At 35.2% G+C, this 144179-nt stretch overlaps 6 protein-coding genes across 15 annotated transcripts in view; 2 read left to right on the top strand and 4 right to left on the bottom strand.

Moving 5' to 3' along the window:
* The window catches only part of LOC113709627 (cation-chloride cotransporter 1-like), a 14894-nt gene extending 13951 nt beyond the window's left edge, over positions 1 to 943 (bottom strand). The window contains exons 1-2 of the mRNA XM_027232421.2: positions 727 to 943; positions 249 to 552 (exon numbers count right to left, since the gene is read on the bottom strand). Of these exons, the coding sequence (XP_027088222.1) occupies positions 249 to 460 (212 nt within the window). The 5' untranslated portion in view covers positions 461 to 552; positions 727 to 943. The remainder of the gene's footprint in view (positions 1 to 248; positions 553 to 726) is intronic.
* Positions 944 to 52083: 51140 nt separating this feature from the next.
* Positions 52084 to 54474, top strand: LOC140014646 (uncharacterized). Its single transcript, XM_072065725.1, has 5 exons — positions 52084 to 52355; positions 52461 to 52633; positions 52784 to 53071; positions 53144 to 53292; positions 53617 to 54474. Exons 1-5 carry the CDS (start codon positions 52084 to 52086, stop codon positions 54472 to 54474), a joined length of 1740 nt encoding a protein of 579 aa, XP_071921826.1.
* An 8728-nt stretch (positions 54475 to 63202) lies between these two features.
* Positions 63203 to 71976, bottom strand: LOC113734897 (uncharacterized). Of its 4 annotated transcripts, XM_027261660.2 has the most exons (14): positions 71785 to 71976; positions 71356 to 71435; positions 70788 to 70888; positions 70517 to 70639; positions 70333 to 70402; positions 69876 to 69962; positions 69602 to 69667; positions 69396 to 69488; positions 69045 to 69101; positions 68763 to 68891; positions 68570 to 68660; positions 68281 to 68369; positions 63900 to 64093; positions 63203 to 63733 (listed from the first exon to the last, which is right to left on the bottom strand). In XM_027261660.2, exons 1-14 carry the CDS (start codon positions 71831 to 71833, stop codon positions 63652 to 63654), a joined length of 1311 nt encoding a protein of 436 aa, XP_027117461.1. In that variant the 5' UTR covers positions 71834 to 71976; the 3' UTR covers positions 63203 to 63651. The 4 variants fall into 4 exon arrangements, with proteins under 4 accessions (XP_027117461.1, XP_027117460.2, XP_071922017.1 ...); XM_027261659.2 differs by lacking the exons at positions 63203 to 63733; positions 63900 to 64093 and having other exon boundaries at positions 67168 to 68369; positions 71353 to 71435; XM_072065916.1 differs by lacking the exons at positions 63203 to 63733; positions 63900 to 64093 and having other exon boundaries at positions 67168 to 68369; positions 68763 to 69101; positions 71353 to 71435.
* A 19577-nt stretch (positions 71977 to 91553) lies between these two features.
* Positions 91554 to 93944, top strand: LOC140014645 (uncharacterized). Its single transcript, XM_072065724.1, has 4 exons — positions 91554 to 91825; positions 91931 to 92103; positions 92254 to 92762; positions 93087 to 93944. The coding sequence occupies exons 1-4, from the start codon at positions 91554 to 91556 to the stop codon at positions 93942 to 93944; spliced, it is 1812 nt and encodes a 603-aa protein (XP_071921825.1).
* An 8729-nt stretch (positions 93945 to 102673) lies between these two features.
* On the bottom strand, positions 102674 to 108119 carry LOC113710436 (uncharacterized). Of its 7 annotated transcripts, none has more exons than XM_027233444.2 (15): positions 107818 to 108114; positions 107321 to 107615; positions 106889 to 106971; positions 106324 to 106424; positions 106053 to 106175; positions 105869 to 105938; positions 105412 to 105498; positions 105138 to 105203; positions 104932 to 105024; positions 104581 to 104637; positions 104299 to 104427; positions 104106 to 104196; positions 103817 to 103905; positions 103370 to 103563; positions 102674 to 103203 (listed from the first exon to the last, which is right to left on the bottom strand). In XM_027233444.2, the coding sequence occupies exons 2-15, from the start codon at positions 107541 to 107543 to the stop codon at positions 103098 to 103100; spliced, it is 1512 nt and encodes a 503-aa protein (XP_027089245.1). In that variant the 5' UTR covers positions 107544 to 107615; positions 107818 to 108114; the 3' UTR covers positions 102674 to 103097. The 7 variants fall into 7 exon arrangements, with proteins under 7 accessions (XP_027089245.1, XP_027089246.1, XP_027089243.1 ...); XM_027233445.2 differs by having other exon boundaries at positions 106892 to 106971; positions 107818 to 108113; XM_027233442.2 differs by having other exon boundaries at positions 104299 to 104637; positions 107818 to 108115.
* Positions 108120 to 117787: 9668 nt separating this feature from the next.
* Positions 117788 to 123073, bottom strand: LOC113710342 (BTB/POZ domain-containing protein At1g30440). The gene is made up of 4 exons (XM_027233296.2): positions 122094 to 123073; positions 121182 to 121251; positions 119054 to 120274; positions 117788 to 118524 (listed from the first exon to the last, which is right to left on the bottom strand). Exons 1-4 carry the CDS (start codon positions 122150 to 122152, stop codon positions 117973 to 117975), a joined length of 1902 nt encoding a protein of 633 aa, XP_027089097.1. The 5' UTR covers positions 122153 to 123073; the 3' UTR covers positions 117788 to 117972.
* Between the last annotated feature and the right edge of the window lie 21106 nt (positions 123074 to 144179).

Here is a 144179-nt window from a genome sequence, read left to right as displayed (position 1 = left end):
TACAGGCTTCCTAAACCCTTGATTCATTAGTATATAAACCTACAAAACAGATTTGCCCCCGGGTGTTAAACCCTTCTCCAAACCCTCACTCCTAGATCATCTAAAATCTCCGATAAAACCAATACAAACAAACCAAAAGATGATCCTCTAATTAACAGCAGAAGAACAATCTACTACATTGCAAGAACAATTAACAAAACTTTGCACAAAAATACAAAGAAAATGAGCAGAGTAGTAGCAATTATTACATAGCGTTACGATTGGGAAACGGAGAAGAGGAAGAAGAAGAGGAGGCAGCGGCGGCGGACTCCAGAGAGGACATTTCAACGATGGCGCGATCGTTATCGCTGGCCACCACAGCCCTGTACTTCCGGCCGTGGCCTAGTCCTTGCGACGACGACGACGACGACGAAGAAAACTCTTTCTCGTCGGACACTTCAATTTCTCCATTGCCTGCCATTTTTCGCCGTTCGCCGGAGCCTAATTCTGCTTTTGCCGGTGGATTGGATCCAAATCTAAAACTACTCTGATATTTAACTAGAGAGAAAAGATCTGACAGGAGATTTGGAAAATGAGTAATTGAGTATGAATTAATCAATAAAAAATAAATTGTGAATATTCAAATAATTTGAATAATAATTTAATAATAATAAAACAAATCCAGGAAGGGAGTAGGAGTTCTTCTCGCGTAAGGGTGAATTTACGACTACCACAGTCGACTAGTACCAGGAGAGTGGGGAACACGCGAAGATAAGGAGCTTGATATTCTTTTGGGTTTCTCGGGAATGTATAAAGAAAGAGGGCGTTCGAAGAAGAAGAGTAGGTGAAAAGGACCTCCATTGTGTTGGGATTGCGGGAATATTCAACTCTTTTATTTTTTTGGGTAAATTCTTCATCCAAAAATGGGAAAGAGAGAGAATCACGTTGGATTTTGGATTTTGGGGCTTAGGGCGCAATTATTTGGTAAACTTAATTGGAAAAAATATTTAAAAGCCGCATGATTAAATTAACATACGAAAAAGTCTCTTATATTTTTAAATCATACATTCCGACCTCTTGTAATTTAAACTAATTTGAAACAATAACGAAAATCATTAAAACCAAACAGAGGCAAATGAAATGACATAATTACCCCAAAATATATAAGCAAAAAAGACCGTAATAACCATCCTAATTAAGCAAACATACCAAAAATTTCCAGTAGTCAAACCAACTTACAAAAAAATCCCCCATGATTTCGTATTGATGCTACCACCATTCTCCATCTTCGATTGCCACCCTCCCCTCTATCTAAACCTCATCCTCCTCATTTTTCCTCCTCTCCACCTCTTTCTAATGACTAGGAGCGTGCAATTCCAAAAAAAATCGATTTACCGACCGATTTCGATTTCAATTCGGAAAATCGAAATCGAAAAAAAGGAAAAGTGGAAAAAAATCAAAATTTTCGTTTTCGAATAGTTTAAATTAGGTTTGAATTCTGGATTATGTTTTCCTAAATTGAAAATTTCGATTTCAAATTCATATTTTGAAAACAATAAATTTGCTACCTATTTCGATTTCAAATTAGTATATATAATGCACATATGCATATACATTAATGCATATATGTAATATAAAAATATTTATATGATATAATAATATCTCTAACTACTAATTATATTATATAATAATAGTGGGTCTCATTAAGTTAGACTAGTTTTTTTTTTCCCGAAACGTTAGAAATTTTATATCACAACCAAGCTATACACTGTTGGAGCAAGGGCTCCTATTTTTACATTAGTGCATTTAGCACACTGGGGTGGAATAATTCCACTCCATGTCACAAAAGTTTAAAAGAGCAATTTTGCTTAAACTATAGCATAGACTATCAATGCCCTCATTTAACCTGTCAAAAAAGCACATTCGAAACCATGAGGTCATTTTTTGTATGTATTCTATTATAGTGGCTGACTCCAAGCTCCTGGCTTTTCCAGCTCGTATTTGGTCAAGCAGTTTTCTATCATCAATTCGTATCTTGATGTCTCGCCATCCCTTTGTTGCTGCTTTGATCATACAGAGCCTCACAGCCTCTGTATTGTCCCGAGCTTTGTTCCCTGCTTGCCTTTCCTTTAGCGACCAGGCTGCAATTCCTTGGCTTGCGCCATTCACAGTTGTGATGCCTATACCAAAGGATTTGTTTCCATTCTGGTGTTGGGTCGCCAGCTTTAGGGTTACCACTTCTGAGTCAGCTTTAGACTAGTTAGTTGTATAGAAACAAATATTAGCATTAAATTTATCAAATCATGTTATGACTTTATAAGTTAACTTATAATACAAAAATTAGAAAAAGAATAAAAAGAGTACCAAAACAAAACTAATTCATATCTCTTTCCTTTTCCACACTTTTATTTCCCTGTCGCTCCTCTCCCTGCCACCCCGCAACCAACCAGAGAAACCTCTCCACTCCAACCACCAATTCCATTCTTCAATCTTCACTGTTAGGCGCTAGATCCAATACCGCTTCATCTCTTGGTTTCCATCTCTCTCACCTCCCACTCAGTCTCTCTCACTCTTACTTTCTCAATCTCTCATAGTCGCACTCACACCTTTGGCTCTTACTGTGACGGCGCCACCTTCCCCTGGGTGTACTCTAGGGTTTAGCGGACCGCCTGCCCAACTCTCGCCAAGACTCACTCACTCGAATCAATTAAAATAAGGTGCAACCTCAATAATAAACGAAATAACGGTTCCCAAGTTTGGAACATACGAATACATTCATTTCTATTTCAACCATCCATACAGTTCCAAATACATCAAAAGATTTAAGTTCTCAGCACATTCAACCCAAATCGAACGACTAGTGCGAGTACAATTACAAAATTCAAAACAACTAGAATACACTAGTCTGTACACGTCTCACGCCTCGCTCGTACCCCTGTAAGGAAAACAAATGGCGTGGAATGAGCTAAAATCCCAGTGAGATTCCAAATAGCAAATTGACCATTATTTATAAGTACAAGTTTTCGATATAGCAAAGTAACGAGTATGAGGAGTTCATAAAAGTGAACAATAGCACGTCAAGTAGCAATCTCAAAATGAGCGAGCGTAAAAGTTTTTCAGAATAAATAATAATCCAATAAGCAATAATCATTCCAAAGTATAAGGATACGGAGGGCTCTCAGGAGCCAAATTCCCATTGCATCACCAGGAGCTTGATCACGTAATAGTTGACACTCCGTCAACTTTCAAGTAAGTAACCAATCCAGTAGGACACCACTTACACTACTCTCCGTCCACCATTCAAATCCCCTACTGGGTCCAAAATCCTCAATAGACACGGGTGGTAATACTCGAGTATACTGATTAGTCGAGGAGATATCACTCTACTCGACAAACAAGAGACCCAGGGTTCGTTACCCAATCGACCAAACCCTTGCCGACTCGACTCGAGTAACTTGCCGCAGGGTTTCTGGAATTTCAGGAAGTGCGCACATCATAAACAAGTATATCAAATCAATTTCAACAATAAATAAGTATATCAAATAAGGGCAAGTGCGATAAATTACACTCTTGCTCGATCAAACCAATCATATATCATTTAATCATATTGATCAAGTATTGAAAACAAGTGTCCAGTTCAATCAGGTATTTGGAAGCACTCACCAAAATGAAGTGCCCCTAGTAATCACGTCTGGGTTATACTCCGGGTTTGGAGTCCAAATCTGCGACAAAACTTTGTTTCAGAATTTTGAAAATCGATTAAGATTCGAAACTTAGACGTTTCATTCAATAAGAATCAAGACATGGAAATTCACTTGGAGAATATTCGTGAAACACTCGCTCGTTTTTCAAACTATATAACTTTGTAATATTTATATTTGAAAATGTCATTTGAGTCGAAAGTACAAGGAAAACGTATTTCTAGTAGTCATGGTTGTATTTCTCAAGGGTACAAGTTCGGCCAAATCCTTACTTATATACATCGGTAAAAGAATACGCAAATATCCTAGATGGTTCAAGTAGTAATCACTCTTAACCCTTACTCAAGTCGCAAGTATATTTCTCTAGTCCTCGAGCGTAAATTTGGACAGCATGCCCTTTGTATTTTTCTATTTCCAGCCATTTATGACTTCATTCTTTTCTTCAATCAAACCCAAAGTTACACACAACAAAAATTCATTTCAATAGCCGTTCAATAGGCCCAAGGTAATACAAGTACAAAAATCAAGCTAATGACATGTGCAGAAATTAAGTTTAACAAAAGACAGATTTGACGGGTTTTTGCGGAATGGACACATCCGAGGCTACGCTTATCGGATTGAGGTGCAACCTATGCCGTTTCGAAGCTAAAACAAAGGGCTACAACTTTGGTGAAAACCACCTAGTCTAATATCCAGTGTAACCCAGTCAAATTCCCAATTCACAGAACCAAATTCCAACTAACCGGCCAGTTAACCGTACTACCTCCAAATGGCCATATCTCAAGCTACCAAAGTCCGTTTCAGGCGTTCTTGGAGGTGTCGAAAAGCTAAGACAAAGTACTAAAACTTTCATGTTTTGGCAAATGGCTAAATCAGCACGGATCATAGTGAATAGCCACGGTCAATTGGATGAACTGTCTAAAACTGATCACTGGATACATCCTAGGGCAGTGTATGTATTTTCATCTTTTCATAGGTTACGTAGCTCCGATTGGGATGAAATTTTTCAAGAAACTATAAAACATCATTCCCTACAACTTTTATGTTTTGAGTTAAGGCTAATTCAGCCTCTAACATCACGAACTGGAACCAAACAGAACTGAGCTACAGTTTTCCAGAAATCTGAAATTTTACGGTTTCAAAGGAAACTTTCTTCATTTCTTGCTTCAATCACTACCACAACCTCTTATATAAACTTAGATACAACATATACTATCCATACAGCAAGTATAGGTAGAAAATCATTCAAACCCTAACTCATGTAACTCAAGAACATACACCATATCCATTCAAATCATTATAATATCTATCATCCACCACAAATTTAAGGTGCTATGCCAAGTTAAGCAAGATTAAGAGTAAGAAATGGTAAATCAACATTATTACCTCAAGACAAGACCTTGCTAGGATGATCATTCACCTCTCCTTGATATTCTTGGTTCCTTAGGCTTCCCAAGCTTCCAACTAGTGATTAATCGATTTAGTTTTTCTTAGTTGCACTCAAATGATTGGATTCAAGGTAGAAGATGGAAAACTCTCTTCACTCTCTTGCTCGTCTTGCTCTCGGCCAAAAACAGAAAGAAATGAGGGAAAATGAGCTCAATTAACGGATAAGAAGGCAAGACAAAAGGTTGGGTAAGAAACCATAGATGGGTGACACTTGTCACCACCAAAGCCATCCAAGTTTTGCTTTCTTTTTTCTTGCATTTTGGCCACAATTTTCGGTTATGTGCTTGAGGATGAGGGGGGATATTTTGCAAAAATATCAAGAGTATGTGATGGTAAGGAAGTGGTGGTCAAGTGGTGGGTTCAATCGGTAGTGTACGGTACACGTCGGTTCGAGCCGTTTTCTCTTAAATCACATATATTAGGGTTTTTACCTTCTAATCACTAATTTATTATTATCATTTCAAATCATATAATATTTTCTCATCCAAAAGTCACTCTTACCTACCAAATTTGATCCTCACTCCGTACCGAATATTCACACTACGAAAAAACGTGAAAACCCTAATTCGCGCTAATATGAAAACGAAAAGTGAAAACCTTTACTTTCATGTTCATTTGCACTTATTGTGGGGTGATTGGGTGGTAGTGCTATTATAAAATCATAATTTTCAATTAAAAGGGGATTTTTAAGAAAAATGTGAGGGATTTTACAATTCTATAAATTGAATTTAAGGTTTCGGTTGAAATTTGAGAAATTTGAGAAAAGGGTTAGTCACAAGTAAAAACTAGGGTTTTGATTAGACTTTAGAGTTTCTAGTCTTTAAAACAAAACAATGTCTTAAAATAAAATAAACTAAAGGAAGTGTAATATTTTTTTTTGAAACTAAACAACAATAGTATCCTAAAAGTTAGGGTATCACAATCTCCCCTCCTTAAAAGAATTTCGTTCTCGAAATTCATTTATGCACTCCTAAATAGCATAGGATATTTTCTTGTATATCCATTTCTAACTCTCAGGTCTCACTGTAGTTAAAATTTAGCTTAACAATAGAAATCACGAATCGTACCTTCTACTATCTCCGATGGTTCAGGTAATGCCTGTTGATTCAGGGCGTACATTCTAACTGGCACTCTTGGCTTAATTCCTCCTACATTTTCTTGTTCAGGGTTTAGGTGTGACCTACGGGGACAAGTTGCAAGCTGGTGCTCGGCACTACCACACCATAAAGATTTTCCTGCCTTTCGCCAACAATCATTCTCCGTATGATTGGCCTTCCCACAGTACCCACAAGATACTCGAGTTTGACCTTCTTGTGAGGCACCTCTTGCTTGCTCCCTGCCACGCGAGGCTTCTCTTGGAGTAATTTCCTTAGATGTCCCTGAAATTTTCTCACCACCATCTCTTCGACCCATCTTAGAGGGTGGCATATATAAATCACATTGTCTTTGCCTTTGACTTCCACCAGGCGCACCTCTCCTTTTTGCATGTAAAGCTTTCACTTGTGCCCTAGCAATTTCTATTCGTTGGGCCTTCTCCAAGACCTCTGTAAATGTATTAATTTGGGCCGTCGTCAAGGCCTCTTGTATCTCCACATTGAGCCCTTGCACAAACCTCCGTACTCTTCTTTGAACCGTAGCTATCAGTTCAGGAGCAAATTTGGATAGTTTCGTAAACTGGGATTCATACTCAGATACACTTAAACTTTGCTGTCGAAATTTAATAAAATTGTCCTCTTTCTTCTCCTGGACGATAGGTGGAAGGTATTTCTCGTTAAATTTTCGTACAAAGTTTAACCAGGTCCATGCAGTTCTCCCTCTCTCCCATTTGGCCCTGATTACATTCCACCAAGCCCTGGCTGGACCTTCGAACTGGAAAACAACGAATTGTACTTGCCTATCCTCTGTATAGTTTAAAGCGGTAAAAATGTTGATCATTACCTCTAACCATTTCTCAGCTCCTTCCGGGTCTGGTCCTCCCAGGAATTTAGGTGGAGAGAACTTCTGGAATCTCTTTAAGGCCCTATCCTGCCCCATATCGGGGTCCCTAGGTTGATTTACAGGGGCTTGACCCTGTTGTTTCACTAAACGGGCCAGAATATTAGTTATTTGTTGGATCGCAGTTGCCACCTGATCCCCTCCTTCCATCCGGGGTCCAGGTTATGGCTCGACCGTTGCACCTCCCTCATCTCTCGTTTCTCGCACCGATTCTTGTGCTTGCCTACCCCCACGACCATGACCAGGAGCACGTCCTCAAGTAGTTCCCCGATCCTGACTTCTTTTACCTTCCATGCTTCGCGACTAATCAACAATAGCAATATAGCCAACTAATCAATGATAGAATATAGTCACTAAATAACTATATTAAATATAAACAGAATAAAATAAGGCTCAAATAAACCTTGCCAAATCATAAAACAGGGGTAATGCAACACATTTAATCAAAATAAGTCACATCAAAACAAGTCACATGACTTATAGGAAATTAACCCTAGATATTACTCAGGCACTACCTTTAATCAAAACTCGAAGCACGTGAATAATAAGGATCCCAAATCCCATGAATATCTTCACCATATTTTAAGTCCAGACTATTCACATTCCCCGTACCTTTGCTTTCCCCATCAAAACTTATCCTAATATTACGCGAGATCTCAACTTATCGTAAAGGTATCACTCTTTGGTACTCGGGGACAAGAATCCGAAAATATGATAATTCACCACTCAAGCTGGCCAGGCTCAAGAGCAAATCACCCGTATTAGAGATTCCTACCCAACATACATATCTAAGGTCCCCAACAATAGACAATTGTTCCACACTTAACAAGTCAATCCCCACAGTCCGAGAACTCTCTCCCCGCATGATCTCAATAGGAGTTCTGATACCATCTGTGATGGCCCTACCTCCCACTGGGTGTATGTAAGAGCCCGGTGCAACCCAATGAGTACAAACAAATTCACAATGATGCACAAAGATATATCAAATTTAAGCACAATAAAGAAAACTTAATTAAAGAGAAAAGATAAGAAATGCAAACCAAATATCAAACCAATAGCCTCTTCAATTGATGGCGATGCTAACCAAGATGTACAAGTGAAGGCTCACTCCTTCCTCACCCCAAATACTCTTTGGTTGAGCCAAGGAGTTTTACAACTATTCTAATTAACCCTCAACAACCTACACTTGAAAGATCACTCACCCAATTAAGAACTATTTTATACAAATGAGGCAACCTTCACCAAGGTTTTACCACTCCAAGTGATTGGTTCACCTTCACCAAGGTTTTACTACTCCAAGAGAGTAACCTTCACTTGAGCAACCTCACAACCCAACTTCCCCAACCCCTTATACAACCAACAAAGAATCTTTTTACTCAAAAATCTCACTTGTAAGCTTGTATTTTGTGTTGGCAAAAGTCTTTAGTCTTCTTGTGCTTTGGGGTTTTTATAGAAGGTGAGAAATGGCTCCAAAAGACTCTCCAACGGTCAAATATTAATTGCTGTCAAAACTAGCCGTTGGCCTGTCGGACGTCCGACAGGTGCCTGTCAGACGTCCGAACCACCTGTCGGACGTCCGAACCCTGCGTCCGAACGTAGGTAGAGAGTCATCAAATCTTTGCGAAATTTCTCGGACGTCCGATGCGATCGATGTGCGTCCGAGGCGTGCGTCCGATCCTTCCGGACGTCCGATGCTTCCTCACGAGTGTCCGACAGAGTTTCCTTCTTGATGTTTTTCATCCTTTCGGACATCCGATAGTTTCCTTTTGGCCGTCCGACATGAGTGACCTGATTTTGCTTCTTCATTTGGTTGGTTTTCTTTCCTTGACACCATTGAACCTGATTCTAACAAATTTCTCACATAAAAACATTAGACCAAATCTACATTTTGGTTTGTTAATCATCAAAACCAAGGATTGATCGACCAAGGTCAACAATCTCCCCCTTTTTGATGATGACAAACAAAATGAAGATTTCTTTTATCAAATAAGTTCAAATAAAGCTCCCCCTTAGAAAGTGCCAACATGCAAAGAAATTTCAATAAATCCTACTCCCCCTTTTGGCATCAATCAAAAAGCAAACTCCCCCTTTATTTTTCAAGTCAAGACCATAATAGGGTCCTTGGGAGTTATTACAACATGATCTAGCAATCCACATGGATTTCATACCTTTTCTCATATTTTTCTTTACATAGCAATCATTTTGCATGTGTCCAAATTGGCAACAAAAGTGACACATGATAGAAGTATTTTGCACATAAGTGGATTTAATGCAACTAATTTTCTTAGCAAACTTATTTGTGCCTTGAAAAGATTTGCTTTCTTTTGTTTGAGAAAACTTTTGTTTTTCATTTTGGAGAATCTCGTTCAAGTCATTAATTCTTTTCTTTAACAAATTTTGTTCCTCCAACATTTTTTCATAAAACTTTGTTTTCTCTTCCAACTTCCTTTTCAAATTATTTTTGCAATCAAAAACACCTTTTTGATTTTTTAAATCATCATTTTCCATTCTCAAACATTTGTTTTCTTGAAAAAGTTTGGAGTTTTCTTCCAACAAATCATTTATTTTTGTGTTCAAATCTTTATTTTTAGCATAAGATTTTTTCAAACTTTTATGCATTTTAATCATAAGAGTTTTCACATCATCATCTTCATTATCTTCATCACAAGAAGAGTGATAAGAACTTACCTCATCTTCTCCAACGGCCATTAGTGCCATTTGGGCCAACTCTTCTTTTTCTCTTTTTGAATTGCATTCATCCCATGTAATTTTGCAATCTCCTCTTGAACATCTCTTGTTGAAGATCTTCTTGAAACTTTTGATGTGAGGAGTTATATCATTGTCCACTTCCATGATTTCATTACCCATGAAGGATGGGTTATCCCCCACTTGAGATGCTTTAAAAGCTATGCCTCTCTTATACATTCTTGCATTTTCTTCCTCTTGCACTTTGAATTCCAGCTTTAATTCATAAGAGGTTAGGGTATCCACAAGAGATTCAATGGACATAGAATTTAAATCCTTTGCCTCTTCTATAGCATTTATTTTGTTTTCCCATTCTTTTGGCAACGCATTCAAAATCTTTCTATTTTTCTCACCCAAAGAATATTCTTTTCCAAGCAATTTAAGATCTTCAATAATGTCACAAAATCTACTACACATCTTATCAACATTTTCAAGAGGATGCATTTTGAAAAATTCATATTGAGAAACAAGTAAAGATTTCTTTTGTTCTTTAATATCTTGATTACCTTCATGAAATACACACAATTTATCCCAAATATCTTTAGCTGATTTACAACCTTTAATCCTACTATATTCATTTACATCTAATGCATTGTACAATATACACATGGCCTTGGCATTCAAAGAAAGGTATCTCTTGTCTTTTTCATTCAATTCTTGTCTAGTCTTTAATCTACTCAAATTGGTGATAGAGTCAACTATTCTAGCTTCATAAGGACCATCTTCTACCACATACCATAATTCAATGTAAACAGATTGTAAGAAAATCATCATTCTTTGTTTCCACATGCTAAAATGAGAACCATTAAACATAGGTGGTCTATCAATAGATTGCCCTTCTAAAAAAGAAACTTTTATGGTTGCCATGATCTTTACTCTAAGCGGTTAAGCTTGATCAAAAGAGACCAAGCTCTGATACCAATTGTAAGAGCCCGGTGCAACCCAATGAGTACAAACAAATTCACAATGATGCACAAAGATATATCAAATTTAAGCACAATAAAGAAAACTTAATTAAAGAGAAAAGATAAGAAATGCAAACCAAATATCAAACCAATAGCTTCTTCAATTGATGGCGATGCTAACCAAGATGTACAAGTGAAGGCTCACTCCTTCCTCACCCCAAATACTCTTTGGTTGAGCCAAGGAGTTTTACAACTATTCTAGTTAACCCTCAACAACCTACACTTGAAAGATCACTCACCCAATTAAGAACTATTTTATACAAATGAGGCAACCTTCACCAAGGTTTTACCACTCCAAGTGATTGGTTCACCTTCACCAAGGTTTTACTACTCCAAGAGAGTAACCTTCACTTGAGCAACCTCACAACCCAACTTCCCCAACCCCTTATACAACCAACAAAGAATCTTTCTACTCAAAAATCTCACTTGTAAGCTTGTATTTTGTGTTGGCAAAAGTCTTTAGTCTTCTTGTGCTTTGGGGTTTTTATAGAAGGTGAGAAATGGCTCCAAAAGACTCTCCAACGGTCAAATATTAATTGCTGTCAAAACTAGCCGTTGGCCTGTCGGACGTCCGACAGGTGCCTGTCAGACGTCCGAACCACCTGTCGAACGTCCGAACCCTGCGTCCGAACGTAGGCAGAGAGTCATCAAATCTTTGCGAAATTTCTCGGACGTCCGATGCGATCGATGTACGTCCGAGGCGTGCGTCCGATCCTTCCGGACGTCCGATGCTTCCTCACGAGCGTCCGACAGAGTTTCCTTCTTGATGTTCTTCATCCTTTCGGACTTCCGATAGTTTCCTTTTGGCCGTCCGACATGAGTGACCTGATTTTGCTTCTTCATTTGGTTGGTTTTCTTTCCTTGACACCATTGAACCTGATTCTAACAAATTTCTCACATAAAAACATTAGACCAAATCTACATTTTGGTTTGTTAATCATCAAAACCAAGGATTGATCAACCAAGGTCAACAGTGTACCCTACGGTTTAGCGGACCACCTGCTCAACTCTCATCAGGACTCACTCACTCGCATCAATTAAAATAAGGTGCAACCTCAATAATAAACGAAATAACGGTTCCCAAGTTTGAAATATACGAATACATTCATTTCTATCTCAACCATCCATACAGTCCCAAATACATCAAAATATTTAAGTTCTCAGTACATTCAACCCTAATCGAATGACTAGCGCGAGTACGATTACAAAATTCAAAACAACTAGACTACGTTAGTCTGTACACGTCTCACGCCTCGCTCGTACCCCTGTAAGGAAAATAAATGGCGTGGAATGAGCTAAAAACCCAGTGAGGTTCCAAATAGCAAATTGACCATTATTTATAAGTACAAGTTTTCGATATAGCAAAGTAACGAGCATGAGGAGTTCATAAAAGTGAACAATAGCACGTCAAGTAGCAATCTCAAAATGAGCGAGCGTAAAAGTTTTTCAGAATAAATAATAATCCAATAAGCAATAATCATTCCAAAGTATAAGGATACGGAGGGCTCTCAGGAGCCAAATTCCCATTGCATCACCAGGAGCTTGATCACGTAATAGTTGACACTCCGTCAACTTTCAAGTAAGTAACCAATCCAGTAGGACACCACTTACACTACTCTCCGTCCACCATTCAAACCCCCTGTTGGGCCCAAAATCCTCAATAAACACGGGTGGTAATACTCGAGTATACCGATTAGTCGAGGAGATATCACTCCACTCGACAAACAAGAGACCCAGGGTTCGTTACCCAATCGACCAAGCCCTTGCCGGCTCGACTCGAGTAACTTGCCGCAGGGTTTCTGGAATTTCAGGAAGTGCGCACATCATAAACAAGTATATCTGTCAACAATAAACAAGTATATCAAATAAGGGCAAGTGCGATAAAGTACACTCTTGCCCGATCAAACCAATCATATATCATTTAATCATATTGATCAAGTATTAGAAACAAGTGTCCAGTTCAATCAGGTATTTGGAAGCACTCACCAAAATGAAGTGCCCCTAGTAATCACGTCTGGGTTATACTCCGGGTTTGGAGTCCAAATCTGCGATAAAACTTTGTTTCAGAACTTTGAAAATCGATTAAGATTCGAAACTTAGACGGTTCGTTCAATAAGAATCAAGACATGAAAATTCACTTGGAGAATATTCGTGAAACACTCGCTCGTTTTTCAAACTATATAACTTTGTAACATTTATATTTGGAAATGCCATTTGAGTCGAAAGTACAAGGAAAACGTATTTCTAGTAGTCATGGTTGTATTTCTCAAGGGTACAAGTTCGGCCAAATCCTTACTTATATATCTCGGTAAAAGAAGACGCAAATATCCTAGATGGTTCAAGTAGTAATCAATCTTAACCCTTACTCAAGTCGCAAGTATATTTCTCTAGTTCTCGAGCGTAAATTTGGGCAGCACGCCCTTTGTATTTTCCTATTTCCAGCCATTTATGACTTCCATTCTTTTCTTCAATCAAACCCAAAGTTACACACAACAAAAATTCATTTCAATAGCCGTTCAATAGGCCCAAGGTAATACAAGTACAAAAATCAAGCTAATGACATGTGCGGAAATGAAGTTTAACAAAAGACATATTTGACGGATTTTTACGGAATGAACACATCCGAGACTACGCTTCTTGGATTGAGGTACAACCTATACCGTTTCGAAACTAAAACAAAGGGTTACAACTTTGGTGAAGACCACCTAGTCTAATTTCCAGTGTAACCCAGTCAAATTCCCAATTCACAGAACCAAATTCCAACTAACCGGCCAGTTAACCGTACTACCTCCAAATGGCCATATCTCAAGCTACCAAAGTCCGTTTAAGGCATTCTTGGAGGTGTCGAAAAGCTAAGACAAAGTACTAAAACTTTCATGTTTTAGAAAATGGCTAAATCAGCACGGATCATAGTGAATAGCCACGGTCAATTGGATGAATTGTCTAAAACTGATCACTGGATGCATCCTAGGGCAGTGAGGGTATTTTCATCTTTTCATAGGTTACGTATCTCCGATTGGGATGAAATTTTGCAGGAAACTATAAAACATCATTCCCTACAATTTTTATATTTTGAGCTAAGGCTAATTCAGCCTCTAACATCACGAACTGGAACCGAACAGAACTGAGCTACAGTTTTCCAGAAATCTGAAATTTTACGGTTTCAAAGGAAACTTTCTTCATTTCTTGCTTCAATCACTACCACAACCTCTTATATAAGCTTAGATACAACATATACTATCCATACAGCAAGTATAGGCAGAAAATCATTCAAACCCTAACTCATGTAACTCAAGAACATACACCATATCCATCCAAATCATTATAATAGCTATCATCCACCACAAATTTAAGGTGCTATGCCAAGTTAATCAAGATTAAGAGTAAGAAATGGTAAATCAGCATTATTACCTCAAGACAAGACCTTGCTAGGATGATCCTTCATCTCTTCTTGATATTCTTGGTTCCTTAGGCTTCCCAAACTTCCTACTAGTGATTAATCGATTTAGTTTTTCTTGATTGCACTCAAATGGTTGGATTCAAGGTAGAAGATGGAAAGCTCTCTTCACTCTGTTGCTCTTCTTGCTCTCGGCCAAAAATAAAAAGAAATGAGGGAAAATGAGCTCAATTAAGGGATAAGAAGGCAAGACAAAAGGTTGGGTAAGAAACCATAGATGGGTGACACTTGTCACCACCAAAGCCATCCAAGTTTTGCTTTCTTTTTTCTTGCATTTTGGCCACAATTTTCAGTTATGTGCCTGAGGATGAGGGGAGATATTTTGCAAAAATATCAAGAGTATGTGGTGGTAAGGAAGTGGTGGTCAAGTGGTGGGTTCAATCGGTAGTGCACGGTACACGTCGGTTCGAGCCGTTTTCTCTTAAATCACGTATATTAGGGTTTTTACCTTCAATCACTAATTTATTATTATCACTTCAAATGATATAATATTTTCTCATCTAAAAGTCACTCTTACCTACCAAATTTGATCCTCACTCCGTACCGAATAGTCACACTACGAAAAAACGTGAAAATCCTAATTCGCGCTAACTTGAAAACGAAAAGTGAAAACCTTTATTTTCATTTTCATTTGCACTTATTGTGGGGTGATTGGGTGGTAGAGCTATTATAAAATCATAATTTTCAATTAAAAGGGGATTTTTAAGAAAGACGTGAGGGATTTTACAATTCCATAAATTGAATTTAGGGTTTCGGTCGAAATATGAGAAATTTGAGAAAAGGGTTAGTCACAAGTAAAAACTAGGGTTTTGATTAGACTTTAGGGTTTCTAGTCTTTAAAACAAAACAATGTCTTAAAATAAAATAAACTAAAGGATGCGTAATATTTTTTTTTTGAGACTAAACAACAATAATATCCTAAAAGTTGGGGTATCACACTTACTCTCAGCTCTCGGCTATCACTCTCACAGTCAATTGCCCCCTGTTCACCACATCGTTTCACACAGACACACATCAGCACTGATGTGCAACGTCACTATTGTTGCCATTCACCACTTAGTCTAAGCCCATGATATCCGGCTAGCAACAACAACATTGGCAAGGTGGTGAGGTACTACTCCAAACTCCAAACTCCAATACTCATCTTCATTTATATGTATTCAGCCACAGAATTTTTTGTAACTTTTAATTTACTTGAATTAATTTAGTTAAATGAATTGTGTCACGTTGAATTAAATTAGTTTAGGTAATACGTTTAGCTCAATATCTCTAAGGGACTAAATTTAGCTTAGGTCTAGTGTACAAATTAAACTCCCTCATTTTCTGACTAGAGTTTTACCTGAAGGAATAGAGCCAAGCCTATTAAAGGCTTTTTTCAAGTCGGATTTAGGGTGCCGTTTGATAAAACTGAAATCTGAAATTTGAAATATAAATTCATTAAGTTATTGAATTGTTAAGTATAAATCTAATATATTTGAGTGTATATCACATTCAGTGATAAGTGAATAGCTTATCACTTAATTTTGGGAGCAAATTTTGTCTAGAAAATTTAGTGTCACTTAATTAATTCAGATGTTCAATTTTTGATTATCAAACGGTCTGAATATGTTAAAATCTGAATCTATTAAATTTAAGTTGTGAATTGGGTTATTAAACAGGGCCTTAGTCCTGCTGCTACTTATGTCCTATGATATAAATTAATCTGAAATCAAGCCTGTGAGATAAATTAATCTAAATTTTTTCCTGCCACTTATGTCCTGCTATTTGAAATCAAGCCTGCTGCTACTTATGTCCTGCTGCTACCAAGCCTGTGATATAAATTAATTTGAATTTTGCCATTCTATTGCTACTTATGTCCTGCTGCAAATTGTTAACAAATCATATTTGTCGTTTCAAATAAAACCAAATGTATCCATGTCCAACTCCAATCAAATATTTGTTGCTACTTACATTGGTTAGAGGTTCTGATTTCATTTTCAATTTTGTTTTTATACTAGTAAACATGTTTGGGAATATCAAGGAGAGGGAAGGTTCAAGTGACTCGCTACAAGAAAAATAGGGCTTTTGTGACCTGTAAAATTTTGAGGGTCATAAATATGAATTCTTTTATGACTACAAGTTGCATATCACAAAAAAAAAAAAGCAATAAAACTGCATCATTTTACAATCTTATGTGACCTGCAACAATTCCCATCTATACGAGTTGCAAATGTCCATAAACCAGTGTTGTATCTCTTCCTCATTCTTTTGAAACCCATAAAACTGTGTCATATCTCTTCCTTTTCATAAAGCTTCAAATCTCTCTTTTTCTAATATTTTCTCCAAACCACTCACTTTATGTCTGCTTTTTAATTCAACCTCAACTTTCATCAAAGAAATTTCTTTGAGTTTCAACCACATTTTCGTTAATTTCTTATAAAGCTGGCAATACAACAAAGCAAATTCTAAATATTCGCGAACCACCCAGAAGTCAAACTCTTCAAGTTTCAAATTTTCGCCTGGCCAACTCCAACTCTTCGAGACCAAACCTGAAACGACTAAGATTCCCTAGGTACTTCAGCTCGCTTGTTTTGATTTTTTTTTAATTCTCTTTTTTTGTGATATTTTTCGATGTTGTAGTATTCCAAATAAAGAAGGAATTTGGTATTTCTTTCCCCTAATTTGTGCTTTTTGTTGGATGATTTCTTTTTGTTTGATGATCTTGTGTGTTTAGTTGCGCTTTTTAATTTGAAGGTCTCCATGGATATATATATATATATATATATATAGAGGCATGCAATTGTTTCGAAATCGATAGGATTTGAACTTTACTGCAAGGTTTGCTGTTTATTGAAGTTAGGGCTTTTTAACAGGAGTAATACTACTATGACGTTCATATAGTTTTGTTGTTGTCTCTCATATTGTTACTGTAGTCTTAGCATTTTTCACAGATCAACTTTAAATTATGGAATTATTTGTAAAACCCATGATTTTTGGCACCCATTTTATTATTTTATGTTATTTTTCCCAATTAATTAAAAAGATAAAATTACTAGGTAAAAGAAAAAAAAAGTTAAAATAAAATAACTGTAGGATGGGATAAGGGTTTCTAATAAACTCAAACTCTTACCCAAACCATCTACTAGTGGGTAGTGCCAGGTTTAGGATTTTATTGAAACCCTAGCAAGAAAAATAACACCCTCCTTGCCTTTCTTTCGTCTGCCTCCCTAGAGCAAGAGCCGTCAGAGAATAGAGAAGGAGAAACAGGCGACACCGTCAATCGATCAGACGACTAGACACCTAAACCTGTAAGTCCCGAATTCACGCAGTTTTGGCGCAACGCCACACACAAAAAAAAAAAAAAAGGGAAAGTGGGAGGGCCGCCATCTCTGGCGGCAGAGAAAGAATTTGCAAAGGAAAAAAAATTGAAGAGGATGTCGCCAGCACTTGCTGGCGACAATGAATAATAGCCATGGTTGGCCTTTTGGCCAACCAATGGAAGCAAAAGGTCGCCAGACTTGCTGGCGACCATGGTCAGGCAACGGGTTGGCCTTTTGGCCAACCATGAGTTTAACCTGAGGACGGAGAAAGTTGGCAAATTATACAGGGACCAAAATATAATATAAAAATGTAGTAAATGTCTAATAAATAAATTTTAAAATTATAAATTATAGTTTATCGTGGGTATTAAAAATTCAGGACCCAATTTAAAATAATTGTTAGAATTGAAAGGTTAGTCATGTAAAATTGTACTTAGTTAATTACGTATAAGATAATTAAATGAAAATCTAAAAACATTGTAATTTAGCCGTATTAAGCCAGATTGGACAAGGTAAGATAAGTTTTAAATGGTTAAACGAAATGCTTAAAATAATAATAATGATAATAATGCTGATAAAAATACTAATAATAACACTAATGATAATAATCCTAGTAGTAAATAATAATGTGGACGATAACACTAATAATAACGATAACAATAATAATGAATAATTATAAATTATAAATATGTATAATAAGATAGTAGTCAAGATAATAAACATGATTGGGAATAATTATTTTCTGTTAGATGATAAGACTTTACAAAAAGGTGAACTTTCCAAATTAAGAAACTTTCTAAAAATAGAAACTTTCCAAATTAGGAAACTTTCCAAAAATGAAAATGGAAAATGCTGTTAGGATGCATACAATGGTCTAGACACGAATCTTCGACTTACTCAGAGTTTGTATGTTATGTATTTATAGGAAATAACAACTAATTAGGAAGCCTATGCATTTGATAGGTACGGTACCAGTTTAAGAGACCTAAAGTAGTTCTACTCGAGCAGCCGGACGAAGGTAGGTGGTACTTACCCTTTTGAGATTTCAAAAGTGCAAAAAAAGGAAATTTTTGTTTTCAATCTTATTTTGTTGTGTTGACTCGAAATATATTTGATTAAATGCTTTACTTGGATATTTATGAAAGTAATATTTTTACTATACAAAAATGGACCATGTGACTTATTTGAAATGTTTTGATATGTTATTATATACCAAACTAATTGAATCTTTTATGAAATCAAAGATTTATGTATGTGACGTGTGGAATGAATTTTGACAAGTAAAACTCAAAACAGTCATGGAATAGACGGTAGAGGCTATAGTCCTGTCTAATTGTCTTGGTACCCTGGTATAAAGTCCGGCCGATTGACAAGATCATGGTAGCCTGGTATAAAGTCCGGCCGATTGGCAAGGTCATGATAGTCTGGTATAAAGTCCGGCCGATTGATCCATGTATGAAAAGAGGCCAATCGATAGTCATGAAACCTATTGGTCGCCCACCTAGAAGCGGTTTAATCTCTAGGCTGAGTACTCAGTAGCCGGTCATCACATGTACTTGTTATGAGCTAAGATGAAATGATTTATGAGGTGATATGGAATGATTTATGAACTGATCTGAAATGAGACTTATGAACTGATTTATGAATTGATTTATGAGTGGATGTGAAGAGACTTGTGAATTGAGACGAAATGATTTACAATGTTATGATTTTCCATGTTCATTTATCACTAAGGTGCTTTTAAATTACTTGCCAGTTGTTACTACTGATTGTTTTATAAATGACGTTACTGTCAAATTACGGATGTGATCGATGTGCAAATGATTTGATTTGTATCTATATATATGTATCTGTAAAGCTACGAGTACATGGTCCGACAGAGGGGTAGTTATTACCTATTGGGTGATTTGTCGCTCAACCCACTTTTTACCATCCTTGCAGATTCTGAAGAGTATGAGTTGGTTTACGTAGAAGACCCTGAGGACGACATTTATTAGCTTTAAGTGAATGGAAGTGGCAGGCTAGCTACTTCTAGTTGTTAGTCTTATCTATTTTCGATTCCGCTGTTTCCATTAGGAAATAAATGTACGAACATATTGGATATTCGTAGACTATCTTTTTATGAGATTTGTACCGCACTTTATTTAGTTATATTATTTCATACTTTTGAAGTTTAGACTAGTTAAATGATGCCTTGTATTCTTGAGCGGGATTTGAGAATACGGCGGATGCCACGTGACGAGCACGTGCGGGCTCGGGGCGTGACATTATTAGTCTATATGTTCATATACGTAACTACTGATATGCAAGTTTTATATTTTTTTAAATTTTAGTGAGCATATCAATGTCTTGTTTGCTCTGTTTTGCAATTTTGAGAAATTTCTTATTATTATTCTACTCAAATGACTTTAATTTTGCTAGTAGTAGTTGATTGGATGGAATGGCTGAATTAATTGTTTAAATCAGTTGGAATCTAGCCAGGGAAATTCTTTCCCTACCTCTTTTCCCTTTTCCAGTTTATGTTAATTGTGCTGAGGCCTTCTCTCTGCATAATGAAATTTAGTAGTTGTCTATGATGAATGTAGCTCAGCACTAACTTGGTTAAATAAAAAAAATCTGTGTAAACATTGACGATGCCAATGACAACACAAGTTATAGTGTCAAATTGGTTAGAAACTCTCCTTTGCATATGATTTTTTTGCAGGATTTGAGCTTTTAGTTACTTATTAGTGTTGTTTGGATGACACTTAGAAAAATGAGATATGGTTAGTATTTTGTTGGTTTGAAGGAAAGAAAATAAAATTATTTTAACATATCAAAGTTTAGCAGATATGCATAATTTAGGTATGGATCTTCTGTCCTTACGTTTCATAGATGATTCCCATTGAATTCTTTTTGATGCTTACAGGTATGTCACCCAGTTCTCTTATGAAGTGTTTGTCCTCTTTGGATAGTTATATTCATGCTCATCACCTGGAAAGTTTGAATATGTGGGGAACAATGAGATTGTGTTCTTCAATCTGGCATCATAGAGAGTTTTAACAATTCAGCTTCTAGTAATATGCTTAATCACAAATGGTTTTGAAATCTTGCTATATGAAAATCTTATTTTATATTAGTATCAATTTACCTTCATTTTTGGATTGGACAGGACAAACTGAAGTGCTAGAATTTCATATGCTTGGGTGGTTATCCCAACTCATAAGAGAGTTACGTACTGGTAAGTTTCCCATCTCATCAACTTGATATTTATAACCATTGTAGATTCGAGAACCAAATTAGCTATTGTTAATGTTTACTGTAAAATTGATATGCATTTGGGAGAAATGGGCAAAGAAAACAACTCTAACTACCTAAGAGAGTTATGTACTGGTAAGTTTCCCATCTCATCAACTTGATATTTATAACCATTGTAGATTCGAGAACCAAATTAGCTATTGTTAATGTTTACTATAAAATTGATATGCATTTGAGAGAAATGGGCAAAGAAAACAACTAAGTTGTAGGTGGCCTTTGAAAAGATAGAAAAGTTATTAGACGGTGTTAGATTGGTTAGTTTTAAATGTTACATGTCTTTGTGTATTAATGGTGCTTAGCTGGGGTCTGCCAGCTTGCTCAATGTTATTTGGTGATTTTGATTTAAGGTTATTCTTGGTGCTTTTTCTTCCTTCTATAATTTTTTCTTATACGTATGGTAAAAAGCTGCCAGTTTCTTCTCATCAAGTCAGCTAGCATCTGTTGGTGAAATTCAGGCAAAATTTTATTGTGTTGAAAGGAAAAATAGTGAGTGTAATGAAACTTCTTCTAAAACATTCATTTTATAATTGTATTTGGAGAAGCTAGTCAAAAGCAAGTGAAAAACGTATAAGCCACTACACGGTCACCATCTAAATTCAGGGTTGAAGGATGAAGGCCTATTCTCAAAAATCCAATTTGATGGTGGGCCAATCAGATTTTTAAATGTTTGAGAAAATTAGATTTCTAGATGGTGGGAACAATTAATTAATTACATCATGTTACCTGGAAATTGCATTTTTGTTGTCAAAATTTGCATCCTAGGGCTTCTTTCCTCTTTTTCTAACCTTAAATTTGTTTACAGACTTTAGTGAAATAGCTTATTTATATATAGACTTGCATACTAGTTGATAACTATTTTTTCTTTATCAGAGACACTGGATTTGGCAAGTATAGATTTGAATTGTAATTTCTGCTATTAGAATATTGATTTAATCATTCGCACTGCTTATCTGGAAAATTTTCATCTTCCATTGAATGGGCATGCATTCATCACAGCGAGAGAGAATATACTTTCGTATTGAGAATACTGGAGACTTAACATATATCACAATGCAAGTTGTTTCAGTGATTGAGAAACGAGCAGATTAGTTGGACTATGTTTGAATTGACACGCTTGGTTAGATTGAGATTTAACCTAGTCTGCCTTTGGGGCCATCATAACGGAAGCTTTTCCATCAACCTTCCCTACTGTGATTACATATGTTGTTGACACACTACGATTAACAGGTCCGACTATTGTTATGAGTACCATGTATGCCTGTAGCATTCTTTACAACACACAATTACTACTAGTATTGCATTCAACAAGACGGATGTAGCACAAGATCAGTTTGCTTTGGAGGTATCAGCATATAATCAACTGCTTGGTTATGTTTATGCATCTCATTCTGACCATATATTTGACAGTTTACTGGGTATAAAGTATATAAATAACTGTTTGCTTGCTATCATGGACAGTTTTAGCAATAGTCTCTCCTGTGCATACTTTCTTCTAGTCTCTATTTCTTAGGCTGACTTTATACAATCTCAAATTATTTTCTCAGAGATAAGAGCAGATTTCAACCTCAATTTGGATTATATGCAAAAAACCATTAGTTTCTAGATAACGCATTTGGATGTCAATGCCTTACCCATGGTTCCAGATTGGATTTTTAGTACTTTTGATGCATGACTTTTCATGCATGACTTTTGACCATGTATCACTTAGAATCACTAAGTTTGAATATGGAATCCTTTACTTATTTGTTTCGTTTGAAAGAATCTAAGTGTTACTGGCTTGTAATTATTTCAATTAATTGATGTGACTGGTATAATAACATTAAACAAATGACCACTTTTAAATTTGGTTATCTATTTATCAATGTCCTATTTTCCTTTGATACACATATATGGAGTCTGAAGATTATTAGAGCACTAAAATCGTAAGCTTAAACTGATTGACCATGCTGTAAATTGAAGATCATCTTGGTGCTATGGTCAAATTGATTACTCACTTTAGGGATCATTGGTTTTTGTTATAGAAAGTTCATGTTTAGGATGTAATTCCTTTTTTGAATTTGTTTCATTTTGCAGGTTTAGGATATCATTTCTTGGATATGATGGAAAAATCAATTTGAGGCCCCATCCATGGCTTAATCTAGCTCTTAGAACGTTTTCTTATGATTCGAGCCATTCTCTGTGAAGTTGCGACGGTACTGCCTATTTGTATTTGTGATATTGTAATTTTGATGAACATTAGTGTATACTGCGAGATTCGATTAGTATGTTAACTAATGGAAGGTTTCATTCATTAATACTCAAAGGAGTAGCTAGTTAATTTGCCATAAATGAATTTATGTCTTTTTCTTATTCCTTGATGGACATCAAATGAAGAGGCTTGTGAATGGACTTCTTTTAAGTTTTGGCCTTCCCAAAAAAAAAGAGAAAGAAAGAAAGAAAAAAGGAAAAAAGATATGTTTTTGTGACTTGCTAGTCGGCTAGTCACAAGGCTATTGGGGTCTAATTCAACTAGTGGGTCCCAATAGCACTTGTGAATTGTGATCAATAAAAAATGATACAAAAGATCTTTTGTGACTATTATTTGCATATCACAAATAAATTCCAGATTTTTTGACTTTTTATTACATTCAAAATACAAGTCATAAAAGGTATTCTTGCAAGTCACAATTGATAATGTGATATTCATATACAAGTCATAAAAAATTTGTGACTATTAAATCCTTGACTTTTATATATATGTCACAATGTGGTCACAAAAAGTTTCTATGACTGTTTAGACATTTTTATGACTATCATTGATGGGTCACAAAAATAACTTTTTCTAGTAGTGACTCTATATAGCCTTCAAGTCAAACTCCTACTTTGGATAGTTGTGAAGCATTCGAACTTGACGTTAAGAAGAAGAGAGCCAAGTACAGGAAAAGGTCACTTGCTTGGGATCATTTTTGACCTCACTGCTTCAAAGGTGTTCATCATGGAATATGCAACTACTATACAAAAATGATCGCTGTTGATTCAAAAAGTAATGGTATTACTCCTTCTTATCCCATATTAAATCATGTAATATGAATCCTGCAAATAAATCTAAGGGGCAAGATACATTATGTTTGGGAGAATTGATACTGTTGGAAGGATGTTAAGATTGCACTTGTTAGTTGGTGGTACGACCATGATGCAATTAGAAAAAGCATTATTTACATGTTAATTGTTGATGAATTGCCATTCAAACATGTAAAAGGTAAAGGATTTTAACATATCATGAAAACTGCATGTCCTTCTTTTAAAATGCCTTCAAGGTGGACAATTACTAGATACTGCTATCAGTTTTATTTAGATCACTACAAGAATAAATAGCTTTTGTGACCTGCAAAAGTATGTCACTTGAGCCATTGCCAGTCACAAAAAGTATGTCACAAATACTTTTTGTGACACGTTTGTGACTTGTTTTTGCTAGTCAAGTTCTAATTAGTCACAAAAGATTTTGTGATTTGAAAAATAATGTCACATGATAATTGTAACATCCAATTTAGGTTTATGTGACTACCAAATGATAGTCATAAAAACATTTCCTATTTTTTATGACACATCATTTGCAAGTCATAAAAGCTAAATGAGAGATGTTTTTTTATGAATCCTATTTTGCAAGTCACAAATGTCTATCCGACATACATGTAAACAATAGGTAGCTCTAAATATCTTGTCAAATTGATAGAATTACCCTTTTCAAATTTTTTTTCTTTCATTTATAGTATAGCCATATGATATCAAAAGTCAAACATCATTTATTGTATAGAATTTCAAACTAATAATGGTCAAATTCCACTAAACCAGGGATTTGTAAATGTTCAATACAAAATCAGCCTTAGAACTTCTAGCTACTACAAAGTCACCATAAAACTTGCACAAATTTACAAATCTAATGTCTAATTGAATGACTATAGGAGATCATCCACGTCAAAGAGTTAGCATAATTTGCCTTTAGAAAGCATATTCAACCAATATCTTACCGTTGTCCAGAATGATAAATCTCAATCCATGAGACTTAATGTGCTATTGCAAAGCAAAACAAAACAGAATGCATATTTAGCCAATTTGCTGCTTTAACTCCAAAAAGCTGTAATTTTAATCCCTGTTAAGGACATTAGAAACAAGATAGCAGTTAGGCAAGTAACATAATTCACCTGTGCTACTAAAAGGAGATGTCTCAAGTTCTTGGTCCTTTATGACCAAAAAAACTAATGAACCTTAAAAAGCAATAACCAATCTCAACTATTGAAAAGTTACCGATATCTTCTATACAAAAAGAAAAGAATAATTAATAAAATTTCAAAAGAAAAAGAAAAAGAAAAGGAAGTAGTCACATGCTATTATTGAACATGCAAATAAAAGTTCATCCATAACAAATGAAAATAAACATGCAAAGAAAAAAGTTGATCCAAATCAAGCTAACAATTACGGGCTCTTTATCATATTCTTGATTATGCCTTTTAATTTTGGCAATTGCTATAACAAGTTTTATGTGTCCAGAACTATAATCAAAGGGTGTTGCCTGACTATTATGAGGATGCCTTGTGATGTAATTTTTAGTATTGTTCCTGTTGAAGAAAAATTCAGAAAATGCATCAAATATATACATAAAAAGTATATGAAATACTAAATTGAAACATGTTACAATGTATAAAAGTTAGAAGTCATATACTTCTTGTCATTATTGCAGATTTTATAGCTGCAAGGCTCCAAGAAGGGTGGCTAGCCTTCACAATTGCTACCATTGCTGACACGTGGAGTAGACATGGAAGTCCAAGAAATATGTTATAATCATATGATTATGGGCCAGCTTTTCCAATTGCTACAGGGAACCATGCTGCCAAAATGTTCACTCCAGATGCCTTAACGTTATGCCATATTGGTGATGTTATGTGTCAATGTTCATGAGATACTTATATATACCTATTATTTATCAAGTGAGAATACATAACATTGGATAGTGGATAGACAAGAAACCATGAAATGGTAAATTTTATAGATTGGAGAGGACTAATATGTATGATATCATGGTCAAACATACTTTTATTATATCTAGAGTAATAATGATTGTGTATGGATATCTAATATTTGAAATATTATTTGACATAATATTTACCAAATTTTGAAGATATTTCAGATAACACACAAAACGTTTGGATTGCAAACTTCATGCGTTGACCAATATGTTATGCCCAGAAGACGTATTTCCACAATACTAAACAAACACGTGGCTGTATTAAGTTGACATGCTTCTTAGCTAGATTTCCATTTTGCTTTCCAACCGTTTCATACAGACTACAACAGCTTAAAGACGTCACCTGCTCATTTGATTGGAGAAACCGAGAAGCCAAGCGAATTAGACAATTTCATAAACCTCAATGGCCAGACATTGAGGAAAATATCGCTCTTCCCTACGCGACAACTTCTTGACCAGACTATTAACGATCACGAAGAAGAAAGTCTTGCTTTTTGTCGTTATGTTCTGTCCATGTGCATTGTTGGAAAAAGCTGTAGTCATCGCTGGATGTATTGGTTGGCCATGGTTAGGACCTTTATAGTCTGTTCAACTTGATAATAGAGGTGCCGTTGACAGTGCAAAAAATTCGTTTGAGTTGAATATGCAAACTTGCATGGGTTGAGGCTATAAGTAAACTTGCAGTGAAGTGAATTATTTATGCTGCCCCCATATAATATTTAACAGCATAGAACACCAACAACTTCTTCTATTACATTTGGTACTATACCACCAGTATATCACATACTACAAATGCAATGCTAGAAGTACAGGAAATACCACTCCGTCGGAAGCAACGGATGATACAAACTTTCTTTATAATTAAGAGAACATCTCCTATTCTATGGCACAAAATCAAGTTCCTAGTAATAAATCACCCCGACATGAATGAGTTTATTATGAAATTGTAGAAATCCACTGATAGAGCCGTCGGTATCTTCCATCTTGGTGAACGTGCCAAAAAACTTATTTTGTCATTAGCTTTTACTATAATGGCGTTCAAGTCATTCAACTACTGTCTTTACCTTCATGATACCACATGCATTTGATTAGCAAATTCTTCGTTCATTGCCTTTCAAGCTTCTATTTCTTACAGGGACACTGCCAACAATTGTATCTGAGGGTATGGAGCAACTCCACCTTCGCCTTCAATTGGCATACCTTCTTGTTTATATTGCATGAAGTTATCATTCGAAGGTTGATTTTTCCTTAGAAAATTGTGCAATGCACAACACGCTATCACTACGTTGATCTGCTTTTGCAAATATGAATATAAAATCAAGCCCTTCAAATAGGCAAAACATTGTTTCAAGACACTTCAATTACATTACAAAATTAAGAATGGCGAATATTAAATAACTCTTTTGGCCCTTGACCTCGGCCATGTCCTTATCCAATTCCTGTATTACGTCCTCTGTTGCATGGTGCTAAAAATCCTGACATCATCTTATAAGACGCGTCAACGAGGTAGTACTTACCTACATCCATAAAAGTGAAATCCTTAATATTTTTTAAATCTATGGGTTTCGAAATAGAAAAATACGTTAGTTTCTAATGTTAAATACTTCAAATAATATCAAAATTCGAACCTGGGGGAGAAATTGGGAAGTCGATGTGCATTTTCAATGCACTTTCTAGTACGCATGCATCGTGTGCACTACTTTTTCATCCGACATACACATAAATGAATCGTATATCATGGTCACATACAGCTAATACGTTTTGCGGTTGTGTCCCATGTCTATTAGTGTAGGCCATTTGCTCTTATGTCGAAATAAAGTAGGGACATGAGTATCGCTCAAAACATCTACACAGTCCTGCATTTTATACAATATGTGACAGTCAGTACCTCTGCCTATGAACAAAAAGCTTCAAAAAATATAGTATGCTACCATATTTTATCAAGAGCACGTCCTTGTCTAATTCTTGTGATTTACTATTTGCGCATTTGTCTTGGACTTACTAACGGGGCTAAATCACATATCAAACTTTTAAACCACGTTGACATTGGATAAATACAATAGCAACGAATCGAAATCAAACAACCAATTCAATATGGTATTCTTGTCATATTTATTAGTAGGAGTTTGGACATCTCTTACCTTGAACCAAAGTTAGTACTTGGTACTATATCTTATTCGTGGATGCACATCATTATTTATTTTGGTCGAATAATCTTTTGTACAAATCTACATAACCCCAAGTGCACTTTCACTACATTTCTATGGATGGTTTCTATTGATTGTTGGAATTTCTCAGTCACAACACGAGTTCGTGTGCTATGACTCGACATAACTAGTGTCATGACTAGCGACTCTTCAATTAACACATGCTTATGGGAATTTTGAAGAACGTAGTTATTTTGCACAAGAATTTCACAAAGTCATATAAAATTGTCAACAGTTACTTGATCATTCTCCAATATACGTAGAGAGTGACCTATTATTAGCTCTTGTACCCACTTTTAATCAGGCATATCTCTGTTGTAGCAAGGTACTTCGATAAGAGACCCATCATAACATTCCACTTCTAGTGCAAAAAGCAGCATCACTGCACCATTTAGATTGCCTCTTCATTTTCTTGAGAGTTGGAACCAGAGAAAGAAGAAGCAAAGTATGGGTTGAAGTTGGCCATGTAAAAACAGGGAGAAAGGTGATGGCAACTAACAAATAACGTAGTAACCACAGAGCTCTAACTCAGTGGCCACCACCTCTCTTGGTGGGGTAGGAGGTCAGGGGTTCAACCCTTGCCTCCCACCAAATTGCCTGCCCCTCATGGGCAGCTCGGTTGGTCTCAGCAAGCCTCCTTAGAAGCTGGTGTCCAGTGCCCGCAAGGGTTCGAGTCCCGTGGTTATCGTGTTCGGGGGGATGAGGCCTCTCCTCCCGGACCGAAGTGGGATTAGTCGGGCCCCGTAAGGATTGACCGGGACACCCACTCCGTAAAAAAAAAAAACTAACAAATAACGTAGGGCCTGTTTAGAACCTGAGTTTTTTGGGAGTTTATCTAAAACTTTACTGTAGTGCACTGTAGAAGTTTTTGAAAAAATTTTGTAGAAATTTTTGTAGGGTGAAAAATTTTTTTGTAGAAATTTTTGTAAGATAAAAAACTTTGTAAAAGTTTTTGTAAGGTGAATTTTTTTTTCCTTTTCTTTTTTTTCTTTCTTTCTTTTTTTCTTTCTCTTTCTTTTTCTTTTTTTTCCTTTTTCCTTTCTTTCATTTTTCTTTTCTTTCCTCTCTTTCTTCTTCTTCTTCTTCCTTCCTCCTCCCGCCACCCCTCTCCTCCCTTTCCCCTTCTCATCTCCTCTGCATTTCCCCCGCCACCCCCTTCCCCCGCCAGCCCCTCTGCCCTTCCCCCTCCCCTCTGCACGCCACCCCTCTGTCCCGTCACCCCCTCCCCCCGCCAACCCTTCCCCCGTTGCCCCGCTAGCCCCTCTGCCCTGCCCCTTCCCCTTCCCCTACTGCCCTGCCACCCCCTCCCCCAGCCACATTCTCTGCCCCTTCCCCCTCTCCTCTGCACGCCACCCCCTCTGCCCCGCCACCCCCCTTCCCTGTTCCCCTGTTAGCCGTAGCGTTGGCGTGACTGGAGGGAGAAAGAAAAACCAGAACAGGAGGAAAGTAACTGCTGCTGCTGCATAGGTCGGGGGAGTTTGGAGAGGGGGAGAGAGGGAGGGAGAAAGGAAGGAAAAAAAATTTGGGAACACTGGCGCCGGAATGGGTGGCCGGCGCCGGAAACGGCGGTAGAGGTGGTGGCCGGCGATGAAGGTATGGTGGATGGGGTGGGGGAGAAAGAAGAAGAAAGATAAAATTTTTTTGTGTATTAGATATTTTGAAGTGTGTAGGTTAAAAAATTTGATAAGTTTTTTTGGGTTCCTGTAACTAAAGTTGTTAAAAAACTTGTAGCTAAAAAACTTGACCAAAAAACTCACTTCCAAACAGGCCTGTAGTTTAAAAATGCAACAAGTATCAGGTGGTTATGAGTAGATGCCGGTGGGATGTCAGGTGGAACGTGAATGCATCACAGGGCTCTACTCTACTACATTTTAAATTGAGGGTGCAGCTATAACAGACCATCAAGGCTCTGCTTTTGAGGAAAGTTAAAAAATATAGGTCATCCGTTGTTGTTATTGAAAAAGGAAGATTCAGTATTTGTTATTGCACCTGTGACCTGTGGACAAAAAGTATGTCACAATCAAATTGATGAGTACAAAACGTTTACCTCTTAAGTGGGAGTTCTGTCGTGGTAGAGACTAGCAAAGTAGTGGCCCACTTTTTGGCTATTGCTTCCATTACCCAACAAACATGCCATGTTGTGGAGTCAGCCAAATGGTACAAATATTATCCCAAAATGCAAAACAGATATATAAATTCATGTAAGTAGGAACGTAAGGATAAAAAAAGGGCAATAAGAGATGGCAGTCAAGAGGAGAGGACAGTTGGCAAGTGTCTTAATTGCCATGGATCTATTGACAGTAAATTGTAAGTAGGAATGACTACTTAAATCATAAGAAACTAAATTGCAAACAAATCAATAAAATATAGGAAATCTACTTGATATTAAATTGTTGGTTCCAAAGGCTCATGGCAATGAAACCAATCAGTTGATAAATCACATGCTAATAAATTTTTATAACAAAAAATGAGCTGTTTGGTAAATAACAGCAGTTGACATACATACTTTAATAAGAAAATAGAAATCCGTCCCAAAATCTGGTGGACAATTTTCATGAAAATCCATCACAGCATGAGTACAAAATGATAAATATCAATTATAAAAGTCTTGCATCATAACAAATCGATGATCTAATTGTTAAAGCTAGAAGTTTTGAATTTCCTCACTTCCCCTCCATCTTTGGCACGATGAATATCTCTATCTATGTCATCTGCTCAATGTCATTGAAACTAAGAAATAAAGTACGGAACTCTTCATCTAACAACTCTTTCAATAGAAACATGTATAGCCTTCTCTCTAAATTCAAACCTGCTACAACCTTTTTGGCTACTTCAATTGAATATTTCTCCTTTGCTGCTCTTTCATTTGAAATGATAGAATAGAATCTGTTGAAGTTGCTAAGTGTCTCTTGGTAGTTATTCGAACCCGACCTTCGGGACTTGGAATCTCTTGAGTCCTCCTTCTCAGAACAGTAGGTAGCACTACATATTGGTCGCTTTCTGGGATTTCTTCGAATAGGGCTGCAATCATCATCAGATGAAACAAACGAATTTGGAGGGTTAATAACAAAGCTTGAAGTCACGCCTTTCCCGTTGCCAATTGAATCTTCCCTATATCTCCTTACTTGGGGAGACATATTGGGATGGTAATTGGCCCGAAAATTGAGTTCAACTGCCAATGGCATGTTTGCCGTCCATCACCTCATCCTATAGAATCATCAAATTAGCACTATGTGGATATTGGAAGTCCACATATTGATGGTTTAGCCATTGTTCAAACAACAAGCTGTTTATTAGGTTCATAAATAATAAATAAAAGTTGCTTACAAATGTCAAAATTAAAGCAGGTTGCATTACACTTAAGTTCCTGAAAGTGCCGTCCAACTTGTAACTATATGCACGAACTGGGTGTTGATGTCTTCATAAGAAATGTAGCTCTCTGTCTTAGCTTCGAAACGCCATAAAGTGTACCCCAATCCGATAAGTGTAACTTCAGCTGTGACCAAAACACCAGAAGATGTCAAACCTGTTATTTAGTTATTCTCCTTTAATACTAGTTTCCAGCTTTGATTTTGATAGTTGTATTGCTAGAATTGCCTTGTATTTGGATGACATTGAGCCTAGTTGTTGGGCTATTGTGTTAAGATTACTTATGTATGAATTTGGGCTGAGTTGAAGAAAATAATGAAGTCATAAATGGCTGGAAAATAGCTAAATATAAAGGACATGCCGCCCAAATTTTCACTGGAGGGTTAGGCATGTGTACTCGCGACTTGAGTAAAGATTTGTGGTCGAATTGAATTTGGATTATCTATGGTATTCGAGTATTCTTTCATAGAGGTATATAAGCTAAAATTTGGTCGAAACTCGTACCCTTGGAAAAATGAAAGTAGTAACCACTCTGAATATGTTTTTCTTGTCTTTTAGACTCAAATGCGAATTTCAAAGTTTTAGTTGCTTCTTTAGCAACACCAAAAGAGCGAACATGAATTTTCTAGAATTTGATACGTAACATGAATCTTATCTAAATGAGTTTCATTTACTTGATTTTCTTGAAGCGAAACTCCTATGTTTCGAACCCTAGTTGATTTCAAGCTTTTAAATGATATTGTATCGCAGATTTGGACTCCAACTAAGGAGTTACATCTGAACGTGATTTTTGATAAGCACTAAATCTTTGGTGAGTGCTTCCAAGTACATCATTGAACATGATACTTGATTTAAATACTTGATATTTGATTGGTTTGGTCGGGCAAGAGTGTATTTTATTGCACTTACCCCAATGTGATATGTACTTATTTATTGTTGCAATTGATTTGATATACTTGTGCTTGATCTGTAAGTGCTGAGCGGCAGCATGTACCACACTCAATACGAGTGGGAGGTGTCTCTCATTCCTGTCTCCGTACTTTTATCTTGATTCAGTCGATTGGAGATGTTATCTCATCGACTTCTTGGGGACTCAAACCCCACTGGCTAGTTAATCGAGTCGAACCGGCAAGGGTTTGGTCGATTAAATAACGAACCATGGGTATCTAGTGTTGTTGAGTGGAGTGTTATCTTCTCGACTAATCGGTATGCTCGAGTATTACCACCAGTATTTGGTGGTGTTTGGGCCCAGTAAGGGGGTTGGATGGTGGACGGAGGTTGTAACTAAGTGGTGCTCTACTGGACTGGTTACTTTACTTGAAAGTTGACGGAGTGTCAACTACTACTTGATCAATCTCTGGTGAAGCAATGGAAACTTGGTTCTTGAGAGCTATCTGTATCCTTATACCTTAACATGATTATTACTTATCGGGTTATTGTTTTTTTTTGAAAAACTTTACACTCGCTCATTTTGAGATTTTCTACTTGAAATATTATTGCTTACTTTTATGAACTTGTTATGCTCGCTATTTTGCTACGTTGAGACTTGTACTTTTAAATAATGGTCAACTTGCTATTTGGAACATCACTGGACTTTTAGCTCATTCCACGCCATTTGTTTTCCTTACAGGGGATACGAACGAGGCGTGAGACTGGTACAGGCTAGCGTAGTCTAGTTTTTTAAAATTTTGTAATTGAACTTGCACTAGTCGCTCGATTAAGGTCGAATGTATTAAGAGCTCAAATCTTTTGATGTATTTGGGATTGTATGGAAGTTTGAGACAGAATTGAATGTATTTATATGTTCCAAACTTGAAAACTGTTGTTCCATTTACGTTCGAGGTTGTGAATTATTTTATCCGAAATAAGTGAAAGAATCCTGGCGAAAGTTGGGCAGGCGGCCCGCTAAACCCTGAGGTACGCCCTAGGGAAAGGTGGGGTCGTCACATTTCTGAACTATAAATCAAGCAGAAGTATAAGAGGCAGCAAAATTCGGTAAATTTGGCAAACTACCGAATTTCAAAATAAAATCAAAGCAATTTTGAAATCGGAATTTGTGAATTCAAAATTGAAATAGGTCAAAATTTTCAAAAATTTCAAATTCATAGTTCCGAATTACCAATATCGAATTCGATACGCATCCCTACTCGTGACCAAATCTGTCACAAAGAGATAGAAAGGGGTTACAAGGAAGGAGCGACCTAGTTCCGACCTCTTCCTCACACCCCATTCACTCTCTTTCACAATTAATTATGGTCATTAAAAATAGAGAGGATACAAGGAAATAGTTGTGAGAAGATGAGAGGAAGTGGGATGCAAGGGAGAGAAAAGGAGAGAGAGGGAAGGGAAATGAGAAAGAAGAAGAGGGAGGGGGTGGTGACAGAAGGAAGAGTGATGGTGCAAGATGTAGGGGTAGTGGTGGAGAAAGAATTGTAGAACTGTCAATGAGGCCGAAGTACCCCGATTTCAACCCGTTCGATACGAAAAAAGCTCACTGAACCTAAATCTTGATTGGGCCAGACAGAATTTGGGCCTAAATATTAGGTCCAAACTAAATGTGAGTTGAGTTTGGACTATATTAGTAGGGGTGGGCAAAATTATCCACTAACCCGAAAATCCGTCATATCCGATCCGATCCGAAAATTACGATATCCAATTTTTATTATTTGATCGAGTCAAAAGAGGGTCAGGTACCCGCTAAGATGCGGGGCGGGTCAGGGTCACATAATTAAAAACCCGCGGGTACCCGATTCGCCCCGCATATATATATTTTTTATTTTATTTTTATTTTCATACACACACTATAAAATAATAAGAACTAAATAAGTAATTTTATTGAACAAATTGCATTACAAATATGAGAGACTATAGTTTATTTACAAGATTCATTTGTAGAGGCCATGATCTTATATTTTATAGAAAAAAGTTTAATTAATGTGGAACATATATATTAAAAATTATGCTACTTATTTCAAACTTTTATTGATTTCGAATTCTTTTAATTTTTTTCCTTTATCTTATATTTTCTTCACATGCTTGTTTCTTGGTGGGAAACCTTTTTTTAGAAAAAAAACATTTCTTAAATCTTAAATGAATGTGTAAAATATATAATTAAATTAGTATAAATCATTCTTTTAAAAAATTAAATGGTAAATGGGGCGGGTCGGGTCGGGTACCCGTTGACCCGACCCTATCTCAGTGGGTACCCGATTGTAGGGTCAAAAAATGGCTGACCCGCAAGGTGCGGGTCGGGTCAGCCAAATGGTGAATGGGGCGAGTATCCGACCCGCGCCCCATCCCTATATATTATTAGGCTCAAACCCGATTAAATGCCGATCCATATATAAGTATAATTATATATGTAAAGTATATATAATAATAAATATAATTTATAATTATACATATTATGACATAAAATGTTAATAATTTATATAAATTTGTATTAATTCATAATTATAAAATATATATTATATACAAGGGTTAAATGTTTAAAACCTCAATGAACTATTATACTAGTTGCACTCTAAAATCAATATCATTCTATAAAAATCATAATTTTGCTTATTTCATATTTGTTAATAAATAAAATCTACTTATTCTCTAGGTAATCATGAGATCCCCAGTACGAATCTCAAGTTTTTTTTTAAAAAAATAATTCAAAAAATAATTTCACTCTTGGTCAACTAAAAAATAATTCAAAAATTAATTTCATCCAGGTATTCGATGAAATGACCAATTTATTCTCCATTAAAAACTTAAGTAACAAAAATAACATTTTGGTGGGAAAGATTAATACTTTATGTCAAAAAGTCTAATTATTAACACATAAAAAAATACTGCTTCGCTTTGAATGAGACTATTAGGGTCAAAATGGAGGCAAAATATGGAAATATTAAGTGACTATTGTTGTAATTTTAAAATGTCATAATTTTCTTCAATGCATCATAATGCCATAACTTCATATAATAAACAAAATTTCACTTGAAATCTTTACAAGAATAAAATTGGAATAGAATCCAAAAATTTTCATTGAATTTAGCACAATAACTACAATAAAGTTGCACTACCGAACTGAAATTAAAAACCGCATATAAGTAACAAAATATTGGACTCAAAAGTTTCTATAAAAATCCTAAATTATTTACTTTTTCTTGATAACAAACTTTTCTTACCTAGGCTAACTCGAAATATGTTGTAAAATATGGTTATTGAGATTCTTGAATTGAACTTATTCCTTTTCTTATTTTTTCCCTACTTCTTTTGTTTAGTTGTCATTCAAAGTCATGATATATTTTATTGTTATATGTTTTCAATTAGAATTTTGTTATGAAGTGAAAATTAATCCATTTAAGGTGACAATTTTTTCTACCAAAAAAATAATTTTTTCACTTCCAAGCTTTTAATGGAGGATAAATTGGTCATTTCATCAATTATTTGGATAATTTTCTCACTATTTTCTAATTGCCTAATAGTGTAAAGTGCCTATTAAAATAGTTTAGGATGCAAACTGCAACTAATGCAATAATTCATGGGGGTTTCTGCATTTAACCCCATATACAATTATGCATTTAATTATAAGTTTGGGTCATGTTCGATTTGAGTATGAAACTCATATATTAGTATGAGTTAAATTTGAGCTTTTTCATATGAGTCCGAAGCCCAAAAGCCTCAATCTAAAAAATTCATATAATTTGTGAACCAATTTTGGACTTGCTAAAACCTAATTCAGAAAGTCCAATTGACACCTTTAAAAAAATGATGATGGTATTTTATTTTTATCTATTTATTTTGTATATAGAAATAAGGTGAATTGTATTTGGGAGTTCTATTTATTTATTTTGTGTATAGAAACAAGATAATTAAATCAAAATTCTAAAAAAAAGTGGATAGGAGATTTTAGGTTAATTCTTTAGAATATTTGTGAGGCCCCAGTTCGTTCTACGTCAAGATATTCATTAAATGGGCGGTAACGTTTGGTTTTGGGAGTATTTCGAAAACCCTAAGTAGGCATTAAGATTTAAACCCTAAGTTCCGGTTAAGATTGAAAACCCGTTTTTCTACATTTTCTTTATTAGAAAATTCCCCAGATAATTTTATTTGAGTAAATAGAGTTTTTAGATGATTTTTCTAGTATTAGTTAGTTTTTGAGGAATTAAGAACGTATATCGGACGTGGGACCCACTAGTGCGAAAAGTTCGGAAAAATTCGGCCAATAAGGTTAAGTTTCGGATACTGTGTAAAATTTATCGGGTGTTAAGAGATAAGTAGAGTGTGTGAAATGATTGATGTGAGAGAGAAAAGAAAGGACAGGAATGCATTAATGGTGGTGACAAGTGTCACCATTTCATTGGAGAAGACTTATGAATTACTATTTCATTTTTTTTGACTTTTGACCAAGTTGTTAAATATCTTCAAAAATCACCAAAAATCACCATTTTCTTTTCCCTCCATGGCCGGCTCTCCCTTGGGCTAAGAAGAAAGAAATACTTCACCATTTTAGCTTCCATTTGGTTCAATCTTCCAAAAACAATTGCCTAGATTAGTTTCTACTCCATAAAATCTTTCTAGTTGGGTTAGTGGTTGATTTGGTGAAGCTTTTTGGAAGAGTTAAGGTGTCCAACATCTCTACCTCTCTTGTTACTAGGTGAGTGGTGTGTGTATCTTCCTCCTTCACTTAATAAAGCTTAGGTTATGCTTAGTAGTGGCTAAAGTGATGATATATATGGTTTATTTCTTGGTTTGAAGTGATTTGGTGAAGTTTTCATTTTATTGATGAATTTTCTGATTTAATGTGGTCATGGTGTTGTGGTTGTTTATGATGATTGATAATGAGGGGTTATGACTCTAGTAGGTGTGTTTGATAGGAAATTGCAATCAATTTCTGGTTTGGAAGAATTTCAGCAAGTTAGGGTTTTTGGTTGGAACATTCTGCCCGTTTTTTTTGCTCCTAGATAGAAGCCGAATTGGACTTTTCTCAAAACATGAAATTTGTAGGTATTGATGAGTTTGAAGTGCCTGCAAAATTTCAGGTCATTTGGATTAGTGTAGAGTGAGTTATGTCGGAATTACTGTAGCTGAGTTATACCGATTACAGTTTTGTGTGTTTTGCAAACCTGTTTTGGTAATTCTGGTTTAGTATTTTGCATATTTGACCTAGTTGTATTATGATTTTGACTGAGTGACCTTCTACAGTATTGTAGCCCTGTTTCTTAGCTTCGAAACGGTGGGTCTTACACCCCCATCCGATAACCGTAATGAATTTGGTGCCATTACCGCATATTAAGGTCAAATACGGTTTGTGATCCTGTTTTGCAATTCTGGTATAGTGTCTTGCATTTTTGACCTTGTTACATTCAAAATTGGACAAAGTTTCCTTCTTCAACATTGTAGCCCCTTAAGTCCTGGATATCCCTGTAAATTTTCAGGTTAAACGGATTAGTATATCCTGAGCTATAAACGAAATACTCAGACCTGTTTTGACCGTCAAATTCTGTTACGTTTTTGGACAGTTTATGACTGGAACTTTGGCTGCACATTTGACTGAGTTACAAGCTGTTTGGGCTTGCGACCAAAACACCAAACTTATAGCCCTATATCAGAGCTTTCTAACGCCCTTGGAATTTCATGAATCGGATTTATAAAACCTGAGATATAGCCGAGCAAATAAGGCCTGGCCGTGAAGATGACCATTTTCTGGTCAGATCTGTTTTGGTCTTGATGACCAATTTCCGTTCCGAATTTGGATTGCCGACCTTCATGAAAGTTGTTCCATTTGGAATGAACTATCTAACTGCCAATTTTCAGCTCTTTTGACCATGTGTAGCATAGAAAACAGTTCGCACTCAAAACTGACCATTTGTGCATTGGCCAGATTTCGTAAGTGATTGTGTTTGGTCATTTGGGACTGAAGCCTCCAGTTTCAGTTCTGGATGTCTTCATAACAGTTGTTGTTCATCCTTTAAGCTTCGATTTGGCATCTCATACGCCTTAATCTGATATTCGTAGCTCAACTTATGGGTAAACTAGAAATGAGTATCAAATCTGCCGTTTCCGTTTCCGTCCGTCATATTTACGTGCGCGCGTGTCGTTTTGCCGTTTTGCTTGTTTTGGGCATGTTAGTGGCCGTTTGTGATAAAATCTTCTATTTCAGACAGCGGTGAGCTAGGCGGAGCCGGTGGGGCCCACTACTAGCGAACGCGCGAAGCGATTTTGCTTTCGTACTACTTTGGTATTTTGAGTAAGTATTCAGGCCAGTTTGATGTGTTTTCTTTGCTATGTGTTTGAGATATGTGAAAAGGGTACTTAGGCGAGGGTGTACTTTATCGCACTCGACCTAAACCCTAATTTGAATGTATAATTGTACTTGGCATATGTATATGAAGCTTTTGGAACCAAAACCCTTGAGCTTGTGGCTCGGGGCGACTTTCGAGTAAAGTTTGTGAATTTTGTGAAGTTTGTGAGTTCATGGGCCCGATCTAAGACCTGTTTGGACTATTCGAGCCGGTTAGGGCTTGGTCGAAGTCAGTCCAACTTGGTCTGAGGTCACCAAGTTTGTAGGTTCATGTTATGAACCAATTTTGTGAATCCGATTCACCGAGAAGGTGACCAAGTTTGTGACCCGAGCTTGTGACTCAAGCTCAAGTTTGTGATTTCGTTCGCCCGGGCAAGTTTGTGAGGTGACTGGCCAGTGAGGGTGATAAGGTGTCGGTGGGTGTACAAGTGAAGTTCTACGGACTATTATTTGCGGTCGACGGAGTGTCGGCAGGAGATCACACATGGCACATGAATTGGCTTTGGAGCCACCCGTATCCTTATTATATGATGTTGTTCTTTTCTGCTTTTGCTTTACTCTTATTGTGTAATTGTTGCTACGTGAATTTACGCTTTTGCCCCTGTTTACTTACTAAGCATATAGCTTACCCCATTCCTTTTGTTTTCCTTAGCAGGGGCCGACGCGGGGACTTTTGTCACACACACTAGCATAGTTAGGTTTGATTGTAATAGTTGGACTTATAGTATGTTTGTTTTTGTTTTAGTTTTGGGTGGTTTGTACAAGGACCCTCCTTAGGGTCTACATTTTGGTTTTAGTGGTAATTATAAGGATGTAATAGTGTGAGCAGGTACTTTTGGAGAATGTAATTATAACTCTTTTGGGTTTGTATCTAGAACTCTTTTGAATTTTCTGGTTTTTATTGTTTTAAGTTTTAAGTCCTGGCGCGAGCTAGGCAGGCGGCCCGCCGATACCCTTGGGTTCGCCCTTGGGAGAAGTGGGGTCGTCACAATATTGGCCAAAAAAATTCTAAGAAATATGATTTTGGCACTCTTGTATTCTTAATCTATGCCTGCTATACAGACTGTCCACAACATGCAACAATATTTTTTTAAAAAAAAGGGAAGAGCTGTTAGCATGATAGCTCATCATTTTTTTAAAGCTAAACCAGCGCAGCAAGATTGCAAATTTTTTTTTTCAAAAAAAAGTATAAACCCTGCCATGCAAAGTCAGCATGACAAGGTTGTTAATTTTTTTTAATTCTAAAATGCAAAGTCAATTGGAAAAAAATGGCCTTTGGATGTAGAAATTAATGAACAAATTAGTACTGTTAAACATTTTTAAAGTACGAAATATATAACATTATATTGTATAAGTTATATGTTTAAAACCAAGTAAGACCTTTTGGTGTAGAAATTAACGATCCAATTATTAAATTATGTAACATTATATTATATGAGTTATGTAATTGAAATAATTCATTTTATCACTTTTACTTTTGTATTTTGAAATATATAACGTCATTCTACTTTAATGCGGTTATGTTCAATAAAAAAAACAGAAAAATAATGCTAATTACCAAGTAATCAAAGAGTATAATTCAAATGATGATGTTTAAAAACATGTGCAAGAAATGAAAATGTCAACAATTAGTGCGCCTCTTGTCCTTGCCCTTATCACGAGATATTATGGGCAAGTAGCAAAATCTATCGCGCTGCCATCTCTAATGTTCACGAAGAACTCTAGATGCTCTCGGAGCAGCAATCGGAGGCATAACATTTTCGGAAGCATCATCAAGCATTACATTGTCATCGCCAATCGATTCCACGGTGGCACGGTTGAAAGGGTCAACTCCAATACGCTCAACCACCCATCTCCTACCTCTAGATAAATCACCAATTTCTGTAGAAGGCCATGCCATAGGGCAAATTAGTGGGATCGCATCCACACTCAAAACTATAGCTCCAAGTAAGGCCCATCTATCGTCAAATTATGCATGACGCATGCATAAGTATGAACATGCCAGTGTTGTGAACTCCCAATTGTATTGACTCATCGCATCTAAGTGACGTACATAATTGAGCCAGTTGAGACTAACAAGATTCTAGCATGAATCTGCAAATAGCAACCCATCTAACAAAATTAGGATGTACAATTAGGCATAATGACCTCTGGCCATTCACCAACTCACTAGACAGCTGCAGAGTTTCATTGGAAGAGAGAAAGAACGAAATGGGAGTGAAATGGAACGTGAGAGAGTGAGAGAGGAGTGAATTGGTTAGAGAATGAAACGAGAAAATGAAGTGGTGAAGTGGAGTGGAGGTTTTTTTGTTTGGAGCCAACTTTGCCATGTCAACAGGGTTCGAACTTTAAAACAGAAACAAAAAGGTTGCAAGTTTATGACACCTTGATTTTTAGTTTTGAAAAAATTGATGAGGCTCTTCAACTTTTTTTCAAAAAAAAATTGTTGCCTGTGTTGGAATTTAGTTTGTAGTATGAAAATTGATCATGACTTGTGACATGATATTTCTTTTCATGTGTAGAAGTTTGATTTATGAATTTCCTATAGGATTCATTAGTACATTGATGTATCTTCTCAAGTTCATTAGTTCATTTATGGAACCACTCAATTTATGTCCTTGGTATTCTAAATTCATAAATGGATATTAAGTGAAGATACATTGATATATCTTCTTAAGTTCATTTGTTCATGGAACTACTCAATTCATGTACTTGAAGTACTAAATTCATAAATGAACATTAAGTGAAGATACATTGTTGTATCTTCTCAAATTCATTAGTTCATGTATTTGGTGTACTATATTCATAAATGGACATTAAGTGAAATTCATGTACTTTTGCTCTTAAATTGCCTATAAATAGAGGTAGTCTAAACCTCTCTTATGCCAACTTTTGTTTAAGGTATTTTAGATTTGCAAAACCCACTTCTTACGTTCGTCTCTTGTGAAAACTAAGCTTAAACTTGCTATAGGTTAGTTTTCATTTTCATTGTATCCTAGAGGTAATTTGCCATCTCAACCCCGATTAGCAAGATAGTGGGGGTAAATAACACCTTAAGAAGAGTGATTACATGCCTTGAAAACTCTCTTGAATTCCCCAAAAATTAGTTTAGTCAAATTCTTGAAATTATTCTTGTAATAGTTTTGTAGTAGGTTCCATACACTTGTAATCCCAGGTTGGTATGGAGTCTACTCAAGAATCTGTTATCAAGGTGATGAATCAAGACTTTGTCAAGTTAGATCGCTTAGATGGAACCGAAACCAATTTCAATAGGTGGAAGGATAAGATGATTTTCTTTTTGACAGCCTTGAAGGTAGCATGCGTGTTGAACCCGGCTCTTCCAGAAATTGCTCCTTCAAAGGATGATGATTTGGAGGCTTTGAAGAGACAAAGGGAAAAGCGTGATGAAGATGAAGTGGTATATAGAGGTCACATCCTCAATACTTTGTCAGATAGTCTCTATGATTTATTCACAACCGTCAAGTAACTAAAAAAAATTTGGGTTACTCTTGAGCATCAACATGTCAATCAAAAGCAAGGGTTAGATAAGTTTCTTATCAAAAAATACTTTGAGTTTAAATTTATAGACAATTCCCCATTTCTTGATCAAATTCAGAATTTGCAAGTGACTGTTTCGAAAGTCAAAGATTTAAGTATTGAAATTTCATAAGCATTTCAAGTGGGGGCTATTATTACCAAGTTGTTTCCTAGTTGGAATGACTACCAAAAGAAATTGCTCCATACTTCTGAAATTTTGACTTTAAATGGTGTTTTGAAACATCTAAGAATTGAAGAAGATGCTAGAAATCTTCAAAAGAAAGATGTGAACGGTAAATCTAAAGTGAAAGTGGATGATAAGTCTAAGGTGAATTTTGTGAATGAAAGAAAGTCTTCCAATTTTAAAAGGAAGAAACCTGAAAATGCTAATTATAAGGACAATAAAAAAAGAATAGAAATTGCTATAATTGTGGCAAGAAAGGTCATTACAAATCTGAATGCAAGTAAGACAAAAAACAAAAGACTAGTGGTGCTTCAACCACAAATCTTGTTGACAAAATTTCAGAAATCGTTGCTATGATGCCACTTGGTACGGTGATTGAAGTGAACATGATCACACCTAATCCTTCCAAAGATTTGTGGTATGATTCTGGTGCAGCCATTCATGTGTGCAATGACAAGAGTCAATTCAAGGATTATGAAATTCTTAAAGGACATGAAGTGATAATAGCAAATGGTGTAAGGGCTAAAGTGCATGGCAAAGATTGTGTGAATATCCAATTCACTTTTGGCAAGAAATTAGTCCTCACTAATATATTTCATGTTCCGAATATTATAAAAAATCATGTCTCTAGTAATATTCTTAACAAAAAAGGATTGAAAGTTGTACTAGAGGTCAACAAAGTGATATTATCCAAGAATTGTGTATTTGTTGGAAAATGCTACTCTTGTAATGACATGTTTAAATTGAGTATTAATAAGATTGATGATGTTTCTCTTTATTTTGTTGATTCTTCTTATTCTTTGTGGTACGGTAGATTAGAACAAGTTAATCACAAAGTGCTACAACATATGTCCAAAAATGGTCTAATTTCATTTAGTGACAATGTGGATAAAAAGTGTGAAACATTTGTTCAAACCCAGATAACAAGATTGCATTTTTCTAAAGTTGAAAAAAACTCACAATTACTTGATCTTGTGCATTCGGATGTTTGTGAGTTGAATGAAATTTTGACAAGATGTGGTAATAGACACTTCATCACTTTCATTGATGATTGCTCTAAATATGTGCATGTATATTTGATGAAAACAAAAGATGAAACCTTTTATATGTTTAAGATATATAAGTCTCTTGTTGAAAATCTATTAAGTAGAAAAATCAAACTATTGAAAAGTGATAGAGGTGGTGAATATTTTCCTACCAAATTCTCAATTTTTTGTAAAAATAATGGTATTGTACACCAGACAAGTGCTCCTTATACTCCATAACAAAATGATTTAGTTGAAAGGAAAAATAGAACTTTGGAAGATATGGCAAATGTCATGATTTTAAGTTTTGGTCTACCAAAGAATTTGTGAGGTGAAACTTTATTGACTGTGTGTCATATGCATAATCGCATTCCCTCCTTGAAAACTGAAGTGTCTCTGTATGAGTTGTGGAAGGAAAGAAAATCAAACTTGAGTTATCTAAAAGTTTGGGAATGCATAGTTTATTATAGAGTCCTGAAAAATAAAAAAATAAAATTAGGATCTAAAACACTTAAAAGTGTGTTCGTTGGCTATGTTGAAAATTCTAAAACCTATATAGGTTACTTGATCTTGATTCTAATGTTTGTAGAATCAAGAGATATTGAATTTTTTGAAAATAAGTTTTTCAATAATTCAAGAGTTGAAAATGATCCACAAAGTGGCTAAGTTCTTCCAATAATGCTGATCCTTCTAATGGTATAAAAAGGAAGGAAATTGACAGTCATTTTGAATCAAGGAGAGGTTAGAGACAAAGAAAAGAAAAGAGTTTACCCTTTGATTTTATTTCTTCACAAGCTATTGTCTTTCTTGTTGAAGGCAATAGAGATTTTCTATTAAATAAAACTCCAATTTTATTTAGTATAGAGGATGATTCTAAAATATTTAGTGAAGATATAAAATCTAGAGATTCAGCATTTTGAAAAGAAGCGGTAAATGACGAAATGGATTCATTGTTATCTAATGGCACCTGAGTCCTAGTTGATTTACCACATAGTTCTAAATCTATTGATTGTAAGTGGGTATTTTGAAAAAAATGTGCCAGGGATGTATCCATACTAAGCTATAAACTTAGGTTGGTGGCCAAAGGTTTTAGACAAAAGGAAGATGTTGATTATTTTGATACATATGCACCCATTGTTAGAATGCATGCATTAGAATACTTCAGGCTCTACCTTCAATCTATAGTCTTTGTGTACATCAAATGAATGTCAAGACAGCCTTTTCAAATGGTGATTTAGATGAAGAGTTGTATATGAAACAATCGGAGGGCTTTATGCTGCCCGAAAATGAAAATAAGATGTGTAAATTTGTAAAATCGTTATATAGATTGAAACAAGCACGTAAACAATGGTATAAAAAATTTGAATCCGTTTTATTTTCACATGAATTTAGGTCAAATAATGCTAACAAGTGCATTTATTCTAAATTCAATGACAAGTATGGAGTGATCATTTGTCTCTATGTAGATGACATGCTAATTGTTGGTGTTAACTACCAAGCGGTAGTAGATACTAAAAAGTATCTCTCTACTAATTTCAAAATGAAAAATTTTGGAGAGGTGGATACTATCTTAGGGATTAAAGTTAAGAGGCATAGTGGGGGATTTGCACTTTCACAATAGTGGGGGATTTGCACTTTCACAATCACATTATGTTGATAAAATTTTGAAAAAATATCAACATTTGAATGTGAAAGACACTAGTACTCCCTTTGATTTTAACTTTAAATTATATGAGAATGTTAGTAATCCAATTGCTCAGTTGGAATATGCAAGTGTAATTGAAATTTTAACGTATGCCATGAGTTGCACAAGACCAGATATTTCTTATTCAGTGTGTAGACTAGTTAGATATATCAAGAATTCTAGTAAATATCATTGGAAAGCAGTGACTAGAATCTTTGGTTATCTTAAAAGAATTAAAGATTTAGATCTATTGTACAATAATTTTTCAAGTGTTCTTGAGGGGAATACAGATGTTAGTTGGGTAACTAGTATTGGTGATCAAAATCCTACTAGTAGATGGATTTTTATGCAATGTGCATCTTTGCTTGTAAAGATTTTCTCTCTCCTCTGAGAGCTTTTCTCTCTCCTCTTTCTAGAGAAGGGAGCCTTTCTCCCCTTGGTGGGAGATTCAAACAACTTCAAAAATTCAAATTGTCCCCAAATTCAACAACTATCAAATTCAATAACCAAAATCTTCCTAAAATGTGAACACAATTTAAGGTGTAAGAACACTACACATCCGGAGGTGGGAGTTGACAACCAGCAAATCGGAGAGCTACATTTATTACTAGTAGTTATGATGAGAATTTACAGCACTAGGGGTGTAAGCACTAAATAAGGTCAGTAAGAAGGCAAATGCAGAAAGACATGAAAGCTAAAAATCCAACTCACAGCCGTAAGTCCTCAATCTAGTTTGGTTAAATCTTTCTCTCTAGTAATAGGTTATCCTTTTGTTTCTTTCCTTTCTTTTAGTTTATGTTCTCTCTGTCTCCCAGAATTTGCATTTACCTAGAGAAATATGCCATACTAACTGCTTATTCTCATAGCTTTGGCTAGATCCTGCTCATATAGTGCTAGAATCTTTAATTCCCTCAGTATATTCTCAAAATGGCTGATGAACTCATTAATATAATGCAAAAGTTTTCTCTGAATACAAAAGAACTAGAAGGAGCATATCTGGATTTGGGGGACGTAAGCTTAGGAAAACAAGAATGCATGATGAGTTTGATTGGGAAAGTGCAGGGAGAAAAAGGAGCAAACTACACTGGAATTAAGAACTTTGTAACAAGTGCCTGGAGCTATCCTAAAGGACTAAAGGTGTCTGAACTAGGATTCAATATTTTCCAGTTCTACATTCCTGACGAGGAGGATAGAGTAAGAATTCTCAATAGAGGGCCATGGATCCTGGACATCTAGATCTTGGTGCTGAGCCACTGGTATGAAGGCATTGAAGAGGATGAAAATGCCTTTAATATAGCCCCCCTATGGATCCAAGTGTGGAACCTTCCAATACATTGGATATTAAAGGAAGCTAGAAGGAAGATAGGGGCTTTTTCTTGAAGAAGTACTAGATGTGATAATCCCACAAACAGGTGGGAAAGAAGGGAAACATTTTAAGTTACTGGTGAGGGTAAACATTTCTCAACCTTTGTTGAAAGGAACAACTATGAAGATGAATGGCATAATCAAATGGCCAAAATTTAAATATGAAAGATGTCCAGATTTTTGCTACAACTGTGGAATGATTGGTCATAGTGACAAAAACTACAAGGTGAAAGTAACGGTGGGGAAAGGACAGCAGGAAAATCAATATAGGCCATGGTCGAGAGTAGCAAGTGAAAAAACATCACCACGGAAGGATAGCAGAGGAGGTAAATTTACTGGTGAAAAGCACTACTAAGGGGTACATAATGGAGAATTAGTGAGGAGAAACCCTCTAGATGGTGAGACGACAAGAGAGGAACACAGGAGGTAGGGAACATCTACAACAGTGATTCAGGTGGAAGGAAAGGATGCAAGAAATAATAAGTCCTCACACGAGATAAATAATGGGGTACCTCAAGGTGTAGGTTTGAAGGAGAATCAACTGGAGCAACAGACAAGAAGCAATGGAGAAAGTAAAGAAACACATGACAGAGGGGAAAGTAGCAACCAAGAGGAGTGGCAACAACCACTAATGCCCCAAAAATCAGGAGAGCTAATGCAGCAATTGCCAAGACATAGTGAAGATCAGGAGTGCTCAATTCAAGAGGATGTCGTAGTGAGAGCTATACAAGGGGAATTGGACAAACATCTGATCTGTAAACTAAGTGAAGAAATAGGGGTCAGGATGGATAAGAATTCTGATATGCAGGTAGATCAGGAACAAAGTTGCCAGCCGGAAAATAACACCAAAAAACAGATAAGGAAATATAAGAGAGGAAACAAGGCAATAGGAAGCGTAGGAAGTGCAATAAGGCAACCCTTGAAAGAATTATGCAAGAACATCATCCAGGAGACACCACCACAAAAAAAGAAATTTTAACTCAATGATGAGGAAATGGAAGATGCAGAGGTGCAAGAACAACTTCAAAAAAGGAACAATTTAATGTTGAGGATTAGCACAGGTGAAGGGAGTTCAGAGGGGGAGGGGGCCAGCCATAATTGGCCTTCCAACATACAATGAGAATTATGGTGTGGAATTGTCAAGGTGCAGAGAGCCCCTTGACAATTCCCCATCTGAAGGAAACTAATCAACTCTTCTCCCCAAGCATAGTATTTTTAAGTGAAACAAAGAACAGACAGTTTTTTATGAAAAAAATGCAAAGGATCCGCAACTGTGAGAATGATTATGTAGTGGAAGCAGTAAATAGAGCAGGAGGGATGGCATTATTTTGGAAAAATGAGGTCAAGGTAAAAGAGGTGCGGCAATCAGCTTTCACAATAGAAGCTCACATAGAGGACCAAGACAACAAATGGGACTAGTGGTTAGTAGGAAAGTATGCAAGCTGTGATCATCATATAAGAAAGGACCAGTTGGAAGTAATAAAAAGAAGGAAGCAATTATGTGGTGACAGATGGGTGATAGTAGGAGATTTTAATGACCTATGTTCCAATGAAGAAAAATTGAGGTGGGGGGAGGGGTAGAATAAGGGATGAAAGTAGTTTTAATGATTTCAGAGGATTCATCAATGAAAATGAACTAGTTGATCTAGGATATGTAGGAACCCCATGGACTTGGTGCAACAATTGGACTGAAGAAGGCATAGTAAAATAAAAACTAGATAGAGCTTTAAGCAGTCAGATGTGGACATCATCATACAACTCAGCAACATGCAGTCACATTGAAACCTATGCCTCAGATCACTGCATCATTTTATTAGACACCAACCCCACAAAGAAAAGAAGGAAGAAAAGATTCTTTTTTATAAGAGGTGGCTACAACAAGAGGGGGTTACCGAAGTAGTGAAAAAAGGATGCAATCAACACTTTGAGGGCTCTAGAATGCATAAGGTAAAATGCAAGATCAAACAATATAGGATTGAGCTCCTAAAATGGAAAAATGGAATCTAGCAAAATTCCAAAGTGAAAATTGACCAGATCAAGAACTAATTAACAATGGTTAAAGACTCCACAGATGGAAACAAAAGGGCAAGAACTGACTTTCTCAAAAGGCAACTGAAGGAAGCATACAGGGAAGAAGAACTGCACTGGAGCCAAAAAGCTAGAATAAAGTGGCTACAGGAAGGGGATAGGAACACACAGTTTTTTCATGCGTGTGTCAATGGGAGAAGGAAAAGGAACCAAATACAGCAATTGCAGAAATCTGATGGTAAAATGTTACAAGCACTTGTTCACATCTTCTTGTAGCGGAAATATTGAGAATATACTTGAGCGAATTCCAAATTCTATAACTGATCAAATAAACCAGGAACTGACCAAACCTGTGATGGAAGAGGAGATAAGAATTGCAGTATTCTCTATGGATCCTGTAGACACCAAAATTTCAATTCAATTTAAATTTTATTTTATTTTTAGTTAATCAAAGTTCGCAAAATGATAGTTAGCTATTTTTTGAATTAGGTTCATTTTCTTTTAAAAATTAATCAAACAAAACAAACATTTTTTGCATTAAATTTTTGAAAAAAAAAGAAAATTCTCACAAAAATTTATTTTCAATCTTTTCAAATTCAATTTCTTTAAAATAAAATGAAAATTTGCAAGGCAATCTCAAATAGGAATTTAACATTTTTTTGTTTACCCTAAATTTCTTTTGAAAAATAAAATAAAAAAAAACAAAAAATAAGTGAAATGCATGCAAGATAGTTAAGTGGATTAAGTGAGCATTAACCATGTGTTTTTGTCTTTTTGCACATCACAACACTTGCAAGAGGCTAGGGGGCGTGACAGCTGGCGACTCCACTGGGGACTTCTAGAGAGTCCGAGCACTTGATCTAGTCTATCATTTTCCTTTTTCAACCTTTTTACATATCATATTAGGATGGTTTAGGTTGCATTTTTTTCTTTTTAGGGTTTCTTGCATTTCACACGCTCAATCGTCTCGATATCCATGTATGCGATGAATACTGCGTTTATTGCCTTTTATTCACTTATGATTTTATATCGCGCTTGCATCTTGGGAGGGGAGTATCACCCTAGAACCTTCACCTGTATTTAAAAAGATTAATCCCTCCCTTCAAAAAGAGCACTTCATACGTGCATACGTTTTACTTTATAACTCCTCATTTCTTTTACTTTTAGTGGTTGTCACACCACTCTATCCTATTAGAATTAGGATCGATCCACTTGGACATGTGACCGTGGCACGACGTGCACGTAGCAATGTCCGATGGATCACTCGAACCACCGACTTTAGGCCTTGGGATTGATGACCCTTCACCTTTGATCTGAAGGTTTGGGGATCTGAAATTTTATCGAATCTAGATGCATTAGTGAACCCAATGTCATGCATCCATATTAAAAATTACCTAAGATAGAGTCAATCTTACCCAAATAGGAACACTAGGCACGAGGAGAGGGATTACACCCTTATTTCTTCTATTTTTCATATTATTTTTGTTTGCTCCAATGTATTATGTGTCATATATTAATTGAACTAATCTTTCTTTGTTTTATTGCATTCACAAGCCTTAGAAGTAAGAGTTTTGGCATGATACTCTTTTAGAATCTACCCTTTTAGATATGTTATTGCACGTTTAAATTTCGATACATTGCATTCGTAGGTTAATAATTGCACATCATTTTAGGCCCACCCTGACATACGAAGGGTCCCTTAGGTCATGTTTTCATTTCAAATTGCATATTTAATAGTTTTGATAAATTGGCATTATGCATAAACGTTAGAGGGAATATCATGTTAAGAATAAGCCAACCTTATATTTTCATGGGTATTTAACCCTGTTTTGAAAATTTTCGTGTTTAAATTTCAATTTAACCGAAAAAGTGGGACCTGTAGATGAGGTACTTGATACCAATTTCTTGTCTCTAGATGGAACGCTCTCGACGAATCCAGCAAATGTTAGTAGCACCGATTGAGGTACAAAGGTGGCCCGCATTGCTTTCACATAGTGAAATTAACCAAGTAGCCTCTCACTTAGGACCAATCGAAAATTTTAAAGATATCAAATCAGACGGCTACTTAGTAGAGGTTTTGATACATTTGTGGGTTATATTTGTTCCGCATTTATATTAGGTAAGAAGAAAATGATCGTGACAATTGAGTAGGTATCTGGCCTTCTTAATTTACAGATTTATATTACTACTGTAATATTTTCTTTTGTGTCTAGCAAGGCCGAGTTCTACCATTTCACTGGATTAAAGGAATCCGTAATACAAATGTAAAATTTCTATTCGACCGATTTACGTTGAGAGACACTTAAGAGATTTTTTATTTACGTCCAAGACAATGTGGGAGCGTAAAAAACCGTGGGTGTATGGATTGGTTATGGCCGGAACTTACCTTTTCCCGAGGAAAGACTAGAAAATAGCTTTTAAACTCACCAAAGTCATGTTTGATTTGTTTCTAGGGATAAAAAATAGGCAATACTCTATTATTTCGACTATCTTAGCTGACATCTTTGTAGATTGCATTACTTGCCAAAGGAGTGAAAAATTCTTTCATGGATCAAATTTAGTTCTTCACATATGGGCTATAGAGCACTTTATGAGGCGATCATCTATTCCTGATAGTCTGCCAATGTCTGGGTATAACTGGATAGTCACGCATCACAAGAGGGTTAATGGAAATAGTTTGTCGAATAATGCATCTGAGTATATGATAAAGGGATGTGTTCAAGCGAAATTTTGATGAAGATTCCTATCATTGAGGCTTGGGGGACATTGTTCGACGACGAGCATGTCAAGTACATTTCGGAACTCAAGCAAAAAGGTTTAGCAATTCCGCAGTATGAGGATTAGTTTAAGGGTTTTAGTACGCAAGAACCGCAAGACGAACCGTTCGAGAAGGTCAAGAGATTGATGGCTATTATTGAAGCTAAGGACAAAGAAAATTTGCAACTAAAACAGACTGTCAAAACTAGCAAAAAGATGGCAGAGAAGCATAAGGAGACATGTGAAAAGATGCGAGGGAAACACCAAGAATTGAAAAGAAAATGTGGGGAACTGTACGATCAAGTGGAACATATGAGCAACCCCTATATCAGAGAATCCAAAAGTGCTGTAATAGATAGGTTGAAAAGATTTAATGACTTTGTACGAGACCGTCTCCGAGAAATGATATAAATAATGTTTATAAAGATGAAAATTTGAAATGACTTTTCTTTTTTGTAAAATGGTGGTCAAAAGTAAGTTTGATAAATGGGTTCCACTTTGAAGGTGTTGCATCACTATTAGACCTACACTTGGCACAAAAAGGGCTCCCCAATAGGACATGCATTCGAATTACTTTAATTTTTACTAACTCGCGTCTTTTTCTTCTTTTTTTTTTGTCAGCAATTAATCAAGAGGGAAATCTAAATAGGGTTTTTTCTAAATCCACAGGTAATTGCAAACATACCTACACAAAGAAATCTTATCATTACACGATCACGTAGCCGAGTTTTGAGAAATAGTATAAACATGAGTGTCCATCCTGAATCATCCGATAGGTCTGCAACGACGTCATCGGCTGACCTTGCAAATCTGAGAACTCAACTGAGTGAAGTGTTAAATAAATTTAGTGAATTAAGCATGGAGATGACTGCACAACGGCTCGTGATTGATCAGTTGGTTGCTGGTAGTGGTAGCGGTGTCCAGCAGGATCCCCTACCTGTTAGTCAAATTGAACCGCAACCACTACCCCTACCCTATATTCAAACCTCTTTTGCTCCACATGTCGTAAACCCACCTGAGTAAGCTTTCACCTATCCAACTCATGACATACCATATATCTATGCATCCAATATTCAAATCAATATTTCTGATATTCAAATTCCTCGAAATTATGCACCTGTTAGTCTGAACATGTCCCTTGAATCTCAAGAACTATATTATTATTTTACTGCGAAACCATTCACGCTAGACACCGCTGCCCAAGAAAAAGTTGAAGTAGGAGAATCCTCCGCGCCAATTGACAAGAATTTGTTAAAGAGGTTGAATCGATTTGACGAATTCATTAGGAAGAGTCAAGGTTTGAACAAACAAGGAGGTTTTGACTATAACGAATTGTGCCTGTTTCCTAATATGCAACTGTCCTTGGGTTTTAAAACACCCAAATTTATCAAGTATGACGGAACAAGCAATCCTAAGACACATCTCTGAATGTTTGCAAACAAATTAGGAAAGCCAATAGATGACGAGAATTTGCCAGTTCGATTGTTTCCTGAAAGTTTAGAAGGGGATGCACTGGATTGGTACTCCAATTTGAAACCTGAGGAGATGAGAACATGGGTGGATTTATCAACCGCTTTTGTAAGACAATATGAGTATAATTGCGAGTTTGCTCCGACGAGAATCACACTTGAGACGATTAAAAGGAAGCCATCTGAGCATTACAAGACATATGCGAAGCGATGGAGGAAATTGACTGCCAAGGTGGAACCTCCTATGAATGAAGAAGAAATTGTTCGTACGTTTATCAAAACTCATGACCTACCATATTTTGAGAAAATTTTTTACATGACTGGATGTTCACTTGTAGAAATTATTAACAAATTGGAGGAGTATGATGAGTTTGCAAGAGCGGGGGAGATTGTTAATGTGTCAGCTCTAAAATCACAATTAGAAGCATTGGAAAATCAAAACAACAGTAGCAAGAAACCTCAGTTCAAAAAGAAAGAAGGGGAAGCTGTATTTGTTTGGGACCAAGGCCTTTCTTCCTGACCTAGATACCAACAATATCCCACCTATCCACCCCGTTATCCATATTATCCACGCCCTCAACCTGTTTATCATACCACTATTAACCACCCTCGACCCCGATCAAATTACCCAACCACATCCGTAACACCATTTTATATTTCTCCACCTAATTTTCAAACTAGACCTCGCCCTACTTATAATTCAATATCTGCTTTACCAGCTAACCAGAACTACAACTATCAACAAACCAATGACACCCAAAACCCAACCCTATACAAAACTTTTACTAATCTAGATCGGCCCATTGATCAGTTATATGAACAACTCAAAACTGCTGGAAAAATTGGTACGATACCTCCTAAAGTCTATCCTAGAGGGTTTCCTCTTGGTTATAATCCTCAATCCTTTTGTGCTTATCATTCTGGAGCTCCTGGATATTTCACTACCAATTGTTGGGTACTTAAGCATAAAATTCAAGATATGATTGAGGCCGAAGACATAGTTTTAAGAAGGAAAGAAGAACAAGGACCGAGTGTTAGTAAGAACTCTCTTCCTACGCACAAGAATAATGTTGGAGTTATTACCATTGACGAGGAGATCAAGGAACCAATTCAATGCATTGTGGATGAAACTGAGATAATATGGGTCATTGGAGAACCCTTCATACTGGAAGAAGAAACCTCTGAGGTCACGAAAAATGATGATCCTTTTATTTTAGATTTAATACCTTTTGAATGTGAGTTTTCAGAGCTTGTGATACTTGAATTTCCTGAACAAACGCCTGTTCTTAACCTACAAGAAGTCCCACGGAATTATAGTGAGCCTATTTTATTGATTGGAGGAGAAAAAATGCCAAAGAAAGGGGTGGTTGCCGTCATCAGATCTGAAAGAATTATAAGTGGACCTGCAGTTAGTGAGCCATCCAAAGCAAAGGAAAATGCCGCGCCAACAAGACCAGCTGTGACTGAAGAAGAGACATTCAATTTCCTTAGGATGTTGAAGAAAAATGAGTATAAAGTGATAGAGCAATTGGACAAAATGCCTGCTCAAATTTCTATGTTGAATCTGCTCTTAATTTCGGAACTTCATAGAGAAACTCTACTCAAGGTGTTAACTGAGACTCAGGTGTTTAAGAATATTTCGATTGACAAGTTCACTCATGTAGTCTAGCATGTTTTGGCTTCAAATCAGATTTTTTTTTTCTGATGAGAATTTAACTTCTGAGGGGATTGGACATAACAGAGTATTGTATATCTCAGTCCGTTGTAATGGGAAGTTATTGCCAAGAGTTTTGATAGACAACGGATCTGCTTTGAATATCTGTCCCTGGAATACTTCAGTTAAATTGGGGTTTCAAGAAACTAAATTTCGGCCGTCTACAACTGTGGTGAGGGGATTTGATGGCGCAAAAAGAGAATCGATGGGAAAAGTGGACTTAGTATTGGAAATAGGACCTGTCCAATTTCAAATCATGTGCCAAGTCATGGATTTCTCAAGTGTTTATAATATTCTACTTGGACGACCTTGGATTCATACTTCAGGTGCTATACCATTTTCGCTCCATCAGATATTGAGATTTGTAGTGAATAACCAATTAATCACAGTGTTTGCAGAGGATGATTGTACTATGATCGTCAGTCCCGGACCAAAAGAGGAAAATGATAGAAAAGTTCTGGCCTCTCCTCATCATATGGCTGATATCGTTTTAATAGGTTAGGTATCTAAAGACAAGTCGGTGGTGGGGATGAATTTGCCAGAAGCCAACATTATGATGGCTAAAGAAATTATTCGAGGAGGATACGAGATAGGCAAAGGTCTCGAGCATAACTTGCAGGGAATTCTAAAACCTATAGAGTTTCAAGGAAAGAAGAACACTTTTGGATTAGGGTTTCAACCTATTTCTAGGGACAAGAAAAAAATGCTGAATCACAAGAGAGCGAAAAAGGAAGGAAAGCAAATTGTCAGGAGTATCCCACCATTACACTACATTTTTTTCTATCCATCGGAAGTAATCGGATCTGAATCGGATCCGATCGATGAGGTGGATGTTAGTTTGTCTAAACTATTCGTGGGGGTTACTTATAAGGGCGAGCCGTCAGAGAATAAAAAATTTTCAGAAGCCTCCAAGGAAGCAATGAAGAATTGGACCGTTGATTTTCTTCCCTCCCGAAGGAAATTTCGGTAAATCTAGAGGATTACCTTTGGTTGAGAGATATGAAAGAAATCATGTACATTGTTCATCTTTTGCGTTTCAGTTTTATAAATAGTTTTGAATCAAATATTTTTCAATACAAGTATTATGCTATAGTAGCGTATCTTTTGTTAAATAATATATTATGACGTTTTGTCCTTTATTTAAAATTCATTGAAATGCACAGTGTTCATTTTTCAATTGTTTTACTTACGCATTGTTGTATCTATCTCATTCTTTTTTAGATGGCAAAAAATAAAACACATTGAATCCTTTGGATATTACTATTCCAGAATTTGATAACTGCAATCTCGATATCTCTCACGAATTCGAAATTATGGAATCAGAAATTCAAGACGAGAGCGATAACGATGACGAATCTGAGTCTTTGTTAAAGAATCTTGAACAATATGAAGAGAAATCCAAACAGTACTTAGAAAAAACAGAAATCATTAATGTTGGCACTGAGACTGATGTCAAGGAGATAAAAATTAGCATTCATTTGAATAAGAAATAAAAAAAAGAGATGATTGAATTCTTGACCATGTTTCAAGATGTGTTTGTTTGGTCCTATGATTACATGATAGACATTTCAACAGATATAGTAGTTCACAAATTACCAACGAACCCAAATTTTCCACCAGTGAAACAGAAGCCTCGCAAATTTCGACCGGACATAAGTCTTAAAATCAAAAAGCAAATTGAGAAGCAACTCAATGTTAGGATTATCCTGGTTTCTCATTATCCTATTTGACTTTCAAATCCAATCCCTGTCCCGAAGAAAAGTGGAGAGGTGAGGGTGTGTGTTGACTAGCGAGATTTGAACAAGGCTAATCCAAAGGATGATTTTCCCTTGTCAAATATACATATCCTTTTGGACAACACCGCTGGGCATGAGATCGAGTCTTTGGGCCATTTTTTCGTCGGATACCATCAAATTCTAATGGCAGAAGAGGATAGAGAGAAAACTGTTTTTATCACTCTATGGAGAACATTTTGCTATTGAGTAATGCCATTCGAATTGAAAAATGCTGAAGTTACTTATCAAAGGACCATGACCACTTTGTTCCACGATATGATTCATAAGGAGATGGAAGTTTATGTGGATGGCATCATAATCAAATCCAAAAAAATGGAGGATCATTTGGTTGATTTGAAAAAGTTATTTGAAAGATTGAGAAGATGTAATTTGAAATTAAATCCTGCGAAGTACGCTTTCGGGGCTCCTGCCGACAAATTATTGGGGTTCATTGTCAGTAAAAAAGGCATAGAGATAGATCCGACGAAAATTAAAACAATTCATGAGATGTCAGTGCCAAAAACACAAAAGGATGTGAAGAGTTTCTTGGGAAAGATTAATTTCATCGGCCGGTTCATTGCTCAATTGACTTCTACATGTGAGCCTTTGTTTAAATTGTTGAAGAAGAATGTGACATTGTATTGGAGTGAAGAATATGAGCAAGCTTTTGATAAGATCAAGGATTACTTGTTGCACCCTCCGGTTTTAGTGCTACCCAAGTCGGGTCGACCTTTGATTATATATCTGTCTGTGCTCGACGAGGTAGTGGGATGTGTTTTGGGGCAGCATGATGATTCTGAAAAAAGGGAGCAAGAAATTTATTATCTTAACAAAAAGTTCACACCTTACGAGGTAAAATACTCATTTCTTGAAAGGAATTGTTGTACATTGGTATGGGCAGTTCAAAAACTGAGGCATTATTTGCTTAGTTACACCACCTATCTTATCTTTCGTTTAGATGTTTTGAAGTACTTATTGGAGAAACCAATGCCGACCGGATGCATGGCTAATGGCAAATGATCCTTTTTGAATTCGATATCATCTTCACCACGCAAAAGGCAATCAAAGGGCGCGACAGCTTGGCGACTCTTATTTTTTTCTTAAAAATCCTTTTAAACTACTCCCTCCGTCCCGAAAAGTTTGTCACTTTTCGGGAATTGGAATATTTTTCAATAGTAGATAAGAATAAGAGATAGCTGTCTGTAATTCCCAAATTATCCCCGGCAAGCTGTCCAAATTTTGACTATAGTGGTGCGGATGAAGTTATTCAAATGGTTTATGTAAACTAGTCAACACTTTGGGCCCACAACATTATTAAAGCTACACTAACTTTTTGCTTATTTTGCACTGCACGCGCTAGTAAACATTGGCTAGCATCAGCCACGCACTTCAAAGCGTGTCTTGTTCTTTTGACAATTTATGCTGGACCCACATATTTAAAGGTAGTGTTAGAAGGGTAAAATTAGAAGAAGGAGAAAAGTTCATTTGCCATTTTAGGTATGTGACAAACATTTTGGGACAGACCAAAATGGAAAGCATGACAGTTTCAATGGGACGGAGGGAGTATTATTTTGGGTCAAAACCGTCGCACTTTTTAAGTCCCATTTTAGGCCATTTTTCTTTATTTATCTCTAAAAATCAAAAACTCATTTTCACTCAAGATTAATCAAAAATCCATTTTTACAACTTGTAATTTTATTTTTCAAAAAATAGGGCGCGACAGATCCCAACAAAGCCCCTGGTTTGGATGGTATGTCTCCTATTTTTTTCCAAAAATTCTGGCATATCATTAAACTAGAGATGGTAAATGCAGTTCAAAGTTTTTTCCAATCCAAATTCATGCTTAAGGCTCTAAACCACATTGTTATTTCCCTGATTTCTAAAGTTGATTGCCCCACTGACCTGAAACACTATAGACCTATTAGTTTATGCAATGTGGTGTATAAGGTCATTTCAAAGATTTTGGTAAATAGACTAAAACCACTCCTTAATACTTGCATTAGCAAAAATCAAGCTGCATTTGTCCCTGGGAGACAGATCCTAGATAATATTATTATTTCTCATGAATATTTACATTTCCTGAAAAACAAAAGATATGGAAAAGATGGATTTATGGCTGTGAAATTGGACATGGCTAAGACTTATGATAGGGTGGAATGGCCTTTCTTACAAGCCATGATGAGGAAAATGGGTTTCTGTGATTTGTGGATAGAATGGGTCATGAAATATGTCAACACTATTTCATACTCTTTTAATGTTAATGGGGAATTAAAGAAGTGTATTTCACCAAGTATGGGAATTAGGCAAGGAGACCCTCTTTCACCATATTTATTTCTCATATGCTCTGAGGCTTTTTCCAATCTTTTAAAAAGGGCAGATCAATAAAGGACAATCAAGGGATTGAAAATCAGTAGGAGGGGACCAACTCTTACACATTTGCTATTTACTGATGATTCTCTAGTGTTTTGCAAAGCAGGAACTACTGAAGCTAGGAAGCTAATGGAGTTGCTGCACAGATATGAATCAACATCTGGACAACTGGTTAACTTGGAGAAATCAAGTGCATTCTTTAGCAGCTCTGTTTGGATCCTTGAGTTTTTCAAAAATTAGTTTTTCAAATATTATAAAAATTTTTAAGGTACTCTAAAAAAGTAGTCTAAATTTTTTTAATATTTAAAAATATTCCAAAATATATTCTAAAAACTCTACTATTCTTAAATATTCCAAAATATATACTAAAAATATTCCAAAATATACTTTAAAAACTCTGTTACAGTAAAATTTTTCAAAAACATCCCCAAAAACAGCTAATCCAGAGGAGCAGAAAAGGCAAATCTGCCAAATTTTGGGGAATATTAAACCAGTGTCACAAGGGAAATATTTAGGACTTCCTATGGTCATTTCCAGATCCAAAGATCAGCTGTTTGGATTCATCAAGAATAACATTAGCAAGAGGATAATGAGCTGGAAGAGCAAGATGTTGAGTTCAGCACGAAAAGAGGTACCATTGAAAGCAGTGTCAATGCCAATGCCAACGTATACTATGTTTTGCTTCAAACTGTCAAACAGGCAATGCAAGGACATTAGTGCACTAATGACAAAATTCTGGTGGGGTGAAATAGGTGGGAAAAGCAAAATGCAGCTGGTCTCCTGAAAGAACATGACAAAAGAAAAACTGGAAGGAGGATTGGGATTTAAAGACTTGCAAAACTTTAGCAGTGCCTTGCTAGCAAAGCAGTTGTGGAGATTCATCACCAAGCCCAACCTCCCAGTGAGCAAAGTTCTAAAAGCCAAATATTATCCAGAAGGGTCCATAATGGAGTGCAAGGTACCAAAAATTGCTTCATAGTTTTGGCAAAGTGTAATTGGAGTGAGAAATGAGCTAGATGATGGAATCAGAAAGAGAATAGGAACCAGAAGAAGCACCAGAATCTGAGATAGATGGATTCCTAACTGCAATCAAGGCCAACCAATAACCAAAAAACCACTAGGCTGCACTCTGCAGAAGGTGGCGGACTTGATAACTAGGCATAGGTGGAACAGGCCTCTGATATACAGGCTTTTTAAGGAGAAGGAAGCTGAAGATATCCTAAGTATTCCAATTAGTGTGGTTGACAAAGAGAACAGTACCTTCTGGCCAGATAATAAAAATGGAGAATACAATGTACAGTCAGGTTACAGGAGAATATGAAGGAAGAAACAGAACAAAACCAAAGGTGAACAACAAGTAGACAACACAAGCTATACTAATCCCAAGTCTCCTATATGGAAAGTACTGTGGAAAGTGCTAGTCAAGCACAAACTAAAAGTGTTTATGTGCAAGTACTTAAGTGAGGGACTACTAGTGAATGAACTAATATGGAGGAGAACGCATAAGGGGGACCCCTACTGTAAAGGTTGTGGGGAAAGGATGGAAACAATGGAACACATATTTTTTGAATGTGACTGGACTAAAGAGATTTGGAAACTAGCGCCCATTCGATGGGATGGAATCATTGCATCAACTGGCAACTTCAAAAAATGGTGGTCGTCAGTTATTGAAGCAAGACGTGGACAACAGGGGATGGAACACATTGCACTCACAGTAACTATACTTTGGCACATTTGGAAAGCAAGGAATGAAAGAATGTTCGAGACCAAAGTAAAGGAACCTATGAGAATCATCACTAAGACCAGTAATGAATGGCTAGAGTTTCAAAGTATGGATAAGACAGTAAGTAACAGAAATACCACAGCAACAAATCAGGGCAGAAAGGCAACACACACTCAACACAAGAACATGGAAAAGAGTACTAAGAGTTGCAGTTTCAAGGCAAAAAGAGACAAGCACTGTTGGCTACGGTATAGCTGCCAAAGATGGAGGAGGATGCTACATAGCAGGATAGGGACTAAGGGAAAAGATGACAGGATGCAACATTCAACAGGAAGCTGAAGCTATACGTTATGCATTAATTAAAGCCTTGGAACAGGAATGGACTGCAATTACTGTTGAAACAACCAGTAAGGAGCTGCTGAATCAACTGCAAAGGAATGCGAACAGGAACAGCTGGGTGGCTACGTTGTTGGAAGATATACAAGCGCTAAGTATTTTGTTTCTAATGTGCTCTTTTTGTTTGGTAGGAATAGAAAATACGGATCTAAGCTACATAATTAGTGCTCAAGCTTTGAGTAGAAATCAAGATGTGGAATGGACTTATCCAGTTCCTTGTGCTAAGTTGCACAACTTGTAAAGTATCCTTGAGCCTTTGCTCAGATTGTATATATTTTTGACATAAGCAATACAAACTATCGTTTCAAAAAAAAAAGATGGATTTTTATGCTGGGTGGTGGAGCTGTTTCTTGGGTTTCAAAAAAACAAACTGTAATTACTCATTCCACCATGGAAATTGAATTCATAACTTTAGCTTCTGCATGTAGAGAGGCAAAGTGGTTTAGAGATTTATTATTTGATATAAATTTGTGGTCTCGTCCTATGCCTGCAATCGCATTGTTTTGTGATGGTGAGACTACAGTGTCTAGAATATTGAATAAAATATAAAATGGTAAATCTAGACATATAAGTTTGAGATACAGCTATATTAGACAAATATTGAATGATGGCATTGGCACAGTTGTGTTTGTAAGAACTTATAATAATTTAGCGGATCCGTTGACTAAAACTCTTGCAAGAGACTTGGTGAATTCGACAACATCGGGAATGGGATTAAAATTTTTTATCTAGAATCACTAGCAATGGTTACCCAACCTTCTTCTAGTACTACCCCTAGTTAGAAATGTTTAAAGGGTAAAAACAAGTTGCTAATAAGTGATTGTGAGTACTACAATTTTTTGTGTATACCATTCCAAGTGGTAGTACATCATATTACTCTTAATTGTGCAAGTTGAGAAGTATTCTTTTAATAAACATATTTTCTTAGTGTTTTATTTGTTAAAGTTAGAAATATAGTTTACCTATATGATAATAGAAGTGGTGCCGCTTCTAGTAAAAGTTTAAAGTAATCTTTTATGCTTGATCATGAATTAGGATGAGCACATGGCCGGTAATAGTGCTAATAATGATATGTGCTTGTTGGATGCAAGTTGATTAGTTCATGTGCGTGATAATTCTATTCTAATTTCAAATTTTGGTTTAAGCAATCTAGCCATCTTGATTTGATTAGAACTTGTGAATTATTTGCACCAAGGAAAAGTTTAAAACGAAAGTTACTTCTCTTTATGCATGATATCATAAGTATTGGTTTATCATTTCATACTACAAACTAAGTGGGGGGATATTGGAATTTAGTTTGTATTATGAAAATTGATCATGACTTGTGATATGATATTTTTTTCATGTCTAGAAGTTTGATTTATGAATTTCCTATAAGATTCATTGGTACATTGATGTATCTTCTCAAGTTCATTAGTTTATTTATGGAACTACTCAATTCATTTCTTTGGTGTACTAAATTCATAATTGGATATTAAGTGAAGATACATTGATGCATCTTCTTAAGTTCATTAGTTCATGGAACTATTCAATTCATGTACTTGAAGTACTAAATTTATAAATGGACATTAAGTGAAGATACATTATTGTATCTTCTCAAGTGCATTAGTTTATGTATTTGGTGTACTATATTCATAAATCGACATGAAGTGAAGTTCATGTACTTTTGCTCTTAGATTGCCTATAAATAGAGCTAGTCTAAACCTATCTTGTGGCAACTTGTGCTTAATTAAGTTATTTTAGATTTGCAAAACCAAATTCTTTCATTCCTATCTTATGAAAATTAAGGTTAAACTTGCCATAGGCTAGTTTTCGTTTCCTTAGGGGTAATTTGTCATTTTATCTCGGTTAGCAGGATAGTGGGGCAAATAACACCTTAAGCAAAGTGATTACATGTCTTGAAAACTCTTTTGAATTCCCTAAAAATTAGTTTAGTCAAATTCTTGAAATTATTTTTGTAATAGTTTTATTGTAAGTTCCATGCACTTGTAATCCCTATTTTCTCCAACAGCTTGCCATGCTGACTCATAGATTAAGAATACAAGAGTGTCAGAATCATATTTATTGGATTTTCTTTTTGGACAATATTTTAAGGAATTAGCCGAAATTTTGGAGCTCTTTAAGAGATGGAATCTAAAAAGTTGTGTTCATATATATATATCTGTGAAAACCATTTGAAGGGTAACAGGTAAGTTACCAATTTTTAAATGCACGAGAGTGAATACTAACTTTCGGAGTGCACAAGAAGGGGTTTCTGATAAGTTGCCTCCAAAATTTTGAAAGTAAAACATAGTTATAAGAATTTGTAAGAACTTGAAAATTTAAAACCTCTCATAGTATTTCAGTGATGCATTAACTGAAGATTAAAACTCCACAAAATTTTAAGAGTACAAGATGTCGGAGTCAAAAAGCTGAAAAGTTTCAAGAATTCACAATACTTTGTCATGTAATTTCTTTCCAAGGATTATAGATAGAATTGTCTACCATCATGATTCAAGTTATAAATACAACATCATCATAACAGCATAGAGTTTTCTTGAAGCAGCTATGAAAAAAAGCAAGCCTATCTATGAAACATGGTCTGTACAACAAATGCTTCTCTCAAGCTGTCATCATAACTGTTGCATGAACGCTTTACCAAATAACAAATTTGTTAAGACCCATAAAATAATTATCACTTGAACAAATATATATGAAAAGAGAAGAAAAAAACCTATGAAACTAGACGTATAAAATAATCGCCAGCTTCTGTTGTAACAATGTGCTGTAATTCCATCACCTTACAGACAACACCAACTTCCCAGCTTAGGGTAAATGGCAATGTTACAAATACCGTCACGGAACTAAGCATGTAAAACATCCTTACTGCTATCCGCAGGCAACGGGCTGCATCTCCGCCACCATTGCAGCATGTTGCTCTAAATACTCCCGACTATTCATCTCGGTTAATCTACATTAGATTTTAAGACAACAAATATACATTTTAAGAACTCAGTGGAGTGAATGAGCCCAAATCAGGAATGCTACATAATGAATGGGTCACAAATTATGCACCACATGCATGTCTGGGATCACAAACCATTTAGGTTAGCTGATTGGTGGTAAACAAAATCTACCTGCTAATGGTACGATCTTTTGCAAAGCCCAGTTCATTGTCCACACAAAGGTCAGAATCATCACTCTTCCTCGATCTAGAAGAAGTTCTGGGTGACATTTGCTGAGCATCAGCAATCGTCACTATCTTTTCAAAAAGTTCAACTGGAGACCCTTCAGCTGTGCATAAGAGTCTAGCCTTGTTCTCATACATCACCTATCCAATGATGGGGTGTAAAATGTCAAATCTTGTTCCCTCAAGAGAACTGAATGCCCTAGAACATAATAGATGTGCAGAAGTTTCTTCTCAGAGTATTTGATTTTTGTTTTAAAAAGGATCTACACGTTGTACTGCAGCATGTCCTATAGGGATAAATTTAGAGGATTTTGCTCTAATATAGGACTACGAGGATGACAAAATTTGAGTAAATTGACTGGAATCGGATGCCGTTCCTCTTCCTGGTCCTTTCTATTAAATAAGAATTCCTGTACAATCTATTTTTGGTAAACCCCTATATATACTTGATTGATTGACCTAATATACAGCTATGGTAACTGATTTTCTATTCTAGGCAAGAAATATATACAGATTGTAGCCATAATGTCTGTCATAATCTGCCATAATCTTTCCCATAACCTCTGCCATATAATCTGCCATAATCTTTCCTATAACCTCTGCCACAATCTCTGCCATTCTGCCATTGATCAATCTCTGCCATTGATACCATTGATATCCCCCCTCAAATATTTGTCAACAAGAAAGTGATGACGATTTTTGGAGAGAGCTTTAGTAAACACATCCGCAATCTGGAGATCAGTGGGGATATGCGGAAGAGAGATGACCTGAGCATCATATGATTCACGAATAGAGTGACAATCCACTTCAATGTGTTTGGTACGCTCGTGAAATACTGGATTAGCCGCAATTTGAATTGCACTAGTGTTGTCGGCATGAAGCGGTGTAGACCCTTTTTGAGGAAACCCGAGCTCACCTAACAATCCACGGAGCCAAACAATTTCAGAGCATGCAGAAGACATAGCACGATACTCAGACTCTGTAGAAGACTTAGACACCATGTCTTGCTTCTTGCTTTTCCAGGAAACGAGAGAAGTACCAAGGAACATGCACCAACCAGTAACTGAACGTCTAGTATCAGAACAACCAGCCCAATCAGCATCACTATATGCAATCAGGCGAATAGGAGAGTTTGCTGGAAAGAAAAGACCACGAGAAGAAGTGCCTTTCAAATAGCGAACAATGCGGCGAACAGCTGCCAAATGAAGGTGCCGAGGTGCTTGCATAAACTGACTAACTTGTTGAACAGCAAAAGAGATATCAGGGCGAGTAATAGTCAGGTAGTTTAGACTACCCACCAGCTGTCGATATAAAGAGGGATCAGAGATAAGATCACCTTCATCATGACGATACTTAACATTCACTTCCAAAGGGGTATCAACGGATCGACCATCTTGAAGACCAGCCAAAGCAATTAACTCCCGAATGTATTTGTGCTGGGTTAAGAAAATACCGGTGGAACTAGAATATACCTCAAGACCTAAAAAATACTGTAAAGAACCCAGGTCCTTCATATGGAAACAACGTTGAAGATGGTCTTGAAGTTGAGAAATCAATGCATAATCAGTCCCGGTAATAACAATATCATCAACATATACAAGAAGTATGACAATGCCTTTAGATGTCTTGCAAAGAAACAAAGAGGAATCATACTGGCTTTGGACAAAGGAGAAACCAAGAAATGTGGAACGAAATTTATCAAACCAAGCACGTGGAGCTTGTTTCAAACCATAGAGTGATCGTTTCAACTTACAAACATCACCTGAAGGTGTGGAGAATAACCCTGGTGGTGGAGTCATATAAATGTCTTCTTTCAGATCTCCATGTAAAAAGGCATTCTTAACATCCATCTGTCGCAGTGACCATCCCTTAGAAGCAGCAATGGCAAGAACAAGTCGTACCGTAGTCATCTTTGCTACAGGAGCAAATGTCTCCTCATAATTGATTCCATATTCCTGTCGATTACCAAGGGCCACCAATCTCGCTTTATGTCTATCAAGCGTTCCATCGGACCGTAGTTTAATGGAATAGACCCATTTACAGCCAATGGGTTTTACACCAGTAGGACAAGGTACGATGTCCCAAGTATGATTCTCCAAAAGAGCTTGAAGTTCTTCGTCCATAGCTTTTACCCAACATGCATGTTTAGTTGCTTGAGAATAAGAGGAAGGTACTGCAGTGTCAACTAAAGTGGCAGAGAAACCATACCTATCAGGAGGTTTGCTGATACGGGAAGATCGTCGCAGAGTCACAGAATCATCAGAAGTGGTAGGCAGTGGAGCAGGATCGGGAAGGATTTCTACTGATGGAGGTTGTCGACGTTGATAGACAATGCCAGGTCTAAATCGTTGAATTGGTGGAGAGATATCATCAAAGCTAGGAAGAACAACATTGTTGGAAGGAAAAGTGTGCTGCGGAAAATAGTACTCATGCTCAAAGAAAATGACATGTCGAGAGACACGCAAACGATTAGCAACAGCATCATAACATAAGAATCCTTTTTGAGTGGTGCTATATCCCATAAAGGCACACCGAACTGACTGAGCTGCAAGCTTGTGGCGCTCATGAGGTGGTAGGTGAACAAAACAAACACAACCAAATGTGTGTAGCATGTGATAATTAGGATGTACACCAAAAAGACGATAATAAGGAGAATCAAAACCCAATTATTGAGAAGGCAATCGATTAATCAAATACACAGCAGTTGACAAAGCTTCAACCCAAAATCTAGGGGGTACAGAAGATTGCAAGAGTAATGTTCGAACCATATCCAACAAATGGCGGTTTTTGCGTTCAGCCACCCCATTTTGTTGAGGGGTATAAGGACATGATCTCTGAGATACAATCCCTTTGCGTTGCAAGTAGGCTTGGAAGTCATATGACACATATTCCCCACCATTATCAGACCGTAAGATCTTAATACAAGTGGAAAACTGTGTCTCAATGTAAGCCACAAAGGTTTGAAAAACAGTAAACACCTCAGCTTTAGTGCGCAGGAAATATATCCATGTGAACCGACTATAGTCATCAATGAATGTCACAAAGTATTTATACTGCGCATGTGAAATGACAGGAGTAATACCCCAAACATCACTATGTATTATCTCAAAGCATGCACTAGCACAACCAACAGAAGTAGGAAAAGGTAACATCTTACTCTTCCCCAATTTACACACAGAACAACCAAGAGATGATGCATGAGCAAAACCTTGATCTTTAGCACCAAGAAAACCACGCTTTATTAAATCAGATAAAATGACATTATTTGGATGACCTAATCGTCTATGCCAAATTTCAGCCTTATTGTCAACAATCATAGAGGCTAAAGATAAAGTTCTAGGAATAGTAAATTGCAATGGAAATAATCTTCCCACTCTAGGCCCCTTCGCGATTACCTTCCCCGACATCTGGTCCTTGACCTTGAAGTCCAAGGGCAGAAAATGCAGTAAGAATCATCTGCTGGACCATTTCTGGGGTCAGAACAGTCTGGCTGGTGGTAGATGTAGGACCAATAACAGGAGCATCTGGAACAGTAGCTTGAAAAGCTTGGGCTCGCCTGTTTTCCGGACGTGTAGGACATTCCTTGAGAATATGTCCACTTTGCTTACAGTAACTGCAGAATTTCTTACCACAATTGCGAGCAATATGGCCAAACTCCTTGCAGCTGTAGCACTGCATTTGTCCCTTTCCTCTATTCCTTCCTTGTGCAGCATAAGCAACATTGACAACCTCTGATGTCCCACCAGCTGCACTTAGAATTGACTGTGTAGCCAATCTTTGTTCTTCCCGTAACAATTCACCAACACACACATCCAAAGAAGGAACTGGATTTCGATTCAGCAATCCACCCCGAGCAGTCTCAAATTCTGGCCTCAGTTTCATCAAAAACTGATCACGCATGCTAACTTGATGAACTTTTTGAAAGCTTGCTAAGGCCTCCTTAGGTATCTCAAAGTAGATGATATCAGAATATTCACCCCACAGATTTAGAAATGCAGAATAATATTGCTCAATAGACAGATTACCTTGACTGAACTTACTGATATCAAGTTCAAGCTGAAATCGTCTTGCAGTGTTGTGTTGATGATATATGCGTTTCAGAAAATTCCATATCTCCTTTGCAGTATTAAATGAACGTAAGCTGTTCACCATATGAGGTTCAATGGATGCTAAAATCCATGAAATAATTCGTGAATCATTTGATTCCCATTGACTTATTTCTTTCTCAGTTCCAGAAGCAGTAGAAGACCCATCAATGTGACCCCAAAGCTCCTTCCCTTTCAGAAACATTCTGAACTGAAACAGATATTTCAAGGAAAAGGACTAACATCAACTAAAGTGACAAACCGATATGCAGCAGTCCTGTTGTGGAGACCCAAAGTTGGCACACCTTCCAAAGCCAGTGTGTGAAATTTCTCTGCTCAAAAGAACAGCATTGATCAGCGGCTCTTCGAAACATGTATGACTGTGTGCTTAATTATCCATTGCAGCTAAGAATAATTAGGGCAAAACAGATAACCATCCTTAAGCCACCAGTGTCTATATTTTATGTCCAAAATCCAGAAAAAGAAGGGGGAGGGGGGGGGGGATGGAGAATTGAAAAGCCAAAAGACTTACTAAATAATCCAAAATAATCTGCAGCCCCAAGTGGTCTGTCACAGAGTTCCTCGAACGGGAAATAGGCACAGCCATTAGCACCCAGCGGAACCTGAAAAGTCAGTAAATAAGAAAAGAATGAGAAACGATCACGCATTCACCACCACTCACCCACCTCTCCAAGACCATTGCAAATCTCAGACAATGTACACACCTGCAATGTCCTTCCCATAACTACTTCCACCTCTTGTGGTACAGCTTTGTGGTTGCCGATCAACTGGTGAAACTTTTCATTTAGAAGGCTTGACAGGTCTTTCCCAACAAAGTAGAAACCCTGCTGTGCCTGCATTGCAAGAGAAAAGTCTCTAGTCACACAGCTAATTCTTTGTTTTTGTGAAATAGTGGTACTACTAGATTTTATGCAATCGGAAACCATAACTACACATAAGCAAAAATAACTTCTCATAGAGTAAATCAGATGAATATGATACGTTACCGAAGTCATCTTACGGTAGTCTACTGATGACCCAATTTCATGAACAATACATCTTTCCTGTCTCAAAACAGATATCAAAAATACCAGTTGGCAAGACATCAACAAAAAGAGAGAATATAAGCACAAGGTAGAAAATACAAGTATTGGTGGAGAGAGAGAGAGAATGCATGTGCGTGTGTTGTGAAAGCTTTCTCACTCATACTATTGGATTCATAGTCATTTTAAACGAATGAAATAATCTCTAGGACCAGGCAATCAGATTAGTTCAAATGTCATAAAGATGATCAGCGCAAAAAACATAACTTTTAGGAATTAGAGTAGCTAATCACCATTAATCCTTGAGATTCATACCTTCAGTAAAGCTATAAAAGGAAGAAAGAGATCCCTTTGAAGTCCACGCTCATAAAGATTATCAGGAGCACGGTTTGATGTAGCAACAAGGATCTACACTTATCCCCATCATCAACCAAATACAAAGCTTCAGTTTCTTATTTTAACAAGTCTCCATAAAGTATGAAGCCATTAAAACAAATTTGAAGAAAGTTCGAATTACTTACAGCTCCATGGCTAAATAAGTGCCTAAATAAACGATTTAGTATCAATGCATCAGCAACATCAGTAACCTACATAGATACAGGAAGACTCTCAGACAAAAGTAAGCAAGTGGAGGAGAATTCGTTTTTATGCTCCATTACTAGCTTCACAACTCTATGAGCTCATCTGGTACTAGACAAACTCAAACTGATCCAGGATCACAGAAAAAGTTTTCTGTGGTAGTACACATACTTTACAAACACAAAAGTAATACAATTATTACACAATTCTCATTACCATGAATTCATCAAGACATAACAAGATTGATTCATCTGATACTTCTCCAGCAACAACTTCTAGGGGATCAGCAACACCGTTGTGCTTCTGCAAATGTAGGAGTTCAAGGAAAAGTGTTTCAATAAATTCTTTAGTATTGCATCAAAGAGTAAATTGTATCAAATTACAATTAAATCAAATCATTCATAGACATAGCCAGCATGAATAAGCATTAGATACCTTAACATATCATTTGATGAAGGAAAATAAGAAATAAGTGGTTAATGGAGAGATTAGCAGGCATTAGTTGGTTAGTATAGAAGCATTGCACATTGGGATAGTCAGCAAGAGCTCCAATTGACTATCAACCAGTAACCAGTCCATTAGCAAATATACATTAAATACTAGGAAATAAATCTTGATAATTAGAACCTAAAAAATAATCATAATTAGAAGACTGCAGGGGTTAAATTCATACTTGCAAGCGGCTGTGGACATTCAGCATAAAGTCATGAAAATGAATTCTTTTCTTCCTCCAATTGCAAGGCCTGAAAATCAAGTGAACAGTTGAACGGCAATAATTTTACGTGTTTGCACACTCAATAGCAATCAAAATGCAGACACAAATTATCATTCTATATCATTTTTAGTCTTATACTTACAACTGATCAAAAAACATGTCCATCAACATAGTTTTCCCAGTACCAACTCCTCCACAAAGATAGAGTCCTTTCACAGGAGCATATGAAGACTGTGGTATGAAACGTGACCACAACCACCGACTCCTGAAATAAGCAAAAGAGTGACAAATTGCTGACACTTACTTGAAAAATGATTGAAATGAAAAAATGAAATGATACTTGGATACAATTACATTGGACTACAGATTCATAACGATTAACAACAAATGATTGAGAGCTTGGTAAGGTTCACCTTCCTGCTTTCTCCGAAGCTGTATATCGATCAAGTCGGCAAGCATCAGCTTTCTCGACCAGCTCATCATAGAGTCTCTGCAGTTGTCTCAGGGTGCCTAACTGCAAATCAATGTCAGGATGTCTTTGACAGGCAAAATAACAACATAGGGCTCACTCTTATGAGTAATCTCATGGCACAGTAATAATTTGCTTAATATCAACTTTTTCCTTCCAAATATCCATGTTTGATTTCAAGCAAATACAATTTTTTTAGATAATTCAATTTTAAGTACCAAAATTACCAGTAACCAGGATGTTTAATTCAAACCAGCACATTAACAAAGAATACAAGAAACCTAGTACGGCAATAATTACAAAAGCTAAAAAGGAAACCCTATTTCATTAAAACAAATTATGGACAGAAGGAATTGAGAAACTTAGCAAGATGCAAATAATGGTCAAATTCTTATAATCAATATTTCCATTTTCCCGCTCAAACTGGCACCCAAATACACTTGGAAAACAAAAATCCAAATTACAAATCCACCACCAAATTGCATGATGTATTGTTTTATTGTACTAGCAACCTGGCAAATATCTCCATCCACAAGTTCACCAGCAGCTATTCTTCGTTCATATTCTACAAGAGGACCTCCTTGAATTAATTCTGCAATAAAACCAATGGAACCAATAACCAGCCAAGAGGAGAACATCAACCTTACGAAACAAGTGTAACCAAATAACAAAAGCAGAACAGAAAATTCGTGAAAAGGGCAAGTTTGGATGCTTAATTCACAAAGAGGCACGACATTCAGGTATTTATTATGAAGCCATTTGTGCTAAATCTACAAAGTTTTCAAGAAAAACATTTAGCATATATTTTGTAAAAAATGCAATACGAATTCCATTCAAAATTAATTGCCCAAAAGTGTGCCCTCTTCATTAGTTAGGCATCTTAGTGCGCCCTTTTCCCTAATTTTCCCAAACTATAAACTGAATCATAGTTAGATAGTAACCTCCATTAGCTACATTAACGGCATCAGTATGCAAAGCTCTCGAGATCATGTAAGAAGGATGCTGGCATCTCCAAAAATCTGTACACTAGGCGTATAGTAGACTGACCCTCCATTCTTATTAACCCGACAATGCTGTCTTTTTGAGAGCCCATTATAGAATATATCTCCTCTATATCGCAAAGCTGATCTAAATTGTCTAATGGACCTAAGAATTGCTCTCATCTCCAGTCCAGGACTTCAATACAAGAATAAAGATACAAGGAACGAATTTGACACGAGTCCTTTGAATTTCACCTGAATGTTGAAACAAGTTGCAGCAAAAGAATCACGTGTTTCAATCAGAATATATTCCCACTTTCACTTTAATCAGAATAAACAGAAACATGAATCTACCTAGTAGTATATTAATTCAGGAGATTAACAGCAGATTATCTTAACAGAAAAGCATTGTCTCCAATTAAAAAACAAAAAGAAAGAAAAGGGCAAGTTGAAAAACCTGATTGGCTGACTGAGCAGAACCCAGGTAATCAAAATTGGTGATGATGTGAAGGATTGAATGATTCTTGAATTTTTACTATTGCATACTTAAAACAATAGTCAACTATATAAAGGGTATACAAAAGCAAGTATTTATTAATCAAATATTGTTGGAAATTGGGAATTAAAGACTAAAAGATAATCAAAATATCGGTCAAGGAATGACGCTGGGGCAAGTTCTTGAAGAGAGATCCCAGCCTCCGATGCTCTATGGCCTATGGGAGTCTAAGGTGTTTTTAGTGTTTTCATTTCCCCTTTTTTGTATTTTTGGTTTTTTTTTTTGTTTGGCACATTATCAAGCTGTCACAGATTTTTTTTTTCATTTTCCCCTTAATTTTATTACGGGTTGTAATTACCTTTTTTTTTTCAAAATTTAATTATTTCTATGTTTTTTTTCCTGTCACCAAAGCCCTCCTCCACATTCTCTTCTCCCTAATTGGTTGGGACAAAAATAACAAGGCTAAAATTGATAGGTTATTATCACTTTACCGCCTTAACGTTCAGTGTTATTACCAATATCCCCCTTAATGTTATATTTTAGTCACTTTACCTCCAAAACTAACGATCAAACTTAACGGAATTTATTAATTAAAATAAAAAGACATGTTTATCCCTTAAAATTATTATCACTTTACCCCTATAAACTATAATCTCATTATCAATTTATCCTCTAAAGTTATTTTTTGGATAATTTATCCCACCATTAAACCAATTTAGCAAGTTAAAAAAATTTAGAAGAAATTACCCTCCTCTTTGTATAAAAAAATTTAGAGTCGCTCTTCTCCTTTTTTGTATCAAGGAAAAAAAAGTCAAAATATTAATCTCTTTGTTCTTGGCAATCTTATTAATATTAAAAAAATATAAAAAGATGGGGAGAGAGAAAGAGACGTGTACTGTTCATTCCAAAGTTTTCAAATTTGTCCAAAATGATTTCCTTTTATGATATTTTAAAGGGACCCTACTGGTACGTGTACTGTTCATTCCAAAATTTTCAATTTTGTCCAATAAAGAAATTTGTTCAGGAACATTTTGTTTTCTTTTTTGGGCACTTTGTTCACAAACATAGTAGCGGACTCAACTATCTTTTTCTAATTGTTTTAAAGGGAAAATCGTTCAAAACATCCCTCACATTTTGTAAAATGACTTTTTTCGTGCCTCACTTTTAAAAGTTTAATTTTACGTCCCTTATAAATTCATATTGGTCAAATTTGGTCCTTACCTAGGTTTTTGACTAGTTTTTAGTCGAAATCCATCACGTGCCTTGTATGTGATTTTTTTTTAAGGGCAAAATTATCAAATTAATTTTACACAATTCGATCCATAGTTCCTCATATTTCATAAAATAAATTTTTTTGTCTCTATCATTTCACAAAATGGATTTTTTCATCCCTCACATTTTACAAAATAAATTTTTTCGTCCCTCATTGATCATATGTATGAATAGTTTTTTAAAAAAAAAATTCATATATATATCTATTTAATTTTACTTGAACAATACAAATAACATGTGTACAATTATAATTAGCCTATTTAGACAAAATCAAATAATTTGGACATTGTCGAATGTTTATATCGAATTAAATTTGAATAAAAAAATCAAAGAAAAAGTATGACAAAAAGAAATAAGTAATTAGCACTTTCAAATTTTAAAACAATCACAAGACAAGTAATTCAATTGTTGGTCTTAAAAGTCGCAAGTAGAAATTTCAAATTTAAACTACAATTCAAGTTAGTATGACTATAGAATTCAAGTTAGGATGCATTAATTAGATGACCTTATTATACAACTCAATAAATGAATTATTACTAAAAGAGAAAAGATTACAAATATTGAACAAATTCACATGGTGAAATCAAATAAATATATCTATTGAATAGTATGTGTACAATAACAATTAACCTGTTTAGGTAAAATCAAATAGAGAGATATTACATGCTATTCGTATTATTCATGTGAAATCAAATAGATATATACGTGGATAAAAAAATTTTATTCATATACATGGTCAATGAGGGATAAAAAAATTCATTTTATGAAATATGAGGGATGAAAAAATTCATTTTGTGAAATGTGAGGAAAGAAAAAATTTATTTTGTGAAATGTGAGGGATTCTAGTTTAGATTATGTAAATTTTGATTTGACAATTTTGCCCCTTAAAAATAATCACGTGCAAGGTACGTGGTGGATTCAGACTAAAAACTAGTCGGAAACCTAGGTAGGAACCAAATTTGATCAATGTGAATTTATAAAGAACGTAAAATTACACTTTTAAAAGTAAGGGACGGAAAAAGTTATTTTGCAAAATATAAGGAATGTTTTGAACGATTTTCCCTTTTTTTAATAACAAAAATCTGGTAGTAGCTATTTTCGTTTTTTTTTTCCCCTTTTGTCTTTCTTGAAGTTATGATTAGCGCCAATTGTCAAACAATTATTCATTTTGGTCTCCGTTATTTTACGTACAAAGTTCAAATGTTCCCCAATGTGCCTCGAGCAAGCAAACAAGATAATTAGAAGAGAAAATTGCACCAATTGTTTCTTACATATTATTGATATGAAATTTTAGTCCCTTAAAATCAAAATGAGCGAGTTTAGCTTTTAATAAATTGAAAAAAAAACCCTCTCTTTTGATCCCTCGTTACCTTTCCTCCCAAATTTTTGCCAAAATATGTCACGAACCAATCATATGATCAATTTTCGAAAGACAAATTTGGTGACTCATTTAATATTTCTCATTTGATCTACCATTTTTCCTAATTATTCTTTGCCCAAATCCTAATTTTACAAACTCAAATCCAGATCACTTATTTTCCTCTTTCACCGTCATCCACCCATACCATTCCCATTTCCACCATTGCCATCTGACCTCTCACTCCTCACTTGCCACCTCTTCCACCTCTCCTTCCTTTCTCCTCTTCTTTCCCCTATGTTATGGGTCTTGTAAATAGGTCTATTTTGTTTTCTCCCTCTATTTTTTAAAAACCATGAAAATGGGTTTTCTAAAGTTTCAAACATTTGTTGTAATTTTGTTGATTCTTGAGGTTATATGGCTAATTTTGGGGTTTTACTGAAGTTGTATATTTCATATGGGTCATTTTGCTAAAAATTCAATTTTTGTAATGTTTTGATGGAAAAAAGTAAAAAGAAACCACATTTTGGCCATTTTGACCATTTTTGTCTACGGCAGTATTACCATAGCCGTCGGCGGTGTGAGGACTTGCAAAATTCTTCATATTTTCTTAAAATTCTCTTTTATTTTGAATAAGTTAATTTATAATTTCTTTACTACTAAATTACTCCCTCAATAGTTGTAATAAATGATAGAATCGAGAGTTTTACTTTTACTTTGAGAGTTAGGGTAAATTAGGGTTTTGCGCATTTTGGTAGTGTGATTAGTTGGTGAGATGTGTGTACCAAATTTGGTGGATAAGAGTGAGTATTAGGTAAGAGGAAGTGTGTGATTAGAAGTGCTATTAATAAGTTAGTGAATCATAAGTTAAAACACAAGTACGAGAGAGTTAAGGAAAATAGACTTGAACCGACGTGCACCGTTTGTTACCGATTGAGTACACCACTTGACCATTACTTTCTTACCCTAATCTTCTTGGTTTTATTTCATCTAATCAGTCCTAAATTAAGCCCTAAACCAGCCGAAAATTTTGACTAAAGAAAGGTGAGAAAAGAAAAAAAAAAAAGAAAGAACCTTGAGTTGCCAAGCGTTGGCAATCAAGGAAATGTTTGACCAAGCCAAATTGTTCCTTCTTATCTTTCCTTTTTGCTAAATTCTCTTCATTTTCTTCTTGAGTTGGCCGATCCTTGGGAGAGAAAAAAAAGAGAAGAAACCTCCAACTACAACCTTGATTTGCCTTGTTTGAGTTGAATCACAAAAATCTAAACCGATTAAACTTACATCAAGGGTGTTACGAAGCTTGGTGTGGTGAATTTCTTTGGAAAATTTGCTTGGTTCTTCACTTTTCAAAAAGTATTGGAAGGTATAAGCTTATCAACTTCCTTTCTCTTTCTTATTCTAGCTAAATATGATGAAGATGGCTTGAATCTTGGAATATTATGGATGATCTTCTAGTTTTGGTGTTGATTAGTGAAATTTCAGCTAGGGTTTGGTAATTTTCAGCCTTGATTATGTTGATTAACTATAAAATGTTGGTATTGAACTTGGATATGAATTTGTGAGGTGATTAGTAGCATGATTGTGACTTTTTAACTTTAAAAGATGAAATTTCAGCTTTGGTGAGAAAATTCCAACTTTGATAGTGGATGAGTATTTGTTAAATTTGATGGTTTTTAGCCTAGATGACGAGCTATCTTGATATGCCTACTTGTGGTGTTTGAATTGGGTTGATTTGAGGGAAAAAAAATGAAGCCTTAAATGGCTAGAAAATTGATAAATACAAAGGATATGCTACCCAAATTTTCTTCCGTAGGATAAGCGGAGCGAAGTTGGAACTTGAGCAGTGATTCGTGGACGAATTGGACTTCGGTTGTTTAGAGTATTCAAGTTTTCTTTAGTAGAAGTATATAAACTGAAATTTTGCCAAAACTCGTACACTTTATAAGGCAAAAGTAGCGACCACTTTAAATACGATTTTCTCGTCTTTTATACCAAGTTACGAACTTATAAGTGTTAAACGCTTCTTTATCAAAATCAAAAGAGCGAGCATGAATTTTTTAGAGTTTGATAAGTAAAATGAATACTATTTAAACAAGTTTCATTTACTTGATATTCTTTAAGCGAAACTCCTATATTTCGAACCCTAATTACTTTCAAACTCTTAAATGATATTTTATCGCAGATTTGGACTCCAATCAGGGAGTTGCACCTGAACGTGGTTTTGAAAAGTCATAAGTCTTTGGTAAGTGTTTCCAAGTATATGATCGAACTTGATATTTGAATGAAATATTTGCCTTGTTTGCATGGGCAAGGGTGTACTTTATCGCACTTGCCCTAATATGACATATTATTGTTTATTGGTTGCAATTGACTTGATATACACGTATATGATTTGAATACTGTTTGGAATTCCAGAAACCCTGTGGCTAGTTAATCGAGTCGAACCGGTAAAGGCCAGGTCGATTAGATAATGAACCCTAGGTCTCTTGTTTGTCGAGTGAAGTGTTATCTCCTCGACTAATCGGTATGCTCGAGTATTATCACCAGTATTTATCTTGGAATTTGGACCCGGTAGGTGGATTGAATGGTGGACGGAGAGTGGAGTTAAGTGGGGCACTACTGAACTGGTTACTGTACTTAAAAGTTGACGGAGTGTCAACTACTACTTGATAAAGCTATGACGGAGTTAACTCGCAAAGGCGACTGTATCCTTTTACTTGTAAATGTTATTTACTTAATGACTGCTATGTGAAGTGTTATTGCTCATGTTACAAACTCTTATGCTCGCTACTTTGATGTTTTCAATTTTAAATAGTGGTTAACTTGCTACTTGGGTCTGCATATTGTTTTGGAATCTCATTGAGTTTTGACTCACCCTATTAGTTTTTGTTTTCCTTATAGGGGGTACGAGCGAGGGCGTGAGGTTGGTGCAGGCTAGCATAGTCTAGTTTTTGAATTTTTGCAATTGTACTCACGCTAGTGTTCGATTAGGGTTGAATTTATCTAGAATTTTAATCTTTTGTTATATTTGGGAGGTGTATGAATGTTTGAAATAGAAATGAATGTAAATATACGTTCCAAGCTTGGGAACTATGGTTTCATTTACTCTTGAGGTTGTAACTTATTTTTATTAAAGTAAGTGAGCGAGTCCTGGCGAGAGTTGGGCAGACGGTCCGCTAAATCCTGGGATACGCCCTAGAGAGCGGTGGGGTCGTTACAGGCGGAATCCACCATCGCAACTTTTGTTAACTTTCCAAGAAAATAAAAGGAAGAAGATGATAGAAAAAGGAAGAAAAAAAGAAAAAATAAGAAAAGGAAAAGAAAGAAAGGAAAAAGAAATAAAAATAGAGAAATAAAGTTTTATTGAAAATGCATTATTTTAGTTAGTGTGGCACTAGGAGAATAATTGTGAGAAATGATAGATTAAGAGAGAAATTGGTCAAAACTAAATGAGTTGCCAAATTTGCCCTTCAACAATTAATCACATAATGGATCCGTGAACTATTCCGACCAGAATTTCATCATAAAGGTGATGAAGGATCAAAAGTGAGCATTTTTTATTGGGATAATTGCAGAAACCTCCCCTGAGATTTCTAACACTTGCACTAACTTCCCATGTGGTTTGAAAAATTGCACTGACCTCCCCTGAACTTACTAATCCTTTGCAAATTCAGTCCAAACAATTAAAATATTGTTTTAAGGAGTGAAATTAAAATTTTGTACCAGATTTGGCCTTTGTGCTACATGTCCAATGAATGACTAAGTACTACAAATCAATTAACAATTAATAAACTTTAAGGCGTGTAGTTTATGGGCAAATACGCATTACCCATTTAAAGTACCGGCTTTTTATGAATATTTTACTCTCAAACATTTAATTTATGATAAATATATCAATGTTTGTAAGTAAAATTCAAAAAGTGTTACAGTAATATTCTTACAAAAAGGAAATCGGTAGGTTATCTATTTAATATAAATTAAATATTTTTTAAAAAAAAAAGAAATGCCCATAAAGTATTAATTCTTTATGGATTTCATCCATTAAATGAGTAAAGTATTGGCTCTTTATGGGCATTTTATTCTGAATCATTTAATTTATGTTAAATACATAAATGTTTGCAATTAAAATTGAAAAAGTGTTACATTAATATTTTTACGGAAGGGAAACTGGTAGGTTTTGTATTTAAAAAAAATTAAATATTTGAGAGTACAAAGATTTGTATTTACTCTCAAATATTTAATTTTTGTTAAATACAAAATCTACCAGTTTCCTTTCCGTAAAAATATTAATGTAACACTTTTTCAATTTTAATTGCAAACATTTATGTTAGCTATACAGACTGTCCACAACATGCAACAATATTTTTTTAAAAAAAAGGGAAGAGCTGTTAGCATGATAGCTCATCATTTTTTTAAAGCTAAACCAGCGCAGCAAGATTGCAAATTTTTTTTTTCAAAAAAAAGTATAAACCCTGCCATGCAAAGTCAGCATGACAAGGTTGTTAATTTTTTTTAATTCTAAAATGCAAAGTCAATTGGAAAAAAATGGCCTTTGGATGTAGAAATTAATGAACAAATTAGTACTGTTAAACATTTTTAAAGTACGAAATATATAACATTATATTGTATAAGTTATATGTTTAAAACCAAGTAAGACCTTTTGGTGTAGAAATTAACGATCCAATTATTAAATTATGTAACATTATATTATATGAGTTATGTAATTGAAATAATTCATTTTATCACTTTTACTTTTGTATTTTGAAATATATAACGTCATTCTACTTTAATGCGGTTATGTTCAATAAAAAAAAACAGAAAAATAATGCTAATTACCAAGTAATCAAAGAGTATAATTCAAATGATGATGTTTAAAAACATGTGCAAGAAATGAAAATGTCAACAATTAGTGCGCCTCTTGTCCTTGCCCTTATCACGAGATATTATGGGCAAGTAGCAAAATCTATCGCGCTGCCATCTCTAATGTTCACGAAGAACTCTAGATGCTCTCGGAGCAGCAATCGGAGGCATAACATTTTCGGAAGCATCATCAAGCATTACATTGTCATCGCCAATCGATTCCACGGTGGCACGGTTGAAAGGGTCAACTCCAATACGCTCAACCACCCATCTCCTACCTCTAGATAAATCACCAATTTCTGTAGAAGGCCATGCCATAGGGCAAATTAGTGGGATCGCATCCACACTCAAAACTATAGCTCCAAGTAAGGCCCATCTATCGTCAAATTATGCATGACGCATGCATAAGTATGAACATGCCAGTGTTGTGAACTCCCAATTGTATTGACTCATCGCATCTAAGTGACGTACATAATTGAGCCAGTTGAGACTAACAAGATTCTAGCATGAATCTGCAAATAGCAACCCATCTAACAAAATTAGGATGTACAATTAGGCATAATGACCTCTGGCCATTCACCAACTCACTAGACAGCTGCAGAGTTTCATTGGAAGAGAGAAAGAACGAAATGGGAGTGAAATGGAACGTGAGAGAGTGAGAGAGGAGTGAATTGGTTAGAGAATGAAACGAGAAAATGAAGTGGTGAAGTGGAGTGGAGGTTTTTTTGTTTGGAGCCAACTTTGCCATGTCAACAGGGTTCGAACTTTAAAACAGAAACAAAAAGGTTGCAAGTTTATGACACCTTGATTTTTAGTTTTGAAAAAATTGATGAGGCTCTTCAACTTTTTTTCAAAAAAAAATTGTTGCCTGTGTTGGAATTTAGTTTGTAGTATGAAAATTGATCATGACTTGTGACATGATATTTCTTTTCATGTGTAGAAGTTTGATTTATGAATTTCCTATAGGATTCATTAGTACATTGATGTATCTTCTCAAGTTCATTAGTTCATTTATGGAACCACTCAATTTATGTCCTTGGTATTCTAAATTCATAAATGGATATTAAGTGAAGATACATTGATATATCTTCTTAAGTTCATTTGTTCATGGAACTACTCAATTCATGTACTTGAAGTACTAAATTCATAAATGAACATTAAGTGAAGATACATTGTTGTATCTTCTCAAATTCATTAGTTCATGTATTTGGTGTACTATATTCATAAATGGACATTAAGTGAAATTCATGTACTTTTGCTCTTAAATTGCCTATAAATAGAGGTAGTCTAAACCTCTCTTATGCCAACTTTTGTTTAAGGTATTTTAGATTTGCAAAACCCACTTCTTACGTTCGTCTCTTGTGAAAACTAAGCTTAAACTTGCTATAGGTTAGTTTTCATTTTCATTGTATCCTAGAGGTAATTTGCCATCTCAACCCCGATTAGCAAGATAGTGGGGGTAAATAACACCTTAAGAAGAGTGATTACATGCCTTGAAAACTCTCTTGAATTCCCCAAAAATTAGTTTAGTCAAATTCTTGAAATTATTCTTGTAATAGTTTTGTAGTAGGTTCCATACACTTGTAATCCCAGGTTGGTATGGAGTCTACTCAAGAATCTGTTATCAAGGTGATGAATCAAGACTTTGTCAAGTTAGATCGCTTAGATGGAACCGAAACCAATTTCAATAGGTGGAAGGATAAGATGATTTTCTTTTTGACAGCCTTGAAGGTAGCATGCGTGTTGAACCCGGCTCTTCCAGAAATTGCTCCTTCAAAGGATGATGATTTGGAGGCTTTGAAGAGACAAAGGGAAAAGCGTGATGAAGATGAAGTGGTATATAGAGGTCACATCCTCAATACTTTGTCAGATAGTCTCTATGATTTATTCACAACCGTCAAGTAACTAAAAAAAATTTGGGTTACTCTTGAGCATCAACATGTCAATCAAAAGCAAGGGTTAGATAAGTTTCTTATCAAAAAATACTTTGAGTTTAAATTTATAGACAATTCCCCATTTCTTGATCAAATTCAGAATTTGCAAGTGACTGTTTCGAAAGTCAAAGATTTAAGTATTGAAATTTCATAAGCATTTCAAGTGGGGGCTATTATTACCAAGTTGTTTCCTAGTTGGAATGACTACCAAAAGAAATTGCTCCATACTTCTGAAATTTTGACTTTAAATGGTGTTTTGAAACATCTAAGAATTGAAGAAGATGCTAGAAATCTTCAAAAGAAAGATGTGAACGGTAAATCTAAAGTGAAAGTGGATGATAAGTCTAAGGTGAATTTTGTGAATGAAAGAAAGTCTTCCAATTTTAAAAGGAAGAAACCTGAAAATGCTAATTATAAGGACAATAAAAAAAGAATAGAAATTGCTATAATTGTGGCAAGAAAGGTCATTACAAATCTGAATGCAAGTAAGACAAAAAACAAAAGACTAGTGGTGCTTCAACCACAAATCTTGTTGACAAAATTTCAGAAATCGTTGCTATGATGCCACTTGGTACGGTGATTGAAGTGAACATGATCACACCTAATCCTTCCAAAGATTTGTGGTATGATTCTGGTGCAGCCATTCATGTGTGCAATGACAAGAGTCAATTCAAGGATTATGAAATTCTTAAAGGACATGAAGTGATAATAGCAAATGGTGTAAGGGCTAAAGTGCATGGCAAAGATTGTGTGAATATCCAATTCACTTTTGGCAAGAAATTAGTCCTCACTAATATATTTCATGTTCCGAATATTATAAAAAATCATGTCTCTAGTAATATTCTTAACAAAAAAGGATTGAAAGTTGTACTAGAGGTCAACAAAGTGATATTATCCAAGAATTGTGTATTTGTTGGAAAATGCTACTCTTGTAATGACATGTTTAAATTGAGTATTAATAAGATTGATGATGTTTCTCTTTATTTTGTTGATTCTTCTTATTCTTTGTGGTACGGTAGATTAGAACAAGTTAATCACAAAGTGCTACAACATATGTCCAAAAATGGTCTAATTTCATTTAGTGACAATGTGGATAAAAAGTGTGAAACATTTGTTCAAACCCAGATAACAAGATTGCATTTTTCTAAAGTTGAAAAAAACTCACAATTACTTGATCTTGTGCATTCGGATGTTTGTGAGTTGAATGAAATTTTGACAAGATGTGGTAATAGACACTTCATCACTTTCATTGATGATTGCTCTAAATATGTGCATGTATATTTGATGAAAACAAAAGATGAAACCTTTTATATGTTTAAGATATATAAGTCTCTTGTTGAAAATCTATTAAGTAGAAAAATCAAACTATTGAAAAGTGATAGAGGTGGTGAATATTTTCCTACCAAATTCTCAATTTTTTGTAAAAATAATGGTATTGTACACCAGACAAGTGCTCCTTATACTCCATAACAAAATGATTTAGTTGAAAGGAAAAATAGAACTTTGGAAGATATGGCAAATGTCATGATTTTAAGTTTTGGTCTACCAAAGAATTTGTGAGGTGAAACTTTATTGACTGTGTGTCATATGCATAATCGCATTCCCTCCTTGAAAACTGAAGTGTCTCTGTATGAGTTGTGGAAGGAAAGAAAATTAAACTTGAGTTATCTAAAAGTTTGGGAATGCATAGTTTATTATAGAGTCCTGAAAAATAAAAAAATAAAATTAGGATCTAAAACACTTAAAAGTGTGTTCGTTGGCTATGTTGAAAATTCTAAAACCTATATAGGTTACTTGATCTTGATTCTAATGTTTGTAGAATCAAGAGATATTGAATTTTTTGAAAATAAGTTTTTCAATAATTCAAGAGTTGAAAATGATCCACAAAGTGGCTAAGTTCTTCCAATAATGCTGATCCTTCTAATGGTATAAAAAGGAAGGAAATTGACAGTCATTTTGAATCAAGGAGAGGTTAGAGACAAAGAAAAGAAAAGAGTTTACCCTTTGATTTTATTTCTTCACAAGCTATTGTCTTTCTTGTTGAAGGCAATAGAGATTTTCTATTAAATAAAACTCCAATTTTATTTAGTATAGAGGATGATTCTAAAATATTTAGTGAAGATATAAAATCTAGAGATTCAGCATTTTGAAAAGAAGCGGTAAATGACGAAATGGATTCATTGTTATCTAATGGCACCTGAGTCCTAGTTGATTTACCACATAGTTCTAAATCTATTGATTGTAAGTGGGTATTTTGAAAAAAATGTGCCAGGGATGTATCCATACTAAGCTATAAACTTAGGTTGGTGGCCAAAGGTTTTAGACAAAAGGAAGATGTTGATTATTTTGATACATATGCACCCATTGTTAGAATGCATGCATTAGAATACTTCAGGCTCTACCTTCAATCTATAGTCTTTGTGTACATCAAATGAATGTCAAGACAGCCTTTTCAAATGGTGATTTAGATGAAGAGTTGTATATGAAACAATCGGAGGGCTTTATGCTGCCCGAAAATGAAAATAAGATGTGTAAATTTGTAAAATCGTTATATAGATTGAAACAAGCACGTAAACAATGGTATAAAAAATTTGAATCCGTTTTATTTTCACATGAATTTAGGTCAAATAATGCTAACAAGTGCATTTATTCTAAATTCAATGACAAGTATGGAGTGATCATTTGTCTCTATGTAGATGACATGCTAATTGTTGGTGTTAACTACCAAGCGGTAGTAGATACTAAAAAGTATCTCTCTACTAATTTCAAAATGAAAAATTTTGGAGAGGTGGATACTATCTTAGGGATTAAAGTTAAGAGGCATAGTGGGGGATTTGCACTTTCACAATAGTGGGGGATTTGCACTTTCACAATCACATTATGTTGATAAAATTTTGAAAAAATATCAACATTTGAATGTGAAAGACACTAGTACTCCCTTTGATTTTAACTTTAAATTATATGAGAATGTTAGTAATCCAATTGCTCAGTTGGAATATGCAAGTGTAATTGAAATTTTAACGTATGCCATGAGTTGCACAAGACCAGATATTTCTTATTCAGTGTGTAGACTAGTTAGATATATCAAGAATTCTAGTAAATATCATTGGAAAGCAGTGACTAGAATCTTTGGTTATCTTAAAAGAATTAAAGATTTAGATCTATTGTACAATAATTTTTCAAGTGTTCTTGAGGGGAATACAGATGTTAGTTGGGTAACTAGTATTGGTGATCAAAATCCTACTAGTAGATGGATTTTTATGCAATGTGCATCTTTGCTTGTAAAGATTTTCTCTCTCCTCTGAGAGCTTTTCTCTCTCCTCTTTCTAGAGAAGGGAGCCTTTCTCCCCTTGGTGGGAGATTCAAACAACTTCAAAAATTCAAATTGTCCCCAAATTCAACAACTATCAATTTCAATAACCAAAATCTTCCTAAAATGTGAACACAATTTAAGGTGTAAGAACACTACACATCCGGAGGTGGGAGTTGACAACCAGCAAATCGGAGAGCTACATTTATTACTAGTAGTTATGATGAGAATTTACAGCACTAGGGGTGTAAGCACTAAATAAGGTCAGTAAGAAGGCAAATGCAGAAAGACATGAAAGCTAAAAATCCAACTCACAGCCGTAAGTCCTCAATCTAGTTTGGTTAAATCTTTCTCTCTAGTAATAGGTTATCCTTTTGTTTCTTTCCTTTCTTTTAGTTTATGTTCTCTCTGTCTCCCAGAATTTGCATTTACCTAGAGAAATATGCCATACTAACTGCTTATTCTCATAGCTTTGGCTAGATCCTGCTCATATAGTGCTAGAATCTTTAATTCCCTCAGTATATTCTCAAAATGGCTGATGAACTCATTAATATAATGCAAAAGTTTTCTCTGAATACAAAAGAACTAGAAGGAGCATATCTGGATTTGGGGGACGTAAGCTTAGGAAAACAAGAATGCATGATGAGTTTGATTGGGAAAGTGCAGGGAGAAAAAGGAGCAAACTACACTGGAATTAAGAACTTTGTAACAAGTGCCTGGAGCTATCCTAAAGGACTAAAGGTGTCTGAACTAGGATTCAATATTTTCCAGTTCTACATTCCTGACGAGGAGGATAGAGTAAGAATTCTCAATAGAGGGCCATGGATCCTGGACATCTAGATCTTGGTGCTGAGCCACTGGTATGAAGGCATTGAAGAGGATGAAAATGCCTTTAATATAGCCCCCCTATGGATCCAAGTGTGGAACCTTCCAATACATTGGATATTAAAGGAAGCTAGAAGGAAGATAGGGGCTTTTTCTTGAAGAAGTACTAGATGTGATAATCCCACAAACAGGTGGGAAAGAAGGGAAACATTTTAAGTTACTGGTGAGGGTAAACATTTCTCAACCTTTGTTGAAAGGAACAACTATGAAGATGAATGGCATAATCAAATGGCCAAAATTTAAATATGAAAGATGTCCAGATTTTTGCTACAACTGTGGAATGATTGGTCATAGTGACAAAAACTACAAGGTGAAAGTAACGGTGGGGAAAGGATAGCAGGAAAATCAATATAGGCCATGGTCGAGAGTAGCAAGTGAAAAAACATCACCACAGAAGGATAGCAGAGGAGGTAAATTTACTGGTGAAAAGCACTACTAAGGGGTACATAATGGAGAATTAGTGAGGAGAAACCCTCTAGATGGTGAGACGACAAGAGAGGAACACAGGAGGTAGGGAACATCTACAACAGTGATTCAGGTGGAAGGAAAGGATGCAAGAAATAATAAGTCCTCACACGAGATAAATAATGGGGTACCTCAAGGTGTAGGTTTGAAGGAGAATCAACTGGAGCAACAGACAAGAAGCAATGGAGAAAGTAAAGAAACACATGACAGAGGGGAAAGTAGCAACCAAGAGGAGTGGCAACAACCACTAATGCCCCAAAAATCAGGAGAGCTAATGCAGCAATTGCCAAGACATAGTGAAGATCAGGAGTGCTCAATTCAAGAGGATGTCGTAGTGAGAGCTATACAAGGGGAATTGGACAAACATCTGATCTGTAAACTAAGTGAAGAAATAGGGGTCAGGATGGATAAGAATTCTGATATGCAGGTAGATCAGGAACAAAGTTGCCAGCCGGAAAATAACACCAAAAAACAGATAAGGAAATATAAGAGAGGAAACAAGGCAATAGGAAGCGTAGGAAGTGCAATAAGGCAACCCTTGAAAGAATTATGCAAGAACATCATCCAGGAGACACCACCACAAAAAAAGAAATTTTAACTCAATGATGAGGAAATGGAAGATGCAGAGGTGCAAGAACAACTTCAAAAAAGGAACAATTTAATGTTGAGGATTAGCACAGGTGAAGGGAGTTCAGAGGGGGAGGGGGCCAGCCATAATTGGCCTTCCAACATACAATGAGAATTATGGTGTGGAATTGTCAAGGTGCAGAGAGCCCCTTGACAATTCCCCATCTGAAGGAAACTAATCAACTCCTCTCCCCAAGCATAGTATTTTTAAGTGAAACAAAGAACAGACAGTTTTTTATGAAAAAAATGCAAAGGATCCGCAACTGTGAGAATGATTATGTAGTGGAAGCAGTAAATAGAGCAGGAGGGATGGCATTATTTTGGAAAAATGAGGTCAAGGTAAAAGAGGTGCGGCAATCAGCTTTCACAATAGAAGCTCACATAGAGGACCAAGACAACAAATGGGACTAGTGGTTAGTAGGAAAGTATGCAAGCTGTGATCATCATATAAGAAAGGACCAGTTGGAAGTAATAAAAAGAAGGAAGCAATTATGTGGTGACAGATGGGTGATAGTAGGAGATTTTAATGACCTATGTTCCAATGAAGAAAAATTGAGGTGGGGGGAGGGGTAGAATAAGGGATGAAAGTAGTTTTAATGATTTCAGAGGATTCATCAATGAAAATGAACTAGTTGATCTAGGATATGTAGGAACCCCATGGACTTGGTGCAACAATTGGACTGAAGAAGGCATAGTAAAATAAAAACTAGATAGAGCTTTAAGCAGTCAGATGTGGACATCATCATACAACTCAGCAACATGCAGTCACATTGAAACCTATGCCTCAGATCACTGCATCATTTTATTAGACACCAACCCCACAAAGAAAAGAAGGAAGAAAAGATTCTTTTTTATAAGAGGTGGCTACAACAAGAGGGGGTTACCGAAGTAGTGAAAAAAGGATGCAATCAACACTTTGAGGGCTCTAGAATGCATAAGGTAAAATGCAAGATCAAACAATATAGGATTGAGCTCCTAAAATGGAAAAATGGAATCTAGCAAAATTCCAAAGTGAAAATTGACCAGATCAAGAACTAATTAACAATGGTTAAAGACTCCACAGATGGAAACAAAAGGGCAAGAACTGACTTTCTCAAAAGGCAACTGAAGGAAGCATACAGGGAAGAAGAACTGCACTGGAGCCAAAAAGCTAGAATAAAGTGGCTACAGGAAGGGGATAGGAACACACAGTTTTTTCATGCGTGTGTCAATGGGAGAAGGAAAAGGAACCAAATACAGCAATTGCAGAAATCTGATGGTAAAATGTTACAAGCACTTGTTCACATCTTCTTGTAGCGGAAATATTGAGAATATACTTGAGCGAATTCCAAATTCTATAACTGATCAAATAAACCAGGAACTGACCAAACCTGTGATGGAAGAGGAGATAAGAATTGCAGTATTCTCTATGGATCCTGTAGACACCAAAATTTCAATTCAATTTAAATTTTATTTTATTTTTAGTTAATCAAAGTTCGCAAAATGATAGTTAGCTATTTTTTGAATTAGGTTCATTTTCTTTTAAAAATTAATCAAACAAAACAAACATTTTTTGCATTAAATTTTTGAAAAAAAAAGAAAATTCTCACAAAAATTTATTTTCAATCTTTTCAAATTCAATTTCTTTAAAATAAAATGAAAATTTGCAAGGCAATCTCAAATAGGAATTTAACATTTTTTTGTTTACCCTAAATTTCTTTTGAAAAATAAAATAAAAAAAAACAAAAAATAAGTGAAATGCATGCAAGATAGTTAAGTGGATTAAGTGAGCATTAACCATGTGTTTTTGTCTTTTTGCACATCACAACACTTGCAAGAGGCTAGGGGGCGTGACAGCTGGCGACTCCACTGGGGACTTCTAGAGAGTCCGAGCACTTGATCTAGTCTATCATTTTCCTTTTTCAACCTTTTTACATATCATATTAGGATGGTTTAGGTTGCATTTTTTTCTTTTTAGGGTTTCTTGCATTTCACACGCTCAATCGTCTCGATATCCATGTATGCGATGAATACTGCGTTTATTGCCTTTTATTCACTTATGATTTTATATCGCGCTTGCATCTTGGGAGGGGAGTATCACCCTAGAACCTTCACCTGTATTTAAAAAGATTAATCCCTCCCTTCAAAAAGAGCACTTCATACGTGCATACGTTTTACTTTATAACTCCTCATTTCTTTTACTTTTAGTGGTTGTCACACCACTCTATCCTATTAGAATTAGGATCGATCCACTTGGACATGTGACCGTGGCACGACGTGCACGTAGCAATGTCCGATGGATCACTCGAACCACCGACTTTAGGCCTTGGGATTGATGACCCTTCACCTTTGATCTGAAGGTTTGGGGATCTGAAATTTTATCGAATCTAGATGCATTAGTGAACCCAATGTCATGCATCCATATTAAAAATTACCTAAGATAGAGTCAATCTTACCCAAATAGGAACACTAGGCACGAGGAGAGGGATTACACCCTTATTTCTTCTATTTTTCATATTATTTTTGTTTGCTCCAATGTATTATGTGTCATATATTAATTGAACTAATCTTTCTTTGTTTTATTGCATTCACAAGCCTTAGAAGTAAGAGTTTTGGCATGATACTCTTTTAGAATCTACCCTTTTAGATATGTTATTGCACGTTTAAATTTCGATACATTGCATTCGTAGGTTAATAATTGCACATCATTTTAGGCCCACCCTGACATACGAAGGGTCCCTTAGGTCATGTTTTCATTTCAAATTGCATATTTAATAGTTTTGATAAATTGGCATTATGCATAAACGTTAGAGGGAATATCATGTTAAGAATAAGCCAACCTTATATTTTCATGGGTATTTAACCCTGTTTTGAAAATTTTCGTGTTTAAATTTCAATTTAACCGAAAAAGTGGGACCTGTAGATGAGGTACTTGATACCAATTTCTTGTCTCTAGATGGAACGCTCTCGACGAATCCAGCAAATGTTAGTAGCACCGATTGAGGTACAAAGGTGGCCCGCATTGCTTTCACATAGTGAAATTAACCAAGTAGCCTCTCACTTAGGACCAATCGAAAATTTTAAAGATATCAAATCAGACGGCTACTTAGTAGAGGTTTTGATACATTTGTGGGTTATATTTGTTCCGCATTTATATTAGGTAAGAAGAAAATGATCGTGACAATTGAGTAGGTATCTGGCCTTCTTAATTTACAGATTTATATTACTACTGTAATATTTTCTTTTGTGTCTAGCAAGGCCGAGTTCTACCATTTCACTGGATTAAAGGAATCCGTAATACAAATGTAAAATTTCTATTCGACCGATTTACGTTGAGAGACACTTAAGAGATTTTTTATTTACGTCCAAGACAATGTGGGAGCGTAAAAAACCGTGGGTGTATGGATTGGTTATGGCCGGAACTTACCTTTTCCCGAGGAAAGACTAGAAAATAGCTTTTAAACTCACCAAAGTCATGTTTGATTTGTTTCTAGGGATAAAAAATAGGCAATACTCTATTATTTCGACTATCTTAGCTGACATCTTTGTAGATTGCATTACTTGCCAAAGGAGTGAAAAATTCTTTCATGGATCAAATTTAGTTCTTCACATATGGGCTATAGAGCACTTTATGAGGCGATCATCTATTCCTGATAGTCTGCCAATGTCTGGGTATAACTGGATAGTCACGCATCACAAGAGGGTTAATGGAAATAGTTTGTCGAATAATGCATCTGAGTATATGATAAAGGGATGTGTTCAAGCGAAATTTTGATGAAGATTCCTATCATTGAGGCTTGGGGGACATTGTTCGACGACGAGCATGTCAAGTACATTTCGGAACTCAAGCAAAAAGGTTTAGCAATTCCGCAGTATGAGGATTAGTTTAAGGGTTTTAGTACGCAAGAACCGCAAGACGAACCGTTCGAGAAGGTCAAGAGATTGATGGCTATTATTGAAGCTAAGGACAAAGAAAATTTGCAACTAAAACAGACTGTCAAAACTAGCAAAAAGATGGCAGAGAAGCATAAGGAGACATGTGAAAAGATGCGAGGGAAACACCAAGAATTGAAAAGAAAATGTGGGGAACTGTACGATCAAGTGGAACATATGAGCAACCCCTATATCAGAGAATCCAAAAGTGCTGTAATAGATAGGTTGAAAAGATTTAATGACTTTGTACGAGACCGTCTCCGAGAAATGATATAAATAATGTTTATAAAGATGAAAATTTGAAATGACTTTTCTTTTTTGTAAAATGGTGGTCAAAAGTAAGTTTGATAAATGGGTTCCACTTTGAAGGTGTTGCATCACTATTAGACCTACACTTGGCACAAAAAGGGCTCCCCAATAGGACATGCATTCGAATTACTTTAATTTTTACTAACTCGCGTCTTTTTCTTCTTTTTTTTTTGTCAGCAATTAATCAAGAGGGAAATCTAAATAGGGTTTTTTCTAAATCCACAGGTAATTGCAAACATACCTACACAAAGAAATCTTATCATTACACGATCACGTAGCCGAGTTTTGAGAAATAGTATAAACATGAGTGTCCATCCTGAATCATCCGATAGGTCTGCAACGACGTCATCGGCTGACCTTGCAAATCTGAGAACTCAACTGAGTGAAGTGTTAAATAAATTTAGTGAATTAAGCATGGAGATGACTGCACAACGGCTCGTGATTGATCAGTTGGTTGCTGGTAGTGGTAGCGGTGTCCAGCAGGATCCCCTACCTGTTAGTCAAATTGAACCGCAACCACTACCCCTACCCTATATTCAAACCTCTTTTGCTCCACATGTCGTAAACCCACCTGAGTAAGCTTTCACCTATCCAACTCATGACATACCACATATCTATGCATCCAATATTCAAATCAATATTTCTGATATTCAAATTCCTCGAAATTATGCACCTGTTAGTCTGAACATGTCCCTTGAATCTCAAGAACTATATTATTATTTTACTGCGAAACCATTCACGCTAGACACCGCTGCCCAAGAAAAAGTTGAAGTAGGAGAATCCTCCGCGCCAATTGACAAGAATTTGTTAAAGAGGTTGAATCGATTTGACGAATTCATTAGGAAGAGTCAAGGTTTGAACAAACAAGGAGGTTTTGACTATAACGAATTGTGCCTGTTTCCTAATATGCAACTGTCCGTGGGTTTTAAAACACCCAAATTTATCAAGTATGACGGAACAAGCAATCCTAAGACACATCTCTGAATGTTTGCAAACAAATTAGGAAAGCCAATAGATGACGAGAATTTGCCAGTTCGATTGTTTCCTGAAAGTTTAGAAGGGGATGCACTGGATTGGTACTCCAATTTGAAACCTGAGGAGATGAGAACATGGGTGGATTTATCAACCGCTTTTGTAAGACAATATGAGTATAATTGCGAGTTTGCTCCGACGAGAATCACACTTGAGACGATTAAAAGGAAGCCATCTGAGCATTACAAGACATATGCGAAGCGATGGAGGAAATTGACTGCCAAGGTGGAACCTCCTATGAATGAAGAAGAAATTGTTCGTACGTTTATCAAAACTCATGACCTACCATATTTTGAGAAAATTTTTTACATGACTGGATGTTCACTTGTAGAAATTATTAACAAATTGGAGGAGTATGATGAGTTTGCAAGAGCGGGGGAGATTGTTAATGTGTCAGCTCTAAAATCACAATTAGAAGCATTGGAAAATCAAAACAACAGTAGCAAGAAACCTCAGTTCAAAAAGAAAGAAGGGGAAGCTGTATTTGTTTGGGACCAAGGCCTTTCTTCCTGACCTAGATACCAACAATATCCCACCTATCCACCCCGTTATCCATATTATCCACGCCCTCAACCTGTTTATCATACCACTATTAACCACCCTCGACCCCGATCAAATTACCCAACCACATCCGTAACACCATTTTATATTTCTCCACCTAATTTTCAAACTAGACCTCGCCCTACTTATAATTCAATATCTGCTTTACCAGCTAACCAGAACTACAACTATCAACAAACCAATGACACCCAAAACCCAACCCTATACAAAACTTTTACTAATCTAGATCGGCCCATTGATCAGTTATATGAACAACTCAAAACTGCTGGAAAAATTGGTACGATACCTCCTAAAGTCTATCCTAGAGGGTTTCCTCTTGGTTATAATCCTCAATCCTTTTGTGCTTATCATTCTGGAGCTCCTGGATATTTCACTACCAATTGTTGGGTACTTAAGCATAAAATTCAAGATATGATTGAGGCCGAAGACATAGTTTTAAGAAGGAAAGAAGAACAAGGACCGAGTGTTAGTAAGAACTCTCTTCCTACGCACAAGAATAATGTTGGAGTTATTACCATTGACGAGGAGATCAAGGAACCAATTCAATGCATTGTGGATGAAACTGAGATAATATGGGTCATTGGAGAACCCTTCATACTGGAAGAAGAAACCTCTGAGGTCACGAAAAATGATGATCCTTTTATTTTAGATTTAATACCTTTTGAATGTGAGTTTTCAGAGCTTGTGATACTTGAATTTCCTGAACAAACGCCTGTTCTTAACCTACAAGAAGTCCCACGGAATTATAGTGAGCCTATTTTATTGATTGGAGGAGAAAAAATGCCAAAGAAAGGGGTGGTTGCCGTCATCAGATCTGAAAGAATTATAAGTGGACCTGCAGTTAGTGAGCCATCCAAAGCAAAGGAAAATGCCGCGCCAACAAGACCAGCTGTGACTGAAGAAGAGACATTCAATTTCCTTAGGATGTTGAAGAAAAATGAGTATAAAGTGATAGAGCAATTGGACAAAATGCCTGCTCAAATTTCTATGTTGAATCTGCTCTTAATTTCGGAACTTCATAGAGAAACTCTACTCAAGGTGTTAACTGAGACTCAGGTGTTTAAGAATATTTCGATTGACAAGTTCACTCATGTAGTCTAGCATGTTTTGGCTTCAAATCAGATTTTTTTTTTCTGATGAGAATTTAACTTCTGAGGGGATTGGACATAACAGAGTATTGTATATCTCAGTCCGTTGTAATGGGAAGTTATTGCCAAGAGTTTTGATAGACAACGGATCTGCTTTGAATATCTGTCCCTGGAATACTTCAGTTAAATTGGGGTTTCAAGAAACTAAATTTCGGCCGTCTACAACTGTGGTGAGGGGATTTGATGGCGCAAAAAGAGAATCGATGGGAAAAGTGGACTTAGTATTGGAAATAGGACCTGTCCAATTTCAAATCATGTGCCAAGTCATGGATTTCTCAAGTGTTTATAATATTCTACTTGGACGACCTTGGATTCATACTTCAGGTGCTATACCATTTTCGCTCCATCAGATATTGAGATTTGTAGTGAATAACCAATTAATCACAGTGTTTGCAGAGGATGATTGTACTATGATCGTCAGTCCCGGACCAAAAGAGGAAAATGATAGAAAAGTTCTGGCCTCTCCTCATCATATGGCTGATATCGTTTTAATAGGTTAGGTATCTAAAGACAAGTCGGTGGTGGGGATGAATTTGCCAGAAGCCAACATTATGATGGCTAAAGAAATTATTCGAGGAGGATACGAGATAGGCAAAGGTCTCGAGCATAACTTGCAGGGAATTCTAAAACCTATAGAGTTTCAAGGAAAGAAGAACACTTTTGGATTAGGGTTTCAACCTATTTCTAGGGACAAGAAAAAAATGCTGAATCACAAGAGAGCGAAAAAGGAAGGAAAGCAAATTGTCAGGAGTATCCCACCATTACACTACATTTTTTTCTATCCATCGGAAGTAATCGGATCTGAATCGGATCCGATCGATGAGGTGGATGTTAGTTTGTCTAAACTATTCGTGGGGGTTACTTATAAGGGCGAGCCGTCAGAGAATAAAAAATTTTCAGAAGCCTCCAAGGAAGCAATGAAGAATTGGACCGTTGATTTTCTTCCCTCCCGAAGGAAATTTCGGTAAATCTAGAGGATTACCTTTGGTTGAGAGATATGAAAGAAATCATGTACATTGTTCATCTTTTGCGTTTCAGTTTTATAAATAGTTTTGAATCAAATATTTTTCAATACAAGTATTATGCTATAGTAGCGTATCTTTTGTTAAATAATATATTATGACGTTTTGTCCTTTATTTAAAATTCATTGAAATGCACAGTGTTCATTTTTCAATTGTTTTACTTACGCATTGTTGTATCTATCTCATTCTTTTTTAGATGGCAAAAAATAAAACACATTGAATCCTTTGGATATTACTATTCCAGAATTTGATAACTGCAATCTCGATATCTCTCACGAATTCGAAATTATGGAATCAGAAATTCAAGACGAGAGCGATAACGATGACGAATCTGAGTCTTTGTTAAAGAATCTTGAACAATATGAAGAGAAATCCAAACAGTACTTAGAAAAAACAGAAATCATTAATGTTGGCACTGAGACTGATGTCAAGGAGATAAAAATTAGCATTCATTTGAATAAGAAATAAAAAAAAAAGATGATTGAATTCTTGACCATGTTTCAAGATGTGTTTGTTTGGTCCTATGATTACATGATAGACATTTCAACAGATATAGTAGTTCACAAATTACCAACGAACCCAAATTTTCCACCAGTGAAACAGAAGCCTCGCAAATTTCGACCGGACATAAGTCTTAAAATCAAAAAGCAAATTGAGAAGCAACTCAATGTTAGGATTATCCTGGTTTCTCATTATCCTATTTGACTTTCAAATCCAATCCCTGTCCCGAAGAAAAGTGGAGAGGTGAGGGTGTGTGTTGACTAGCGAGATTTGAACAAGGCTAATCCAAAGGATGATTTTCCCTTGTCAAATATACATATCCTTTTGGACAACACCGCTGGGCATGAGATCGAGTCTTTGGGCCATTTTTTCGTCGGATACCATCAAATTCTAATGGCAGAAGAGGATAGAGAGAAAACTGTTTTTATCACTCTATGGAGAACATTTTGCTATTGAGTAATGCCATTCGAATTGAAAAATGCTGAAGTTACTTATCAAAGGACCATGACCACTTTGTTCCACGATATGATTCATAAGGAGATGGAAGTTTATGTGGATGGCATCATAATCAAATCCAAAAAAATGGAGGATCATTTGGTTGATTTGAAAAAGTTATTTGAAAGATTGAGAAGATGTAATTTGAAATTAAATCCTGCGAAGTACGCTTTCGGGGCTCCTGCCGACAAATTATTGGGGTTCATTGTCAGTAAAAAAGGCATAGAGATAGATCCGACGAAAATTAAAACAATTCATGAGATGTCAGTGCCAAAAACACAAAAGGATGTGAAGAGTTTCTTGGGAAAGATTAATTTCATCGGCCGGTTCATTGCTCAATTGACTTCTACATGTGAGCCTTTGTTTAAATTGTTGAAGAAGAATGTGACATTGTATTGGAGTGAAGAATATGAGCAAGCTTTTGATAAGATCAAGGATTACTTGTTGCACCCTCCGATTTTAGTGCTACCCAAGTCGGGTCGACCTTTGATTATATATCTGTCTGTGCTCGACGAGGTAGTGGGATGTGTTTTGGGGCAGCATGATGATTCTGAAAAAAGGGAGCAAGAAATTTATTATCTTAACAAGAAGTTCACACCTTACGAGGTAAAATACTCATTTCTTGAAAGGAATTGTTGTACATTGGTATGGGCAGTTCAAAAACTGAGGCATTATTTGCTTAGTTACACCACCTATCTTATCTTTCGTTTAGATGTTTTGAAGTACTTATTGGAGAAACCAATGCCGACCGGATGCATGGCTAATGGCAAATGATCCTTTTTGAATTCGATATCATCTTCACCACGCAAAAGGCAATCAAAGGGCGCGACAGCTTGGCGACTCTTATTTTTTTCTTAAAAATCCTTTTAAACTACTCCCTCCATCCCGAAAAGTTTGTCACTTTTCGGGAATTGGAATATTTTTCAATAGTAGATAAGAATAAGAGATAGCTGTCTGTAATTCCCAAATTATCCCCGGCAAGCTGTCCAAATTTTGACTATAGTGGTGCGGATGAAGTTATTCAAATGGTTTATGTAAACTAGTCAACACTTTGGGCCCACAACATTATTAAAGCTACACTAACTTTTTGCTTATTTTGCACTGCACGCGCTAGTAAACATTGGCTAGCATCAGCCACGCACTTCAAAGCGTGTCTTGTTCTTTTGACAATTTATGCTGGACCCACATATTTAAAGGTAGTGTTAGAAGGGTAAAATTAGAAGAAGGAGAAAAGTTCATTTGCCATTTTAGGTATGTGACAAACATTTTGGGACAGACCAAAATGGAAAGCATGACAGTTTCAATGGGACGGAGGGAGTATTATTTTGGGTCAAAACCGTCGCACTTTTTAAGTCCCATTTTAGGCCATTTTTCTTTATTTATCTCTAAAAATCAAAAACTCATTTTCACTCAAGATTAATCAAAAATCCATTTTTACAACTTGTAATTTTATTTTTCAAAAAATAGGGCGCGACAGATCCCAACAAAGCCCCTGGTTTGGATGGTATGTCTCCTATTTTTTTCCAAAAATTCTGGCATATCATTAAACTAGAGATGGTAAATGCAGTTCAAAGTTTTTTCCAATCCAAATTCATGCTTAAGGCTCTAAACCACATTGTTATTTCCCTGATTTCTAAAGTTGATTGCCCCACTGACCTGAAACACTATAGACCTATTAGTTTATGCAATGTGGTGTATAAGGTCATTTCAAAGATTTTGGTAAATAGACTAAAACCACTCCTTAATACTTGCATTAGCAAAAATCAAGCTGCATTTGTCCCTGGGAGACAGATCCTAGATAATATTATTATTTCTCATGAATATTTACATTTCCTGAAAAACAAAAGATATGGAAAAGATGGATTTATGGCTGTGAAATTGGACATGGCTAAGACTTATGATAGGGTGGAATGGCCTTTCTTACAAGCCATGATGAGGAAAATGGGTTTCTGTGATTTGTGGATAGAATGGGTCATGAAATATGTCAACACTATTTCATACTCTTTTAATGTTAATGGGGAATTAAAGAAGTATATTTCACCAAGTATGGGAATTAGGCAAGGAGACCCTCTTTCACCATATTTATTTCTCATATGCTCTGAGGCTTTTTCCAATCTTTTAAAAAGGGCAGATCAATAAAGGACAATCAAGGGATTGAAAATCAGTAGGAGGGGACCAACTCTTACACATTTGCTATTTACTGATGATTCTCTAGTGTTTTGCAAAGCAGGAACTACTGAAGCTAGGAAGCTAATGGAGTTGCTGCACAGATATGAATCAACATCTGGACAACTGGTTAACTTGGAGAAATCAAGTGCATTCTTTAGCAGCTCTGTTTGGATCCTTGAGTTTTTCAAAAATTAGTTTTTCAAATATTATAAAAATTTTTAAGGTACTCTAAAAAAGTAGTCTAAATTTTTTAAATATTTAAAAATATTCCAAAATATATTCTAAAAACTCTACTATTCTTAAATATTCCAAAATATATACTAAAAATATTCCAAAATATACTTTAAAAACTCTGTTACAGTAAAATTTTTCAAAAACATCCCCAAAAACAGCTAATCCAGAGGAGCAGAAAAGGCAAATCTGCCAAATTTTGGGGAATATTAAACCAGTGTCACAAGGGAAATATTTAGGACTTCCTATGGTCATTTCCAGATCCAAAGATCAGCTGTTTGGATTCATCAAGAATAACATTAGCAAGAGGATAATGAGCTGGAAGAGCAAGATGTTGAGTTCAGCACGAAAAGAGGTACCATTGAAAGCAGTGTCAATGCCAATGCCAACGTATACTATGTTTTGCTTCAAACTGTCAAACAGGCAATGCAAGGACATTAGTGCACTAATGACAAAATTCTGGTGGGGTGAAATAGGTGGGAAAAGCAAAATGCAGCTGGTCTCCTGAAAGAACATGACAAAAGAAAAACTGGAAGGAGGATTGGGATTTAAAGACTTGCAAAACTTTAGCAGTGCCTTGCTAGCAAAGCAGTTGTGGAGATTCATCACCAAGCCCAACCTCCCAGTGAGCAAAGTTCTAAAAGCCAAATATTATCCAGAAGGGTCCATAATGGAGTGCAAGGTACCAAAAATTGCTTCATAGTTTTGGCAAAGTGTAATTGGAGTGAGAAATGAGCTAGATGATGGAATCAGAAAGAGAATAGGAACCAGAAGAAGCACCAGAATCTGAGATAGATGGATTCCTAACTGCAATCAAGGCCAACCAATAACCAAAAAACCACTAGGCTGCACTCTGCAGAAGGTGGCGGACTTGATAACTAGGCATAGGTGGAACAGGCCTCTGATATACAGGCTTTATAAGGAGAAGGAAGCTGAAGATATCCTAAGTATTCCAATTAGTGTGGTTGACAAAGAGAACAGTACCTTCTGGCCAGATAATAAAAATGGAGAATACAATGTACAGTCAGGTTACAGGAGAATATGAAGGAAGAAACAGAACAAAACCAAAGGTGAACAACAAGTAGACAGCACAAGCTATACTAATCCCAAGTCTCCTATATGGAAAGTACTGTGGAAAGTGCTAGTCAAGCACAAACTAAAAGTGTTTATGTGCAAGTACTTAAGTGAGGGACTACTAGTGAATGAACTAATATGGAGGAGAACGCATAAGGGGGACCCCTACTGTAAAGGTTGTGGGGAAAGGATGGAAACAATGGAACACATATTTTTTGAATGTGACTGGACTAAAGAGATTTGGAAACTAGCGCCCATTCGATGGGATGGAATCATTGCATCAACTGGCAACTTCAAAAAATGGTGGTCGTCAGTTATTGAAGCAAGACGTGGACAACAGGGGATGGAACACATTGCACTCACAGTAACTATACTTTGGCACATTTGGAAAGCAAGGAATGAAAGAATGTTCGAGACCAAAGTAAAGGAACCTATGAGAATCATCACTAAGACCAGTAATGAATGGCTAGAGTTTCAAAGTATGGATAAGACAGTAAGTAACAGAAATACCACAGCAACAAATCAGGGCAGAAAGGCAACACACACTCAACACAAGAACATGGAAAAGAGTACTAAGAGTTGCAGTTTCAAGGCAAAAAGAGACAAGCACTGTTGGCTACGGTATAGCTGCCAAAGATGGAGGAGGATGCTACATAGCAGGATAGGGACTAAGGGAAAAGATGACAGGATGCAACATTCAACAGGAAGCTGAAGCTATACGTTATGCATTAATTAAAGCCTTGGAACAGGAATGGACTGCAATTACTGTTGAAACAACCAGTAAGGAGCTGCTGAATCAACTGCAAAGGAATGCGAACAGGAACAGCTGGGTGGCTACGTTGTTGGAAGATATACAAGCGCTAAGTATTTTGTTTCTAATGTGCTCTTTTTGTTTGGTAGGAATAGAAAATACGGATCTAAGCTACATAATTAGTGCTCAAGCTTTGAGTAGAAATCAAGATGTGGAATGGACTTATCCAGTTCCCTTGTGCTAAGTTGCACAACTTGTAAAGTATCCTTGAGCCTTTGCTCAGATTGTATATATTTTTGACATAAGCAATACAAACTATCGTTTCAAAAAAAAAAGATGGATTTTTATGCTGGGTGGTGGAGCTGTTTCTTGGGTTTCAAAGAAACAAACTGTAATTACTCATTCCACCATGGAAATTGAATTCATAACTTTAGCTTCTGCATGTAGAGAGGCAAAGTGGTTTAGAGATTTATTATTTGATATAAATTTGTGGTCTCGTCCTATGCCTGCAATCGCATTGTTTTGTGATGGTGAGACTACAGTGTCTAGAATATTGAATAAAATATAAAATGGTAAATCTAGACATATAAGTTTGAGATACAGCTATATTAGACAAATATTGAATGATGGCATTGGCACAGTTGTGTTTGTAAGAACTTATAATAATTTAGCGGATCCGTTGACTAAAACTCTTGCAAGAGACTTGGTGAATTCGACAACATCGGGAATGGGATTAAAATTTTTTATCTAGAATCACTAGCAATGATTACCCAACCTTCTTCTAGTACTACCCCTAGTTAGAAATGTTTAAAGGGTAAAAACAAGTTGCTAATAAGTGATTGTGAGTACTACAATTTTTTGTGTATACCATTCCAAGTGGTAGTACATCATATTACTCTTAATTGTGCAAGTTGAGAAGTATTCTTTTAATAAACATATTTTCTTAGTGTTTTATTTGTTAAAGTTAGAAATATAGTTTACCTATATGATAATAGAAGTGGTGCCGCTTCTAGTAAAAGTTTAAAGTAATCTTTTATGCTTGATCATGAATTAGGATGAGCACATGGCCGGTAATAGTGCTAATAATGATATGTGCTTGTTGGATGCAAGTTGATTAGTTCATGTGCGTGATAATTCTATTCTAATTTCAAATTTTGGTTTAAGCAATCTAGCCATCTTGATTTGATTAGAACTTGTGAATTATTTGCACCAAGGAAAAGTTTAAAACGAAAGTTACTTCTCTTTATGCATGATATCATAAGTATTGGTTTATCATTTCATACTACAAACTAAGTGGGGGGATATTGGAATTTAGTTTGTATTATGAAAATTGATCATGACTTGTGATATGATATTTTTTTCATGTCTAGAAGTTTGATTTATGAATTTCCTATAAGATTCATTGGTACATTGATGTATCTTCTCAAGTTCATTAGTTTATTTATGGAACTACTCAATTCATTTCTTTGGTGTACTAAATTCATAATTGGATATTAAGTGAAGATACATTGATGCATCTTCTTAAGTTCATTAGTTCATGGAACTATTCAATTCATGTACTTGAAGTACTAAATTTATAAATGGACATTAAGTGAAGATACATTATTGTATCTTCTCAAGTGCATTAGTTTATGTATTTGGTGTACTATATTCATAAATCGACATGAAGTGAAGTTCATGTACTTTTGCTCTTAGATTGCCTATAAATAGAGCTAGTCTAAACCTATCTTGTGGCAACTTGTGCTTAATTAAGTTATTTTAGATTTGCAAAACCAAATTCTTTCATTCCTATCTTATGAAAATTAAGGTTAAACTTGCCATAGGCTAGTTTTCGTTTCCTTAGGGGTAATTTGTCATTTTATCTCGGTTAGCAGGATAGTGGGGCAAATAACACCTTAAGCAAAGTGATTACATGTCTTGAAAACTCTTTTGAATTCCCTAAAAATTAGTTTAGTCAAATTCTTGAAATTATTTTTGTAATAGTTTTATTGTAAGTTCCATGCACTTGTAATCCCTATTTTCTCCAACAGCTTGCCATGCTGACTCATAGATTAAGAATACAAGAGTGTCAGAATCATATTTATTGGATTTTCTTTTTGGACAATATTTTAAGGAATTAGCCGAAATTTTGGAGCTCTTTAAGAGATGGAATCTAAAAAGTTGTGTTCATATATATATATCTGTGAAAACCATTTGAAGGGTAACAGGTAAGTTACCAATTTTTAAATGCACGAGAGTGAATACTAACTTTCGGAGTGCACAAGAAGGGGTTTCTGATAAGTTGCCTCCAAAATTTTGAAAGTAAAACATAGTTATAAGAATTTGTAAGAACTTGAAAATTTAAAACCTCTCATAGTATTTCAGTGATGCATTAACTGAAGATTAAAACTCCACAAAATTTTGAGAGTACAAGATGTCGGAGTCAAAAAGCTGAAAAGTTTCAAGAATTCACAATACTTTGTCATGTAATTTCTTTCCAAGGATTATAGATAGAATTGTCTACCATCATGATTCAAGTTATAAATACAACATCATCATAACAGCATAGAGTTTTCTTGAAGCAGCTATGAAAAAAAGCAAGCCTATCTATGAAACATGGTCTGTACAACAAATGCTTCTCTCAAGCTGTCATCATAACTGTTGCATGAACGCTTTACCAAATAACAAATTTGTTAAGACCCATAAAATAATTATCACTTGAACAAATATATATGAAAAGAGAAGAAAAAAACCTATGAAACTAGACGTATAAAATAATCGCCAGCTTCTGTTGTAACAATGTGCTGTAATTCCATCACCTTACAGACAACACCAACTTCCCAGCTTAGGGTAAATGGCAATGTTACAAATACCGTCACGGAACTAAGCATGTAAAACATCCTTACTGCTATCCGCAGGCAACTGCTGCATCTCCGCCACCATTGCAGCATGTTGCTCTAAATACTCCCGACTATTCATCTCGGTTAATCTACATTAGATTTTAAGACAACAAATATACATTTTAAGAACTCAGTGGAGTGAATGAGCCCAAATCAGGAATGCTACATAATGAATGGGTCACAAATTATGCACCACATGCATGTCTGGGATCACAAACCATTTAGGTTAGCTGATTGGTGGTAAACAAAATCTACCTGCTAATGGTACGATCTTTTGCAAAGCCCAGTTCATTGTCCACACAAAGGTCAGAATCATCACTCTTCCTCGATCTAGAAGAAGTTCTGGGTGACATTTGCTGAGCATCAGCAATCGTCACTATCTTTTCAAAAAGTTCAAGTGGAGACCCTTCAGCTGTGCATAAGAGTCTAGCCTTGTTCTCATACATCACCTATCCAATGATGGGGTGTAAAATGTCAAATCTTGTTCCCTCAAGAGAACTGAATGCCCTAGAACATAATAGATGTGCAGAAGTTTCTTCTCAGAGTATTTGATTTTTGTTTTAAAAAGGATCTACACGTTGTACTGCAGCATGTCCTATAGGGATAAATTTAGAGGATTTTGCTCTAATATAGGACTACGAGGATTCATTAACCAATAACAAAACCTGAACAGATATTGATTTTTCAAGGAAAAGGACTAACATCAACTAAAGTGACAAACCGATATGCAGCAGTCCTGTTGTGGAGACCCAAAGTTGGCACACCTTCCAAAGCCAGTGTGTGAAATTTCTCTGCTCAAAAGAACAGCATTGATCAGCGGCTCTTCGAAACATGTATGACTGTGTGCTTAATTATCCATTGCAGCTAAGAATAATTAGGGCAAAACAGATAACCATCCTTAAGCCACCAGTGTCTATATTTTATGTCCAAAATCCAGAAAAAGAAGGGGGAGGGGGGGGGGGATGGAGAATTGAAAAGCCAAAAGACTTACTAAATAATCCAAAATAATCTGCAGCCCCAAGTGGTCTGTCACAGAGTTCCTCGAACGGGAAATAGGCACAGCCATTAGCACCCAGCGGAACCTGAAAAGTCAGTAAATAAGAAAAGAATGAGAAACAATCACGCATTCAACACCACTCACCCACCTCTCCAAGACCATTGCAAATCTCAGACAATGTACACACCTGCAATGTCCTTCCCATAACTACTTCCACCTCTTGTGGTACAGCTTTGTGGTTGCCGATCAACTGGTGAAACTTTTCATTTAGAAGGCTTGACAGGTCTTTCCCAACAAAGTAGAAACCCTGCTGTGCCTGCATTGCAAGAGAAAAGTCTCTAGTCACACAGCTAATTCTTTGTTTTTGTGAAATAGTGGTACTACTAGATTTTATGCAATCGGAAACCATAACTACACATAAGCAAAAATAACTTCTCATAGAGTAAATCAGATGAATATGATACGTTACCGAAGTCATCTTACGGTAGTCTACTGATGACCCAATTTCATGAACAATACATCTTTCCTGTCTCAAAACAGATATCAAAAATACCAGTTGGCAAGACATCAACAAAAAGAGAGAATATAAGCACAAGGTAGAAAATACAAGTATTGGTGGAGAGAGAGAGAGAATGCATGTGCGTGTGTTGTGAAAGCTTTCTCACTCATACTATTGGATTCATAGTCATTTTAAACGAATGAAATAATCTCTAGGACCAGGCAATCAGATTAGTTCAAATGTCATAAAGATGATCAGCGCAAAAAACATAACTTTTAGGAATTAGAGTAGCTAATCACCATTAATCCTTGAGATTCATACCTTCAGTAAAGCTATAAAAGGAAGAAAGAGATCCCTTTGAAGTCCACGCTCATAAAGATTATCAGGAGCACGGTTTGATGTAGCAACAAGGATCTACACTTATCCCCATCATCAACCAAATACAAAGCTTCAGTTTCTTATTTTAACAAGTCTCCATAAAGTATGAAGCCATTAAAACAAATTTGAAGAAAGTTCGAATTACTTACAGCTCCATGGCTAAATAAGTGCCTAAATAAACGATTTAGTATCAATGCATCAGCAACATCAGTAACCTACATAGATACAGGAAGACTCTCAGACAAAAGTAAGCAAGTGGAGGAGAATTCGTTTTTATGCTCCATTACTAGCTTCACAACTCTATGAGCTCATCTGGTACTAGACAAACTCAAACTGATCCAGGATCACAGCAAAAGTTTTCTGTGGTAGTACACATACTTTACAAACACAAAAGTAATACAATTATTACACAATTCTCATTACCATGAATTCATCAAGACATAACAAGATTGATTCATCTGATACTTCTCCAGCAACAACTTCTAGGGGATCAGCAACACCGTTGTGCTTCTGCAAATGTAGGAGTTCAAGGAAAAGTGTTTCAATAAATTCTTTAGTATTGCATCAAAGAGTAAATTGTATCAAATTACAATTAAATCAAATCATTCATAGACATAGCCAGCATGAATAAGCATTAGATACCTTAACATATCATTTGATGAAGGAAAATAAGAAATAAGTGGTTAATGGAGAGATTAGCAGGCATTAGTTGGTTAGTATAGAAGCATTGCACATTGGGATAGTCAGCAAGAGCTCCAATTGACTATCAACCAGTAACCAGTCCATTAGCAAATATACATTAAATACTAGGAAATAAATCTTGATAATTAGAACCTAAAAAATAATCATAATTAGAAGACTGCAGGGGTTAAATTCATACTTGCAAGCGGCTGTGGACATTCAGCATAAAGTCATGAAAATGAATTCTTTTCTTCCTCCAATTGCAAGGCCTGAAAATCAAGTGAACAGTTGAACGGCAATAATTTTACGTGTTTGCACACTCAATAGCAATCAAAATGCAGACACAAATTATCATTCTATATCATTTTTAGTCTTATACTTACAACTGATCAAAAAACATGTCCATCAACATAGTTTTCCCAGTACCAACTCCTCCACAAAGATAGAGTCCTTTCACAGGAGCATATGAAGACTGTGGTATGAAACGTGACCACAACCACCGACTCCTGAAATAAGCAAAAGAGTGACAAATTGCTGACACTTACTTGAAAAATGATTGAAATGAAAAAATGAAATGATACTTGGATACAATTACATTGGACTACAGATTCATAACGATTAACAACAAATGATTGAGAGCTTGGTAAGGTTCACCTTCCTGCTTTCTCCGAAGCTGTATATCGATCAAGTCGGCAAGCATCAGCTTTCTCGACCAGCTCATCATAGAGTCTCTGCAGTTGTCTCAGGGTGCCTAACTGCAAATCAATGTCAGGATGTCTTTGACAGGCAAAATAACAACATAGGGCTCACTCTTATGAGTAATCTCATGGCACAGTAATAATTTGCTTAATATCAACTTTTTCCTTCCAAATATCCATGTTTGATTTCAAGCAAATACAATTTTTTTAGATAATTCAATTTTAAGTACCAAAATTACCAGTAACCAGGATGTTTAATTCAAACCAGCACATTAACAAAGAATACAAGAAACCTAGTACGGCAATAATTACAAAAGCTAAAAAGGAAACCCTATTTCATTAAAACAAATTATGGACAGAAGGAATTGAGAAACTTAGCAAGATGCAAATAATGGTCAAATTCTTATAATCAATATTTCCATTTTCCCGCTCAAACTGGCACCCAAATACACTTGGAAAACAAAAATCCAAATTACAAATCCACCACCAAATTGCATGATGTATTGTTTTATTGTACTAGCAACCTGGCAAATATCTCCATCCACAAGTTCACCAGCAGCTATTCTTCGTTCATATTCTACAAGAGGACCTCCTTGAATTAATTCTGCAATAAAACCAATGGAACCAATAACCAGCCAAGAGGAGAACATCAACCTTACGAAACAAGTGTAACCAAATAACAAAAGCAGAACAGAAAATTCGTGAAAAGGGCAAGTTTGGATGCTTAATTCACAAAGAGGCACGACATTCAGGTATTTATTATGAAGCCATTTGTGCTAAATCTACAAAGTTTTCAAGAAAAACATTTAGCATATATTTTGTAAAAAATGCAATACGAATTCCATTCAAAATTAATTGCCCAAAAGTGTGCCCTCTTCATTAGTTAGGCATCTTAGTGCGCCCTTTTCCCTAATTTTCCCAAACTATAAACTGAATCATAGTTAGATAGTAACCTCCATTAGCTACATTAACGGCATCAGTATGCAAAGCTCTCGAGATCATGTAAGAAGGATGCTGGCATCTCCAAAAATCTGTACACTGAGGCGTATAGTAGACTGACCCTCCATTCTTATTAACCCGACAATGCTGTCTTTTTGAGAGCCCATTATAGAATATATCTCCTCTATATCGCAAAGCTGATCTAAATTGTCTAATGGACCTAAGAATTGCTCTCATCTCCAGTCCAGGACTTCAATACAAGAATAAAGATACAAGGAACGAATTTGACACGAGTCCTTTGAATTTCACCTGAATGTTGAAACAAGTTGCAGCAAAAGAATCACGTGTTTCAATCAGAATATATTCCCACTTTCACTTTAATCAGAATAAACAGAAACATGAATCTACCTAGTAGTATATTAATTCAGGAGATTAACAGCAGATTATCTTAACAGAAAAGCATTGTCTCCAATTAAAAAACAAAAAGAAAGAAAAGGGCAAGTTGAAAAACCTGATTGGCTGACTGAGCAGAACCCAGGTAATCAAAATTGGTGATGATGTGAAGGATTGAATGATTCTTGAATTTTTACTATTGCATACTTAAAACAATAGTCAACTATATAAAGGGTATACAAAAGCAAGTATTTATTAATCAAATATTGTTGGAAATTGGGAATTAAAGACTAAAAGATAATCAAAATATCGGTCAAGGAATGACGCTGGGGCAAGTTCTTGAAGAGAGATCCCAGCCTCCGATGCTCTATGGCCTATGGGAGTCTAAGGTGTTTTTAGTGTTTTCATTTCCCCTTTTTTGTATTTTTGGTTTTTTTTTTTGTTTGGCACATTATCAAGCTGTCACAGATTTTTTTTTTCATTTTCCCCTTAATTTTATTACGGGTTGTAATTACCTTTTTTTTTTCAAAATTTAATTATTTCTATGTTTTTTTTCCTGTCACCAAAGCCCTCCTCCACATTCTCTTCTCCCTAATTGGTTGGGACAAAAATAACAAGGCTAAAATTGATAGGTTATTATCACTTTACCGCCTTAACGTTCAGTGTTATTACCAATATCCCCCTTAATGTTATATTTTAGTCACTTTACCTCCAAAACTAACGATCAAACTTAACGGAATTTATTAATTAAAATAAAAAGACATGTTTATCCCTTAAAATTATTATCACTTTACCCCTATAAACTATAATCTCATTATCAATTTATCCTCTAAAGTTATTTTTTGGATAATTTATCCCACCATTAAACCAATTTAGCAAGTTAAAAAAATTTAGAAGAAATTACCCTCCTCTTTGTATAAAAAAATTTAGAGTCGCTCTTCTCCTTTTTTGTATCAAGGAAAAAAAAGTCAAAATATTAATCTCTTTGTTCTTGGCAATCTTATTAATATTAAAAAAATATAAAAAGATGGGGAGAGAGAAAGAGACGTGTACTGTTCATTCCAAAGTTTTCAAATTTGTCCAAAATGATTTCCTTTTATGATATTTTAAAGGGACCCTACTGGTACGTGTACTGTTCATTCCAAAATTTTCAATTTTGTCCAATAAAGAAATTTGTTCAGGAACATTTTGTTTTCTTTTTTGGGCACTTTGTTCACAAACATAGTAGCGGACTCAACTATCTTTTTCTAATTGTTTTAAAGGGAAAATCGTTCAAAACATCCCTCACATTTTGTAAAATGACTTTTTTCGTGACTCACTTTTAAAAGTTTAATTTTACGTCCCTTATAAATTCATATTGGTCAAATTTGGTCCTTACCTAGGTTTTTGACTAGTTTTTAGTCGAAATCCATCACGTGCCTTGTATGTGATTTTTTTTTAAGGGCAAAATTATCAAATTAATTTTACACAATTCGATCCATAGTTCCTCATATTTCATAAAATAAATTTTTTTGTCTCTCACATTTCACAAAATGGATTTTTTCATCCCTCACATTTTACAAAATAAATTTTTTCGTCCCTCATTGATCATATGTATGAATAGTTTTTTTAAAAAAAATTCATATATATATCTATTTAATTTTACTTGAACAATACAAATAACATGTGTACAATTATAATTAGCCTATTTAGACAAAATCAAATAATTTGGACATTGTCGAATGTTTATATCGAATTAAATTTGAATAAAAAAATCAAAGAAAAAGTATGACAAAAAGAAATAAGTAATTAGCACTTTCAAATTTTAAAACAATCACAAGACAAGTAATTCAATTGTTGGTCTTAAAAGTCGCAAGTAGAAATTTCAAATTTAAACTACAATTCAAGTTAGTATGACTATAGAATTCAAGTTAGGATGCATTAATTAGATGACCTTATTATACAACTCAATAAATGAATTATTACTAAAAGAGAAAAGATTACAAATATTGAACAAATTCACATGGTGAAATCAAATAAATATATCTATTGAATAGTATGTGTACAATAACAATTAACCTGTTTAGGTAAAATCAAATAGAGAGATATTACATGCTATTCGTATTATTCATGTGAAATCAAATAGATATATACGTGGATAAAAAAATTTTATTCATATACATGGTCAATGAGGGATAAAAAAATTCATTTTATGAAATATGAGGGATGAAAAAATTCATTTTGTGAAATGTGAGGAAAGAAAAAATTTATTTTGTGAAATGTGAGGGATTCTAGTTTAGATTATGTAAATTTTGATTTGACAATTTTGCCCCTTAAAAATAATCACGTGCAAGGTACGTGGTGGATTCAGACTAAAAACTAGTCGGAAACCTAGGTAGGAACCAAATTTGATCAATGTGAATTTATAAAGAACGTAAAATTACACTTTTAAAAGTAAGGGACGGAAAAAGTTATTTTGCAAAATATAAGGAATGTTTTGAACGATTTTCCCTTTTTTTAATAACAAAAATCTGGTAGTAGCTATTTTCGTTTTTTTTTTCCCCTTTTGTCTTTCTTGAAGTTATGATTAGCGCCAATTGTCAAACAATTATTCATTTTGATCTCCGTTATTTTACGTACAAAGTTCAAATGTTCCCCAATGTGCCTCGAGCAAGCAAACAAGATAATTAGAAGAGAAAATTGCACCAATTGTTTCTTACATATTATTGATATGAAATTTTAGTCCCTTAAAATCAAAATGAGCGAGTTTAGCTTTTAATAAATTGAAAAAAAACCCTCTCTTTTGATCCCTCGTTACCTTTCCTCCCAAATTTTTGCCAAAATATGTCACGAACCAATCATATGATCAATTTTCGAAAGACAAATTTGGTGACTCATTTAATATTTCTCATTTGATCTACCATTTTTCCTAATTATTCTTTGCCCAAATCCTAATTTTACAAACTCAAATCCAGATCACTTGTTTTCCTCTTTCACCGTCATCCACCCATACCATTCCCATTTCCACCATTGCCATCTGACCTCTCACTCCTCACTTGCCACCTCTTCCACCTCTCCTTCCTTTCTCCTCTTCTTTCCCCTATGTTATGGGTCTTGTAAATAGGTCTATTTTGTTTTCTCCCTCTATTTTTTAAAAACCATGAAAATGGGTTTTCTAAAGTTTCAAACATTTGTTGTAATTTTGTTGATTCTTGAGGTTATATGGCTAATTTTGGGGTTTTACTGAAGTTGTATATTTCATATGGGTCATTTTGCTAAAAATTCAATTTTTGTAATGTTTTGATGGAAAAAAGTAAAAAGAAACCACATTTTGGCCATTTTGACCATTTTTGTCTACGGCAGTATTACCATAGCCGTCGGCGGTGTGAGGACTTGCAAAATTCTTCATATTTTCTTAAAATTCTCTTTTATTTTGAATAAGTTAATTTATAATTTCTTTACTACTAAATTACTCCCTCAATAGTTGTAATAAATGATAGAATCGAGAGTTTTACTTTTACTTTGAGAGTTAGGGTAAATTAGGGTTTTGCGCATTTTGGTAGTGTGATTAGTTGGTGAGATGTGTGTACCAAATTTGGTGGATAAGAGTGAGTATTAGGTAAGAGGAAGTGTGTGATTAGAAGTGCTATTAATAAGTTAGTGAATCATAAGTTAAAACACAAGTACGAGAGAGTTAAGGAAAATAGACTTGAACCGACGTGCACCGTTTGTTACCGATTGAGTACACCACTTGACCATTACTTTCTTACCCTAATCTTCTTGGTTTTATTTCATCTAATCAGTCCTAAATTAAGCCCTAAACCAGCCGAAAATTTTGACTAAAGAAAGGTGAGAAAAGAAAAAAAAAAAGAAAGAACCTTGAGTTGCCAAGCGTTGGCAATCAAGGAAATGTTTGACCAAGCCAAATTCTTCCTTCTTATCTTTCCTTTTTGCTAAATTCTCTTCATTTTCTTCTTGAGTTGGCCGATCCTTGGGAGAGAAAAAAAGAGAAGAAACCTCCAACTACAACCTTGATTTGCCTTGTTTGAGTTGAATCACAAAAATCTAAACCGATTAAACTTACATCAAGGGTGTTACGAAGCTTGGTGTGGTGAATTTCTTTGGAAAATTTGCTTGGTTCTTCACTTTTCAAAAAGTATTGGAAGGTATAAGCTTATCAACTTCCTTTCTCTTTCTTATTCTAGCTAAATATGATGAAGATGGCTTGAATCTTGGAATATTATGGATGATCTTCTAGTTTTGGTGTTGATTAGTGAAATTTCAGCTAGGGTTTGGTAATTTTCAGCCTTGATTATGTTGATTAACTATAAAATGTTGGTATTGAACTTGGATATGAATTTGTGAGGTGATTAGTAGCATGATTGTGACTTTTTAACTTTAAAAGATGAAATTTCAGCTTTGGTGAGAAAATTCCAACTTTGATAGTGGATGAGTATTTGTTAAATTTGATGGTTTTTAGCCTAGATGACGAGCTATCTTGATATGCCTACTTGTGGTGTTTGAATTGGGTTGATTTGAGGGAAAAAAAAATGAAGCCTTAAATGGCTAGAAAATGGGTAAAAAACAAAAAAGCCCCCTGTGATAAACCTAATACACAGAAAAGCCCCACATGGTTTCAAAATATACAACACGACCCCTCATGCTTTGAACTAAATTGTAAAGGTGACGGAATCCGTTAAACTTAACGGAAATGGTCAAAATGACCAAAATACCCTGATATAATTCAACAAAAAAACAGCTCAAAAAATCATTTATTTTATTTTCTAAGTAGAGAGAATTGAGAGTTAAGGGGTAGAATAGGTATATTTGATAAAAATTAGGTATAAAAAATTTTTTTTAGGTTCCAATATGTCATTTCCGTTAAGTTTAACGGATTCCGTCACCTTTACAATTTAGTTCAAAGCATGAGGGGTCGTGTTGTATATTTTGAAACCATGGGGGACTTTTCTGTGTATTAGGTTTATCACAGGGGGCTTTTTTGTTTTTAACCCCTAGAAAATTGATAAATACAAAGGATATGCTACCCAAATTTTCTTCCGTAGGATAAGCGGAGCGAAGTTGGAACTTGAGCAGTGATTCGTGGACGAATTGGACTTCGGTTGTTTAGAGTATTCAAGTTTTCTTTAGTAGAAGTATATAAACTGAAATTTTGCCAAAACTCGTACACTTTATAAGGCAAAAGTAGCGACCACTTTAAATACGATTTTCTCGTCTTTTATACCAAGTTACGAACTTATAAGTGTTAAACGCTTCTTTATCAAAATCAAAAGAGCGAGCATGAATTTTTTAGAGTTTGATAAGTAAAATGAATACTATTTAAACAAGTTTCATTTACTTGATATTCTTTAAGCGAAACTCCTATATTTCGAACCCTAATTACTTTCAAACTCTTAAATGATATTTTATCGCAGATTTGGACTCCAATCAGGGAGTTGCACCTGAACGTGGTTTTGAAAAGTCATAAGTCTTTGGTAAGTGTTTCCAAGTATATGATCGAACTTGATATTTGAATGAAATATTTGCCTTGTTTGCATGGGCAAGGGTGTACTTTATCGCACTTGCCCTAATATGACATATTATTGTTTATTGGTTGCAATTGACTTGATATACACGTATATGATTTGAATACTGTTTGGAATTCCAGAAACCCTGTGGCTAGTTAATCGAGTCAAACCGGTAAAGGCCAGGTCGATTAGATAATGAACCCTAGGTCTCTTGTTTGTCGAGTGAAGTGTTATCTCCTCGACTAATCGGTATGCTCGAGTATTATCACCAGTATTTATCTTGGAATTTGGACCCGGTAGGTGGATTGAATGGTGGACGGAGAGTGGAGTTAAGTGGGGCACTACTGAACTGGTTACTGTACTTAAAAGTTGACGGAGTGTCAACTACTACTTGATAAAGCTATGACGGAGTTAACTCGCAAAGGCGACTGTATCCTTTTACTTGTAAATGTTATTTACTTAATGACTGCTATGTGAAGTGTTATTGCTCATGTTACAAACTCTTATGCTCGCTACTTTGATGTTTTCAATTTTAAATAGTGGTTAACTTGCTACTTGGGTCTGCATATTGTTTTGGAATCTCATTGAGTTTTGACTCACCCTATTAGTTTTTGTTTTCCTTATAGGGGGTACGAGCGAGGGCGTGAGGTTGGTGCAGGCTAGCATAGTCTAGTTTTTGAATTTTTGCAATTGTACTCACGCTAGTGTTCGATTAGGGTTGAATTTATCTAGAATTTTAATCTTTTGTTATATTTGGGAGGTGTATGAATGTTTGAAATAGAAATGAATGTAAATATACGTTCCAAGCTTGGGAACTATGGTTTCATTTACTCTTGAGGTTGTAACTTATTTTTATTAAAGTAAGTGAGCGAGTCCTGGCGAGAGTTGGACAGACGGTCCGCTAAATCCTGGGATACGCCCTAGAGAGCGGTGGGGTCGTTACAGGCGGAATCCACCATCGCAACTTTTGTTAACCTTCCAAGAAAATAAAAGGAAGAAGATGATAGAAAAAGGAAGAAAAAAAGAAAAAATAAGAAAAGGAAAAGAAAGAAAGGAAAAAGAAATAAAAATAGAGAAATAAAGTTTTATTGAAAATGCATTATTTTAGTTAGTGTGGCACTAGGAGAATAATTGTGAGAAATGATAGATTAAGAGAGAAATTGGTCAAAACTAAATGAGTTGCCAAATTTGCCCTTCAACAATTAATCACATAATGGATCCGTGAACTATTCCGACCAGAATTTCATCATAAAGGTGATGAAGGATCAAAAGTGAGCATTTTTTATTGGGATAATTGCAGAAACCTCCCCTGAGATTTCTAACACTTGCACTAACTTCCCATGTGGTTTGAAAAATTGCACTGACCTCCCCTGAACTTACTAATCCTTTGCAAATTCAGTCCAAACAATTAAAATATTGTTTTAAGGAGTGAAATTAAAATTTTGTACCAGATTTGGCCTTTGTGCTACATGTCCAATGAATGACTAAGTACTACAAATCAATTAACAATTAATAAACTTTAAGGCGTGTAGTTTATGGGCAAATACGCATTACCCATTTAAAGTACCGGCTTTTTATGAATATTTTACTCTCAAACATTTAATTTATGATAAATATATCAATGTTTGTAAGTAAAATTCAAAAAGTGTTACAGTAATATTCTTACAAAAAGGAAATCGGTAGGTTATCTATTTAATATAAATTAAATATTTTAAAAAAAAAAAGAAATGCCCATAAAGTATTAATTCTTTATGGATTTCATCCATTAAATGAGTAAAGTATTGACTCTTTATGGGCATTTTATTCTGAATCATTTAATTTATGTTAAATACATAAATGTTTGCAATTAAAATTGAAAAAGTGTTACATTAATATTTTTACGGAAGGGAAACTGGTAGGTTTTGTATTTTAAAAAAATTAAATATTTGAGAGTACAAAGATTTGTATTTACTCTCAAATATTTAATTTTTGTTAAATACAAAATCTACCAGTTTCCTTTCCGTAAAAATATTAATGTAACACCTTTTCAATTTTAGTTACAAACATTTATGTATTTAACATAAATTAAATGATTCAGAATAAAATGCCCATAAAGAGCCAATACTTTACTCATCTAATGGATGAAAGCCATAAAGAATTAATACTTTATGGGTCATTTCTTCTTTTTTTTTAAATATTTAATTTATATTAAATAGATAACCTACCAATTTTCTTTTTGTAAGAATATTACTGTAACACTTTTTGAATTTTACTTACAAACATTGATATATTTATCATAAATTAAATGTTTGAAAGTAAAATACCCATAAAGAGTCGGTACTTTAAATAGGTAATGCGTATTTGCCCATAAATTACACCCCTTAAAGTTTATTAATTATTAATTGATTTATAGTACTTTGTCATTCATTGGACGTGTAACACAAAGGGCAAATCTGGTACAAAATTCTAATTTCACTCTCTAAAACAATAGTTTAATCATTTGGACTGAATTTGCAAAGGATTAGTAAGTTCAGGGGAGGTTAGTGCAATTTTTCAAACCATAGGGGAGGTCAGTGCAAGTGTCAGAAACCTCAGGGGATGTTTCTGCAATTATCCCTTTTTTATTTGTTAGGAATTAAAATCCCTCATTTCAATTCTAAGGGATTAAAATTTCACATCAATAATATGTGAATCACAATTTGTGTAATTTTTCCTAACTAGAAAATTGACAATCTCATCTTGATTTGCTGGTCAAAAAGATGCCTAAACATAGAAAGTAGTAGCTAAGAAATTCGAGTACATTCTAAAGAACATGGATCGAAAGCAGTAATATAATCAATGTAGCCATTAAATTCACCAATGTATATACTAAGGTAACAATACGCAAAAAGGAAAATCACAGAAATAGTCCCTCACATTATCTTTTATATCCCTTATATATGAAATGATGATTTTTTATACTTGTATATTGGTTTTTGTATCATTTATGTCCATCACATATAAAATAATGATTTTTCGTCTCTTACAAATAAAAAATGTATATTTTTAGTCCCTCCTCTCATTTCTTACTGAAAAAAAATAATGCACACATCTTGCCTCACAAACTTTAGGGCTAAAATTAGAACATCGCAAAGAAAAAGAAAAAACGTCTTTCACATTTCTTTCTTCGTTGTCCTATTTTCCTAACCAAGAATGTGGTAGCACTCATGGTTGCCTTCGACTGTCGTCGGCCATTGCCACTTTCAATCACAACATTTTACTAAAATTCAACTCCCCACTTAGTTTTTCATATAGAATCTGATTTCCATATTAGTCTTTGCCAAAAATGAACAAATGCAGGAAAAAAAAAGAAAAAAAAGGAAAACACTAGCGGATAGAATCTGATTTTGACATTCGTTTTGTGTTTTTTTTAATCATACAGTTAATGAAAAGACATTGGCTTTGTTTCTTTTTTTTTATTATTTTGGCTATTACTTGTAGCAGATTCTACCCATCAATACTTTTTTTCACCCATTTTGGTTCCCTTTTTTCACAAAAACTAATATTAAAATTTTACAAAATTTCATTAGGAAGTTGAATTTTTATGAAATTTTGTAACTAAAAAGTAGTGGTAACGAATGGCAGCACCGCCATGATGGTAGGAGGTAGCCTTGGCTACTGCCATATTCTTAATTAGAAAAATAGGACATAGAGAAAAGAAATGTGAGGGATGTATTTTTATTTTTTCCTACGATCTTCCAATTTTACCTGTAAAGTTTGTGAGCCATGTGTTGCACATGATTTTTTTTCTTGGCAAGAATATGAGTAGAAATGAGTTAAAGGGCTAGAAATATGCATTTTTCATTTGTGAGGGATGAAAAATTATCATTTCGGGTGAGAAAAACATAAAAGGTACAAAACTAATATGTAATGGATGAAATATCATCATTCCATATGTGAGAGACGTAAAAAGTACAAATCTAATATGTAAACTACTATTTGTATAAATTTCGCTATGCAAAAACACAACTTGTCTCTTCATCAAATCTGTACCTACAAATTTAATCACAACCATCTAATTTTAAGTCACTCCATCCAATCATCATGAATTGTCTTCTGCAATCACTACTATAACCGCAAAGAATCTGGATCCAAAGAACATAATTAGTGTCTACTGCAATCATGCTTGGATCAATTAAATTTTAACTTAAGTAAAATGACTATAATAATCTATCAAGTTAACTTGCCAAATTGTAAACCTTGTGATAACTCTTACAAAGTTTTACAGTTACTACGTCCCGTCTAAAAGTAAGCTACTGAGGATCATTCGTATACCGTCAAGTCTTTTTAGAGCAAATAGCCAAAAAATCACTAAACTATTTTCAGCAAAAGAATCATATAATTAATAAAATAAATATATTTTTGATCACTCAACTAATAAAAACTTTCACTTCTAGTTAAATAGTTTTCAGTCACAAAATGCATGTTCTAATTAGTTGAATGACCATTTTGGCTAAATAAAAATGTTTACTGACCAAATTACTAAGAACTCCTGAATAGTTTACTGACAGTATTTTAACATTTGCCCAGTCAGCAGGCGGGCTTGGGGTGTAGAGAATGCAGTAATTGTCACAAGATACAGAAAATTACACTTTATAAGAAAGTTTCTTTTACAAAAGGTGAGGGTCAGGATAAATCAATGAACAACCTAACCAAATTAGACACAGAATATGAGGCGGAATTTTGATCCTGAGGTAAAAGAAAGAACCTGGAAAGCAAACTAAAAGTGAAAGAACCAAAAGAAAAAAATGCTAATCATCCAGAGACAAATTTTTCTTCTGCTTTCCGTTCTTGTCTTTGACCTTCTCAGCCTTCCCAGTGCTGCTGTTCTGGTTACTGATGGATCCCTCCTGAGCACTACACATTTGAGACTTCAATCTGAATCCAAATTTCTTAGACACACTACCCCATGTGCTAGATCCCTTTCCTCGTCCTAATTTCTCGATTTCCTGCCTCATGTTTGAGCATTCTTTCTCAAGCTCAGAAACCCGCATTCTCATGTTATCCATTCCTACTTTTAACACCTGGTTTTCCCTCACCGCTGTTGCCCAGCCTCCTTCATTTGGTCCCACCAAACCACTTCTTAGTTGTCTCGAACCACCATCGAGGTTGTCTGAGACCAGGAAGCAGCCAGCAATGGAGGTCCTTAGTTGGAGCTGCTCAAAGAAAAGAACCTGAACTATAATTCTTAAAGGGAGTCTCTCATTCTGTGCAGCATGTGTGCAAGCTTCCAAGGAGAGCTTCTGGCAGTCCATCAGCCTACAGAGTTGTTCTCTGTCAGCCTCCGCCAACCATGGGTGGGACTACAAATACAAAAACATTAAAGAGGTTACTAACTCGCTTAAGAAAGTGTGGTAGAAGAATTGCATTCTTTCTTTTCTGGTCCCTAGACTAGGGGTTACTTTCAGGTTCCAGTGGATCACATGCTTCAACAAGGAAAGAACAACAGGCTTCTTACCTTCATATTATATGCATCTAATCAATCTAGTGACTTGAATCTACTCAGTTGTTTACCTTATTTTTATGGGTTTCTCCCTGTTGTTTGCCTGTTATATAAGGTCATATTTCTCAGAAACTCTATCAGTACAAGATAGACCTAACCCATCACATAGCCCTGCCATATATCCCCCACTGCAAATATATAAAAGGTCACTGTAAGACTAAGAGAAAATATTTTGGGCCTCAGTCCTGGATTCAATTACTAAATCTGAGGGTGCAATGTAGGAATAACACAGCACAGCACATGGAACATTAATAGCATTCTAGTGGAATGACACTGAACCCTAAAACTAAAAGCCTGCAAGCTTGGAGGATCTAGCGAGGTAAATTCACCTTTAGGTAAATGTCAATTGCACGATAAAGGCCATCATCCAGCGGCCTAGCATACTCAGGAACAGAAGCTGCAAGAGATTGAAACTTGGGTAGTTTCAAGTTAACATCTGGGGCGACTTCTGCAAGGTACCCATCAATTAGCTTCGCTACCATAGTGATTGGTGTCAGAGAAGGTGACCCCATCAGTTGGCCATCATCCACTGAACAAGGTGATGCACCTCCGGTTACCTGATCCATTGCCAAGAAATGCTCGAGGATCCGCTGCACACAATCAACATCATACAAAGTCTCCATAGAATGAGTAAAGCTAGGCATCAATAGATCTTCAAGAGTGGCCTGATCAAGCTGCATCCCTATTCTCTTTTCCAAGGTTGATATGCAAGACAGACTTGCATGAAGAATCTTGGCTGTTCGAAGTAGCCCAAAGAGGAATTTAGTGGAGACTAGGCCTTTTTGCATAGGAAGTAAGCGATCAACCTCTTCGAGTAAAAGCTTCTGGTCCTCTTCAGTAAGAGTTGCCCCCAATCCCGTAAGACGGCTACTAGACTCACCAGCACTCTGACGGCGGTTTATCCCCGGTAGATATTTTTTGGCATAGAAACTAAGGGAGGCAGAAAGAATATCTTGTTTGATGCCTCGAGATTCCATGACAGAAATCAATCTTTTGTAAAGAGGTAAACTAAGAGCTGATGCATCCTCATACCACCAATCTGAACTTGAGTGTTTTGGCCTTGCACCAGTGCTTATTCCATTCCACAAGACACTTCCACCAGGACTTTGCATAGGCCCACCATGCTCCATGACCGGCCAACCAAATAGGTTCGGGTCAGTTGATGCCTTGGCAGCCAGTGATTCAATGCACCTTTTTGTGATATGGAGTTCTTCTGCATAGGGGAGAACATCATCACATGTCTGGAGTGCTTTCAAAGAGTCTTTCCAGCTTTTTAGAACTACTTGATTGAGAAATATTTCAGCCTGTGAAATAAGATTGCCCTCTCCATACTCTTCTGTCATTTCAAGATGGTCAGCGGCACATCGAAGGTATACAACATTGGATGCAGTCAATTCAAGTTTCACTCCATAGCAAAATTTGGCAACCAGCTCAAAGGTTTTAGCCCCACCAGGAATGTCTGGCAGCTTAATTAAATAACCTTCTTCTCCTTCATCAGATGCTTCTGCAATCAGTCTTTCCATAACCCCACTTCTTGAAAGCAATGGAAACTGCACACATTAGGAATTACAAAGTAGAATAAGGATTGCAGCCGTTATGACTAAGGATGAAGACAATCAAAGAAGTTTGTCCAAAGGTAATACCACTGATTACATAAGAGTTCTGCACTAATTATTCAAGTTCAAACCAGGACGAAAAGAAATGTCTAATATATTTAGGTTCAATGACTGATCTTCTCAACAAACTAGGTATTTTGCAACATATGATTTCTCATGTTGTTTGTTGTGTCACATACAAGCCAGAGTAAGACTTCTTTTGATAGGTTACTTTGAAGCTAACCAGCTGACTACATAAGCTACACCTTCTCTCAAGCCATTTTGTGCTTTTGACACTCAACCATAAAGAGACTTGGATCTAAACGCTATTATCATAGAGATGCCAAAAGAGAAACTAAACACAAATAGAGCAGTAGCTCACTTCCTCATTTACTCACAACTTAAAAAAAGGCAGACAAATGTCCTGAAAACAGATCAAAACTCCACAAGACTTCTCCTTTCTTGGCATTGTAATTTACACAATTTTGAGCTCCAATGGACATAATTTATACTTAGTGGATGCTGGAAGACATATGATCCTTAATCCTCGCATATATCCTTACAGTTATAACAAAATTGTTTGAATTTCTGAAATAATGGAATGAAATTATATCGTGGCAAAACAAGTCAATAACTATTAAGATGAATAAACCAGTAAATAAAAGCAATAAAACTTGTAATCCACAATATTGCCAGGGAACTTCAGTTAATTTGAAGTTCAAAAAGTAAATGAGCACAAAAAAAAAGGATAAATGAGCACAAAAATAAACTTCTCTTTTTTTTCTCCAGGAAATAATTATAATTGTGTACCACAACTAAAGCACCATTTGATAAAGCTTTTGTTTATTTAATTGAAATGTACCTTGTGTAGATGGAATGACATCTCCCCAACTTCAACGATGAGATCACTTGGAAGACCAGTTGTGCAGAACCTACACAGGAGAACCAAAAGGTCAACGTTCAGCAGAAAATATGCAATCAAATTTGTTAAAGTTAAAAATTAGTCATTTTTCTTAAGCAAGGAATCTTGTAAGATACTTCAAAAGGACAAGAAAGCAAGGAGGATACCCATAGACTTTATACCCACATAGTGGTCTTAGATTCAATATACCGAGCATTAGTTAATTATCTGAAAAAGCTCGCTTACCACAGGATTCCACAAATTTTAGAAAGTCCAGATGTATACAACTGAACAAAAATACAAGCCAGAGTGTCATAACTCAAGAGTTCATGGTAGTTGTTTAATGCTTCTTCACAAGCTAGCTATTCATCCCAGAAAACGGAGAAATTTCTACACGATGCTTGTCTTCATCAGATTTTACAATAGTGATACACACCAAATACCAAAAGCAACATAACTTGCAGGATTTGAAACCATTCAGGATCACAAACACAGACTTCCAATCACAACGAAAGACCTCGATGAATTAGAACAACTTTTAACTTGGATTGCCCCTCTAAATTGTAAGAGTTACTAATTCAATCTCAGACACACATGATTCCAGCCAAAACAGTCATAAGTGAATCTGGGAGTTTTAGTAAAATCAGAAGAGTTAAACAAACATTTTACTTGACCGTCAATATCCAACTTATGTAGAACTTGGAATTCGAAAAATTAAGAAAGAAAAAAGACCTCTCTCTGACGCAATTAGACGAACACGAGGAGATGAAAAATTACATGTGCACTCTGCAGACCAGACTATATTGAATGGCAAACCAACCATCACAACAGATCAACAAGAGGACATTAAGTTACAGGGTTAAGAAACCATACCATGCCTGGCCTTGCCTCTGAAAAGCATCACTTTTGGATCCCAGTTTCATACAAGCCATGTTTGAACAAAACTAGCCAGAAAAAAACTAAGCAACTGAATTTCCAGCAGAAGTAGACCTGATTCAAGAGCCACAACTAACCTCTACTAAACCCCTCTCCTAACATCAAAATGCAACTTAACTTAGTCCAATGCACTTCCAATTGAGTTAGTTTCAACACCAACTCCCCTTTTGACTTCTAACTTCAGCCCAGATTCAGAAATTCCCAAAACTCCAAATCAGATCCTTCAGCATAGAATCAAATGCATCTTCTTTCTTATTAAAAAAAACCTAAAAATTACCGAAAACCCACCTCAGAAAAAACTCCAAATTTGACCAAACAAGCGACTTAATCTATCAACAAAACAACTCCACAGGAAAAGAAGAAAAAAAAAAACAAGGTGAAACTAACCCAAAATCTCAGTCCTAAAACCACCAAAAGAGATAATCTTTTTTTGACAACAATAATAATTTCCCCAAAAAAGACAGAAATTTTAGGTCAACCTCTCTGAATTCTGTTGTTTTATAAACAACCCATCTGTTCTGACACAAACCACTGCCCAGAGTGCCCACTCCAACTACCAGAAGATTCCAAAGTTCAACCCTTTGTGCTACTAAGCATTATACTACTACCACTACGAGTACAAAATATAGAACCATTGAGTAAAGTACAATGATTTCAGGCAATTTAATATTATAATGCCTGAAAAGATCATAACTTGGAAGACTCATCTGTAGACAACTTGGAAGAACTCAATTCTGGGTAATAAATGGTATAGTAGCCAGTGACTTATGAAGCAGAAAGGCTTCATGTGGTCCTGTTTTTGGCTTGAAATTTACTCATAGGTTTCCTAGAGAGAAGAGCTGGCAGGCCAGCAGGGTTTCTGAGAATCTTCTGTAATCCAATGGAGGAAGAGATGGATGTAAGAAAGGGAAATAAATAATTCTTTCAAGAAAGAAAGAAACTTCTTTCTTTGTTTTATTTCTTTGTTTCTTTTTAATTTTGTAATGAGTCCAATGACCATCTTTGAAAGTAACTGCTGCCTGTTTGCCCAGCTAGGCCATGTGGAAGACTCGCTGCCTTTAGGATTATTTTATGATTTGCATTATCTATTTAATTTTTTTTCCATAAGATTATGGGCTCATTAAATATTATTATAAGCCTCATGCTACTTATGTGCATTTTGTTTTTCTTTTTTGTATGAATTCATGAAGATATAGTTGGAAATGAAGTACACTGAATTGGTGATTTAGTATTTAGTAATGATGTAAATGAATGAATGTAATTCCATCGATTTGCTCTAGTATTCTAAAATTAAGTTTTAACTCAGCGTGTGGATCAAACTCGAGCAATAATCAATCAAGACATCAATCAACTCAATTGAGGTCGAGGAATACATGTTACTTGAGTTCGATTTACCTAAATTGACATCAGTTGAGGTCCAACTAGAACTTAAAATTAGATTGGCTCAAAATATAAGCAACATGAGTCAGAGTTCAATATTATCATATAGCATATAAGCCAGTTCGAATTTGTATTAAGATATTTGTTTATTTTTTAGCTTAAATTTGAATATAAATTTTATTGTATATATTATCACCCTTGAATACATGTCACATATACAAAAAAATGATATTTAAATCTAAATTAGAATTAAGTGGCATACACTCAAAAGTGAATGTGCATATAATGTCAGTGAATACAAAATTAATCCAAATTCGATTTTCCAACTCGAGTTTGAACATTAATTTAAGCTGTGAATCATGTAGTTATAGGAGTTCTTGAATATAGTATATTGGCTATAGGTAACGCTGCATACCATGTAGTATAGTTATGATTGAAAAAATCTCAATATATTTAAACAATTTTAAATTAAAAAATTTTGGATTAAGAAAAAGGATGATGGTTCCTTTTTTATTTTTATACTTTCTAAAGCTTATATAATCTTTATTTTGGTCTTCAAAGTTGAAGCAATTACCTATAGTTATAAAAAAAAAGAAAAAGAAAAAGAAAATAGCATTCTTGGATCTTCAAGAAAGAAATTGCACATTGGATCTTCAACATATGTATACTTCTAAATTCTCTTTGCATTCTTGCTATTTAAGGTTATCGGTTAGCTGTCATTCAAAAAGGGAAAAAAAAATGCTTGTACCAAAGCATAAATTTTCCATATACATCCTTGAAAAATGTTGATGGGGTTTGATTTTTTTTGATTCAGTTAATATGTCTTTCAGCTAAATGTGAAGTTGAACAGAACTTTGGTGCTTTAATACCTTAACAAACATACTTGATATGTCTGCTCCAAAATTGGGAAGACATATTTTTCTCCAAAGTTATGGATTTAATTTGTTAATATATTACTAACAATTAGATAAAATTTTCTTGTTGAATTTCCTTCCTTTTTGCACCTTGTATTTTTAAAATTTTTGTCGCTTAATACCATAAAAGGTATGTATATGTACCTATAAGATTTTGATTAACTTTTTATACACTGACAATATAGTGATTTTTTTAGACTAACAGTTATAGATGTATGCCACATATGCATTATTTGAATTTCAAAATTGAGTTCATATTATGTAGCATGATCTGAACCGTCAGTGCAAAGAAAATTATTCACTTACAATGTATAAAAAAGTTACCCATAAGATGATAACTTTCAAGCGTACCAAAGTGCAAATAACAAAAACTATGAGCACTACAAATAAGCAATTTGCGGTTTCATGTATGTAGCCCTTTGGCAATATCTTCGAGCATTTGGGGCCCTAATGGAAAGTGACTTAGAGCTGCATGCATAAATGTGGAATATTTTTATAATCCAAGTCAACATCAGAAAAAATGCTTTGGATCCTTTGGATCTTAATGGCTTCCAACTACTCTGTAAAATCCACACTGGATACCTCTAGAATAAATTTCTTGTCTCTACTTTATCACTTTGAAAATCTGACACTTTGAGATGGGTCCTAAATTCATCAGAGTGTGAAAAAAAGGATATGTTTGACTTTCAAATATTCTGTTAATTTTTCCTTTTTTTTAACCTCTCATCCTTCTCACACCCTTCTCATCCGCAATTATCAAACTCAAGATTCGAACCCGAACCTGATAACAGAAAAAAATATTCTGTTGATTTTGTAGTTACAAAAGAGAAAGAGATTAAATTAGTCTTCAATGTTTTGGGGGGATTTTTTATTTTGTGGCGTTATTAACATCAGATGTTATCAAATCAAAAGATACAGCAAAAGTTGCATCTGTAAATCACTTTTGTCATTGTCGGTTGTCTAAAGTATCATATAGACTAATCATTTTTCTAGAGAATATTATAGGTTACTCAAAGCAATTCAACAATATATAAAAGCCAAATAAAAAATATGTGGTGTTAATACACTTTTGTTATCTTCTAACTTTCCTTTGTATACCCTCGCTATTAAGATTAAATTAATGGTCCTAATATTTTGAGAAAAGGAAAAAGAAAGAAAACCACCCTCAAACTAAATATTGTAACCTTATGAATCCTATTCACAAAAGAAAAAAAAAAGGAGGAAACAAAAGCCAAAAATTATATTTATGAACAATTAAATACATTTTTCTTATAACAAATATACAAAGAATATATCATTAACACATGATAAATTTCAATGAGTTCTACTTTCTCCTTCATGCCTTTCGTGTACTAATTACATTAAACTACAGTAAATGAAATGTCAGAAAGTTGATCTGCTTTAGTTCTTTTTACCACCAAATATTTAGAAACAAAAGTAATTGAAGCTATTTAACTTTACAAAGACCATGTAGTGCTAGACCAGTAATTTAAGTATTTTAAGCAATTTGAACTATTACTTAGAGCTAGAGGGGTATCATGAGTCATCCCTCAGTACCGGAAGGATGATTTGTCTACAAGAGGAGTATTATAATGCATATACTAATTTTGGAAATTCTAAATACTTGAGTGATTGAGAAAATAATAATTTGTAATAATATCTATTTTGGTTCTTTACTTCATTTTTTTTCCCTGATATAAGTATTGAAAAGTACTTCACAATCCTATGTAGATATTTCTCAAATATAAAGAGTTGTGACTGCAGTTACAAGTAGCATATTTTAAGATGAACAATGGTTAACTCTACGCCTCATCTTTTGTTTTTAAATTTTCTTTAGCAGGGGAGGAGTAAAGAAATGGGGAAGGGACCAAGGGATTTGAATCCAAAATATAAGGCCTAAAGTAATTTAAGAAAGAGGTGAATTAGGTTGATTAACAACTAAACAAAATAAGTCAAATTTTCATCCAATTTAAACTAATCAAATTACCTAATTAAGTGAGCACACATTTAAACAAATAGAATGTGATGATCAAGATAAAGCTAAGAAATCACACAATTTATCAAGTAAGAGAACAACAAAGTAAAAAGAAAAGCAAACCAAATGTATTGGTACCCTTAATGGCACCTCCTTTAACTCCCAAATTTCACCAAACTTGGATTTCAATCAATCATGTACTTCTTTCAATTGTTGGTGACACAAATCAATTTGTACAAAGAAGGGCTCATCCGTATTTCAATTCTAATTGAACCAAGAGATTTTACAACTCTTCCTAGTTGAGCCAAGGAATTTTAAAAAGAAGGGTTTATCTTCTCCAAGGTTTTACTTCTCTTTAATGAGAAACCTTTCAAATCTAAGAATTTTTTTCACCACTATACAATATTCAAAGTATTTTTCTACCCAAAAATCACTCTTGAAGGTTTGTACCTCATGTAGTGCAAGTGAAATTTTTTTCCGGTACTTGATCAACAACTAAATACATGTGATGTAGCTATCTCATTTATTGTGAGATTAAGAGCATTTCATCTTTCTAATCATAAATGAAGATATAAAGATCACTAGATAGATATCTAATTCATTTCTTATGTGAAGCGAATATGCATAGATATATCATTTAAATACAAAGTTGACAAATAACATTACACTTAATTAGGGTAGAATACTCGATCTCAAACTTAAACTAGAAAATACATTATACCTACAGCGGTTAAATTCACGATGAGGTGAATGCTGGAGAATTGGCAACTGATGTTTACCTACCATTGGCACCATTTGGCACCAAATGGTTAAACTAAATCAAATTTAGATATCTTAGCATAATTTACAGATAAAACTCATAGTAAGTAAACATAAACAATTTTCAACCACATAAACTCTTTCAAAAAAAGTGAAAACTCATGTTTTCTTTTGTAAGTCATGAGTTGATTTAGAAGGAATTGAGAGTTATCACAATCAATTATTTATATGTCCAAATTTATCATTTTGAATGATATTTTCACATATAAGACATATATGAATAGAATTTCGAAATGATTAGGCATTCAAAATCCATATGTTCTATTCCAACGAGAGTGCAAATTAGGGTGCATGGCAATTACACATTCAAACAGGCATGTTGTGCGTTCGACCTATCGTCCGATCATTAGAATTGGCATTCTTTTTCATTTTTTGGACGTCTGATCCTTCTAACTAGTATCTGAAACTTTGTCTGATGCTTAGCGACAAACTTTATTTCTTCTTATTTTTCATCTTCTCTTTTGCCAATTGCTTGAGCATGTGTACTAGTCACATTCTCACTCAAAATATTAGTCGAAATCATCATTATGGTTCGTTCTTCATCAAAATTAAGGATTAATCAACCTAAATTTTCACAAGACCTCTAACTCTTATTAACCATACGACTCATGATGACTGGAGTGTAAATTCAATTACCCTATTTCCCTCCTAACTTCTTAAATTCCACTTTTTTTCTGCTTTAAAGTAAAAAAAAAAAAAAAACAATGTGGATAGATGAGATAAGAAAAGGGCTTTACTCTTTTCTCTCCTATTTTAAACCCCACCGCTTTAATATACTTGTTTAGCAATATTGTTTTAAGATTAGTTATTTTTTCCCCTTTGGCTTCAATATTTTATATGTTGAACCACTAGATACATAAACACATATAACATTTTATCCAGAAAAGAAAAGGAAAAACAAACTCCGTCTTATGTAAATTGGCATTCCTATCATTAATATATAGATTTAGACATGATGTTTATAACATGTCTCAAATAAGCCTCAGTCGCCGGTATTTGAGCAAAATTTCCTTGCTTTTTATAAAATTTCCTTCTTGCATCATCAAACCATGTTAAAATCAAATACGCAGACCCCTTAAAATTCTTCAGGCTCTAGTAGGTTTTAGACATTTCAAAGAGAACCATCTTTCATATAGAGGAGATGCTCAGGATGTGTAACTATATATACGTTTATCATTTTTTTCTTTTTTTTTTTAATCCTCTTCACATCTTTTCTACTAATTATCAGATACAAGATTTGAACTTTGAATTTGACAACGAGAAAGACTCTAAGAACTCTGCCCCGAGCACATTTATCGTTCACTTTATCCTTTTTGAAGCAAGCTGCAGATGGATGCACAATGTACTATATTTCTGACACCTCTAGTTTCAAATTCCGAAGGTCTAAAGGATTGTTAAGCCACACTTTCATGGTTCCTATTCGTATTAGAAATCAGAATCAAACGAGCTTTTACCCTTCTTTCACAGGAGATTTCTGTTATCGGAATGATAAAAGTTGCCTGCCGTACATACACGAGCTTAGTGCCTCTAGATTTTTTGCTTGTGGTTGCTTGCCTTTCTTTTCGTTTGGTGTAACATTATATTTTGTTTACATTGAAATTTTGGTACTTACCCTCAAAAAAAAAAAAAAATTTGGTACTTGAAATTCATTTTTCTAAGAATCATTATTTAGATTATCGTGTGTTTTCAAACTCCATAAAGTTCAATTGATAAATTAAGATAGTAATTGATCAAATTCACAAATCAACAATAGTAAATAATGCACTTATCCATAATTTTTGTCTTTTACAGGGAGGGGAAAGCGAGAAAAAACCAGTTAGAAGTAAATAATGCACTATCCAATGGAAGAAAACTAGGATAACATTTTTCGTGCGTCACGCGGTAGAAATATCGAATAATAATTTCCAGATCACAAATATATTTTTTTTGTCTAACCAAGTGAAACCCTAATTAACATTTCTAAACAATATACATAAAAGTTTACACTTAAAATTTGGCAAAAGAAGAAAGAAAATTTCACTGCAATACTGCCCAACCTTTTTTGCATAATGGTTTTCTGCTAAATATTTGCCTTTAAATTAACAAGTTGCATATATAAGTGGAACTAGATTAGTAAATTTTAATTGTGTGGGGTTTTACACATAAAGCAGTTTGTAGCCCTTGTAGCAGGCATAATCATTCCAATCCCACCTGGTTTTCCTCTTCAGTATTATTATGGAAAAAGATATTCCTGCAAATACCAACAAACATTTTATTATTATTATTGAAAAAGATCACAGGGTCTTCTGAGAAAAATTTCGTCGATATCTACTACTATCTATCCTCAGTTACACCCAAAATATAAATCCATTTAAAGACAATTATGCCATGCCTCATTTACTAGTTAAATAATCTAAAGTTTATAATATTATGTGGTCATGTACTTGAGAAATGCTAATTCATAAATATTTTTTTTTGTATCACAGATTCAATAGCACAACTTCGGAACATTTTACCATCATAATTATAGTGGTTTAAAAGTATTCTTTTATTTTTTTTATCCATATATAAGTTAATATCTAATGCAAGAATAGCAATAGATTTCGCTGAGTTCTCCTCCTTTGCACAAGTACCCGAGCCAGTGAGCTCTAGAAATGAAAAGGCATTTTGTGAATGATATGGTAAGAGTTTTAAGTTTAGGAATTGGCTTTAGTCCACACTCCACAATTGGCCTTGTTGACAACCAGCTATTAGTTCCACGTGACATAGTCAGCACGTGTTCAACTCCATCAGCGCCAGAAGTAGCCATTCCGTGACACATGTATTCGTTGTACAGCATCATGATATATGTGCTTGTGCTAGTATTCTTGCATGCATTTACACATTGATCATACCTGCTATAAAAAAGGATTAAGTCCTTCTTTGAGGTATAGTTCGAAGATTCGAACTCCATCTGTGATGAAAAAAATTTAAAAGGGATGTCAGAGTATTCTTTTGATATAATCAGATATGAATATCTGTTAAACCCTTATACAAGTTTTTTTTTTTCATCTCTCCTGTATAATAGGATAGATTATATTACAAAAATATTATTATTGCGAAAAAAAATACATAAATCATAGAACTAGTTTTTTGCACCTTATGCATCAAACTTTGCAATTTTCCTAGTTTTGAAAAGTTTAGGAAGCGGAAAGTATGCTATTCTAAAGTTAGGGCATGTCATATGCGTATTTTCTAGTGGTTATTTACACATTACTTATTTATGAGAAATTGGTTAGTAATGAAATCTAATTATCTTAAATGAGGTAAACAAACATTGTTAAGTGCCTAATTTTGAAAATTTTTTGTCAATTTTCGAACCAATTACTGAATACGTCTAGTAGTTGATTTTTGACCAATGAAATTTCACTAATTGGATAAATAGAGATCCTACAATTTTGTTTAGATTATATTTATCGTGGAATTAGTAAATTTCAAAATTTTACTTGAAGCAATTTTATTAATCAAAGACCAACTTCTTGCCCTAGTAGTTACTGCCGTATAGTGATAAAATTTCTCGCCAGCCCCGTGGCCTTGATGGCAAACTTTGCACTTTCCGCAAAGCATATACCATTAAAGTTGCAAGTATGAGTAGATTGAAATTGAATATATGATTCTTTAGCATGTGGATACACTTCACTTTTCTCATGAACTGGTCCTCTTTTGACTTCTTCAATCATTCTTTCAACTTGTTTAGACTACTATTTTCTTATAAACTCACAAAATAATCATATTGCTAATAACACTAGGGTTAGACTTGTTTAATTCTTGAACAAAATTTCACGGCAATGTATCATTAGTAATTTTTAGAAAAAATGCAATTCATTTTTGAGTAATATATCAAGTCCATAACTCTTTCTATTTTATTTTTAGGCGTAGATATGTTGTTGTTTTAATAGCTAAATAAATACTCTTCCCGTTCCATAATTTTTATCATACTTTAAGACTTGTTTTTTTTTTTATTTACAGGAAGCTCCACTAAAGAAAAAAAAGCTTTTGGTTCCACATATGCCCTTCACCATGTGCTAAGTTTGTGAGTTCAAATGATTTCGAGATTACCCAATATTTTATGGATCAATTTATATATCTTTCATGACATCATAAATAAAGGGTACAAAGGAGATTTCAAAACTTAAAATAGGTCAAAAAGTTAAACATGACAAAAATTTAGGATAGCTCGAAAAAAAAAAGTGTAACACTCTCAATATATATGGAGAGAATAATCCAATAAAGAGAATTTTCTATTTTCACTTGAGAAAGAGATGAAGAGTAAATAGTAACACACGAGAGCAATGATTTTGCTTTGCCTTTTGGGTTACGGTTCCAAGTCTCGAAACTGCCTCGTAAATAGCGAGCCATCAGTAACGCCTCCCGCAACTCGTGCCGCGCCGGTAATGATGGGAATTACTAATTGGAGCAAAAGCTGTTATCCGCGTGAAATGAACGATGATTCCGCTATCAGCTTAATGAGCTTAGCCGCATAGCCCAGCCGGCTAATCAAGATATAGGACCGAAAATTGTTCAAAATATCCCTAAAATGACTTTTTTAGTCCCTTAAAAATGAGAGACGAAAAAAATTATTTTATAAAATGTGAGGGACATTTCAAACAATTTTTCATTTTCTTTACTTAGGGCTCCATTGAAAAATGTAGATCCCAGTTTTTTTTTCCCTTTTTTGGTAGAGTTTTTGAAAAATTATGAAGAAGCAATTTGTTGGAAGGAATTGTATCGTATGAAAAGACAATTAGAAATGTGTTGAACTACTTTTTTTATTGAAAAAAATTGTTGGAAAAGAATCATACAAAAAATTAATGAGTGTACTTCTTTAATATATGGAAGAATTTGGGTCCTAAAAAAACGACAATCAAACTGAAAAGACTCTTTTTTTAAAAAAATTTTTTGGATAAAATTGCAATAATGGACAATAGTAGAGTAATACAACATAATTACAAAACTACTAAAAACGAACTTACAAAATGGTGGGATGAATACTAATAATTAGAAGAAACGTTCATATTATGAGACTTGAATTTAAAACCTTGAACTGCATAAGTTACATGCAAATCGAAGTGTAAACTTCCTCTTATTTTGCCAATATAATCAACTAATCAAGGAAAAAATTAGTGTGATGCTCGTATTGTGGTTTAAAAGTCTTTTTTTGTTTTCATTTGAAATTACATATAAGTCAATGTTGAAAATTTTTAAAATTTGTATTTAGGGATTCTAGAATGTACATGCATGTATTGTATTATGAATCAAATGATTCTAAGATATACCTACATTGTGATAAATGTATATTCATTCATGAATATATTCATGTATATGGGGATCCTTGAATTTACGGATAGATTCATGTGTTTTATTATACAATTATGTGATGCATGAATTAAAGTATATGAATTTGTACACAATACCTTGAATTTATTCATACAAGTATTTATTAAGTTCATTTGTTTTTTAAACAATCTCTCCTATATAAAGAGGTCAAGTATCGAGTATTTTATTACAGAAAATCACTTTCCTACTATTTTGAATTCTCTCAAAAAGCACTCCTTAGTTCAAGAGGGTTTCTCTTACTTTGTGCAAGAATTTAAGACAAATAAATTTCATTTTACCCTAAAAGATATTTGTCCAAGGTTATTGCAAGTTATACCGGACAAATAAAATCAAAAGAAAAGTAATATACAATCATGATTTAAAGCCAATTCTTATTATTTTGTCTGCCAGTTCATTGTAATACTATTAACAATTTTTAGGCTTTATTTTGTACTCTACAATGGCTGATACCTTGAAAGAGTTTGCATCCAACATTGTCAAACTTGAGAGGTTTGATGAAGGAAATTTCATTCGTTAACAAAAATGTGTTCATTTCCTTCTTACTGCACTTCAAGTGATCTATGTTTTGACCACCCCAAAGTCATTGATCATCAATTCTGATGAAGAAACTCTTGAAGACATCCGAAAATGTCAGAAATGGAAGAACGATGATGAAATATGCAGTGGTCACATTCTCAATACCATGAGTGACGCCTATTTGATGTCTACCATTCAATTACTACTGCCAAAGAACTTTGGGATCATTTGGAGTCCAAGTACATGCAAAAATATGTTATAAGTAAGAAGTTTCTTGTCTCATTTTTGAATAATTATAAAATCGTAGATAATAGGTCTGTTATGGAGCAATTTAGTGAAATTGAAAGGTTTCTTAATAATTTCACACAACACAATTTGGACATGGATGAAGCCATTATTGTTTGTTTCATAATAGACAAATTACCACCTTCTTGGAAAGATTTTAAGAGAGACCTCAAATATAAAAAAGAAGATATCTCTCTTGAGATTCTTGCTGAGTCTCTTTGAGTAGAAGAGGAAATTCGCATGCAAGAAAAGAAAAATATACAAAGTCTTAAAGAGAATAAAGATTCTACTTCAAAAATACATGTGGTTGAAAAGGGACAAACTAAGAAGTCTCGAGAAAGCAAGAAGGGCCAACAACCCAAGAACCAATCCAACAAAAGGAAGAAGGGGCAATGCTTCTATTGCAAGAAAGAAGGACATTACAAGTCCGAGTGCAAGATTCTTAAAAATAAGAAGGAGAAACAAGAGTCTTCCAACAACACAAGCAAAAATCTTGTGGCTATGATCTCTAAGATTAATATGATTGAAGATGATTTTGCTTGGTGAGTTGATTTTGGTGCTATACGACACGTGTGCAATAATAAAATGTTTTTCAAGTCCATGAAACCAGTGGATGAAAGCACTATTGTTTACATGAAAAATTTTGCTACAATATCAATTCAAGGAACTGGAGAAGTAGAATTAAAATTTATTTCTGATAATATTGTAACATTGACAAATGTGTTTTATGTACTAGAAGTTAGGAAGAACTTGGTGTCGGCTAATTTGTTGAATAAATTTGGCTTTAGACTTGTATTTGAAGCTGACAAATTTATTTTGTCAAAGGGTGGTATGTTTGTAGGTAAGAATTATCTTTGCAATAGGATGTTTAAATTGAATGTATTTGCTATTAAAATAATAAGAATGATATGGTTTCTGTGTATTTGATTGAGTTTTCTTTTGAATTGTGACATAAGAGATTTGGTCATGTTAACTACAATAGAATGCATGAAATGATGAGACTTGATTTGCTGCCATATTATGACAAAACTGAAGGAAAATGCAAAACATGCATGCTAACAAAATCACAAGAAATTCATTTTCTAAAGTTGAAAGATTTTCAAAAATCTTAGATTTCATTCATAGCGATGTGTGTGATTTGCACGGCACTACTATTTTGGGTTGTAAAAAGTATTTTGTGACTTTTATTGATGATTATATTAGATATTGTCATGTTTTCTTATTACACTCAAAAGATGAAACAATGCAAAAATTCAAGACATACAAATCAGAAGTTGAAATTCATTGTGAAACCTTTATCAAATGTCTAAGAACAGATAGAGGTAGAGAGTATTATGATGTTACCTATTTCGAATCTACTGGGATAAAAATGCGGTGACTGCTACTTATACACCATAACAAAATGGTGTAGTCGAAAGGAAAAATCGTGTATTGACAGAAATGATTAATGCACTTTTATCAAATTTTGAACTAAGTCAAGGATTTTGGGGTGAAGTCTTGTTAACGGTTTGTCATATCTTAAATAGAGTTCCTAATAGAAAGAGTTCTATAACCTTTTATGAATTTTGGAATAAAAGAAAGCCTAATCTAAACTATTTGAGAGTTTGGGGTTGTAGAGCTATTGTAAAACTTTCGGAACTTAAGAAAAGGAAATTAGGAGAAAGAGGTATGAAGTGTATATTTTTAGGATATGCACAAAATAGCAAATCATATAGGTCCATGATAATTGAATCTAATGATTCAATTTTGGTTAATACTATAATTGAATTTAGGGATGCTATTTTTGAAGAAAATAGATTCACCTCCATAAAAGATGTTATTCCAAAATCAAGTGAATTGACAAAAGATAGTGAAAATAAAACCATTGAGTTGAGAAGGAGCAAAAGAGTTAGAAAGTAAAAAAACTTTGGCTCGAACTTCTATATGTATCTAGTCGAAGAAACTAGAGATACATTAAGTAATCAAGTCCCTTATTCCTTCAATATTGAGGCTGATTTCAAAACCTATGAAGAGGTAATGAAATCTCAAGCTGCTCTTTTTTGGAATGAAACTATAAATGATGAAATGGACTGAATTATGGGTAATAAAACCTAGAAATTAGTAGACTTGCTTCCTGGTTCAAAACCAATTGGTTGTAAGTGGATCTTCAAGAAGAAAATGAAAATTGATGGTACTATTGACAAATTCAAAGCTAGGTTGGTTGGCAAAGGGTTTACACAAAAGTATGATGTGAACTATTTTGACATATATTCTCCAGTAGCTAAAATTGCTACAATTAGAGTACTACTTGCTATAGTTTTTATCCAAAATCCAGTCATTCACCAAATGGATGTTAAAACAATATTCTTGATTGGTGATTTGGATGAAAAAATATATATAGAACAATTCGAAAGGTTTGTAGTACTTGGTCAAGAGTATAAGGTGTGTAAACTTGTAAAGTCCTTATATGGACTAAAATAAGCACCTAAACAATGGTATCAAAAATTTGACCAAATTATTGTTCCTAGTAGATTCAAGGTAAATGAATATGATAAATGCATTTATAGCAAGTTTAATGCTGGTAAAAGTGTCATAATTTATTTATATGTGAATGACATGTTAATTTTTGGGATTGACTTGGAGCAAATTGAAGTCACCAAAACTTTGCTTTCAAGCAATTTTGATATGAAAGACATGGGTGAAACGAATGTCATTCTTGGCATAAGAATCTTAAGAAACAAGAACAATATAATGTTATATCAATCGCATTATATTGAAAAGATTCTTAATAAATTCAATCAAAGTGATTGTATTCCAAACTCTACACCATTGGATTCCAAAATAAATTTTGTAAAAAATGAAGGGAATCCAAAATCTCAATTGGAATATATCAAGGTTATAGGGTGTTTAATGTATGCAATGACTTGTACTATACCTGATATTGCATATGCTATTGGTATATTGAGCATATATACAAACAACCCTAGTAGGTTATATTGACAAGGTGTAACCAAAATATTGAAGTATTTAAAGGCCATTAAGGACTATGGTGTATGTTATATTGGTTATCCTTCAATTTTAGAAAAATTTACAGATGCTAGTTGGATCACTAATAAAGATGATCACTTGTCAACAAGTGATTGGATCCTTATACTTGGAGGAGGTGCAGTTTCTTGGGGTTCTAAAAACCAAACTTCTATCACCGATTCAACAATGGCAACATAATTTGTAGCACTTGTTTCGGCTTACAAAGAAGCTGAATGGCTATGAAACTTACTCTGTGATATACCATTGTGGCTGACACTTTTGTCGCCTATCTCAATACATTGTGATAGTGCAATTATACTTGCTAAAACATATAGTCAAGTGTATAATAGTAAGTCAAGGCATATTGGTTTAAAACATAGTTATACCAAAAATTTGATCATAAATGGAGTCATATTAATTGACTTTGTGAGATCTAATGAAAATTTGAATGATCCTTTAATAAAAGAGTTATCAAGGAACTCGGTGTTAAGAACATCAAGGGGGATAGGTTTAAAGTCCAAAATTCTTGATCACTAATGGTGGAACCTCAATTCAACGCTAGATACAATGTCTAATCTTGAATTCAATGAGTGAAAGTACATCATTCTAGTGGTTGGTGCACTATGTAAATTTAGACATCTCAAGATAAAATTGTGCATATTATTCTTGCCAGTGCAAATGTAAGGGTGAGTCATTGGACTTTTAACGAATCTTAAAAGTGTCATCAAAGGCGGGGACACTAAGATATTGCCTATATGAATGTTGGTTTTCGACAAACCACAAAATTAATGACTTTACTTTGTAGCATTCATGAAAGGATGATGATACAAGGCTGTAAAACGTATCATTGAAGAACTTATGATTGTGCATTGCTCAATGTGTGATGTGTTTATGAGATTAGTCCAATGAACAAGTGGTTCAAAACTTGTCTACCATCTTGTAGAATTGATTTCAAAGAATCTTCACTAAGATAGTGGTTCAATCGAAAACACCATTAATTATACATATAAGTGTGAGATTATTCAGTGACCTTTTAGAAGTCTATTTTCTAAATTTTGAAAATGGCGAGGGATTGTTGAAAATTTTTAAAATTTGTATCCAGTGATTCTAGGATGCACATACATGTATTGTATTATGAATCACATGATTCTAAGATATACATGCATTGTGATAAATGTATACATTCACGAATATATTCCCGTATGTGGAGATCCTTGAATGTAAGGATAGATTCATATCTTTGATCATAGAATTGTGCGATGCATGAATTAAAACACATGAATTTGTACACAACACGTTGAATATATTCATACAAGTGTTTATTAAATTCATTTGTTTCTTGAACAATCTCTCCTATATAAAGAAGTCAAGTAGAAAGTGCTTTGCTGCAGAAAATTACTTTCCTACTACTTTGAATTCTTCAAAAAACACTCTTTAGTTCAAGAGGGTTTGTCTTATTTTGTACAAGAGTTTATGACAAATAAATTTCATCTTATCCTAAAGGATATTTGTCCAAGGTTATTGCACGTTATACTAGACAAATAAAGCTTAAACGAAAGTGATATACAATTACGATTTAAAGCCAATTCTTATTACTTTGTCTGCCAGTTCATTGTAATACTCTCTAACAGTCAATAATTGGAAATGAAGTTTAGAAGTATGTAGACAATAACAATTGAAGTGAAAATAAATGGGTAGTACTGAAAAGAATAAAAAAAATAGAGTATAATTACAACTTATGGTAATGCATTACCATTTTCAAAGCTGTATATTCAACTGGCTAATGTTTTTTCAGATTTCTTTATGCGCTTTTTGTAGACATATAATAGGGTTTAATCCAGTTTTATGACAGTTTGGCATGCTCCCAAAACTTTTCCTATTGTAATTATAATAGACTAAGTGGTTACTTTTGAAAAAATTAGACTTAATTACCAAGTATTGTAATATAGCCAGCTCGTTGCCATTAGGCACCAGATGCGCCAGTGGTGACTGAAGACTGCACTTCTAAGTACTGTAGTTGATAAACTTTTATAGATTTTTTTTTTAAAAAAATGTTTAGTGCCTTGTATTCTTTCTTAAGACTGCACTTCTATGTACTGTAGTTGATAAACTTCTGTAGATTAAAAAAAAAGTTTAGTGCCTTGTATTCATTGTATAGTTCTTAGACCATGACAATTTCACATTTGTTGGAAGAAAAAAGAAAAATAAACCAAAAAGAAAGCATCAGTAACAGTTGTTTAATACATAGAAGTTGACTAGGTATGTGGAAATAGAGAGGAGAAAAGACAAGAAGAAGGTTAAAAAGTCATTAAATCAAAGCCATGCTGCTTTAATCTTTATTCCGTTGATAGAGTTAATAGACTAATATGTCGTTGACTACATATATACGTTAGGGAAAAGAGTCCCAATGGCCCTCCAACTCTTACTCAGGTAAAGTTTTGGCCCTCCAACAATTAAAGAAGCGGTTTTGGCCCTCGATCTAACAAAATGGCATATTCGTGGCCCTTCTGTCAAATCCAACAGTTAACTATGACGGGAAGCTTCATCTCGTGAGATGCGCGCACAAATATGAAGGGCACTGTAGTCTCTTTGCCAAAACAGAGTAAAAACAGTTTCACCAACCATTTTCCCTCCAACAATTTCACCCCCTTTGCTGTAAAACCCTAGTGCGACTTAAATCAAAGTGTTCAATTCGGACGCTGCAGCGAAAGTGGTAATTGCCGGCGTGGGAGGGGTTGTAAAGGCAGAAATGGAGTGGCGAATAAGGAGGAAGGATGACTACTTTGATCCGTACCTTGTTTACGGTAATTGAAATTGTTGTTTACTAACCCTTTTGGGTTTAAGATTTGTTTATATGTTTGGGCAATATGTACTAGAACTTATTTGTTTAATATATGCATGTGTAATGGGACTTATTTGTGTATATGTTGGATAATGGTGATGTTGGGAGGCTAAGTGGTCCAGTTTGTGGTCCTATTTTGTTTGTTGTAAATTGATAATGTCGGACAAAGGAGATTATTTTGAAAGTGATGTATTTTAATGGCTGAAAAGGGACACTTTATTTGTTTAGGATCTTTTTTTTTTTGCCGAATACTGACCAATTCAGTATTTCATTTGTCAGCCTCTGTTTGTTTTTTGTTGACTGTTTTATCCTAATTGCCATTGTAGAGACTGATTCTGAATGATTTACTATTCGGATGCATCATGGGGGTAGAATTATGTAGGAACAGTATGTCTGGTATGCTAATGGAGAGGTGGACTATGTAGATGTTTGTAATGCCGAAAGAATGTCAACCATTGAACTAAATAAAATGGTGGGGAAAATGGGACATCGTAACGCTGCCATAATGTACTACTACCTTGAACCAAATAAGGATCTAACAAATGGTTTAAGAGAGTTATGTACCGATGATGACGTTAACAAATTTTGTGGTTGGACTTATAAGTACAAGGTAATGGAAGTCTATTGCAACCATCTAACAGCTGAAGAAATTAATAGTTGCAAGTCTCCCATAGTGATCCAACCAGCAGAGAAGAAGAAAAGTGGTGTTTTGATAGAAGAGTTGGATGAGGAGGGTAGTGTAGTAGAGGAATCTTTTTCTCACCTAGTTCCTAAGAGGAGGCTGTTCATTAGAAGGTCAACTGGAGGACAGAGTCGAAGTAGAAAAACAGCAAAGAGCCAGCACATTGGTGAACAAAGTGGTGATGCACAACAGAAACATGAAGGGTCCTCAAGTGAGCAGCAACAGGAGCAGCAACTTGAGCAGCAAACTGAGCAACATGAAAGGTCCTTAAGTGAGCAGCAACTTAAGCAGCAACTTGAGCAACAACCTGAGCAACAGCATGTAGGTTCTTCAATTGGAGGACCTTCACAGCAGGGAGCAGATACAGCACAAGAAGGATTGAGGTGTGAACAGCCTAATGAAGATAAAGGAAATGGAGGAGATGATGAAAATTCTGGATCAGAAAATGAATGTGACAGATTCAGTGGTGATGTAGAATACTGTAGAGATGAGGATCTTCTTGGTGATTTGACATTGCAGCCAACTCAGTGTAGAAGCACATTAGAAAAGGTGCAAAGTGGAGGACCTTCATAGCAGGAAGAAGAAGCAACTGAGCAGGCTACTACTCAACAACCTGAAACACAACAGTCCTCAGAACAACAACAAGCACAACAGAAAAAAAAATAAGTAAGGCGAAGAAGAAAAACAAAACAGCAGCAGCAGACCCGAGATTCTACACCTGAAGCAGATGCGTTGGCAGAAGATACAATCCCAGATCATCTAAGAAGTGATATTGATTCATCAGAGGAAGATGAAGAACCTGAGCAGTATGCTGGTAGGTATAAAGATTTTTCTTGGAAAAAATTTAGGATTGATACAAGGTTAGAGTTGGGTTTGAAATTCGAATCAAGAGCCCAATTCAAAGCTGCTATCCATGAATATGGAATTAAGATGGGAAAATCAGTGTACACAAAGAAGAATGAACCAAAGAGGGTGAGAGCCAGGTGTAAAGATCCATGTCCATGGTATGTGTTTGCATCAGTTGAAAAGGCACTTGGCACAACAGATTTGGTGGTGAAGACAATGTATGACAAGCATGAAAACTGTAATCATGCCTGGAAAAATAAAAATTTGAAGGCCAATTGGTTGTCAAATAGATATATGGAGAGAATTAGATCCAATACTCGTATGCCTACTCGGGAGATTAGACAAACAGTGCATGAGGAATACCAAACCCAAATTTCTAAATGGGTGGCTTCTAATGCGAGAAAATTGGCTCTGAAAATGATACAGGGGTCGGCTGAAGCACAATATAAGAAAATTTGGGAGTATTGTGCTGAGATAAAGAAGACACATGAAGGGAGTACAATGGAGATAATGTTTACTCCATTTAGAGGATCAGGGGGTAATCCTAAATTCATGAGGTTATACTGCTGTTTAGCCCCATTGAAGAAGGGATTCAAGAATGGCTGTAGGCCAATAATAGGCCTAGATGGTTGCCATCTAAAGGGGGTTTACAGAGGACAGTTACTAACTGCCATTGCTGCAGACCCGAATAATGGATGGTGGCCTATTGCCTGAGCTGTTGTGGAGAGAGAAGCAACTGAGCAGTGGACTTGGAAATTGAAAATCAGTGCCACTATACCTTTATATCAGATCAGCAAAAGGTATGATATAAAACTTTGAAATTCAAAATTTGATTCAAATGATAGTAGAAACTAACAGTCTATATCATGATTTCATTTTAGGTGCTAGACAGGGCACTTAGTGAAGTTCTGCCTGGATGCGAGCACAGGTATTTTGTTATCCTTTAAAACTAAGAAATTTTTATCAAGTTTTTTTTTTCCACTGAAGTTTTGCAATTGTTTAATAATGACTTAAATAACTTTGTAAAAACAGGTACTGTGTCCAACATATGTATCGCAATTTCAAGAAAAAACATCTTGGTTTGGCTCTTAAAGACAGAATATGGAACATAGCATGTTGCACAACAGTGAAAATGTACGACAAAGCTATGGAAGAACTTCAAACTTTTGATAAAGATGCATATGAATGGGTCAAGAAAGCTCCTCATCCTCGACATTGGTGCAAAGCATATTTTTCAACTCACGTCAAGAGTGATATGATAGTGAATAACCTATGCGAGTCCTTCAATGCCCATATTAAAGATGCAAGGGACCAATCTATCATCACAATGTTGGAAATTATAAGGGAATATCTTATGGAGAGGATCCAAAGAAGACGCGTTACAATGGAGAAATGCAAGGGCTCCACTGGACCTTTAATTAATGAGATTGTTCAGACTAGGGTCAAGCATTCAAGTCAGTGGATGCTCATTTGGGTAAAGAACTATGCTTATTTGGGTAAAGAACCCCCATTCACAGTTGGAAACTGGAGGGGGAGATGGAGTGGAAGAGGCAGAGGCAGAGCAAGAGGAAGAGGAAGAGTAAGACAAGGTGAAAGAGAAATGAGAGGAACAGCCACTAGAAGAGGAACTCAGCCATGATAGACTTATTTCTGTTTGACAAACTCTTTTTGTCTTATACTGTGTAAACTGATGATAACAATTCATTTTGTGTCTAGCAGTTCTTCTCTGTTTTTTTTTGTCTAGCAGTTGCTTGTTGGTAACATGCTGATTCTGCTTTGTATTATAGCAGTTCCTTTTGATACTCATTGACAAGTGATTAATATGATGTATACATCATGGCTTTATGTACCCCTTCTTACACCATTATTATGCCTTCTTTCTAAGCACAATACCAAACCAATTCATTGAGTCGAACAAATGAACTTCAGCACTTTTATTTAATAAAAAGAGATGAGCAGATATTTCATTAGAACCAACACAAACACAGATTTGATTACAAGGTTTGTGGATACATCATACAACTACAAATCAAAAATTTACATTAAAAGGAACAATTTGGATCATCTTCTTCCCCTGCAAACTTCAACTTGGTAAGGGCCAGGTGTTTGCAAGCACCTTGTATTTGTCGAAAACTGACAAGGTTTCCCATTTTTTGGCCCCAACTCATCAAAATTAAAAAAATCAATATCCATGTTAAAAAAAGCAATTTCACTAGCAACTTATTAACCCATTTCTTGCTGCGAATGTCTTTCTCCAATTCTTTAACTTTTTCCTTCAATTTTGTTACCTTTCTTTCATTTCTTCTTGCTTTTTCTTCATATTCATCTCTGTCCTTTTCAGTTGCATTAATCTTTCGAAGAAGGCCAAGTATAATTTCTGTAGCCCGTCGGCACATCTTCTCATCGATCCATGCCCAATATCCGCAGCAACCTTCAGCGCACACAGCAAACCTTCATCCAGGATTTTTTGAAGTCCATGAAGTAATCACTCTAGTCTCTTTCTCACATCTGCACACCGGTAGAGGGGAACTGCTCATTCTTCGCATTTTCAGCTCCAACTTTGAATTGCTGCAGACTTTGTTGCTCTAACTTAAGGTAAGAGAAGAAACTACCTTTTTACTCTCTCTTTGCTTGGTCAACCATCCTTAAGAGACTATAGTGCTCTTCATATTTGTGCGCGCATCTCACGAGATGAAGCTTTCCGTCATAGTTAACTGCTGGATTTGACAGAAGGGTCACGAATATGCCATTTTGTTAGATCGAGGGCCAAAACCGTTTCTTTAATTGTTGGAGGGCCAAAACTTTACCTGAGTAAGAGTTGGAGGGCCATTGGGACTCTTTTCCCTATACGTTATTGTGACTAGTTCTTCCTTAATGTGTGTGAAATTGTCTTCCAATTTTCTTCTAATATCGTTATGTCCATGCAATTTGTGGCAAATGTAAAATGGATATTCAATAATGCAAAATGGTTATTCAATTCAAAAAATACATGCAACCTAACCATAAACACCTCCCTGCAATTGTTCAATTCATCTTAATTACAAAGTATTCCTATTAGTATCAACATTTTCTGTCACTTATATATTATGAAGAGAGTTTACTTATAAAAAACGACTGAAAAATCATGACATGTCTAACCAATAGATATAAATATGAGAAACCCTAAAATTAAGGAGATGAATCATCATTTAGTTTGTATCTATTGTATAAGTTGTATGTCGTTTAGAGCAGATTTTTCCTTATGAAAAATGTTGTTTAAACTACTCACATCTTTGTTTTTTGTGCTTCACATGATCTTATATTTAAGCAACTTGCTTATATGGAGTAGCTTATTTGGAAAAAAAAAAGTTACTTGCTTATAAAAGTAGGAGCCATTATATATTTTTAATAATCAAATATATAG

This window comes from Coffea arabica, chromosome 9e (genome assembly GCF_036785885.1).
Source record: "Coffea arabica cultivar ET-39 chromosome 9e, Coffea Arabica ET-39 HiFi, whole genome shotgun sequence".
Lineage (NCBI taxonomy): Eukaryota > Viridiplantae > Streptophyta > Magnoliopsida > Gentianales > Rubiaceae > Coffea > Coffea arabica.
Note: the sequence above shows the minus strand (reverse complement) of the source record. Positions and strands in the feature narration are given on the sequence as shown.

Coding starts and splice junctions, on each gene's coding strand:
- LOC140014646 (XM_072065725.1), top strand. CDS start 52,084: ATGAGTGTCCATCCTGAATCATCCGATAGGTCTGCAACGACGTCATCG. Junction 52,356..52,460: donor CATGTCGTAAACCCACCTGA/GTAAGCTTTCAC, acceptor TGCACCTGTTAG/TCTGAACATGTCCCTTGAAT. Junction 53,072..53,143: donor GAATGAAGAAGAAATTGTTC/GTACGTTTATCA, acceptor GTTCACTTGTAG/AAATTATTAACAAATTGGAG.
- LOC113734897 (XM_027261660.2), bottom strand. CDS start 71,833: ATGATCTCGAGAGCTTTGCATACTGATGCCGTTAATGTAGCTAATGGA. Junction 70,640..70,787: donor GCTTCGGAGAAAGCAGGAAG/GTGAACCTTACC, acceptor TGCTTATTTCAG/GAGTCGGTGGTTGTGGTCAC. Junction 69,963..70,332: donor ATGTCCACAGCCGCTTGCAA/GTATGAATTTAA, acceptor CTACATTTGCAG/AAGCACAACGGTGTTGCTGA.
- LOC140014645 (XM_072065724.1), top strand. CDS start 91,554: ATGAGTGTCCATCCTGAATCATCCGATAGGTCTGCAACGACGTCATCG. Junction 92,104..92,253: donor ATTCATTAGGAAGAGTCAAG/GTTTGAACAAAC, acceptor CAAACAAATTAG/GAAAGCCAATAGATGACGAG. Junction 92,763..93,086: donor AAAAGAAAGAAGGGGAAGCT/GTATTTGTTTGG, acceptor CCCATTGATCAG/TTATATGAACAACTCAAAAC.
- LOC113710436 (XM_027233442.2), bottom strand. CDS start 107,543: ATGAGAGCAATTCTTAGGTCCATTAGACAATTTAGATCAGCTTTGCGA. Junction 105,025..105,137: donor ACTTATTTAGCCATGGAGCT/GTAAGTAATTCG, acceptor GGATAAGTGTAG/ATCCTTGTTGCTACATCAAA. Junction 104,638..104,931: donor CTTTTATAGCTTTACTGAAG/GTATGAATCTCA, acceptor GTTTTGAGACAG/GAAAGATGTATTGTTCATGA.
- LOC113710342 (XM_027233296.2), bottom strand. CDS start 122,152: ATGGCTTGTATGAAACTGGGATCCAAAAGTGATGCTTTTCAGAGGCAA. Junction 121,252..122,093: donor CAGAGGCAAGGCCAGGCATG/GTATGGTTTCTT, acceptor TCTCCTGTGTAG/GTTCTGCACAACTGGTCTTC. Junction 118,525..119,053: donor CAATTGACATTTACCTAAAG/GTGAATTTACCT, acceptor TTGTATTTGTAG/TCCCACCCATGGTTGGCGGA.